General features: G+C 50.5%; 2 protein-coding genes and 1 long non-coding RNA gene across 4 annotated transcripts; all 3 read right to left on the reverse strand.

Annotated features, from left to right (window-relative positions):
• Positions 1–37,119: 37,119 nt before the first annotated feature.
• On the reverse strand, positions 37,120–44,678 carry ELFN2 (extracellular leucine rich repeat and fibronectin type III domain containing 2). Its single transcript, XM_009967706.3, has one exon. It carries the CDS (start codon positions 44,289–44,291, stop codon positions 41,865–41,867), a length of 2,427 nt encoding a protein of 808 aa, XP_009966008.1. The 5' UTR covers positions 44,292–44,678; the 3' UTR covers positions 37,120–41,864.
• Positions 44,679–44,746: 68 nt separating this feature from the next.
• Positions 44,747–95,395, reverse strand: LOC116962608. Its single transcript, XR_004407671.2, has 3 exons — positions 94,899–95,395; positions 78,135–78,315; positions 44,747–44,973 (listed from the first exon to the last, which is right to left on the reverse strand). It is a non-coding gene; the product is annotated as an uncharacterized LOC116962608 (long non-coding RNA).
• Positions 95,396–114,891: 19,496 nt separating this feature from the next.
• On the reverse strand, positions 114,892–128,387 carry MFNG (MFNG O-fucosylpeptide 3-beta-N-acetylglucosaminyltransferase). Of its 2 annotated transcripts, none has more exons than XM_032996827.2 (8): positions 127,472–128,387; positions 122,183–122,231; positions 121,552–121,654; positions 121,304–121,457; positions 120,747–120,832; positions 119,224–119,389; positions 118,586–118,671; positions 114,892–117,713 (listed from the first exon to the last, which is right to left on the reverse strand). In XM_032996827.2, the coding sequence occupies exons 1-8, from the start codon at positions 127,808–127,810 to the stop codon at positions 117,647–117,649; spliced, it is 1,050 nt and encodes a 349-aa protein (XP_032852718.1). In that variant the 5' UTR covers positions 127,811–128,387; the 3' UTR covers positions 114,892–117,646. The 2 variants fall into 2 exon arrangements, with proteins under 2 accessions (XP_032852718.1, XP_032852717.1); XM_032996826.2 differs by having other exon boundaries at positions 114,892–117,716.
• Between the last annotated feature and the right edge of the window lie 2,784 nt (positions 128,388–131,171).

A 131,171-nucleotide genomic window follows, 5' to 3' on the forward strand; every position in this document is an offset into this window, starting at 1 on the left:
AATATGCAAAACCAAAGAAAATAAATCAACAAGTGTTAAGGTACAGAGGCATGTGCAGAAATCTGAAAGGACCATAGACATAGAATAAGAAGAATTGATGGGAAGCTTGAACAAAGGAAATAAACATTCATCAAAGCACCTAGATAGACAAAGTCTTTAAAAGGTGTTACTATGTAAAAATAATTCCATAGTAAAGCACAGGTGTGAAAAGTCATTATCTCACTCGGAGATCTCTTGGCAGACTAGACAGTGCTTTGGCAGCTCTATCCCAGCCCCAGTACAATAGCAACTACACTATCTCTTGTAATGAACTCTAGCCCTACTTTCTGGCTCAGGATGGGACTAAGACCCCATCTTTGGCCCACACCACAAACTTCCTCTTAGATTTCTTAGCACCATACTTTTTGTTTTGGCTTCCCTGTTTTAGACCTACTCCAACCATACCTCTAGCTATTATCTTTATGCCTTCTCTAATGACTTTTATCCTCTTTCTAAGAGGTAGTGGATTCTCACAAACAAGACTCTTAGCCGTGGTTTTTGCAGTATTCAGTTCATCTTGAATCCTCAGATAGTTTTCTTAAAACACCTCAAACTGCAATTTGATGTCTCTATTTTACCCTGTCTACTGTTTTTCAAGGGAGAATCCCGCTATTTATTTTAGGAGAATGAGAGAGTGTTTGCAGCATCTCCTATCAACATAATGTTCAGGCACCAAGCAGAAAAATCCCTGGTATTGCAAAAGGTCTGGAACTGCTTTCTCTGGATACGGATATACTTAAGTCCCTTAGGACAGGCCAGAACTTTTACACCCCTTAGCCACAGCCTGCTCAAGAGCAACACATAAGCTCAGACCTGAAGGACAGGGAGCAGAGTGAGGACTGGTGCTGTCTGGTCTCTTTGTCACCCTGTTTTATCCTCAGTACTGAGACTGTTGTAAGACCATCTCATTGTCTCTGATTGCTCTCTTCCAGCACTCCACCACTTAAAATGGTGCTCTTCTGACAGCTTTTGATGGTGAGGTTGGAACGAAGGATGGCTGGGTCTGGCTTGCCTGAGGTTACTTGAGATTGGCAGGACTTCATGCCCTATTGCCTACAAGCCAAGACCGGTGTGGAGGTACAAGGTGAGGCTGATGAGGGAGAGAAGTCTGAGTACAGCAATGTGAAGAGCATGAGCAGATGACACAAGGATGGAGGAGGCAGAAAGGGTTGTGGAGTCCTGTCAGATCCCTGTGATGATACTGGGACAGGGGGTCACAATGGAGCCAAGAGAAAATGGGCAAGAAGGGATCTAGGCTTTTATCTGAGAAAACCAAAGAACAGCAAAAGCACCAGCCTGCAAGGCTGTTTCAGTGGGCATGCCAGGTGGATCACGGGACAAGGGAGAGCTCCAGAACCAGGCATGCTGATAAGTGCCTAATTCCTATTTAGGCACCTAAATTCCCATTGATTGGAAGGGACTGTAAGTGTGAATACTAGAGTCATTTGTCATTCCCTCACTCTGGTTTATAAGGGCCGGATTAGCACAGAGACAGGCAGACAGAATGAATGAATTAAGCAGCTCTGAATAAATCTCCAGTTTAGGAACGTGTTCCTTTTGTCCTTGGGAAGGATTAGATAGACAGCACCTTGGTGCTGACCTCTAAGATCTACCTGCTGCTACCCCAGGCAGCCCAAGGTTGATTTGCTTTGGATTTGAAGCAACTGCTGTCAATGTTATAAGCCTCAAGAGGTGAATAACAGGCCTCCTCGTGAGATCTTATTTTTTTTCCCAGCCACCCTGTCTACTCCTGCAGCTTTAAACCCAATGAAAAAATGAGTAATTTTTTTCTAATGATTGAAAGAAGGCAGATAAGAGGTAGGTCTCCAAATTAAGAATCCAATACTTGATTGCAGCTCTTATCATATTTTTCCATTTTTCCCCCTTCTTCCCAACAGCAAATAAATTGCTTCAATAAATTACATCTTTAATCTGCATAGGGGACCAGCAGGCTGGGCTCTCCTTTTAATATGTTCTGTTGCAAGATAATCAACCCCTTCCTCTCACTGCATGGAGAAAACTAATAGATTTTAAACAATTCCATTATTTGATGATTTCTCCCATTATTAATACAAATTGCCTCCACTCGCTTTCAATTAGAGCATTTTTATTTTCTAATAAATCCCAATCAGGTTCTCTCAAACATGACCTAAACATGAGAAGATTACCGCACTTTCCATTTAAACAAAGAACCCATCACACTCACATGCCTTGCCTCTTTCTGTTTCTCATGACTTTCCTTATCCAAATTCTTCTTCCATTTTTCCCTCCTCTCTCTGTCATCAGAACCCACTTATTTTCTTCCCTCTGCTGCTTTCTCCTAAATCTAATTCTATGTCCCTATCTCCAGTGGTGAAGTCAGTAAGGCCACCCATTAACGCTATCGATTTTTTGCCCTATTAACCTGCCTGTGCTCCCAAGAGTGACACAGCTCACAACTTGTACAGATCCCCTCTCCACGGGACCTCCTTCCTCTGTCCTGGCACATAAAAATGAGAAACTCTGCCAACCTTCAACTGAGGGTTCCCTCGGACCCAATGGTAGCTCTGCTTGCAACACTAACAGCAGTTCCATGCCCAGGTGTTTGGGATGCTGCTGTGCAAAGGTACCTCCACTCTGAAAGTGTTGCAATTACCTTAATAAAATAGCTTGAATCCTAGAATATTATTTTGATTTTAGTTTAAAATATGACTTTGATTTAAAAAGAAGTTATAGTAGCTATGAGAACATATGATATGTTAAGATCTTAGGAGCAACTAGCATTGTGTTTGCCTCGATTACTATGGAAATCGTTATGAACTCTGAATCAAAACAATGGGTACTGGTTATGGATCTTGATTTGAAACAACAGGTGCCAGAAGAAGCTGGTTTTGGTTGGGAAGATCGGCCAGAGATGAAATGAGCATGCGCAGGGATGGAGTTCAATCAGCGGACACAGTGAAGACTATTGACGACCACCAGAGGACCCCCGTCCAACATAACCACGCATGCGTTAGAGACATTTGCATATGATAATGATTTCAAGGAAATAACATGAATATGATAATCATTACCTTCCCCCCATTCTATTCAAATCAATCAGTAAAGATGACCAATGATTTCTGTAGAATAGGAATAGAGGTAAGGTGAAGTAACTGAAAGCCAATCATTATTAAGGTCAAACTAAACTTTGTGAATTTTGCTGATCTTATGTAACCATGACTCTGCTGAAAAAGTGTATAAATATGTTGTGCTTTGTACCTGTCGGCGAACACGTTTTTTGGTGGAGCTCTCCCCCGTGTTCCCCAGCGCTGGAATAAAGAAGTGCCTGCTTATCTGCTGTGTGTAGGTAAGTTCTATTCGCGATTGTGACCGCTAACAAAAGCAGGACTTCCGTGGTCATTTGAAGTGGAGGGAGTATCTAATCTGGGGCCAGCTGTAGCAAGGGCTGCAGGAGATTCTGTTGCTGTTGTTACCATGACTATGATGATTGTGCCCAACTGCCTGCTGGGACTCTTGGCCAGACACCTTGACTCTGGAGGTGTTCACTTGCCTTTTTGGGTCACTAACCACTGGAGTTAGCCCAGTCTTGAGCACTGGTGTACCATCACTGGACACTACACTTCTTTGTTTTCTGTCTCCAGCAGCACCAAGAGACCACCTTCAAAGGAGGCAGGGAGGAGGTGAGTGCATACAAAAATATTCCACTTACACATCTGGGACCCTGAGGACAGAGGATGGAGAAGCAGCATTGCCACCATTATCTTAAAGCTGAGGTTTGCCTCACAGGTATATGACAGAACAATGATCTCCCAAATCCCACAAGGCTGTGATGCTTCTTAATCTGAAGGTATTGGGTTGCTTTATTTTTTATTTTTTTTTTTTTTGCTGAGGGTGGGAGGCTGTGGTGTTTGGTTTTGGTTTTTTTTTTTGGTGGGGAGCACACTGTGTAAAGACCCTGAGTCATACAAATAAAGGCCATTGAATCGTTTGTGTGAAAAAGGTTTGAGTAGGCACACCGGGAGATAATGACACAATAAAAATATAAGAATGGCTATCTCAGGGTGAATCTAGAATCTTGTCATAAGGAAGGAATGCTTAAAAACATATAAATATAAAATATTATCCCCAAAACGGAGTGCCATCTTTTCAGAGGACACCAACTGTTGTACAAAGCAGCACCAACTCTCTTACTGCTATCGAGTGCATTCCCTAAATGATGCTGCTTAGTGCAGACAGGGGTGGCGTTCAGATCACCTTTTAATGCAGCTGCTTCTGGGCCGGGACCTGATGCCCTACTTGCTTCTGCAGCGCAGCAGCTTGTCTGCGTGACAGAGAGAGAGAGGAATGAAGATGCCTGAAGATGTACAATCCAGTGTGGAGGATGTCTGCACTGCCAGCCGGGAGCGTTCTGGAGACCCCTTCTTTGTTTAACGGTGTCATAGCACAGTTTAGCTCTCAGAAGGGGGCACCACTGAATCCAACCCCGCAGCTGGACAAGACTGGACGTGGGCGAGGAGCATCGTACACGTCCAGTTCACTAGCAGCTCTCCTTCAGTACAACACCTGGATGTTTTGAGGTGACTACCTCCAGCCTCAGGTTACCAAAGGAGTCCCAGCTGCTGCTCCCAGGAGACAAGGACACGAACAGGACATAGGTTTCTTCCTACAACCCATCTTTTCCACTGCTGCTGCCTGTCCTCCTAACAGGTAGGACAGTTGTCAGCTGCTATGGCAACCCTGCCTTGTCTGTCAGGAGAGAGGAAGGATGAGAGTGAGGGCAGGGATGGAAAAGGGTGTGGGGATAGAAGACCTCCACAGCCTGGTGCAGGGTAATCAATACGCAGAGGTCGTTAGCCTTCACCGCCCTTCATCACTGCGGCAAAACTGGGGCTGCAGGGGCTGCTGTGGGGCGGACGGGCGTAAGGACGGGAAAGCCGGGCTCCTGTACGTTGATGGGCTGGCCGTTAACTCCCCACGCACGGGCTGCATCTCCTTCCCCACCCTGGCCGCGTCGGTCGCTCGCAGCGTGTGTGCCACGCAGCGCTCCCCTCCCGCTGGCTCGCCCCTCCGGCTCGCCCCTCTCAGCCTGCTGGGTGACACGCTGCCGTTGCCCACCTCCGTACATTCCCTGCGAGTGTCGCTTCGCTGCTGCTCCTTGACGTGCGCAAAGGCACACCTTTCCCCCCCCCCCCCCCTCCTGCAGGCAGGTTTGCAACGCACCGACCAGCCCTGCAGCGCTGTGGCACTGTGGTTCCTCACCCTGATGTAAGCCCCACTCTGCGCCTGTTATCCTAGACCCCCGGGCACACGCGCACACACCTTGCATGCACACAGAAAGCACAGCCCACCCACCCACGCACGCACACCCTCCCAGGCTTGGCCTCTGCCACTTATGTTTGCATACACTGCCGCAGCCAACTTTCCTCCTCCCCTCCCAAACAAAATTTGCTCGAAGCATCTGAGTTCCCCAGCATACACACATCCTCCCCTCCGCCCCAATACTCCCTCCTGCCACGCCAGCCAGCGCCAGCCGCCCACGCAAAAACACACACATGCAGATCGAGAGCGACGGCGGAGCCCTCAGTGAGCTGCTGGAGCAGAACAGATGGCTTAGCAACCAAAAAAACAGTCATTCGCTCCACAAGTTTCTTCCTCAACGTTCTGTTTGTTTTCAGAACACGTTCGTCACCAGAATAAAATCCAGGCAAGATGGGCTGATACAAACACCCCAGCCTTGATCCTACGAGGTGTGAAGTCCCACCTGCTTTTTGCATCCTTTTTCTTACAGATCCCAACTAACTCTTCTTGAGGCATTCCCCCCCTTTCCCACTTGCAAATCCCTCCCCCAGCTCCCTTATTGACATACAGATTAACTTCAGCTGCCTTGGGAGACAATATGCCCACATTTTGTCTTGTTCTTGTCCTCGGCTGTCAGGCACCCTCTATACTTTCCAATGCTCATTTGTCCATTTCAGGTGTTCACCTGACCCAAAAGAGCACTTTGTCTCTTGTCTCATGCTGGAGTCATCTCCCTGAAAAGCGTTTACGAAAGGTTTGAGGAATCTGTATGGTAAATGGAGAAACTGCCAGATCCACAACAGTGGACATAGTACCTATGGGGTAGCACATGTTGCTAAAAGGAAGGCTTGAGGGGGTATGTTGCAGATTCTCCCCTCTGACTGGGATTTAGGATAGCAGATAAAGGCAGATTCATATGAGTGAGGGGAAACTGTCTCTCGCAGTCAGGAGGGAAGCTGCCATGACATTTTGATTCCCTGCATCACAGCCAAGTGGGAGCTGTATCTATTCCCAAACACACAGGTCAATTATCAGGTCTGTCTTTATCTGGGACCTGTGGCCAGGGAAGGAGGAGTCTTAAACCCTGCCCCACCACTGCTCTCTGCCCTCTGGGGGTGTGAGGGGTTCCCTATACCTGCCATACATCAGCAACTGAGCAGCCCTGTCCATCACCAGAGGCTTTCGGGTCAAGCTGAGCTGCAGCAGAAGGCAGGTCTTTGACTCCCTCTAGTGATATATCTGGAATAGGGCCTCACAGACCCACTCCCCCCACAACTTCATCAAAATCCAGGGCTGGGCACTCAACATGCAGGGTCCAAAGTCCCCTACTAGCTGAAACCAGGCTATTTATACAAGTAAGCCAATTAACTTCTCTCATGTTCATTCCCACATTGTCGTTTAATGATGATGCCTCCTGGGAGAGCTCAGCATGGGGTGGGAGGGGGAAACCCCCAGGAAGGCAAACAGCTGGCTCCAGTGCAGTAGGAGGAGAGGAGATCTGGGGTTGGTTGGAGTCACTCTATACCTTCTGGACAAATTGTCTCAAACCTTGCTTCCCCCCGCCTTCAATGGGAATCCCTGCCCTTGCAATGTTCTCCGCTCTGAGGGAACTGCACATCTCTGTTTCATCACTGAAGACAGGTCCCAAAGTCCCCGAGTGCAATCAATTAAGTGCCATGCCATGCACAAGCTGCCTTTGTATTTCTAGCAGTGGTTGGAGTAGTGCCCTCCCTGTGTGCCATCTCTCCTTACTCCCCTCCCCGGGAAGAAAAGAAAACATAAATAGCTTCTGAGAGATAAAAAAGAATTTTTTAAAAGAAAGGCTAGATGAAGAGGTAATTGAAAAACATAGTCCGAGTGAGGAGAGGCTGAGAGGGCTGGGGAGTCCATTGGTGTGGAAAGCCAAAGCTTTGTGTCAATAATTCATGAGGATGAAGTGCTCCTGTGCTCTGGAGGCTGGTGTCTTCAGCCAGTGGTGAATGGCTATCAGGCCAGGGCAGCAGGGAGGGGACGGTGTCAGAGCATAGCTTGCTTCATGTCAAAAACATCATCCACGCAGGCAGGGTGTGACGAGATGGGGATCTGGGAAAAGGAGGGGATGGAAATGTTGAAAAGAGAAACTGGCCCTTTCAGACAGATGAATGGGGCCTGAGGATTGCAAAGGACACAAGGCAGTGACCCTAAAGTAACCCTAAAGAAAAGTTGTGCTCCCACATAGTTACGCCAGGTTGTGCTTAGCTCTGACTAAGCCATCTTTGTTGTACTTTGGGGATCATACTTACAGTCCCACTTGCACTAAATGACATCATCTGTGCTGTGTCAAGCTTATAGGACAGAAAGTTTTAGTGTGAAGGCAGGGGCAGGGCCCCTCCTGCCTTCAAACATGCTTGGATGTGTTTGTGCAATACCAGCTTCTGCTGAAGGCTCGAGGTTGTCTCCTCTGTGAGACTCGGTTGTGCTCCTGCAAATGCTACGTCTAGAATGGGCTGCAAAGACAGCCTGCAGCATACCTTGGTACTCTTGCCCTGCGTGGATGAAGCCAGGGGGACTGTATCGTGCCGTGGCTCCCTGCCTACCTGCATACCTGCCCTGCCACATCAGGCAGGCACAGATGATGTGGTCTCACCGCACACGGGCTCAGCACAGGACAGAGGTACATTGCAGGGCAGTGACCATAGCTGAGAAGCGTTCTGGAGTGCTAAAGCTCAAATGTAGCCTAAAGGAGATTTTCTTTTGTTCCCAAGGGCCCTTCCAGGGGAGGAGGGCATGAGCACCAGCCCTATCACCACCGTGAAATTGTGAGCAGTTGTGCTGTGCAGCACAGCAACAACTGTGAAATCCCGAGGGGAATCACAGATTCGTTATACTGTAACGTATCTGGGTCAAAACAGGGCAGGCAAGGGGAAGTGACAAGACAAGGAGAGCTGAAATCCTTCCTCCCAGGCTGCCTCCACCGTGAGCAAGAACAAGCACCCACAATGTCAAGCAGGCTGTTGTCCTGACTTGCTGCTGGAGCCGGCTGTGGCTTTTGCCAAAGATGGGGAGAGACGTGCCCCCTGCCTCATCGCTTGCTGAGTAGACAGGGTCCCCCTGGGCTGCACCAGGCGCTGTGGGAGCTCTGCCTTTGGTCGCAGCAGCCTTTGGAGTCCTGCAGCTGAGGCCAGGGCAGGGAGGGAGGGCCACAGCCCAGGGAGCCTGGCAGGGCAGGGCAGCCAGAGACCATGGAATTGCACAGCAACAGGTAGGCTTGGCCCAGGTGCCAAGAACCTGAGAAGAAGGGAAGAGAGAGACAGCCTCATTTCACGTGCAGAGCATTACTTCCCTCCCTCTGCCTCCCACGCTTTTAGCTGACATGCTTTGAGACCTCCTTCACTCCTTCCCCTCCAGTTCCAGCATCACTTCTCATATTTCCAGGAGGTGATTGTCTCCTCTGTCTTTCTCAGCTGCTGCTTTCTCCCAAAGCACTGACAAGGGGCTGTTTCTCCATATTTCATAACCCTTTCCCCCAAAAAATGGCACTGGCCATGCGTTATTTCATCCATGGTCACCAGACACTAACTACAATGTCACTCTGTTGCTCAGTAACCTTTCCAGCTGCCAGGCTGAAAGAGCAGGTAGAAGTAGGAGCTCCCTCGGAGAGTCAGTGGGTGCCCGAGATGCCAGGAAAGGCCCCTGATCCTTTCACATCTGGTCCCATGCACAACCTGCCGTATGTCCCTCTCCTCTAGTGACAGCCAGAATTTTGGCTGCCTCCTTTTCACACTGGGAGTTGTCCCCCGGCCCCTCAGCCCTGCTCCCTCCCTCCGGTGGGGTGCGGTCATCTCCCTCCTCCATCACCGTGGAAGATGCCAGCAGGCTGTGAGAGCAGGTCGGGGGGAAGAAGGCTGCATTTCCCAGCTGAGTCACTCAAGGTTTGGCACCGCAGATCAACCCTTGGGCTGTCCCCGTGTTTCACCCACCCTTACTCTCTTGCTCTTTCTCCTAACAGGCTTCCCCACAGACATCACCCAATGTGGTATACAGCTGGTATGTCTACCGCCACAGGGCCATCTTCTTTTTTATTGCTTTTTCCTCCTCAGTGCCCCCACAAACAAAAAATTTATTATCGCAGAGGGCCATTATGGATAAATGATCTCCTGACAGCTCTATTTACCAGGGGATGGGGAGGATGTGGGAGCCTGCGTGTGTGGCAGTGGGGGAGGATGGAGCTATGCTCCAGCTGACAGCGGCATTTATCCGCAGAACTGTGCAGGATCTAATTAACGTGCAGCGATGCTGCCTGTGGCAGGTAGTGCCATGGCAGGACATCAGCAGGGAGGCAAACAGACCTGGAAGGAAAAGAGGAGAGGATAGAGAGACAAGTGGAAGAAGAGGGAGGGCAGGGGAGGAGGGGACGGGGGAAGGGAGGCAGGGCGATAAGGGCAGCCCACTGCTTCTCCATCACCCTACGGGTGCTGCCTCCCCTGGCTTCCCTAACAAATTCCTAATTGCAGTGACTTTTTGTTTTTCACCTGGCTGCTGTGAAGTGACAGCCCTTTTTGTAATGTTAATAATGTCTTCAAAGCCCAGAGCAGCATTCAGACCCCATGAGGGGTGGTGAGGGATGCAGGGGCGTGGGGCGGGGAGAGGAGTGAAGCACACAAGGGTTTTTTACTCTTTCATATGAGTTCAGGAATCAGGGTTTTGGTTAACACAGAGTAAACAACCCCACTCCGGGTCTGGGGAGCCAGGCCTTGACAACCCTGGGCACACACCTGGCTGAAGGCGAGAGGACAGGAACGAGGAGTGTGGAAGGGGAAGGGAGCCATGTGCATGGGCATACAGAGGTGGCAGGAGGTTTTGGTATGAGAAGGCCAAATCAGCCCATTTCGTGTAGTTGAGTGAGTGGGTGATTAAAACCATGATGCGGCAGTGGGGAGACGCAATGTCATACAACAGAAACCAAGCTGCATTTACGGTCACCAGATGAGGGGGGTGGGAAAGACACGTTGTGATGCACCTATGCATGTTTATTCACTGTGTGCACGCTGCTTTGTGCTCACGTGCCACGTGCCCCTACCCATACAGACCTCTCGTTGCCGACACGCTCAGGCTCTGTGTGTGTGCATGCACGTGTGTGTGTACGTCCACCTACCCCGTGTGCCCAGTTGCTCAGTGTGAGCCTGTGAAGGTCTAAGTGGCAGCTTGGATTTGTGCCTACAAGGTGCTAGCCCAGGCTGCTGTTGCACATTTGTACGGCAAAGAGTGTGTGTGTGTGTGTGTGTGTGTGTGCGTGCATGCGTGCACACAAATATATGCTGCTTCCCTTCTGTACCAGCTGAGTGCCCAAGGAGCTGCAGGGCATACCACGTCCGAATAGCAGCTCTGTGCTCCTGGATGCTGTGAATGATACAGGCTGGCTGTGGCAGTTCTCAGCAGCTCAGGAGAAGGCTTTTAACTCGCACAGACAGCCAGTGCTGGGGGCAGCGGGCAAGGGGCTGGAAGCCAATCCGTTGTGACAGCTGCTCTGCCAGCGGTGGTTGGGGGCTTCTCTCTTCTTGTTTTCACCACAGACTGGTTACCTAGCGTGAGGCTAACAGGGTGCTGCTAAAGCTGACAGGAATGGGATCTAAGGGGACAAGCACAGACTGCATTAAGTAGAAGAGCATCAGGAAAGCAAAGCACTCGAGAGCTGCATGCTTCCTGGTCGTGCGCTACTGATACACACTCCTCTCATGCTTACTGATTTCCTCAGGGCCCCCCTTCCTTTCTATCTTCCACTGCTCCTCCTCTTTGTCCACACCTCTACCACATCCTTCTTGCCTTTTTCCACTTACCTTTCCTCCATGGCCCCACTGAGCAGCCTGTCAGGATACTGTGAAAGCTGGAGTTTTCAGTGTGACTAGGACTGGCCCATTGGATGTCTTATGGCAAATACATCTGAGAGAGGACTACAGTCATCTCCTACTGTTGCAACTCTTTGTTCAACATCCCTGGCCTTAGCTACTCTGGAAGACCTGGAGCCAGGCAGGTTGCCAGCTATCACAGAAAACTGCTGGGTTTCTCCTTCCCAAGAGGCTCCTGACAGCAGTGGTGAGCCTCATGCCATGAAAAAGGGAGAAAACGGTAACAAACTGAGCCTACAGAGGAGATCCAAAGGGGCTGTGGTGCCTCGGCATAAAGTTCATCCATGTGGATAGGTATAGGTACCAGAGAAGAGGGCTTGAGAACAAGCACAGAAAACCTAGTGCCCCAGATTACTCTTGAAAACCATCCTGAGTCTACTCTGAGTCTTTCTGGCCCCCTCATGCCCCGTGCTGATCCCTTCTGTGCAGCCTCCCTCTTTTCCTTCAGTCCACTGCAAGAACACTGGTCCCTTCTCCAGTCTCACAAAGCTGCTGGAGGAGCCAGTGAGGACCTGATTTTCTAGCTCCACAAAGATTGGAAAGGAAATTAAAAAAGCACAATGCGTGACTTGGCAGAGGAAGCAGATTTGTCGCACGTCACCTCATAAATCTCATGCCTGACAGAGTTTCTAATGCCGGAGTGACTTAAAACCACGGCGTCGTATTGGGTTAAATTGATGAATGGCACAGAGAGAGGGGACAGCCTAAAGTGAGGAACAGGGACTCTGCCGATGGCAGGCTCCCACTCTCGATCACATTCTGCTCCCTCTCTCCACTAATGGAGCCTCATCCCTTTAATCAGAAAGTAAGTACTCTCCAGGTTACTGCCTGAAACGTTCAGAGACACTCTTTAGGGAGACCTGGAAGCAGCAGTTCTCAGCTTGGAAACTCTTCAATCAGGAGAGGACAAAAGAAGGGAAAGGACAAGGAGGTTCAGAGCGTTCATACATGAAGAGTTGTGTCTCCTTAGTTGTCAGTGGTGCCAACAACAGCCTATCAAGTTGTTGGAGAAGCTTGAAGACAAGCTGGACTTCGCCAGAAGAGTAATGAGTATAGGAGTTCTCAAAAAATCCACTTCTAACACGAATGAAGAGAAGTCCAGGGAAATAACCTTCTCTCCTCCAGGAGAGAGGAAGGGATTCCTGGGACAGCACAGTGGAGACTGTGGGAGACCATTCCAAGGGGGCCAGAAAGACTCAGAGTAGACTCAGGATGGTTTTCAAGAGTAATCTGGGGCACTAGGTTTTCTGTGCTTGTTCTCAAGCCCTCTTCTCTGGTACCTATACCTATCCACATGGATGAACTTTATGCCGAGGCACCACAGCCCCTTTGGATTTCCTCTGTAGGCTCAGTTTGTTACCGTTTTCTCCCTTTTTCATGGCATGAGGCTCACCACTGCTTTGACCTAGCTGCAGCCAGTGCTGGAGGTTGCATTGCTGGGATCAGGCTAACCCTTTCTCAGAGACTTTCTTTGACTCCCTGGTTTCATCCATTCTCAGACTAATTTGTTGATGTAAAGGAGAAAGGGTTTCTAAAGGTATCTGCCTTGCTTGGTGTTATTTCTTATCCTGTGGTGATCTAAGTGCAAAACAATGGCAGAACATCCCACAGTCCTGTGAAAATTCATTTTTTATTTCCATTCGGGAATCAGACCCTTTGGCATTCAGACTCTACCCTGTTACCTGTGTCTTCACAACATCAAGCATGAAATCTGTGAGCTGCCTCACCCCCACTGTTACTTTTACCCTCTCTTTTCCAGCCCTTCCCCCTGCCCCATGTTCTTTTCCTTGCAGTCCCAGAACACTGTCCCCTGCTCTGACACTGTTCCTCAATGTCTACCTGCCCCCTTTACCTCCCATTCCCAAGATTCTCAGATTCCTCTGCAAGGCAAGGTATTTTTCTCAGTTTGTTCCCACTGCATTTCTTCCTCTTGATATTCCCCAGGGAAATCCTCTTCTGTTCTTCGTATCATTTTTCTTGCAGGTGCAGGACTCATTAAAGACCAAGTTTACTCGTTTTAAGTGTCAGGTTTTCTTCCTCACCTCTTCTGGGCATGTGTTGGTTGGGGACACAAGTTCTTTGGGGGTACTTCAGTCATGGGGTGAGTATAGCCACCCCCTGCAGATCTCAGCCCAGGAATCCAGGAAGAGCACAAGGATCACAGCCAGACCAAGCTTTAATTGAGGACTAAGCCAAAGCAAACCCACCCATGACTGCTGGAAAAGCTGAGTGCCTAGTTTAGATAGCTATGACTTGCATGGCTGAACACACCTTTGGCATTGCTGTACTTCTCCAGTGAGTGGGTGGAAATTCCTTGTATAAGAGTAGCCTTGGAATGTGGGAGCACAAAGAGTCTAGAGGTTTAGAAGCCCTGCTTGATACTTGCATGTCTTCTGAGTTAATGATGGTTCATCAGGTTTGGTGTGTGCAGGTGGGATCCCTCATCCCCCCTCAGTCTCCGACATCCCAGTATGTGTGACGCAGTCACCTACTCTCCAATTTGCATCATGATAACACTCTGCATCTTTGGCATTTTTCACATATACTCTTGTCTCAAGTATCAGGGAGTTGGGGTAAGGATGCAGGGTGACAGGTGAACTCTGCATGTAGAATAGCAGGAATTTCATGTTACTACCATGTAAAATGTTTGGAAACAAGGCGATCATGGAGAAGTCTGTAAGTCCAACTCCCTCTTCAGAGTTACAAAGGTGTTTTGGGTGAGGCTTTCAGAAGCAGCCCACTGTGATTTAGGTATCCAGGTCTCAACATGGCCACCAGTCCTCCCCCCATTAACTTCCAGCCTCTGAATCAGCCTTGTCCTGTGCAACAGAAGCTCTGGGTGGCCATTCCTGCTCCCTCTTTTGCTCTCTGGGGATAACACAAAGTCAGAGTTCAGCATCTTTACCAGGTAGCTCCCACAGCCGTGGCCCTCCACTGTCACTGGGATGCAAACACAAGGGTGACAGGGAGAATCCTAATGTGTTGAGGGGCGAAGCACTGCAGTATAATTTGCACTGCAGGTGCTTCAAGGGAGCTCTGCTGAAATAAAGGCAACAGGGGACATGTAAGACTCCTAGAGAGCTCACAGTAGGTAAGCTAAATAGAGCAAGGAGGTGTGCTAGATACCAAAAGGCAGAAGGAGGAGGGCTGGAGCGGGGAGGGAGGTGGAAGGGGTGCCTGGGGAGGGCACCTTCCCTGTTTGGCTGCTGGCAGGCACAGTGACGTCAGCCCTCCTACAAAGGGACCTGACAACAGGATAATTTCAGCTGTGCCATTCTCTAAACGCTGGCTGTGCTGATGAGCAAGGCTGCTTCAATGAGCTTATCCCCTGGAGAGAGTACACGCGGGGCCGGGTGGGGGAGAGGGAGAATCAAGGTTTGGGACAGGAGGAAGAGAAAGTGACTTTGAAATATTGCAGACTTCAATCTCCTCTGCTTGGGTGGCTGCTTTGAGGGAAGGGGGAACAGGTAGAAGCAGAGCCAGAAGGAGGAGACTGCCACGCACAGTACCTGCAGGTAGTGAGATCAGATCTCTTCTCAGCCAAATGTCTCCCTCTCAGAGCTGGGACTGCTCCCAGAGGCGAGGAAGTCTTTCCATCCAGGACTAAACCATCTGTGACAAGTGTTTGCCACTATGCCATGTTCCATCTTCTCTGAAAGATTCCAAGCACCCCATCTTTCATAAGGTATTGGTCACCAGCGTCCTCCCTCTTGCTCTGTTTTTGCTGGATATTCTCCTTCCTTTACATCAGCATGAGCTCCACCTGATCCTTAAGCAGAAAGGGACCCCTAGAATCTCCTGATGCATCATTTGTATTGCCCAGGGGCTCCTTAGGTGGCTTGTGCTTCCTGAGGTGCAGAGAGCAGGGTGGGAGCACTGTCTCAGTGTGTGCCTCAGGGGGCTGCTGTAAGGGAGGGGGCAGGAGCGCTGGCTCGCTCTGTGTAGGTAACTGCAGGGGTGGTGTGGGAGCACTACCGGATAGGGATGGATGGGGAGAGATGGCAAGTGGTGGGCCCCATGGAGCTGGCCCTGCTCCCCACAGCTGTCGGAGGTGCTGCCACGCTTGCCCCACACGTGCCACAGAGTGTGGGAACTCTGTCCTTCCAAGCCGGTGCCTCCCCATCCCCTTTGGCGGTGTACAATCAGCGCCACGCTCAGATGGCAAGGCCTGTTTCACTCCTCTTCATCTCAAGGCTCTGTCTGCCTGTACTGTTCACCCTAACCCTAATGAAGAGATAGGCAGGGCAGGAAAACCCCACCCCTCCCCAAAACCAAGATCATTTGCCCTGTCTACAGTGAGAACATTTGGCTTCCACCTCCCTTCCCCTCTCTCTCCTCCTCTCTTTTTCTGCGTGCTACATTTTATTTTCTAATGAGGGCAACACCTGCTTCCCAGCCTCATTAGAATCCCTTGCATCCTTCCCCAGTGAGTGCAACAGGAGCTCGGAGAAGGGATGGAAGGGCAGGTAGCCCTAACACTGGAGGACACCTCACCCGTCCAAATGTTGCGTGCAGAGGGTGAGCCACTGCAACAGCTCTCTTGGCTATGGGCAGGAGCAGGGCTGCTTGTACAGGAGACTTGCAAAACTCTGGCCTCCCAAATCTCTGGGTGTTTCAGATCTAATGCTCAGGTTGTCACACTAATCCTCCAGAGGTTACTTCATAGCCCATGCACTTCAGTAGCCCATGGGAGTATAGGCCTGCCCAGCCTATTTAATCTGGGGGACACAGACTTAGTTCACGTGCCACAGCTACACTTCTTAAGGCTTCCTGGGGCATCCTTTGCTCCTCCAGGTACCTAGCCAGCCAGTCCTAGCAAGGGATGTCCAGTGTGTCAGCTTCTATCTTCATAGGACAGGTTTTTTGGGGGGAGCTGTGAGCAGGGAGGTGGGGGGGTCCCTCTGCCTGTCAGTGATCCCTAGGAGCCTGGGCTATGACTTGTTCACTGCGAGGCAAGACCAAAGGCTGAGCATTTGTGAGACCGACCCCCAGGTGCCAGAGCGCCTGTACGCAGCTTTGCTCTGAAGCAGAAATCCCCATCTTTTCACTGTGCAGACTTCGATGCGCCAACTGCCCAGCTAAACCTGGGGACCGTGCTAATTGGGAGCCCAGGGAGAGGGGCTGAGATGTGTCAGGGAAAGATGGAGTGACTGAGAGAGCAGACGTCAGCAGCGGCATGGGGGGACAGTCAGAGGGAGAGGGGAGGATAGCATGGGGGGGTGAGGAATGGCAAAGAGGCTGGCGAGAAGGAGGGGCTGAGCAAAGCCGAGGGTTTGGGAGAGCAGGCTCGTACACATCAACACTGCAGGGACTCAGGGACGGTGTCACAGGCAAGGCTGAAATATAAATGGAAATTCTCATTGAGCCGGATCAATGCCATATTGGTGAATGAAAAAATGGAAGCTGAAGGAGTGAAGGAAAACAACGGTCAGGGCAGCACATCCAGCACCGTCCCAGGCACCCTCAGCAACGTTGTCCCACTCCACCCGTGGAGGCTGCTCAGCAGAGGGCTAGGTGGTCAGCGAACCCGAGTGGGAGAGGGGCACTAAATCATGAGGGCACTAATTCATTAGTTTGTCATTAATAAACCAATAGGGAGAATGAACAAAGACATGCAGCCTTTTTTTTTGTTTGTTTCTTTCTTGCCTTTTTCCCTATCTCAGCCCCCACAGCACTTCCTCCCTGATCCCTACCTGGACATCTCTGGTTCCCATGGCCATCAGCTAGCCTTTCTTTCCCCATCACCCCTACCCCTCATCCTCTGACTCCTACAAGATCTGTTTTGTGTACTGGCATTTCTCACTAGGGCTCCAGGAATCCATCAAACGTGAGGCTCTTGCAGCCCCAAGTGCTAACGCACAAATGTATTCCTTACCACCAGCTATTCCTTCCCTCTGTCTGGTCCTAGAGGGGTTGGAGAGGCTTGGCCCAATTAAGTGTGCTGCTCTTGGAAAAGTCAGGCAGCACCTGCCCAGCAGCTTTAGGCAGTCAGGTTAAGGTGAGAGGGAGGAAGGGGAGCAAAGGGCACAATCTCTTAAGTCAAGGGAACTGTGGTCTCCCTTGCAGGACGGGCTGGTTTCTAAATCCCCTAGCTTTTACCACTGTGGCTTCCTCATGGCCATGTTTCATTTTCTGCTTGGCCACAGCTCCACACACCTCCCAGCCCAAGTCCCACAGTCACCTCTATCTCCAGTCAGATCTACCTTCATCTACCTCCTTCAGCCATGCTGCCTTCTCCTCCCAAAGTCTTCTTTCTCTTTATCTAACACCTTTCTTCTTCTCTCTCCTCTCTCTACGCTGAATTTCATGGCACAGGAGAGGAGCCTTAGAAAAGTCAAGGTGGAACAGTGCAAATTAGCCCCAAGGTCTGCCCTTTCCTACCATCTGTCTTTACCCACTGCTCATTCCCCTGTGTCCCATGAAGAACACTTCCTCCAGAGCATAGGGAAATGTCTTCTCAGACAGAAATATAAGCACTGAGAGTATAAGTGTTGCCATGCCATTGGAGCCTGCAGGGTGGAGACTCCAAGGACTGAGCTGCCAAGAACAAAAAGACAAATGGGTGAATCAGTGGCCCCTGTCATTCTGGATCTGACATGTTCTCTTGATATCATAGTCCCGACCCTTCCTGTTCACCAACAACAAGACGGTGAACCTCTGGCTTTGAAAGCCCCAGAGCCTGAAAACAAAAGGGATGCCCCTGTGGAAGGAACAGGAGCACTTTATCGCAGCAGATTTATTCACATTGAGAAATACGTGGCTTTCTGGTGACTCCACATGGGCTACATGTATAGAGAAGCAAGCAGAAGTATTTCCATTTGATGTGAGCTGAGTCTCATTGTGGTGTACCACCAAATTTAGATCCTCTGTCTGACACTGATACCTGACAGAAGTTCTCCCTAGGGAGAGGAGAGCATCAGGGAGTCCCCGTGTCATCGCCATCACTCTGCTTTTGTGAGCACTGCTGTGCCATGAGACACAGAGGGTTCCCACTTTGTGTAAACAGCACTGACTTGGCTCCTGCAAGGTAGAGGGATCATACTGCAAACAGCCATTTCCTTAGAGAGAGCGGTCCTGAGCTCTGTGGGAGGGTAACCCTGACAAAGTCAGTCCAATGAACATGAACCAGACTTGCTTACCATCCACATTAGAACCACTCACACCGGTGCTAAGAGGTTGCTGGTGCTCTGTGGAAGGGACTTCACCTGCATGGTGACATCTCAGCAGGCCCGCAGTCACACAGCCTGGATGGAGCAAGGCCTGTCCAAATGCTTGCTTCAACATGGTGTACCAGTAACACCAAAGTGGAGATCTGCCTAAGAAAATTGTGGATACATTAATCCAAGCTAAAGCCAGAAATATGGACAAATATGGTTGGCTCCGCACCTTGCAATGTGGTCAAACCTCTACATGGGTCTACCAGTATAACATCTTTCCCCTTCAACTTTCAAAACCCAGTTTTACCCAAGAGGCCAAAGCTCGGGAAACACATTCCACTTTTCTCACTTGGATCAAAACTGCCTGTGGAAAAGATTTCCCATTTTTCCCAAATCTGTTCAGCATCTTTGTCACTCCCTGCCATCAGCCCTCCCATCCTGTGAAGTGAAAGAACATTTCCCTACCCTGCACAGCACCCTCCCACCCCTCACCCTGCCTGCCATCAGTCCTCATGAACATCACAGCCAGTTTCTCTGCTGTTGAAGCAGTTTGTTTCTCTCTTGATTTTTCACAAGTGATTATCGAAGTCAGAATTGTCACTCACAGAATGAAAAGAAAATGAACCTTCAATCACAGATGCAGATCTACCTGCTGAGAAAAAAGGGGGAGGGGGAGAAGAGAGAGATGGGCAAGGGAAGAGTAAAGCAAGGAGAAGAAGGGGATGTGAAACAGAGAGAAGAAACCATGAACAAAGTGAGCAAGAATGAAGACAGAAAACACAGAGAAGGGAGGGGGCGCAGAGAATGAAGTGGCTGACATGAAGAGACTGAGGTAGAGCAATTAACCCAAAAGGGTAAAAGATAACATGAAAAATGGAGGGGCAGGGTAGGAGAGACCACTATATCTGGAGATGGAGCAGCAAGATTTCCACGTTCTCCTTCCCATCCCGACTCTCACCTGATCCAAGCCCACTACTCTCCTCCCTTCTGACTCCCAGTGGGACTGGTCCCTTTTTTGGTGCTGTGAAGTGATTCTGCCTGCCCCTGAGCCTATGCAGGGGCAAGGTAACCGCCGTGGTCTGGGTCTTCCCAATGCCTTGTCCCCGTCACTGCCCTAAAGCCTGCCCCCGCACACACACTCGCACACAGTTATTCATGTCTCTCAGATCAGAAGGTGGTTATCATACATCCTCTTAGTCATCACTTAGCAAAGCTAAACACATTTAGCGCTTAATCTTTCCTAATCAGTCAGGCCTTCCTTTGCCCCCCTATCTGCTGCTCTGCCTTGGATTTTCTCCATTTTTTCTCCATTCCAGTTAATACGTTGCTCAGCCAAGCGGAGCCCTCCAGAGAGGGGCCAGCAGCTCCCTGTTCCCTGACTTGATGCTTCATTAAGAACAACCATTTCACTCTCTACCCCTGTCCCATCTCCTCCAAATAGCAGCTATGGATATTGTTTTGTAATCTTCTCTACCCTTCCCTTCTCTACCACCCTTGCTAAGCCTAGCAGCTTGCTTCTGGGTCTCTCAGTGTCTATTCTCCTTTATAGAACCAGTTACTGGTGTCAGATGAAGCGGGGACAATTTTGAGTTCTTGAGAATTATATGTTAAAGTATATGTGCTTCTCTAAAAGTTGTAGCAAAGTTTGACAATAAGAAGCCCATATACAAAGCTCAACGACCAAAACCACCAAGTATTCCAATTATAATTTAAAATTCATTATGATGACCATATCTCAGTTGCGTGAACCCAAACACCTGCCATTATACCACAGTATTTGTGGTGTCACATGCCTCACCAGATATTTATTCATCTATGTCTTCCAGTAGCTTCCAGAAATATTTTTTTAGAGCAGTGCTACCAAACCCCTCCAGCAGTCTGGGTAGCAGTCCCAAAGTACAAAAGCCCAGCAGTGCCTTCCCTATTGATTGATTGGCCATGTACCCACAACATAGTTAGGTTTGACCTTCTTGCAGTATGTATGTACCCAAAATGACCTGACAGATAGGTGCAGCAGGGTGAGGCAGCCCACCATACACCTTGCCTCAAAAGCTGTAATGGGACAAGGGTTTGTCAGGCATCCCAGAGAAATCATAGTGAGAGCCATGGAAAGAGTCTATGCATTCATTGTGCTGCATTAGCAATATAACAATTACTTCAGAGAGGTCCAGCAGAACAAGCATAGAGAGATGCTGGACTGTACAGTCACACACACATCCCCACTGGGAAAGCAGGGGGGAAATCAGGACAAGGATGTGTGTGTCTGACAAGGATGAATAAAAAAGGTGCTGCAGGTATAATGATTGCTAGGGAGACTGCATTTGCTTATGGATAAAGATGGAGGATCTGACTGGATTTTGAATAAGTTCTGCTACAAACTGATCAAATGTCCTTTAATCATGTGGATTTAGCTGCTGCCTTTCTTTAAGATGGTTCCAGGACACAATTAACCTCTTGTATGCAGCATTAGTGGTCATCACCTACACATAGGCATAGACCACTTCCCAAAACAAAGGTATGTGAGAGAAGAGCTGTATTTGAGAGGGGGCTAAAGAAAGCAGTGCAGTCTGATAGAAGGGTGAGATAAAAGACAGAAAGTAAAAAAAAACCACTAAGAACAGCCTGAGGAAAAGGTTTTGGGCAGCAAGGAAATTGCATCCTAGTGTTTGACTTATCAAAGCAGTGCTTTGTAATCCCTTGGGAAACAGAGGGTGTCCTCAGAGAACTTCCTAGTTCCATCGTTGATTTATCTCCTTAAAGGTAAACAATATACAGAGCTTGAACTTCAACCAACAACTTGAATCAAAAAGATGCAACACATTATCTGGGCATAAGTCTAGAACAAGGATCCTGTAATGTGTGTCTTCTCACCCTACAGTATGTCTCCCATGAGGTTTACCTCTTCTCAGCACTTAGCTAGCCCCAAGTGAGTGGCCTGGTGGGGGGTGAGGGGGAGCTCTACTCTTTCTCTCTCCCCCACAGCAGCATGTGTGTGCACAATAGGTCAGCAGTAGCCAGGGAGCAGGCGTAGAGCTGCCTACGTATCCATCCCTGCTTTTGGATGAGCAGAGGAAAGAGAGAAAAGGAGGTGACTAATCTGGAGAAGATGGGAAGGAACTCACCTGAACCCTGGCCGTTTCTCTGTACACTGACTTTCCCATCCTCTCCGTCCTGCTCTACTGCAGCCAGAGGGATGTTGTCCCTGTTGACTTCAGAGGCAGCGGGAGCCAGCCACTAATTAGGATCCAGTATGACAAAGCACAGAGTAGCCTGGCACTGCCAGACCACAGGCGCCTAGAGGCAAAGGAGACAGCTCCTGCCCGAGGATCAGTTTCATTAAGATGAAGAACATCATACTGCTTTCCCCAAACTGACATCCGTCTGTCAAAGGAGCCTGCAAAGAAAGGCAGAGCTGACAGGAGCCCTAAGGAGAATCTCATTAGAATGGTTTTAGAGGGGCCTCTTGATGAGAGAGCTGTGGGGACTATCTTCTCCCTCTCATCAGGAATGGCTCGTGCCTGTCAGTTTGTCGTCTCCGTTCTCAGAGGCTAATGGGGATGGACAGGTAATACTGACGGAGGTCACGGGCACAGGAATGTGACCAAGGAGGAGGCACTGGACTGAGGGAGAAGTGGTGGAGCAGGGCAGCACAGAGCAAGTGCACGGAGGGAACATTCAAGGCACACCTCACTTTTTGGCTCCGAGGAGAGGGAGACGCTGTGAAGGGCAAACTACTACAGCAAGCACCCCAGGCAGTGCTGGGCTGCCCATAAGGAGACTGGTGGGAGTGAGAATAGCATCTCAGCTTGTGCACACATGCACACTATGCAGAATTAAATACAGACAGCTATCCTGGGTTTTGTTCATAAGATTTGGGCATAACTTTCACTCCAGACACATCTGCACCTCCCTAGAGGCTCACCAAAATCTCAGCCCAGTTGAATTAACCCACAGCCCAGCCTGACAGGTAGTGATGCTTCCTCTCTCATGGGAGTAGTGATGAGGAAAGACTCCTTCACTCCACAGACAACAGCAACATGCACATTTGGATGGAAGAGGTATAACCCCAGGGACATATGGCTTTCTGGGTCTGAGCTACAGCCACATGGCTCTTACATAGACCAGTGATTTCTGGAAGGCTTAAAATCAGGCATTTATTTAGCACTGTAACTCTCTCCTGAGGCACTCCTGCTGGTAAGTGCATTCAGACACTTGCCCTGCAGTACAATGAGAAGGCATGTGCTCAAATTCCCCAGCCAGCTCTGATTCAGTAATCACAAGTGTTCATTAGTGCCTGCAGGGACATCCTACTTATTAGGAGTGGTCAGCTGGGCATTACACTGTGGACAAGTGGTTCACCAGCCTTTAGCCTCTAGAACTGACCTGGCAACTGACTGCTACACAAGTTGGTGACATCATTCAGTGTCTGTAGAGGCTCACATGGGTGATATCATTGCCTTTTGATAAAAGTTGCTACTCACAGTCTCTTGATGTAGAATGAAAGTGTGATGTTTTCATTTCCTTAGAAAGCTTATGCTGATGTTCTGTCTTCACGGTCATCCTTAGGGCTGCCACACATGACCTCATTGTTTTGTCTAAAACAAGGATGGAAGACCTAAAGCCCATGGACTGGATAAAGCCTGCAAGAGCTCATGGGTCTGGGACATATCACAGACACTTATGCTCAAGAGCTCTGCATCTGGGCAATAGAAGAGATGCCCCTGGCACAGGCCAGGGTCTCTGCATATGTCATCACCGTATCAGAACAAAGATATGGTTCACAAACCATATTCCCAGCCAACACTGAAAGCCACATGATGTTCTCACTTTGTGTTATTGCTGTGCAGTACTAAGGTATGTGTGAATTTGTGATCAGCTAAAAGGTATTGGAAAGACCTGCACTCTCCCCAGGAAATAATGGGTTCATCAGCCCTGCACCAGGACTTTGCAGTGATGACATCACCCAGGCTTTGAAGAGCTCTGCTGGATGATGTCACATGGTACCTCTGAAAATCTGCAGTGCTGATGCTCTCTCTTGTTTTAAGGGTTAGCTTAAATAATGTCAGTCAAGGAGTGAGTCAGAGGCCCAAACACTGGTGGTTCAGTGCAAGGTCACCCACCTATCTTCAGCTCCTCCTCCAGAATATCTCCCACAGGTCCTGCATGGTATTTGCCAGCACTGAGCAAATGTTTTGGATAACTCAGGGCACCAAAAATGGCTCTGGAAACCAGAATCTCACCCTTTAGATCCCTGAGGGCCCGCAGCAATGGTGCCATCCCCCCATCTCCAGACCCTTGCTGGGATACCTTTCTTCCAGCTTATCCTCTCTTCTGAGGACAGCCACTCAAATGTACAGGGCTGTTCCCAGCATCTGGGTCATGCCACTCTCTCCCCAGCTGGCAGAGCTAAGCTGCATTTCATAGTGCATGAGCACTGCAGAAACCCTTGTTTTGCCACCACACTTATGTTTCCCTCACCCTTGCAAGGCTTGGAAAGGGTCCCTGACCAAAATTCAGGGGTCTCTAAACAATGGGTGGCAGCCAATCCCCTCTGTAGAGCCAGGAGGAGCAGGATAGCGGATGTATTCAAGCCAAGCAGGTACTGGGAAGTGACACGATGTTCCCACCTCTCTGAGACCGGGAGTTTGTGGTGAGAGAGGACTGGGTCTGGCCAGTTGCAGGACCTGGCTATGCTTTGCTGGTATTTGGCTCTGCAGAGGAGCCTCCTGCAAGGAAGAAGGCGGCCATCTGCCTCCTGCTCCAGTTACAAACAGCAAGAACAGAGGCAGCAAGACTGGCTCTGTGAGCAGGACAGAAGCTGCTGGCTGCCAGGGCCTTTCGACTAGTCCTCTTTGGTTTCCCCGTGTACATGGAAGGCAGAAGTTTTATTTAGCCAGTCTCCCTTGCTTCCATCCAGCCAAGCGGTACTTAAGGCTTGGTGGGGATGGAGGACAAGCACCATAAAAGGGAAAACGTGTACAGACAGGAGGTTGTTGTGATTCCCCTGCTCCCCCTGGCATCATTGACTCAAGCCAGGAGGGTCGGTGCATGGCTCTTAGGACTCCCCATCCCCACCTGAAATGTGCCAACCCACCGTAACTCCAAGCCCCCGAAGTGGCCTTCCAGGCAGAGAGGGGGGTTGGAGAGGCTCTGCTTCAGCTCACCCCTCTCCTTCTGCCTGGCTCTCATGCTCCCGCTCGCACACACGCTGTAGCTGTCTCAGGCTCTCTCTCACAGTCTGTCTCTCACACACACAAGCTCTAACACAAACACAAAGGCTATAGTATACATGTCTCACACACTGTATAGGATCCCTCTCCCTCACACAGTGCCTGCTTCACACACAGTCTCTCTCCCTCACACTCATGCTTGCATACACCTCTTTTTCTTCTGTCTCTTCCTCTTTTCAGCATTGGTGGGAGTTTCAGGGAAAAAGGCTCTGTCTTATTCACTCTGATTGCAGTATCTTGCTCCCTGCTAGTCTGTACCATTTGTTTTGCTATATTACTACTATTTTATTTGCTCAGGGCTCAGTTCCCTCTCCTCAGGGAGGATCTCAAACCCTTATGGCTTGGCAAGAAACATGTCCCAGTTCCTAGGATTCACCAGACATGCCTTGGTTGACAGGTCCGTGAGGGTTTTGCTTTAGGCCCTGCTCTGTTTGGCTGTATTACCTATCAGAAAGTGAAGCTTCCAGCATGTGGCAGGTTCACATCAGTCAACTTGAACACTAGTTGAGGTTAATGTGAAAACAAGCTATACAGTATCAAAGGTCAGCAATGAAAGACTCACTGCTGAACTGCAGTTCAACTAGCTGGAAGAACAGCTGATCCTCTCCTTCCTTATTGTAAGTGTGGATTATCACAGTGGGCAACTGTATGCAAATGGCTCATCAAACAGTTCCTTAATCTTCTGCTTCCTTTTCTTCCCACCTCACCAATCAGTGTAGGGTATGTTGTTTTTACAGCTGGGTCTTCATAAAAATAAGAATGCATATTTCAACAGCATTGCTGTCCTAAGTGCTGTGTGAAGACTGTAAGAGAGACAAGGTATGTAGAGAAGGATCAGCTATGACACAAGCAGAGAGAAATGGACAGGGTGTCAGGCACACGAGCAGGTCTGGAGTCAGTAAAGAAGAGCTTGTACATTTTTATGTTTTAATTTGGCTTGTCCAAATTTTATCTCCCTCTGTAAACCTTGCCTCACCAACATCCTTCCAACTTGGCAGGAATCAGAAATGCACAGATTCCTCACAGCAGCACCACTCCTCTTAGAGGTGCGTGTCTCTAAGAAGATAGAGGAATTTCAGTTCCATCCTTCCCAGTTGGCATGAACCTTCCCACGTCTTCATACAGACTTAGACCTTCCCCCTGGTGACATTTACATTCCTCCAGTCCTCAGGCACTTCTCCCAATCGCCGTGAGTGTTCAAAGGTTATTTAGAGAGACATTGAAATGACATCAGCCAGCTTCCTTAGCACTGCTGAGTGCATCCCACCAGGGTCCATGGACTTACATATGTCCCATTTGCTTAAGTATTCTCTGATCCTCTTCAACCAAGGTTAAGTTGCTCCATATTTTCCCCTGGTCTTTGGGGCCTGGCATTTCTGAAAGCCAGTCTTGCTAGTAGTGACTGAGCTGAAGAAGGCATTCAATACCTCAGCCTTTTCTATGTCCTGTCTCACCAGGGCACCTGCCCCATTTAGCAGTGGGCCCACATTTTCCCAAGTCTTCCTTTTTCCATTTATATACTTTTGCATTTTTGTCAGTGTTAGGGTTCTGGACAGTCATGGGGAACTCACCTGGGGGCTTACTCAGAGACACTCAGTGCTGTGTCCCACAGGCAAGTAGTGCTGAGCGTACCTACCACCTGCTCAAGAGAGGATGTGAAGCTGACTGCAAACAAGGTCGTTAGCACATCTAGCATAGAGCTACATCTCCCCTGATCAATCCCACAGGGACTATCCTGTCTCAAGACCTATCTTGGTTCAGAAGGGGCTTTAGGTCATGAAGCCATATGTTTCACCTTCTTCCTTGTCTATTTTCACTGATAAAATCCTGATTTCTTCTCTCCTACCACTCCCCACACACACTCCTGTGTCAGCAATCTCTGACATCAGCATTCTTATCATGAGGCAAATTTCCATTGCCCTGATACCATGGTTCTTGCTTTCTCACGTCATCTGACGTGCTGGGCCTTGGTCACACCACCTGCCAAGGTGCTGACTAGGGTAATTGTGAAGACTGGTGACCAAGGCAAATATGTCTCCAGAGCTGTCCTGACTTACCTAGTTTTATTTGATGAGAAGCCCAACCTAAATGTAGTTCTTTCTCAGGTTCATTTGTCTGATTGCTGCTGTGTACATTTAAACTATTTTCTACCCGACCATCTCACTTGCACTTTCGATCCATGCCAAATAGTTACAAGGCCTGAATTTTACGCAAGTGCTTGCTGTGTGCTGGGAGAACTGTCAACAGCAGCTGCAGAAACTCTTTTTCTGAAACTGTGAGTCTCACTGCTGCAGTGTGGGGAAGCTTCAGGTGCAGATGCTTTCCCATCAGGTCTGTCAAATGATCTTAGCATCAGGCTAAGAGTTCTCTGGCATTTCAGACCACTGCAGCAGTCTTGCTGGGTAGACCTTGGCGGAAGGCTGACAGAGGTTGAATAAGATGTGCAAAAATGCAGAAGAATGGATGTACTGGATCAGCATGAAGGTCTGTCTGTCCCAGTGTTCTGTCTCTGATGTTGTCCAGGGCTGGCTGACTGGGCATGATCCTTCCCTCTTTTCTTTTCTGTGATACTGACCACCAGCAATTTTAAGACTTCCAGAGATTCGGTTTAAACATTTTGGCAAGGAGTTTCACAAGTTATTTCTGTACTATGGTATGATGTTTCCTTGGATTTTCTCTTAAACCTGGTGCTTGATCATTTCAAGGGTACTCAATATTCTCACATTGCAAGGAATAGTCAATATTTTTGTCCTTCTTGCCTTCTTCAGACTATTTGAGACTTTAGGATTATCAGTGGAGGAGCAGATGCAGACAGCTTTGATTCATGCTGATATGGCAATTTTTCTGCTGCTGTTCCACAAAATATTTCCTTAATTTGGAAGAAAGGTCATGTTCCCTGAGCAGATAAATTTGCCCCATCTGCCTGGTGGTCATCTTGTGGTAATCATACAGAGACTAGAAAATATGTGCCTTCTTCCACTGGGCCTTTTTCTTGTCTGAGACACAGTGGAGGAATAGCTACGAGGGCTGCCCCATACAGAGGATTAGAAACTCTGACATCATGACTTTCTGCAGGGAATGTTTCTGGCAAGAGCTTCATGGATGTATGCTGTCCAAGGAACTTTGGTGCAGATCCAAGGAATCTCTTCTGTCCAGATTGTTCCAGGTGGTGTCAGCAGAAGCTGGGAGAAGGAGCTGACCCATAAGGGGAATCCTTTCCTGCCCACCAACTCCCCTTCATTTATAACAGCAGGTGGGGAGCACATGCTCCCCATCACACACCAGAGGAACCCTGCCGCAGTTACAGAGCGTGATCGTAGCAGGATCTGGCTCCGGAACATCACAAGTTGGCAGCACAACCGTATCCTGGTAAAGGAGAGAGGTATGGTGCCCTGCAGAGCAAGACTACACACTCACAAGGTCTCCGCTAGAAGACTCACTCCATTGCTACCACTCTGCCATTGTCCCTTCCCCAATCTCCCGTCTGCATGTGGCCTCACTCTGCACCAAGGCCCAACACTGCCCCACCACCATCTCATGAAGTGCTGTCTCAGGAACCCACAAAGCAGATGCCTGCCTCTCCACCCTCTTGATGGATCCCCACAAAGGCAGGCAGTGAATTAGCCTAAGACCCAGCTGTTGATCAGCTGCTTCAGATAAATCCTAAAACATTTTTATTTTAATCAGACATCTTGTGTCTCTCACTGCTCCATTTGGAGACCTTGATTTTCACCTGAGATCTTCCTATGTACTAGGACTGTTTAGAGCCTGGCTTCAGGGCTCCTGCAAATGAAGCAAGAAAAAGTCCTGGTTACCCTATCCATGAACAAGCTGCTAAAAATACCAGAATCACGTGGGATTAAGCCTGTGCTTGCTGTACACAGAGAAATGGTTTGTATAATAGATCCCTGCAACACAAAGGTCTAAGGCATCCATTGAGATTTTCTTTCTCTGCCCACCAAAACTGCTCTCTGACTGAGCTATTATGTGTTGAGTCAAATTCTCCTTTTCCCTGCTTAGAACCTAAAGTGGTGCTGGGTCTGTCCCCTACTTGTAAGAACGGTATCTTACTTTCCCTGCTTCAGTCATTTCTGAGGTGATGCTCCTGCCCAAATCTATTGTGCTTCCTCTGTGCTATGGTCTTTGTTAAAAAATTCCAGCCTGTGGGTGATGCCCAGATGCTGCAGTAGGTCATCTCTGGGAGCAAGGTGTGGGAGAAGTTTGTTACAGGTGAGAGCATTCAATGATGAAGCAGGAGACTTGGGGATCTGGCAGGACTGTCTACAGGGGAAGTGCCCGATCCCTCATGGAAGTACTTTACAGGGATTCTTTGGGCGTTCACCAGATTCCTATTTCTGATGGTATGGCACCATGTTAGAATAGGCCTACCTTTGCCCTTCCTACCCCACAGTCAAAGCCATTTCTGGAAGAGTGACAATGGGGGTAATTTGGGCAGAGGCATCACCTCAGAAATGACTGAAGCGGAGAATATCCAGCTGTTTGTGGGCTGCGTTTCCCTTTTTCTTTCCTCATTTTGAAGGGCTGTCCCTTCACTTTATTCCAGCCCCTGTTTCACATAAGAGCAAGGTTCAGTGTCCAGTAAGCTCTGTATTTTTTTCCTAAAATTAAATTTCTTTCCTGACTCAACCTAGAAGGACAAAGCGGTAGGACTGGGGATGAGCTGTGTGTGCTTGAAAGACACATCCTAAGTTTGTTTCATACAGTGACTGTATCTCAGCTGCATCCCAGATTCCACCTTCTGTCAACCCCAGTGCAGGCTAGGTTGACCTCACTGCATTGCATGTCTGGCTGGGAATCTTAGCAGGACTTTCAGTGATATGTTGATGCTGAAACACTCAAACCCCGTGGTGAGTACTTCCTCAGACAAGTTTTGCCTTTCTTCATCCCTTTCTGAGCAATGAGCTGGCATTGGTTTTGCCTAGTTTGCTGGGTTTTTTCCACCCCATATGGTCAATATTTAATTTTTGGTGAACAAAGATATTTTTCACATTCTGTTGCCTTGCCCTGCAGGAAACCAATTCCTTTCAAGTCTGGATGATTCAAGTTGTGAGGGATTACATTAGATATTATATGAGAGAGGAAAATATGTGGACATGGGAAGGGGTTGAATGGATGGAAAGAAATGGAGATATGGAAAAGGACAACAGATGGAAGGTGGTGAGTGAAAGCATCGAGGAAGTGAAGGAGATGAGAGATGAAGGAAGTAATGATTCCCTAAGTATGAGAGAGGTAAGGGACAATGAAGGAAGGTGGAGAATGGAGAAAACAGGAAAAAAGGGAAGTGTGAAGGGAGTGGTGGGTGAGAATCGTGAGGAAAAAAACAGTATGCAGGAGAGAAGGGGAGACATGATGGCCTAGAAGATAAAGCAGAGGTTAGAGGAGAACCCACGTCTTGTTCTGGCAGTGCTTCAGATGACTGGCTGCTTCTCACAGGTAAGCAGCCAGGCAGAAGAAGCCCAGAAGTCTGGTTGCCATCATGTGTTGCCTCCCTCCATCTGCCACACTGATTATTCCTGAGACTTAGTGATGTGGAGAGAAACTGGGGGAGACAAATCTCTTCCATTCCCAGAGACACTTCATGAAGTCTATCTGGGGATGTGACTTTACAAGAGACCCAGAGAATTCCATTCCTTGCCCAGAGACAGAAGGGAGTTCTTCATTTTCTTCAGACCCAGGTGGTCTATAACAGTGTTAATTCACAGATGTAGTGACCTTGAAGTTTATACTCTTCTGTGGAAAGACCTCATAATATACCAGAATGATCACTCCAAGGCCTTCCATCAGCAAGACAAGTTTCTTATTCCTCTGAGAGGGTACGGGGGTGTAGAGAGGCTCTGCTGGCAAAGGCAACCTCTTCAGAGCATCCCTACATAGCAACAATTACAAGTAGAAAGGAGAGCTGTCATCTAAACCTCCCTCACAGGCTGGATAACCTGCCTCAGGCAGTTTCACCTTCAGGCACACCGACTTCGAAGCAGGGCCAGAGAAATTAGTGCTCCCTTCTCCATTAAGGGTCTGCGTGGGGTTGAGAGAGCAGTGTCTCCTCACTATCCCCACAGTCAAACTGACGCCCTGTATCAAAACAACCCGTCACTGGCAGTGGAGACAGCTGCAGACGGAGCAGCTCTGGGATGATGGGGACAGCAAAATCTGGAGAATCATCTCCCTCCCTCTTACACTCCACCACTGGACTGGCGTTCTCTCCCACTGCACACTCAGTCACAGGCAGATTGACCTTCTTAGAGCAGCAGGAAGGGCCTATCATGCCTTCTTACAGAAGCAGGCTATGCATGCTGGAGCAGAGTTGTCTGTCATCTGGCAGTTGTGGGTGGCCGAGTGCCTTTCAGAGGTCACTCAAGCCTTCAGTTTCTATGGATGTTGCCCTGGCAAGTTCTACCTTCCAGCTCAGCTCCCTGAAGCAGTGGAAGGAGGAATGAGGACCAGTGAGGGACCTGTCACCCAGTCAACCCTCCAACATCAGACCACAGCTCCATAGGAGTTTAAAAACCCTCCACCTCTACCACATCAGCCATTGAACCTCAGGACCATCTCAAGTTGTTCTGCCTTCTCAGGGCCTCTTTTTACCTTCTGGGTTTTAGAGAGCCGCAAAAGCCAAACTTCCCTCAGCTAGTGCTGAGAACTGGCTCTCTCCCCTCAGTTGCATTTTCTCCACCAGCATGTGCCCCCACTGCCCCAACTGCACTCTGTCCAATCTTGCTTCTCACTCTTCTGAGCTGTTTGCTTTACCCCAGGACCTCCAGTGCCACTAAGGAGAAAGAATACCCTTTTTCCTGGCCAACACATCAATGCCATTGACACCTCCTTACTCATCTCTTCTCCCCCAAAGGCACCTTTCCTTACAATGGCCCTGAAAGGAGGGCACCATCCTCATGGAGTATGGTAACATAGCCCTAGAAAGCCTCTAATTAACCCTAATTATCTAATTCACGGCTTCATCCTGGCAGCTCCTGCCACAGAGTGCTCAACAGACAGTGTCAAAAATACCAATTATCTCCCTGGCTGCCACTTGAGAAGCAGAGAGAAAGAGAAATGGTTGTCACAGTCAGGAAGCCTGGTGGATGATGGTGACACAAGACAGAGGCAGAAAATATATGACAGAGTAACAGAGGCAACAGCTCTCTCCCCACCTTACGAAGAAAGGATGAGAAGCTGGGATCTTGTGTGTTTTCTGGCTCAATGCCCAACCTGAACAAAGCACAGAATTAAATCTCTTTTCCTTCAGACAAGCAGATATCATGACACTAACCAACCACTTTACTTCAGCTAAAGGCACTCATACACAGCAGGTACAGATACTTCAGTCTTTATAGATTTAACCTGCTAGGCCTAGCACCTCCTTGCTCTGATGAATCCACCCTATGACACAATTTTGCTTGGCTTCACCATTTTTGTCAGCTGCATCACTGTTCTGAAGCTCAGGACCTTGGTCCAACAGTGCATGGGCCATTTTCGGCTGTTAGGATTCCCCAGTCATTCCCACCCTTTATCTCACCCCTGGATAAACTCCAGATGTTCAGTAAGGGGAAGAACAGAGTAGAAGGAAATCTCCAGGCCTGTGTGAGCAGGTGACAGCAGGAAGCTGGGGCAAGCTTGTGCCCATGTGCACATAAATCTGCAGGCAAGCCTGGCTCTTCCTCATGTTCCCTGCCTAGCTGTGCTTCTCCCTCATTCAATCACTTCACACCAGAGGTTCTCAGCTTCCCCCGCCCTTTCTTCAAGCACCATCTTGTTATTCAGGTCCCGTTTGTCCCTTGATACTCATGGCAGAGCCTCCACTGTCTTTGGAGCTGGAGCAAGACAAGCGGGACAAGGCACTGGGCCGGAAAATTGGGTGCAGAAGTTGCAATGAATTTGTAATGATGCCCTTTCTGGAGACATATACAGAGAGATGGAGCTGAATGCTTTTCTTTTTTAAAGTGTTTCTCATTTAAAAAGTGATGAGGCTTTTGATCCATTTTCCACAGCAGCATTGGCTGGGTCCCTACTTACTTCTGCCTTGGTTAGCGGGAGTCACCAATACAGCTCCTGAGACTCACTTTCAATGCTGTTCCCTCCTCCTTCAAGAATAAATATTAACTATCAGTACCTGAGTAATCTGACAATCTCACTGCAAGAGGTATCATATGACTGTGTTGTGAGAGACAGACCTTGTCTCAGCGAGCCCGATGAGTGAAGGGAAGTCACAGATTCCTGCTGGATACTTGGGAAACCAAGAAATGGAACAGTTTTTCACCCTGCCATAGTCCCACCAAGCCTGTGGCAGAACCTTGAGTTTGGCTGTATAGTGCAGCACCAGTGATACTAATCCATTCACCGTCTTAACTATGTATGTGTACATGTTCCTTGTGTATTTGAGTCCTCCTTCCATCTCTCTTATCCTTTGACTCCTAAATCTTCCACTCTCAGGCTGTTCGTGTTTGCCTTTTCTCGCTTTGTTTTTCTTCCAAGGATGAGAAGGGAGATACAGAGGTTATTCAGTGACATCCTCTGCTCCCGTGCTAAGGATGGGCATGGCCTGTGCACTTACAATTCCAAATCCCCCTGGGCTCTGTGTAGATCTCAGTCTGTCCTCCAGCGCTGCATGGCACACACCTTTGTGTTTTAATTGAGTGTGTCCAAGACCTGGGGAAAGATGTTGGCCTGACCATTCCCTGGCTTACACTGCTCTCCTCCCCTTGAGGGACAGCCCTTGGGACAAATGTCAGCAGAATGACCCTCACACCCTCATCCATCTGCTCACTGCCCTTCAGAGCTTTTGGTTAGTGGTTCCATTGGAATCAACATTATCTTGATTCTTCACTCTGCTCTCTTAACCTTGGCCTTACCCTGAGGAGTCATGATTGCTCAGGGTCCCCAGGCACTGGAGCTGCAGAATGTGGTGGTATCCCCTAATGTGAGCTGACTATTATAAAAGCCACCGGGATTTGGATAGGAAATCAAGGCTCAGAAAGGATGTTACCTTTGCAGTGGAAATAGGATTCATCTGCCAGGCTGCAATTCCACTAGAGATGCTCTTCCAGTCCTGACAGTCAGTCCAGAAGAGGGCAATGTTGCCCACTTGCCTGTCTGTTTCACAACACATATGTAAATGCACACACACACACCCCTCAACTGTCCCCTATGATTTCCAGCAAAAAGCTCTGTGGTTAAGTCAGTTCTTCCGGTGCTGCAGCAAATGGTGGCTTGGATAAGTTACTGAACTTCATGGGGGCTAAAAAGAACCGTGTCAGTGTGACCCAACCACAAGACGACACAAAATGGTCTTCCTGAGTCTGCAGCCAGCCTAAAACACGAGGCGATGCAAAGCTGCACTGTTCTTCTCCATGATGGTTTTACTTGGCAGGCCAGCTCATGCCAGCCCCCCGAGTGACTCTCTCCCTCACGCTGTCCACTGCAGCCACTCCACTGTTCACAGTGCAGCGCTGGGCCTTTCTCCCACTCCATGATGCAGCCGTCATGGTCCACCAAGCAGTTTCTGGAGGCAGAGGTCAGTGTGGTTTGCTGCAGGGACTGCGTCAGTTGGGCACAGTTATATTCAGAGGCACCTGTGGGAACAACGCGGACTCCTAGACGCAGCTCACACCTTATTCCTCCCCCGGACACTCACCAGTTCACACAGCCCTGTGTGGAGTAGAGGACTCCCAAGGTTTCCGACTGGAATCAGCCAAAGGCTGCTTAAATACAAACACTGTGTAACTCTTTCATCAGAGATTTTTTTGGCTCAGAGGGCTGACTACAGTGCCTCCATGTCCCCCCAGGCCAATAGTCCCCACCTGGCTTCAGGACATTTGTGATTATTTCAGCCCTGACAGTCTTCCCTTCCCTAAACTTCCTGCTCGTCCTAGACAGAATTTGTAAATACATGTTATCCTTTCTCATCCCTGTGGCAGAGCAACCAGATGAAATTCAGGGACTGTGGAGGCAAAATCGAATTTAGCAACAAAATAAGCAGCATGGGGTCACTCTACTGATTAGATTATGCCTCTTTATAATTTATGCATTAATTCCTCCCAAGGTTTGAGAGTCCCTTTCTCAGAAGGCCTATATCCCTGCACTGCAGAGATGCAGATGCCAGGAATACCACTTTGACCCAAAGATCCAGCTTTCCACAGAGCACATGAAGCTCTGATTAACCCCAGCAGAGCTGCTGTCTGTTATGTACCATTGTCCATCCCCCAGAGATGCACAGACCAGCACCATTCCTTCCCACATTTAATCATTCTTCCTAAGTCCAATGAAGAACGCGTCAGACTGTGAAGCATCTGCCTCTAGTAGCATCTTCCCCCAAGGCTGCTCTAAAATCAATTCAAGCATTAATAAGAGTCATCAGCTACTGCAGCATATATATATCCAGGAGCTGAAAGTCACTGTTATGTCCATATTCACAACCCCCTAGGACTGTTCATTCCTGCCCCTCCCTACACTAGGAGCAGAGGCTGTGAGCTCAGCACACCCAAGAAGGAAGCTCAGAAGACAAGGTTAGGTCTGTCTGATGAAAGCTGGATGTGCAAGGGCAAAAGAAGAGACCTTCTGAGCAAAGCAGCAATACCACTCTTGGGAGAAACAAGAAACAATGAGAGGCAGAGAAGAGACAAGACATGCAAGGCAATGGCTGCTATGTCACCATACACAAATTGGCCTAATTATGTGTATAAATGCACCAATAGCCACGGATTTGCTGGCTGTATTCTTGACTTTAAATATTGATGCTTAGGAAGAGCCGAGATCAGGATATTTGCTAGTGGAATAGGCTACAGATTTCTCAGTCATTACCCATGGCCAAATCACCTGGGTTGGACTGCCTTCCTCCAGAGAGCTGTGGAGCTTGGGCAGAAGATGCCTCTCACCGCCAGCTGAGAATTTGTAGTGTAGGTGATGAGCGAGGAAGCGCTGCCCTACACCCAGGCCGTGCTGTATGTATGCCCAGAATGTGGCATGAAGTGGGTGCTGATTGGTGCAGGAGGGGACCGGTATCACGGTGAAACTGAGGACTCAGTGAAAATGAGGATGCACCCAAACAAGGCAATATCCAAGGGCAGAGAAACAGTGAGTTTGGGGGGAGCATATGATCACTGGGTACCTGGGAGAATCCACAGTCCTTCTCCCATGCTCTGTCCCAGCTTTCTCAGTTTCTCCCCTACCCTGTTCCCTCCCATCCCACCTCCTCTACAATACAAGGCTGAGACAAATGGACTCAAAAGCAGCTTTTCATATGTTTTTGTTGTTGGTTTTTGGGTTTTTTTGTTTTTTTGTTTTTTTTTTTTTTTAAATAAGAAATTTATTGCAAATATAGAAATTGATTTTCTCCATACAGGAATCTTCGAGTTGAGGAAAAACGATTTCGTGCCATTCAGTTTTAAAACAGGAAAAAGAAAAGGAAGAAAAGAAAGAAATAAAAATCTAAAAGAAGAAAGGAAAAAAAAAAAAAAAAAAAAGAGGAAGAAAAGGAAAGAACATAACTCCAACTCAAATTTGTCCATACACATCCAGGGGGGGGTCACAGGGTTGTTACGGAAGGAGGAACACCAAAGAGGCCACAAGGAGCCAGTCCCAGCAGCTGCCTCCCAGGCCCTTCCCCACTTTCGGGGGCTGATACCCCCAGCTCCGTGCCCGGCAGCTGCCCGCCCCTTCCCACCCCCTCACCCCCGGTGCTGTGCTTGTGGATGGACCAGCCGGACCAGCCCTGGAGGGGTCTGGCCTGACCCAGCCGGCCTCCTCCTCTTCCCCCGCTTCCCCGGGGAAGGCGGAGAGCAGGCGGTGGGGACAGGCCGCCCAAGAGCAAGGCCTCACAGTGGCGGTGGTAGTTATGGGGGAGGCAAAGGCCAAGCCAAACGCGCGAGGGTGGGGCAGACAGAAGGGGGGACCGCAAAGGGGAGAAGGGGTGATTTACCTCCCGGAGGGGCAAGGAGGAAGAGGAGGCGCCCACCCAGCGGGAGAAGGAGAAGCCGGGCAGGGATCGCCCTCTCTCCGCTCGGGGACAGGGCGGTGGGTTGGGGCGGCCGTGCGGAGAGGAGGCATAGAGACGTCTCCCCACAGCGCACGGCAGGGGATGTCGAGGGGAGGCCGACCGAGAATGCCCCTCACAGTACAAGGCCAAAGCGGCTGGAGAGACGGGGTGCGGGGGTGCGTGCGTGTGTAAGCGGGGGGGGAGGCAACAGATGCTGCCCTCCGCCCCTTCGTCGGGGAAAGACCCAAAAACGCCTGCCTCGGCCAGGGTGGGCAGGGGGGAAGCTGAGGTGGTGCAGGCTCTGCCAGCCCTACGAGAGACCCCCCCCCCCGTAGCCCAGTGGAGGGTGGCACTCGGTGTCCGTCCCCCACCAAGCCACCCTGAAGATGCTCGGATGGTGGGACAGCGGCAGGCTGGCTCCAGCAAGAGGACGCGGCTCCGTGAGGCTCTTCTTATGTGCGGCTTGTGCTGAAGGAGGTGGTGGCGGTGGAAGGGACGTTCTCCAGGCTCCCGGAGGCTGTGTGTCCTTCCAGATGCAGCTGAGCTTTCCGGTCAGCAACAAGCATGGCAAATGTGCTTTCGGGGCCCTGGATCCGGCTCCTGCCCCTGTGGCAGCTGCCCACCCCGTAGCGCTGAGCTCTGTCCTACAGAGAGGGGCCACAGCTCATCACGAAGTCTGCCCAGCTTTTTTCTTCAGGCACTGCTAACTTATTCCCCACCTCCTCCACCTCTGCATTCAACCCTTGCAGGTCCCTTTCTCCTTTAACCATCCCATTCTTTCCAGTGGGTCCATCTCTTCTCCTGGTCTTTCCAGACAGACCCTCTTCTCCACCCTCTCAAGCTCCCTCTAACTGTCCCGTCTTTACCTCCCCATTCCTTGGACCCACCATACCTTCTTCCACACCTTCTTCATCCCTGCTGTGTCTGCCCCTCCTCTCTCTTCCTCAGCTCCTTTTCCCATTCCCTCCTGCGTCTCCACCTCCTTCCCCCAAGCCTGCCTGGCAGAGCCTCCTCCAGGAAGGCAGGCTGATTAGCATTGCAAACACACAGAGGCCTCCTCAGCCCGACATAAATCTTCATTTGTCAGTCATGAATATTTCACACCTGCCTCAGGAGGGATTTATTCAGCATGGAAGAGTGGGGAGAGGGAGAGGGGAACGTGGCACTGCAGCATAAACTGGGGCAACACTGGCAGGGAGGGGGAAGAGCTCTGCCCCAGGGGAATGGCACGTCTAGAGTCTCACCACTATTCTAGGTGCAGGAACACAGCCCAGGCTCCCCCCCGAGCCTGTTCCTGGGGGAAGAGGGCAGGTCAGTACCCAACCTCATTCCTCACCCTCCACACTTTCCAGTGAGGTGAACTAAACCCCTGTTTTCCCTGCCACGAGTCACCAACACAAAAATAAATTGTGAAAGGGGTTGGTCCTGGTTCTGCTCCATGGATACACTTTGCCCTGGGAAAAGGCAGGGGTGAAGGACAAGCCCAAGAGGGTTTAGAAACTTCAAGCATTCTCTCCACGCTTTTTCCTACCACAGAGACCTTAAAGGTTTCATCATGCCCTGCCCTCTGCCAGGGCTACCCATGGGAGAGGAGGGGTAGGATGGACCTAATCCAGAGCTCCCTGCAGTCAGTTAGAGGAAGGCTGTGGGAGGTCCAAGTGATTGCAGCCAGCTCCACATCAAGCTTTCACTGTATCAGAGGTTTCCTTGCAGCTGAAGCACTCCTTGTTCCCCTAAGAATAGCCCTGCTTGTAGATTTTGGGGAAAAGCAACCAGGGCAAGGGGATGGTAGTGAGCATTTCTCTAATGAGATCTATCTTGGGCCTCACTCCTGTTTCTAAATAATGAGGAGAAATGATGACCACTAGAAAGAGCAGGCCTTTGGTAAATAGCACATCCCCCTTCACGCACACGAACCTGAAAAGCAGCTGAGAGACCACATCTGGGGCAAAGGGAGGGGGCACTGGAAAGAATAAGGAATGTTTTTTATGGGGCTGATTGGGTTGGGTTCTCTTTGGGGTGTGTTCCTTCCCAAACTGGTAGGAGTCTCTCATAAAATCACATCAGGGATGAATGAAAGGAGCAGGGAAAACAGGGACAAGGACAGGAGAGACTTTGGGGGAGAAGGTTAAATTCCAACGAACTGGCACATACACAACAGGTGTTTGCTCAGAAAAATACAGTAAAATCGTCATGCAAATAGAACGTTAAATCTGCTTTCCTCTGACAGGGCTGGCGTTACTTTGCAAGCCCTTGTCCCTGAGGAGGGAGCAGGACAAGGAAGAAGGGAGGAGGAAGGAAGGTGAGACACTTTGTTCCCTTTCCTTGCCCTCTTCCTCCCACAGAACAGTCCATCTTGTGCAAACTTCACCCACTGGTTTGGAGTGGGGGGCTACAGTTGGGAGAGAAATGGCTTGTCCCTCCTACCCAGCCTTACCCCCACCACAGGCAAAAGAAGGGCCTGATGATAGCTGTATCCCTGACCTTTCTTTTCTGCCTCATGGGGGTGATGGGGGGAGGGAGCAGAAACCATTACAGATTAATGCTCCCCCCAAAAGTATAGACTGAATGGAACTGATTATAAGACCATACAGCAGAGAAGCACAGGGGGGGAAGAGGTGGGGAGAGGAACAGGACTCCTTCCCCCCATGCCTGTGTCCCCCCTTTCCTGTCCAGTTCTGTGCCCCAGCCATTAGTCTTTCTTGCTTGGATGGTTGCCACGCTGAAAGACCACTGGGCCTGCTCCACATGATAGCTGGAGAGGTCTCTGCTGTGCCTAAGCATCTCTCACAGCATTTACCTCTCTTGATTTGCTGCATTGTCCCAACATGGAGGGACAACTGACAGCAGTGATGTGACTTTCCTCCATCCTCCTGCACATACACACACACACACACGTGTGCATACACACCCCTTCCTATGGGTTGGTCTGGCTCTTACGGTGTGGAGTCAATCCCATGAATACCTCTGGACTCAAGGCAAAATGATGTTTTGACTGCGGGGAAGCAGGCTGACAGTGAAGGAGGCTGAGGCAATGGGATCAGGACCTGGCTTAGCATTGCTGCCATCAGCATCCCTACAAGGAAGGAACCCCATAGATCTTCATGGGTTTAGACCTTGGGGATCCCCTCTCTGGTTTTCACACACCAGGCTCTGCTTACTACTGCACCTCACAGAAGATGAAATCGTGTCACCTGTGGCACAGAAACCAGCTCTCAGCTGGCAGTGCTACTACCTGACAGATAACAGGCAGATTCTCTGCAGACAGCATGTAAATCCCTCCCAGAGAAGCTCCTACACCCTCATCTTTCTCCCAGGGCCCCCCAAAACACTGAGGCTTCTAAGGAGCCCCTCAAAAAGGAATAGCCACTTAAGAAAGGCCAACACAACACATGCCTTCACCCTCATCCCAACAGAGGTGAATGATTGTCAAGAATTGGGGTGTGCAGCTCATGGAGAAGAGGCCCACTGTGATGCATAAAAATGCACTCAGCAGGCAGCACCCCTGCCTGACAAGAAAACTTTGGGGTAGACGGTGCCAAGATTGTGCTTTGTTGGGCTGCTCAGAAACGGAACAAGGTGGAGAGGGCAGTAGGCTCATTCCCAGCTCTGTGGCAGATCTTCTATCCAAGGGATAGAGGTTGGGACCTAGCAAGTGAAACCAGGTTTTTGCAAGACATTAAAGGATCCCTAAGAATAGTTTGTCACAGTTAACTGTGAGGAGGTGGAGGATTTAGGAGGTGATATGTTGCTCTGACTCTCATGAGGGCCTCGAAGTATTCAAAGGAACACTGCCATCCAGAGGGTGGTTCTTCTACCCCAGCACACACAGTGTGGCTGCACGCACAAAAGGAGCTTCTTCTGGAGCCATCCCTCTTGGGCTACTCCCAGGCCCCATTCTCACATCCCATTTGTTTCCTGTGCTCCTGCCTTCACCCTAGGCTGTCTCCTATCCATGCCAGAATGTCCATGGCCTATTCAAGAGGAAGACACTTTGTGGCTTTTCTGTCAACCCAGTGAGGTCATCAGCTGAAATCCCATTCTTCACATTCACCTGCAAGTGAGGAGGTTGGGTGATGCTCTTCTCATGTACTCCCACCCACCCCACACCCCATGATGCAAGTCAGTTGGGAAGAGCTGCAGAAGCTTCGTGTAGAACTTGTTCTGATGAGCTCCTCTCCAGGTCCCTTCCTCATAGTAAGGGAGAGATGAACAGAGTATCAAATGTACTGCACAAGGGCAACCTGAGCATAGGTGTGTATGGTGGGGAGGACCTCTGACCTGTGACACTTGTGGAGAGATAGGAACCCTTTACACCTCTGAGAGACCTGAAATTCCTGCCTTTTCCTCCACCACTCCTTGAGGACCTGGCTTTCCATGCCAAAAAGTACATTCATACCCCACCACCAACTAGCAGAAAACTGGCTCTGAGCAGGCCTGGAGAATGCCTGTCACTCCAGAATTGCTGGTGTTCATCAGCAAGAACATGGTAGGAGAAGGGAAGGAGGAAGAGCAGCAAGGGCAAAGAGCCTGTTGTACAGCAGGTCCTGCCTCCCTTGGTTCTTCATACCTCCTCTCCTTCCTCTGAGGTGGATAGAAGTTCGTGAAGTATCCAGACAGAAAGTACAAGCCTAGAGAGCCTTAACAGAGAAGAGCAGGAAAGGGCAAAGGAAAAGAAGCAAGAGAATTTCTTCTAACAGGTCCCACTTATCTTGGGAGGGGACAGGAGAGGGAGAAAAGCCTCCACTGTCAAAGGAAATGAGGGAAAAATTGGTGATGGAAGATTTGGAATAGCAGGTGTGTCAGGTGGACAGAGAAGCTTTCTAAACCAAAGTCCTCCCCTCCCACCCAAAAGAAAAACCAGCCCCCAACAGGAACAGAAAGAGCCATAGTTCACAGCTGAGTTTCATGCCTGGTGAGTGTCCATCCCTGCCCTTCTTCTGCCACCTCTGCCACCCCCTCCCAGGCCATACCCACCCACCCACACTCCCGTGTTGTTACCACAGTGTCAGAGCTGGACACTCCTCCCAACCATCTGCAGGCAGAACAATGGTCCCCGTAACACAGTAGAGACAATTCGGTGTGTGTCTGTGTGTGTCTGTGTGTGTGAGAGTTTTCTGTTGTTGTTGTAAACTTTAAGAAACAATTTTGTCAGTTTTGTATTTGTTGGGAGTATTTTGTTGTTGGTTTATTTTTCACAGTCAACTGGCATTTTTTTTTTTTTTCTGGTTGTTGGGGGGGGTGTCTTGTTTTGTATTGTTTCCTTGGAAAGAGGGAAGAAGAGTCACAGCTTCTGCTGAGCAGAGACTCCTTTCCAATAATCCAGGATGTCATGCAGATCCTCGTCCTTGGCAAACTGAACTTTCTTCCGCAGGGCATGCCCAGCCGCCATGTAAACCTCCTCCCTGTGATGCTTCTTGTAAGGCCGGAATCGCTCCCAGATCTTGTGGGTGCTCTCTGATGAGTACTCAGGGCTGGAGGAGTAGCCTGAGAAGTAGTGTCTAGGGGAGAGCTGGGAGTACGTGGAGTCTCGCTTGGACCGGGAGAGTGGCTTGAGGAATGACACCCGCTGGCTCAAGGTGTCAGCACTTTCCTCATAGTACAGGGCCGGGAAGGAGTGACGGTGCTCACTGCAATGGTAAGAAGGCTTGACCTCCAAGTGGTGGATGGCGCCTGGGGACACCAAGGGAAGACGATCCAAAGGGCTGTTGAGTGGGCTGCCCTTCTCAATGTATTTGGAGTCAGACTTGCTGAGGGGTGGGTGGTCAGGCACATCCAAGCTGAAGACCTTGGCGCTCTTGATGGAGCCACTAGAAGAGACACTGCAGGTCTTTCTGGCCACGGCAGCATCAGCACTGAGCTGGCGCTGCAAAGGGTGGTGGGAGCTTTCCTTGTAGGGTGGTGAAAGAAAGCTGGGCCGCTCTAGCCCACCCGAGGAACTGGCTGGGATGGACTGGCACTCAAAGGCCATGTCTGAGTCAACGCCAGTCCCACCACCCAGGAAGGAGGCTGTGTCCAGCTTGAGGGCATCAATGCAGTTGTTGATGATCTGGTTGACCTTGTCTACTTCCTTTGCTATAGTAGAGATCTCAGCAGCTGAGCCTTGCCCGTTGTCAAGCTCTCTCAGATCCTCATCCCGCTGGGTTCGCTCCAGCCCATCCCCACCACCAGTTCGCACCTCAATGTAGTTACCTTTAGTGGTGACTTTGGGAGTCTCCATCCCAGCCTCCATTGACTTTGATGGGGGCAACTTCTCACCAATCATGGAAGGGATGGAAGACATCCGTGAGACAGGGATGACTGGTGGGTCACCCAGTTTCTGTGAAGGGTGGACCATGGTACTGGTATCAATATCTGATCCATAACGCATTTCCAGAATGGTCTTTTTGACATTGAGGGACTTCTGTTTCTCCTCCTGCATCCTCCGCTTCCGCAGGCAGTAGTACACCACCCCCAGGACAATGACCATCCCAAAGAGGCAACCCAGGGTGGTCATGATATAGTGTGTGGTGGTGGAAGTACTGGAAATGGGGTCCTCCCTGCCTTTGCTCCTAGTTGCAAAGGTCAGGCAAGTGTGGTTGTAGCGCCTGTTGTTGCGGATGGAGGCCACACAGAAAGTATAATCAGTGTGAGCCTTCAACTTGTTGACAGTAACATATTCCTTCTTGCTCTTCAGTGTTGCTATGTCAGAAACATAGCTGTTATTGTACTGGACCAGCACATACATCTTGCTGTAGGGCATGGGGATGGTTACCATCAGGATGGCTGAGGTGATGGTGACATCATGGAGCTTGATGCTGGGACTGAAGGAGGAGTCGGTGGTGGAGGAGGCTGGAGGCTTGACAGAGAGGAAGTCCCCAGGGCTGATGGCTGAGCCCTCATCCAGGTCTCGCTGGGAGTCAGGGGTATAAGGAGTGGGGTTAACCCTGGAGAGGGAGGGGATGGTGCCACCTCTGCACATGGACTGGAAGATGGTGATGGCATTGCGGTTGTGGTGAGGCCGAGGTACCAGGAGTGGGTACCCAGCAAACTCCCGTGGAGTCTCACACTGGAGCCGGTCATAGTTCTTGGTGACATTGTTGAAGAGCGCCAGCCAGTTAAGAAAACTGTAGAGGCTACAGTCGCAGTTGAAGGGGTTGCCAGCCAGCTCGCACACCATCAGATTGCTCAAGCTGGTGAAAGTGTTCCCCTCCAGGCGGCTGAGACGGTTAGATGACAGGTCAATGCTAATCAAGCTGGGGCACTCAGAGAAGGCAGTAGGGGTGACCAGCTCAATTAGGTTGTGCTGCACAAAGAGGAACTGGAGACGGGCCATGCCCCGCAACATGCCCTCTGTCAGGTTGGTGAGTTTGTTGTAGCCCAGCTGTAAGACCTGGAGGTTTGACTGGCCCATGAAAGCCCCATCCTCAATATAGGAGATCTCATTCTTGGTCAGGTTCAAATCAGTCAGGTTGCCGAAGCGGTTGAGGGAGGAGTACAGCACCACTTTGAGCTTATTCTCGTTCAGACGCAAGTCATGCACCGTGCTGTTGATATGCTGGGGGATGGTCTCGTACGGGGGCTGGTTCTGGCTGCAGATGGCCAGCCACACGTAACCTTTGTCCCCCTCAATCAGCCAGCAGTCACCTCGCACGGTGCCAGGGGAAAACAAGCAGAGCAGGGCAGCTGCCCACAACCCCAGGCACATCATGGTCTGAAGTGGTGCCCTCATTAGGACAGAAACAAAACAAACAAACAAACAAACAAACAAACAAACAACAAAACAACAATAAAAAACAACCCCAAATCTCAGGACCACAGCAAAAGGAAACTAGGGAGCATTGGGAGGAGAAAGGGGTAGTAACTGAGCTTTAGCAATGGAAGGGCATGAGCACCCCAGTCCTATTGGGTGTTGTCACCATTATTTCTTCTTGCCCTCTGGGTCAAGCCAGGAGCATGGAGCAGGGGGAACACGTGCAGTCTGCTTCCAGCACACCCAAAAGCTAAGACCATGGATGATTGGTCTAGAAGGGAACTACCTTGTGCTTCTTTTCTAAACAAAAATTCAGACCGAGGATAACAAATCTTCTTTGATGCTCACAAGCAACTCGCCCACCTTTTCCACTTTTCTCCCTCCCTCCCACCCACCCCCCACCCACACTGAACCCACCCCAAAACAAACCCAAGTCCTCCCCCTCTCTAGTCTTCCCTCGCCCCTCCACGGTGTGATTTGGAAGAACAAGGCAGGGCTGCCTCTTCTGTCGCTCACGCTCCCTCAGTTCTCCTCCTTCTCTTGCTTCTCTCCCTGGTTTCCTCTGAGAAGCTTCAGAGCTTCAGATCAAACATGTCGAAAACAAAAATACAGAGAGGGAAAGAGCAAGTGCGTACGAGAGAGATCCATCTGTCACTGGAATCTGGAAAAGAAAGCACACAGGAGACAAGAAGAGGCATCAGTTGGAGGGGTCTCTGAGATAAGAGTGTAGACAGTAAAGTTTCACGAGAAGAGGGAGATGGGGAAGAGACAGCATTATGAGGAGTGCAAGCAAGAGAGGAGTGGTACTGCCTGCCATGCTGATAAGCCTTTGAGAAGGGAACCCTTATGATGCATATTCTCCTATCAGGGGTATTCAGAAGGGTACCCAGGCTCCCTTAAGCAACATGGTTACAACCAGGGACCTGGGGGAACGCAGCAGTTTTGGGGAAAAAAGGAAGGGGAGAGAGGGCAGGAAAAATAAGGCTGTTATTGTGAGTGGCTCAAAACTCTTAGTGTAAGCAAAGGCAAGCCCCAAGCACAGCCAAAGCCACAGATTTTCAGCTGATGTACACAGAATGCATAAAGCAGGTAAAATGCAGACAAGCCTCCCGTCCTGAAAAAAAACCCAACAGTTTGTTTGTTTCTTTCCTTCCTTGATGCAAGAGGGATAAATAATTCAAGCCACGTGTAGCCACTTGTGCTCTAAAAATTGTTCCTGCCTCTCGATGCAGGGACAAGGCTGTTGAGGTGAGCCAGCCTGACTTGAGCATGCTGGAGAGGGCAGGGTGTAGGCAGTGTGTCAAACACCAGCCTCCAGTCTCTCGCCCAGCAAAGTCCTGAGCTGGAGCACATCACCCACCTACCCTGCACCAAAGAGGGGTGCACAGATTCCACCTTCCTACTTTGCCACCTCTCCTCAGGGGCTATGAACATTTCCCCTTTGTGGGAAAGGACACTTTACAGCAATCAGCAGCAAAGTGACATTTGCTTCAATGTGTTTCTGGGCTCTGGGCAAGCTCCTGGTTCTGACCGATACCAGCAGCCTGAAGCACCCTTCCCTCTGGCTACAGCTTCAACCCTTCTCCCACTGTGGTGAGACAGGAGCTGGGCAGGGGTGTCCTCAGGCAGTGCAGAGGAAATAATTTCATATAGCAGATAAAACATGAGGACTGTGTGCTCTTTTTTTTTTTTTTTTTTTTTGAGGAGAAAGAAAACAATAAAAAACAGAGAAAAGGGTTCTTAGTTAATGAAAAATAAAGATCCTCTCTTGATGTTTTTATTTTGGGGGGAGGCTGCTCACTAAAGATATCACTGAAGCTTTTGCTGCAAAAGCTGAACCAATTGCTAGCACAGAGACACAAAGGGCAGAAATAAAATGAAGATAAATGAAGGAGGAGCGAACCCTTGAGGAACAAGGCTTACATCTGTGGAGAAATCTGAGCTGATTTGGGTCTGTGGAATTACCAGGCCAGCTGGATTAAAGGATCAGAGATAGTGTCACAGAGAAACACTTAAATATTCAATAATCCAAAGAGTAAAGCCAAGATGGAGAAGGGGAGGAGGAGAAGAGCTATACCAATGGAAAAGAGAGAGAAAGCTTCTGTTCCCCACAGCTCATCATCTGAGGCCACCAAATTCATGTCATTTATGGCTGCCATATGATGGCCTCCAGCTGCTGCCTCAGCTTTGCATCAGCCAGCAATGAAGCAGAAGGCAGAGGTTTTTACGGTCTGTTGTTTTGTTTCTCAGCCTTATAATCCAATGAGAAGTAATTTCCTGACACTGTCTCCCCAGATGCATCAGATAGGAGGCACATCTGGCTCTCCACAGGTTGGGACCCACAGGCCTCAGTGCCAGTCCCCTGCCTCGTCCCACCTTTTCCAGAGGTGACTCCAAGCAGATATATAGCCAATCCTCAGCATCATCTCTGTCCCTTTACCTTCCTCTCTGATTCTCCCTCACTTTGCTCGGTCTCTTCCACTGAACAAAAGAGTGACAGATACTATTGTGCTTTTTGCACATTGGTGCCCAAAGTATGGCCGCCCCCAGGAGAGTTTCGGGACAGCCCCTGAGCAATCAGTGAAAAGCTTAGCTGGGATTTTAGCCAGCATCCTTCTCCGAGCATTATGCTGTGGCCTGTCTGTCTCACCTCACCAAATACCCTGCACAATACCCAACACCGTACAAGAACATCCCAGCCCCCTTGCTTTGACCCCTTCTGGTAGGGAAGGATGCTCCAAATGCTGAGCTGAAGTCATCCTTGCCTGCTGTAGCTCATTCATGGTGCACAAGGAGAAACTCTGAGGCCAGGACCATGTTCCTCTGCAGCAGCCCCAGCAATCACTGAGAGCCACCCCATCCCATTCAGGGAGCTGCACTCAGGCAGCACAGAGAGGGCTTGGAAGGGGAGATGTCCTAGCAGCCTGGAAAGAGGTGACTGAGTTAGAGGGTGGATAGAAATGAAGGTGGTGTTTATCCTTGGTACCTGTCAAAAACAAGGGGACCGTGCAGAGAAGACCTGCTTCCTGTCCCCCTCCCACCTTGGCTGCGCAACCTTGCCTCAGCCACTGGCCAAAGGAAAGGCCAAGCCATTCCTCAAGCCAAACTCATTGGTCCCCTTGGGTCCCCACGGTGACTATGTACAAGAAGTAAGTAGACCCTGCCACTCTTCCCCCAACAGCTTCTGCCTCGCTGCTGTCACACTGATTTTAAGGGCCCCGTGGTTGACCCAGTCTGTGGCTTCTTCTACCCCTGCTCATGGCCCAGGACCCCATTTCAGCTCAGCCCAGTGCCGTCAGCCCCTGCCACAGCAATGCCGTAGGAGTGCTGGTCTCCAGCTCCACCACAGCCGTGACCTGCCCTTCAGAGAGCAGCTGCTCACCGACACTGGCAATTCACAGACCAGGGGAGGCCAGGGATGGGGAGGTCAGGACCATACCCTCCCTCAACAGTCTAGAGCCAAATGAACAAAAATCGGAGTGTGTTGGAGTCCAACAACACGAGGAAGAAACACTGTCCTTCCTGCTGGCCTGAAAGGTGCTGGCAGTGGAGCTGGCTGTTTCCCTCCCCTCCTTCTCAGGCAACAAAGGAAGAAGACACAGGGATGGAGGGTGGTCAGGAGAGCAAAGGCAAGCAACTCCAGCCCAGAGGAGAGCCAAGGAAGGGGGATCTACTTGCTGTAGAAAGCCTTGTCTGGAGGAATGCTGTTGTTATGGGCAAGGGGAAAAGTTGGGACACGGCATCTGTTTTACAGGGCAGGTGCAATGTCACCACCCCCATGTGCTGAGCCTGCCCAGCTTCAGGGCTCTAGTACTCTTCAGTGTAACCCAAGATGGCTCTCACAACGTGCCCTTGGCTCCTGGCCAACCTCACGTATGCGAGAGCATCTAGGAACAGTAGTGGCATTGTGCCCATGAATGGGCACTGTACCCTCTTTGGCTGGCACAAAGTCAAGCCACCAGCTCTGAGCTCCCAATGATTTCCCTCTGGTTTATTCCCTACTATTGGATGCCTCGATGTTATTTGCATTTCTTTGCACCACAGTGTTTGCAGAAGAGCAGAAGGCCACAGGGATGGTTCCCCTGTTTAGAGGAGGGAGCAGGGAGGATGAAATGGAAGGGGGAGAGCCCCAAATCTGAGTCAGAGACTCTATGTCCTGATATCCACGGACAAGCCATTTGGCTCAGGGATCAAGGTGACACAGAGGGTGGCACAGGACTACAGTCACTACTTAGATGGCCAGGTATAAGGACAGGTTAAAATACAACCATTGAAAGTGTGGACAGGCATAATATGAGGGACAGAGACATGCTTGGGGGCTGAGGGGTGGAAGGACCACGACTGAGAGAGGGTACAAGGTCTAGGGGCCACGGTGTAAAAAGTCAACCAGAAAAGCCACATACAGCAGCAATTTGGGCCTGAAATTCTGACCCTGTCAACCTTGTCCTCCTGGGGCCCAGTGCACTGGAAAAGCCAGCACTTAATTCTACCATTGCTTAAATGGTGCTAAGAGCCTCCCATTAGAAATGCATGTATTAAAAACCTGCCAGACACTCTTGGCTCCTCTGGGGACACCCCAAAACCAGGCCAAAGCTCCTGCTGCTTTCTTACACTTTGTGCTGCAGCTGGGCATCAGCCCTCTTCACAGCTCAGTGCGCTGCCTGCTCCTGGCAGGTCTCGGGGCACAGACGTGATCTCCAAGGGGCTCTGCCTCCCCCCTCCTGGCTTCAAGATACTTCCAGGATTTCTCTAATGACTTTCCAAAAAGGGGTCTTTCCCAGGGGCACTTGGTATTGGGAGTTGGTGCCTTACTTGAAGGGACTCTCCACACCTGCTGGGTAATTTCTGTAATACACACTGGTCTAAGCATCACCGTAGCTGCTTCAAATCACCACCCAGAGGTGGTCTTTGCTTCTGTCCCTGGCTATAGTGAAAGGACAGTGCCGTGGGAGCAGCTCACAGCGTCGGTGTGGCACTTCTCACACAACAGCAGCCCCTTCCCTTGCAGCCCGGCTGCTTCCAGGGATGTTTCCACTTACCGCAGGAGTTACCATCAAGTCATGCAGCAGAGAACCTGTGGCTGTGCCCAGAGGTGCTCCAGAAGCCCTGAGAAGTTTGAGACTAAGAGAAGAGGGAGCAGGAAGCCTGATGACCTATGCATTTTTTGACATGGAATACATTTATGTGCCTGTGTGCGTGTATGAGAGAGAGAATGTCTTCTACTGCAGCTTCTCTGTTGTCCACCACGGGCTGAGCTCACACAGCACTATTCCCTTTAATGGGTCTCTGTGAAGGTTTCTCTCTTTAATTTATCCCCCTATTTTCATGAAACACGTAAGATCTCAGCATCTCTGAGATCCATTCCAATGCTACATTTGTTTGAAATTGTCTCTGTTGCTTCAAAAATCTAGAGGACAGAGGATCTGGCTTAGGAAGAAGCATAAAAAGGAAAGAAAGAGTTCTAGAGCCACCCTAGAAAGTCACGCAACAAAAGGTGTTTTCATGTCGCTAACCAGACAAAGCCTTTATCCCTTACAGGGATTGAACTGGTATCAATGGATCCTGCTGAAGGATGGCCACTCGACATTAGAGGCTCTGTGAGTTTTGGCAGAGTGCTGCTGCAAGAGGAATCTCATGATTCCACTCTAGGCAGGTTCATTTCACCATATACAAATCCACAGTGCCTGCTGGGAGAAAAATCATCCCTCTGAAAGCTGGGCTGTCCCTGCCATGAGTGGGGAGGAAGCTCACGGCTCCCAGACTCCAGCCATCCCTGACACAAAGAAGCCCAAAGCCCTAGGATCCCAGCGGGACACCGCGGTGAGGAAGCCCACAAAACCACACAGGATCTCAGCTGCTTCTCACAGGCCACTGCTCCGAGGATGCTCGGAGCCAGCAACGATGGGGCCCTGCACAGAGGAAGGGCAGAGGGCTGAAATACAGGCTGTAGGACCGCCCCAAGGACATGTTGCTCTGGGGTCCTGCCCTTTGGCCAGGTCAGGGCACGGGAAGGGTTCAGGTGTTAACCTGAAGTTGCCATCTGCCGTACACCTGCACCCAGGCGCAAGTAAATGCACAGCCTTTAGCTCCAAATCTTTGCTGGGCCAAACAGCTTAAAGTCTAGCCATGAAAAAAACCAACACGATGCTGTATATAAAACCCTTGCTCTCCCATCGCGCCTCCCCAACAGTGATTAGATGCCTTATTTGTTAGGCAGCAAGAAAGAGAGAATGGGAAAGCTCATGGGAGAAAAATGAAGCAGCTCAGAATCATGAAAGAAAAGAGGGAGCTTTAGAAGCGTAAATCTTATTTTAGAGTGATAAATACCGGCAGAAGGGTCTTTCATATGCCAGTGGCTCGCTGGCAGGCCACAGAGCCACCTTTGTTTTCCAAAGTGAAATGGTTACCTTTTATATTAACATGATTATTGAAGATTAAGGGGGATTTGCATCAAGCCAGCTCCGCCCAGACAGCCTGCAGCAGTAGCCCACAGGACTGCGTGCGTGGGGACAGGCTTGGGGAACAGCCTTCCCCCAGTAGAATTGGATGTCAAAAGATTACAGGTTCCATAAAAAATATTAGCAGCAATAAAGCTGCCTTCACCGCTCTCCCTCCAGGGGAGAGGGGGGGCCTGGGAAACATCACTCCCCCCCTTGGTGTCATCCCATGAACCCAGACATGAGGCAGCGGAAAGGCTTAGAAATAATTCCTGTGGGCAACGGGGAGGGAGCGTGGGCTCTGTGTGACTGTCTGTGGGGACCGGCCATGGGGAGTGCAACAGCAAGCCTGGCTCTGCCGGGGCGCGTGCATGGGCGTGCGTGTGTGTGAGTCACGGCAGAGAAAAGGGGTGGCAGTGCCGGCTCCAGGGGTGCGAGGTGGAGGGGGAGCGTATGCGGAGGAGTTGCTCCGGGTGACGGGGTGGATGTGCGGGCTGGGTGTGTATGTGGGTTAATCGCTCTGTGAAGCAGAGAATGAGCGCTGACTCCAGTTGGGGGGGGGGGGGGGGGGGGGCGGGGGGGAAGGAATTGCCGTGGGGAAGCAGGCGAAAGCGCTGGTTGTGAGCGTGTGGTTGCGTGTGCACGTGTGTTTGCATGAAGCAGCCACCGCGGAGAAAGGGGTGGGAGTGCTGGGTGCAGCGCGTGAGGGGCCGTAGGGAACGGCATGGGAGCGCGGGCTGCGTGTGGGCGCGCGTGGATCGCGGGAGACGACCGTGGCTGTGCGGGTGGGTGCGAGGGAGAAAGGCTGGAGGAAAAAGGGCGGGAGCGCTCCCTCTGTATGTGTCCCCCGGCGGGAATCACTGTAGGGAGCAGGGTGTGAGGGCTGGCTCCGTGCGTTTCCGCGCGGGAGGGAGTTGCTGTAGGGGACAGGGAATGACCTCTGCTCTCTGCAAGCTCCTGAGGGGAAAGGGACGGGAGTAGGCAGCTCTGCGTGAGTGTGCGTGTGAGCTGCTGCAGGTAACAGGACAGGAGTGGGGGCTCTGGGTGCACGGGAGGGAGCTGCTGTGGGGAGCAGGGTGGGGGCACCGGGTCTGTTTGGGGGGGGGGCATTGCTGCAGGGGAGGGCACCATGTCCGGCATGAGGCCAGGAGATCGTTGGGCTGTATGTGATGTCGCTGCAAAGACCGCCATCCCCTCAGGGTCACCAGGACACCTCTGCTGTCCTGTGCTGGCCTCGCTGCCCTGTTTCCTACAAGAGCAGCTCCTGGTTTTCGCCAGGCTGGCTGTGAACGACAGGTCCACAACCTATTTGAGAGATACCCTCACTCGGACCACGCATACCTCCATACATTCCCAGCAACCCAGCGGTGCCAGTTTGGAGTACCCCCAAACATGCTGCCCTACAGGTAGGGCAGGGCCATGGAGGGGGTTAGTCCTTGCATTACAGCTCACTCCTGTCTCTTGCTGGAGGGACTCAGAGCCTAAGGAATCACATAGGTCCTGGGCTGGCTGAGGGTAGCAATCACTTCACAAGGTGCACTGGATACCTCCAGGCCTGCAACCCCCTGTAGAGCATAAGCACTGGCATTCCAGCATCCTTCAACGTGCTCTCGCCCTCCAGCCAACCTTCCCCTGGGCGGCCATCTGAGAGAGGTTCCCTCTCTGGCAGTGAGTCCTCCCTCCAAGTCAGACAAGCAGCCACCCTGGTGCAACACCAGCATGAAAATTCCAGAGGTCAAGCCACCGTTCCGGGGTGAGGAAGGGTCTGCCTTTGCATGGACTTCCCAGCCAGGGTGTCTCTGATAGTCATATGTCATTACCCCAAGTCATTAGTCTGCAAGATGTCAAAAGGCAAGGCAGCCCCTGTGCTCATCTTTCCCTCAAATGGAGAGTCAACCAGAAGCAGAAGCTGTTACAGATGCTGGTTCAAATACGGCAGATGCAGTCCTCATCTGATGTGGGGCAGAAGCAGAGGAAAGGTGTGGGGGGACACGGAGAAGTTCTTTCACATGACCCAAGAGTGAAATGCTGCGGCAGCACAGGCTAATGGGGATACTTCAGCCTCTCAAAGCTCTTCCTCTAGTCAATGCATGCCTGCATTCAGAAAGAGGAGGAGCCCCACGCTGGACAGGACATTATGTTTCCACATGGCTGCTTCCACCTTCCCTCCATCCTCCACCCGCAGGCAGTGGCACAGCTCAGCCCCGCTGGGAAGGGACCCTCCTCCCGGCTGGCTCGCCCACCTGTATTTCTCTAACATCTGACATGCATTTTGACACAGCCGTGCCTCCCTTCTCTTTTCCCCACTACCTTGCCTTGTTTAGAGCCTGTTTTTTTTCTTCCATTGCCAAAACACAATGACTGTTATAATTAACAGATTATCTCAGTGCGACAGCTGCAGTCCTTTGAAAATTAGGTTGAATAACAGGATCCTGCCGTATGGTAATTTCTTTTCATCTCTCAAATATTTTCTCTCTCCCTTGTTTCTACCTCATTTCTTTTTCTCTTTCTTTCTTTTCTCTCTCCCTCCTCCTAACTTTCACCAGCTCCCTGACTCCATGACCAATATCTTTGGGGTGAGACATGCTGATGGGCTCCCTCTACCTTCATCAGCTTTTTTCATTCCCCTTCTTTTACTACCACACCTCGCAGAGAGATGGTGTTTGCAAGTAGGATCATAAACACATCAGGAAAAAATATGCCCACCAGAGAGCATGGTCAGGGGTCCTCTCTGAAGCCCCACCGGCTCAGAAAGGCAGCCCAGGGAATTGCATGGAAAACAGAGGAATTAGGATGCAGTAGCCCAAACCACTGCCTGCAACTTTCCCACGGGGAGCTGAGTGCAACGGTGTGGCTGAGTGGTTTGTACTGAGCTAGCCAGGGTGCTCTGCCCACCCACCTACCCGTCCACCTTCTTGCTGACTCAGTATCTGCCCCTGACTCACCACTTGCTCACTGAATGGGGACTGGCAGTACCTATACGGCATCCTTCCCTCTCGCTAAGGCAATAGCTCTGCCACTTACCACCCCCTCTCCCCATTATCCACCTACATCTGTCTCTCTACCGGCTCAATCAACCCAAGCCAGACAAAAAAGCAGCTTGCTGGAAATTCGGCGTTTCAAAACCAAAATAAGAACTGGTGCTGCTCCCAGCTGGACCCAAGCTAAAGGCTCTGGAAATCCCCTCCTCCAGAACCGGAGACCCCCTGGCCCCTGTTGCAAACTGAACTGATCCACTCACTGAAGTGGCTGGACTCCTCCATCTCTGCTTGGGCAGACGTGCTAGCTCACAGCGCTTCAGGCTGTGACGATGACCAGCCAGACATGTGGGACGGGTCTGTTGGGATGGTGCCCTGGATTTGGCAACTGAAAAGTTTCAAGTTCAGCGTGTTCTGGACTCAAAAAATCTGCAACTTTGTCATTGCCTGCACCAGGAGCATTAGTTAATTATTCTCAATGCCTGGCTTGAATTCATGCAAAATGCCTTGATCCTGCACTGCTCATTTCAACCATGTCCATAACTATACAACATCATCTATTACAATTAAACACTGATTTTTCCTCTTGAAAAACAGGGCAGTATTCCTCCACACCACTCATCCATCGCAGACTAAGCCACCTCTGCAGTGGCTAGCTCCAGCTGAGTCCTGGGCCTCCTCCTGCCTCAGCACAGCCATTTCCTCTCCTCCCCTGGAGTTCCACCTCATTTATTTCCTTAATCCTGACTCAGTAGAACAGAAACACTTTGTCACCATTATTCTGCCAAAAGCCAAGTAGACTCTTTTAACAAACATTCATCCATTCCATTGTATTTCATCAGTCTCCAGTAATGCTCCTCCTCGTTGTCCATGATCTCTCTCTTTTCATCCTTCGCCACCCTCACCCTGAATTCTCCCTCTGCTTTCACTCCAGGTCCTGTGTTGGCTTGTGGCACTTTCAGCACATCTCCTCATTCATTGACTGTCATTTATCCAAATGATACCTTCGTTTATTAATTCTCCTTTTTTCTAGTAGCATCCCTGCTTTGAGTGCTTTGTACAGTCCTACTTACGTATCCAATAATAGTATTTTCCCAATGAGTGAGTCATATACCCCTTTGCTGACATTTAGAATTCTCCTTGTTCTTTGAAACACGTTTATTCATTCCCCCTCTCTACAATTATATATGTCTACTCATGGTGTTGCATTTCCTACAGCAGCCGTGTGGCAAACAGATGATCCCTGCAAATAACCCAGCAAAATAATTGTCTCTGTTGGTAACTTGTCATCCTCCCATTTTAATTATGTAGGCCAAAGCTAATTCAAGATATGAAGCAATCAAAAATAAGGGACAACTTAATTCAAAAAACACCCCACCCTCTCCTTTGTTCTTGCTCAGTCCAGATTTCAATCTTTTTTTTTCCCACCTATTTGCTGCTCTGCCTCTTTTGATGCTATTTGTTGCAGAGTACATGGAGGCTGCAACTGATACTGGGCCTCTGGTTTCCTAGGTGCTGTAAATATCTTCAGTAAGAAACAAACTTTGCTCCAGACTGTTTCCAAGCTGATAGGACAGAAAAAAAAAGAAATATTACTCAGGTAATAGGGGCACATAAATGTCTCACCCGCTAATCCAGGTAATATACTCTCCAAGTCCAGAGAGTGATGCCACATGCCTCTAAGTCTCTCTCCAGAGGCGTCATCAGGTAGTCCTAGCAAGTAATTCATCTGGAAGTCCCTCCTCATTCCTCACAGTAGCCCTTAGTCCTATCCCCACACTGTTCTTTGTTTCTCTTTCAGTCCTTAGTCACCCTTGCATATGCCATATTTTATTTATTCCTTACTACTCCTCTTAATCTGCATAGGCCAAACCCTAAGATCTGTAGTCACCCTGACTCATTTCCTACCCAGGAAAAGCAACGATTTAAATCAGTGGGAAAGCCTATGATGTCAATCTGGACAGAGACTGATACTGCACGGGGACTCCCGCATGATTATTTCTTATTCTCTTCTCACTCATTCAGGTCTCCATTTAGCAACATACTTAAGCATGCACCCAACTGTAAACCTATGCAAGTCCCATTCAGCTTCTCAATAGCTTTCTTCTGCAACATCTGTGTTGATGGTTCCCACATCTTCCAAACACAACAGATTCTCCTTCTGTGCTTCCTCTTCCTAGCCTCTTTGTTACCCACCCACCATCATCCTTCATCTTGCTTTGAGAAATTTAGACTTTTATTTTTTTCCCTTTGCTTGTTTGGATTTCCTTATTTTCACTGGTGCCCAGGGACTCCAGCTTGTAATTTCACCTCCCTCTTCCTGAGATTGCTATGCTGAATAAAACACTGACTTCCCCCTCTGCTCTCCAGTATTCCGAAATGCCGAATTGGGCCATTGAGGAGAAAAGCTATTGGCCAGGACTGCTGTCTCTGATGCTGAAACAGAGCTGGCAGTAATGTTTACAGGTTACTTTGAAAGCTCCAGGGATGGCTTGTGGCCAAAATTTATGATATCCACCCCCTTTTTTTTCAATGATGTCTTCCTATGACTCAGTCTGATCCATAAGTCAAAATGAGTTGGTTTTTTTTTTTTAACCATCCTCCCTTTAAGCAATGAGAACAAGAGCCTAAGAACAGAACACCGTAGCATCACGGACAGGACAAGTTACGTCACGAGTAACGCAACTTGGGGTGTCCTTGGTGGCTTTAAAGAAGCAGAACAAAAGGCACTTGTCCCCTTCCCAGAGAAATGAGATTCGGTAGAGCTAAACTGGCAACTGCCCGAGTTTTCTAAACTTAGTTTTATCTGTAAGCAAAGCAAGAAACACACGGGAAGCAGAGACACGGTGACCTCAGGGGCTCATGACTTCCTGGGCTCACCAAGGAGCTACGGTGCCCCTTATTATCCACCATTATACAGATGCAGAGTCTTGAATAAAAGGGACGGTGTAGGGAGAACTGTGACAGCTGTTTCAAAGTGGGACTGTGGCGTACCAACACAGCCTGCCCACACACTCTTTTACCTCTGCCTCCAGCTATAGAGTCTGCAGCAACAAACAGCCATTCAAATGGTTGATAAACGAGCAGTTCAGCCGTAGACCACTTAATTTGCTCCTTGCCTTCTTTGTCTGCCGGTGGCAGGGAAAAATGCATGTTTGGAAATTGGCAGTGTTGTGTATAGCATTACCAGGCTGGAGTTATACTGACTGCTACAGAAAAAAAAAAAAAAAAAAAAAAATGAAAAAAAGAAGAGGGGAGAAGGCTGAGAGCTGGGGAGAAGGAGGGTGGGGTGGGACCTGGGGAGAGACAGGCAAGGAAGAAGGGAGAAATGAGACGGTACTGTATCCAAGACTAGATCCTATGATGATGGGGACATTAAGAATATGATAGATAGGCAGGAAAGGAAGGCAAACAGACAGAGGCAGGCACAGAGAAAGAGACAGAGATGAAGGAGGAAGGGAGGGAGAAGGAAGAGGGAGAGCCAGAATTAATTTAGAAGGAATATACTGAAAACATAATCTTCTCAACGGAGAAAAAAAAAAAAAAAAAAAAAAAGAGAGAGAATTAAACAAACAGCGACAGGAAACTGGGAAAGAATAACTTTTTTTTTTTATGAGCTTGTTAACATTTGTGAAGTTAAGTAACCTTAAATTTATGCCATTAATTTGCATGTATTACATTTTTTTTCTCTGCTGCCAGTTTATAGTCTCTGTGAAACCTTTAAAAAGTGGCTTTTTTTCCTCCTTTTCCCTTCGCTTGTGTTAATTAAGGCTTGTGATATATGTATATTTTTACACTGCCGCTCTGCTCTAGCATTTAATCATCAAATGGCCCTTTTTGCCTTTTCTTTGGGCGGCTCCTGCCTCTTCCCCTCCCCTCCACAGAAACACAGGAGGGCTATGGGTCCACTCATCCACACTGATCTGTAAGTGTGCCTGGAGCCAGGCTGGGCTCCCACCCACCATCTCCCTGTGAAACAAGGCAGCTCTCACAACAGGGAGATGTGGGGAGGATCTTCAGCTGCTGAAGAGTTAACAGCTCCAATCCACTGGGCAACCACATTGTCATGCTGAAGCACAATGTATTTACACATTAGCAATCACTGGGGAGCCTTAAAATCGGATTCCCGGGGGAAATCCAGCCAAAGGAAACAGTGAGATTCCTAATGAAGGTACCCGTGGCCAGAGCTGGGGGAGGCACAAGTGATGGATACACTATAATCGCCTGCTGGAAGAAAAGGGGATGCAGGTCGTCCTCCAGTCGCACCTAGAAATCTCCAGACCAGGACATACATAGAAAATACTGTAGAAAATGCAAGTCCAGCTTCTGCCCTCCTTCCAGGGGACTGCCCCACACCTCTTTCAGGGACAGCCGTCCCTCCTCTCCTCTCAAGGACTCTTCTTTCTGGGCAGACAGATCTCTCCCTTAAGCACATCACCGACTGACTTTGGAAGTGCCCAAGGCCAACGCTAAGCGTAGCTGGTGGAGCCCTTTTGGCAGCTGTCCCAGCGAGCATATTTCTGAGCTCAGCTGGACAGGAGTCTTGGTCCTAAATGTGCTTTGATTGCTTTGCTCCACTCTAAAGGCTCTGTATCTCCCAGCTGTAAGCAGAGTTTGCTGAAGCAAGAAGCAGGTTGCTAAGCCTGGTTTGGATGCTGTTTGGTCTCTAGTGGAGCTGATGGGACTCATCTTGTTAAAAGCCATCTGAGCTGAGACTGTGAACACTGAACATTGATTCAGACCTAAACACCCACCATGGGAGACACAGCTACTGGAGCAGGGACTGTGGTTGCTGGTCACAGCAAAGATGGTGTTCCCTCGTCCTCAGTGGAGGAGGCTTGAGATCTCCCTGGGGCTCTAACAGGCATATGACAGGTCTCCAGAGGGTCTCTGCTGAACTGGAGTTGGGAAGGAGAGGTAAGGGAGACAGACCAGGCTCTCGACACTGTCACTATTATTTTGCTGTATGGGGGTGTTGAGCACCAGAGAGGATATTCTGATTTACTCCCTGGCTTACCGTTGCTGTGGCAACGGGAGAAATACAGGCCAAACCAGGCTGCATCTGCAATGTGGTGGTAATAAGGAGTTTGGGTTCCCATGTGTGTGTTTATTTGTTTGCTCGGCTGTTTGCAGGAGCCACATGGTAAAAAAGCACTGTCGCGATGAAAAGGGAATGAGGCCCAAATTGTACCCAGACAAATATGCCTTTCTCATGCAACAGCAGAACAGTCATGCATGCCGTCATACTCACAGCACACAGCCTGAGGAACACCAGCACATACACACGTCCTCTCTTCCCACCACACATACACCTCTGGAGCTTAGGGTCCCCTAGCTACTCTCCCACTGCCCCAAGAAGCTGGTCTCCTTGTTTCATATGTACAAAGCCTCTGTGCACCAGACACTTTCTAGTAGGGTTCTGAAGTGCAACTAAGAGTCTGGGGGCCCCCCAGCTTTTGCCAGCAAGAGAATTTCCTCTGCCATCGGGTCCACACAATCCCCATTAGCCACGATGCTAAGGGATCACAAACCACTTATTGGCTGCTGAGCAAATACTCCTCCCTGAAAATATTCCTCCAGCATATCATAGTGACTTGTTCTCTTACCCGCCCTGAGGTGATCAACAAAACAAACTCAGCCCTGTCTCAACAATCATATCCCCAGTTGGGAGAGATGGCCTCCATTCCCAACATCAGAGTGAGCCCTCAGGTCACATAAATTGGCCTGTTGCAGATGCCAACTTCCAACTGTGACACAACCGTCTTATGAGTCAGCCAGCACAATTCCCACCCCAGAAAGCAAGCTGTAGAACACAGTTAAGTACAGCCTCCTTCCCTCCCTCTCCTCCAGCCTGCTGGGACCCAAGTATTCTCGACCTAAACTGTGGCCTTTGGAGAAAGGCTCAAGGTACATGCATCCAAAACACTGGCCCCAGATATCTCCTTTGAGACAAGTGAAAGGAAGGAGATGATTTTTCAACTGCCTCTCACAGCCTTAAAGCTGCTCCCTGAAGAGCTGGAAGCACAGAATAGCCTTATAGCAAGGGAAAGTTGCTATTCAGACACATGATTTGTCCTTCCTGATCCACAGCCCATAACAGGCTGAGGCTAGCAAGGGTGCAGGGGAAAAATGGCCTGATGTCAGGGCAGTAGCAGGGTTTGCTCAGGCATAGAGGTCTTGGTGTTCCTGGAAATCAGACTCCACATCTGCTTCGGGAGTCCTGTGTTGCAGCTTTTACAACGGAGAGTCAAAGTCCATGGCAGAGATAGACTGAATTTCCTTGGTCTGGCAGGGCAAAGCCCTGTGAGGTGGGATGTCTCTATGGGGACAGTGCACGTGGGGTCTGAGACACCAGCAAGACAAAGGGTGGCACTGAAAGAGTGATGATGCCTGTAACCTGTTGGCTGCCTCTAGCAGTGAGCTGAAGGCCATTGAGGGAAACAACGAGGTTAAGGTTGAACTGGAAAAGATGAGGTGATGGAGATGAGAGACTCTTCAGGCATGAAAAGCTTCTACCCAGCATTGCGCAGAGAGAAGTCCAGCTCAATCCCAACAAGGAACAAGAGGACTGAGGGACATGTGTGGTGGCTGCATGTGTGCTACAGGAATGCTGTGAGTTTGCAGAGTGCCTGGCCAGCCAGGGCCCTGTGCGTGCTGGAGAGGTGAGGTGGGGGTACAGATTCCCCTCCTTTGACTCCTGGCTGCCTTTGCTCCCATCATTCCTGAGTCTCCATCTGGCTCCACTATTTTTACATGCATACACAAAAAAAAAAAAAAAAAAGAAGATAAAATAAACACTTAATTTCTAACCTAATCAGCCCTTCTCTCACTAATTAGCACCCTCTGAGCACATCCACAGGCTGTGAGAGATACTCTGGGGCTGATAATGACCCCCAACCTGCAGTTGCATATGCTGGAGGGTCAGCAGAGCCAAGAGCAAGCCAGGGGAAGCAGGGAGCAGAGCGACCTTTGCCATTTGTTTTTTTCCTTAAAATCTGGGATGCTGGAAAGGGGATGTCTCTTCTTTTGGCAGGATCCCTTGTGTGTATGTGGTTTTTTGGTGGGAGAGAGTGAATGTGTGTGCGCACGCATGTGTACCGAGGAGTTGGGAAGCTGGAGAGGTTTGGAGGGAGGGGACTGGAACAAAATTCTGGCGCTGAGCCCAAACCTGAAACACATGCCAATTTATGCCTCTTGCTGGTGGTAATGAAGGGCTCCGTTCAGGACACGTGGGACACTAATTAAGGGGCTTCAAAGGCAGCTTTCTGCAGAGTGCTCTCTAAAGGGGGGCTGAGGGGAGGAAGGAGCACAAGAGGGGGGTGTTCTCCACTCAATGGAAGACTTCTGGCTCCTAGTGCTGCTGGGGAAGGCACTTTTTCTTTCTCCCTGTCTCCCATAGCAACTCCTACCCATGAGAGCTAAGAAGGTGCAAGCATCTGGCAGCTCTGGGCAAGCCCTCAACAGCTATCAGGCAAGGCAGGCTCTGGTATAGAGCGTGTGCTGCCATGGGGAGGGGAAAGCTCCCAGTGGAAGTGGATGGACACCGTGCTGAAAAGAAGCAAACGTGGACAAGCGGCATGGCAGAAAGACAGGAAAGCAGAGAAAGAGCTGAAAGGGGAGAGGCAGGAACTCGGTGTGATTGGTTTGCAAAGGTAGCACCTATAGGAACAGAGAATAAAGCTCTGGATCACCAAAGATCAAAACTCCTTGCCTGAGTCTTGTCAGCCGCATCCCATGGGGTTATTTCTCATGAAGGTCTGGATGGGGCAAACTTTGTGAATCGGACAATGGGCAGGGCTGAGAATGTGGCTCCAATGTGTCAGTCTGGGCACAAGGCTCTGGGCCTAACTGGACACAAAATACAAACCAGCACTGCATGGACACCCGAAGAGTTCTAGCCCAATTGCAGGAGTTTCACAGACCTTGGCCCTACAACCTCTAAGCACTGGAGGTCCACTCATATCTGTATCATTCTCGTGTCGAAGGGAAGGAGCCAAGGCACAGAATGGGTGACATGACTCAGCCATAGCCACCAAGGAGAGTCTCTGCTCAGCTTTCCTGCTTCCTACCTGATACCTTAACCAAACAGCTGCCCACCCTCTCTCCATGGGAGTAAGCATGAAACAGCAGCTCTGGTGGAAAACAGGCCTCTGCTGAGATTGATTAAACGGGGACAGAGTGTGGGAGGAAAGAGAAGAATAAATTGGCAGAGAGAGCAACAGAGCGTTAGTGAGAGACAGGAAGAAAAGATGAGTGAGAAAGATGGTGAGAGAGAGAAAAGAGAGACTAGAGGGTTATCTGTGGATTATATTCACTGGGCCATGCACCAAGCACAGAGAGAAAGCAAGGGAAAGAAAAGAGAGGTGATATGAGCACATGAGAAGGAGAAGAAGTGAGAAGAGACTCACAAAGAGCAAGAGAAGCAGACAGCTTGAGAAATAAGCAGTGCTTCACTGATCTTGCACAACAGCATGCTCCCTGCCATCACTCACCACCCCACAAGCTGCCAGAGTGCCCCACAGCTCCCTTCAGCTTCAGAGGGAGCTGCCGCCTCTATGCCAGGCTGTCTCAGCACCACACATGGGTCACCTGGACACAGCCATTTGGGAGTCAGGACCAGTCCCACCACAATGAGCCATGGGTACACAATATTTAACCAAGGTGAAGCAGAAGGCTAGCTGAACTCACCTTTCAGTAGTCCTCTAATGCTCCTCACAACTGTCCAGATCTTTAGTTTTTCTGTCCTTTTTGCCCTCTCCTGTTCACTATCCTCCTATGCACCAGCCTGCGCTTAACCACTTACTCCAGATGACCTGCTCCATGTCCCTTGTGTTCAGTGTCACCCAGCCAAAAGCACGGCCACCTGCAGCCCAAAGCAGTTCAGCAGGGCTGTGCCTACCCCTGGAGACAAAGAGGGAGGAGGTTCACCCTGGGAGAAGCACCTGCGCCAAGACTGGCTGAGGTGTGACTCAAGCCAGCAATTGCCCAGGGCAAGGAGAGAAGTGCAAAGCAGTTCTTAACATCAGCTCCTGGGCAGAAGTTTTCACATATATATCCAGTAATTCCCTGTCTACCTTCTTACTACTGCCCAACTATGAATCTCACTGCCCAGCCCAAGTGGTTTCTGAGAAAAGGTGGTCAGATTCCTAGGCAGAGTGAAAAGGGTATGGATGCAGAAACACGTGATGGTGCTCGAATCAGCCCCACAGCAGGTCTTGCAGCTGTCTGGGCTGAGAAACATCTGGGGTCTGCTAGAATCTGCAGAGAAAAGAGACCAGCCTCAAGGACATGGAGACACGGGCTCAGATGCAATTGCGAGACACAGCCTTGGAAGGGCTTAGCTCCGTCACTGGCTCTTGTCCCATGCAAGTGCAACCACCACGGCACAGTCCAGACAAGCCCAGGGCACTCATGAGCCTTCCATCCCACAGACCACCAAACACTTCCCATCAGCTGGTAACGACTGCTGAACCTTTACTAAGAAAGCCACAAAAGACCTAAATCAAATGGGAGAACAAAGCTGATCACCAACCTCTTCTGACCACGGGGGAAGTAACAGACAAGATCTTCAGGTTCACAGAAAGATACCAGTCTGAATTTCCATGGAGAGAGGAAACAGGGACACTCCCCAGCCTCCCCTTTCCTCTCCCAGTTCTTCCTTCTCCCCCCCATTCCTTCTGCCCTGTGCAATCCAAATTGGATGCTGTGCCACAGATAAACAGGCAACTCATGAATCACTCTTATTAAGTTTGAACTGATTATTAAAAAAAAAAAAAAAAAAAAAAAGAGAGAGAGAAAAATATGAAAGGGAGGGAGAGAAAATCAAAGCTGGGATTACAGGCTTAGCAAGCATGAGTGCATATTCAGCCTACACTGTTCTCTTTGTGGCTCTGTCACACCAGTAGACTGCTAAGAGAGTTATACCATTACTAACATGACAGCATTGTCCTACCCAGCTTGGATTAGAAATCCCAGTGGCTGTGTGGAGGGGAAAAGTCCCTTGGCAGTGGCAGGCACTTGGCCTCACGATGCCTTTCCACTCGCAGCATGCCGACCAGGCAGCGAGAAGTATTCAATTACCAGACAAGCTCTGCCTTTTCCTAGGCCAGCTTTCTCTTACTGTCTGACTGCTTTCTTCCTGGCCAGTGATGCTTGAGGAGTCTGTCACGCAAGAGAAACTCAAGATGGTCTGGGCAATTCCTGAATCAGGCAGACTTCTCACAGCTGAACCCCTCCTCCTCCTCACGAATACACGGTCTTCTCTGAGTACGGGTAGGCTGCTCAGTCCGCAGGCGGTGAATATCTCCTTCACCAGCACAGGACTTCCAACAACTGCCTGGAAAACTGGATCGCCCCCTTCCCTGCTGGGCTGGGAGCATCAGCCAGTTGTGATTCCTTAGCGCTTCTCTGGCCTAAAATCGTCCTACAGTCACAGAGCTGAAACTGATTGCCCTCATTACTTTCACTTCTTAAGCAGGACCCCACTGGTTTTTAAACACATTAAAGATGTGTGTGTTGCTCTGATGCATTTCTCAAGCATTTCCTGTTTCAAGTAATCCCCCTAATAAACACCACCCAAAACATCATAGCAATCGCATCATCAGCCACACTATCATCCACTGCTCGTACCCCTTCTGATCTCCCTGGGGACTGTTTCCTCATTGGGACAGTGCTGTTACAGTGTGTCCGTGAGCTGGCACAGATTCACACACAAAAAAAAAAAAAAAAAAAAAAAAGGCAGTTTACAACAATAAATGCATCACCCTGGCCAGGATGCAGAAAGAATAAATGTCATTGAGTAACATGGTCTCTCATTGGCCTGGCAGCAGCCAGAATTTCTGCTGATGTCACCAATGCTGGGGGACCAGCTTTGATACCACTGAGGGAAAGTTAGATGGATGCTGTGTGAATTGGCTGTGTCAGTCCCTGGATCTTCAAGAGAGGGAAAGAGGAGCTGGACGTGGAATGAGAAAGGCAGTGAGCTGAGAGGAGGAGAAAATTGGGTATGCAGTGCCTGGAGGGTGAGGGTCAGGACCAAGAGCAGCAGAAGGAGCTGCCTAGGACAGCTGCTCACCCAGATGGTCTCCAGTCTGCAGCCTTCAGCTCTTGCCTTAGCTCCAGCCCCGTGGCTGGTGCTTGTGGCCTCATCTCCCCACATCCCTGTTCTGCAGCCAGCAAAGCCCCTGGTGAGGCAGGCTCTGTACCACCGCAGCAACTGGGGCAGGGACCACTCCTCATTCACAGTACCCCAGTACCCCTTCATCTGTCCCAACCCAAAAAGACAAGGGAATAAACACATTTTGTCTTCTCAGAGCTGCCCCAGGGCTAGGCTACAATATTTTATGGCCCAGTTCTTAACCTATTTGCATTTTGTATTTTTACTTCAACTGCTGTTTATTTCCAGACATTTGGGATGCCTAATGATTTTCAAAGCACTGTTTATTTTAATCCCTCTAATTTATTAATACATTGGTTGGCCTCGAAGTGCTTGGGAAAGAAGAGTAAGGAAGTTGTAACCAGTGCTTTGAAAGCATCAAACTGTCATATGATCACATCAAAGCAACAGCAAGCAGCTCACTTTGTCGGCTACATCATGATACAGCCTCATGGGTCCTCCAGCTTACTGTCAGGTTTCCTCATACATGTCACCCTGCAACACTACCAGGCTCACCAGCTCCAAAGACGAAGTAAAAAATAGCAATGCCCAGAGGCAGCTCCCCATGAAAAGTCTGCCCCTTCTCACCCTCCCACGTGTTGTGAGAATGTAACATGCCACCACGGTGCAGATAATATAAACCATGCTGACATCCACGTGGATTTGCAGGCAATGTTGTAGTCTTCCAATAAATCAAAGGTACATTTGGCCTCCTCCCTCCACTATACTCTCTTCAGCCCAGTGCTCTGTGGTGAGGATACAGTTTCATGCACAGAGCGATCCCTGAAAAAACAGTGAGCATAAATACTGCTAATCATGCAAATGAGAGGATTTTGTATCTCTGCTAGTCAGTCCCAGTAGGAAAATGTCATATTTCCTCAGTGCCAGAAAGCAACTGACAGGTCCTGAAAATTCCAGGGGCTGCCCTCAAATAACTTTTCCCATCTCCAAGAAAGTGGTGAGCACGCCCCATCATGTGTTCATGAATCTGCCTTCATCTAAGCCAAGGCCTCGAAGACCACCGTCCTTTGCAGCTGACAGCTTCGTAGCATCCTTACAGCTGCAAAGCCCGTGTGGTCTCAGCGGCCCCCCTGAGCTGAAAAACCCCCTTTCTCCCATCTCACACCTGCTAAGAAAGGTCACAGCAGCACAAGTTGCCTTACCCAACGTTAACTGCTACAGCTTTGAGAGCTGCCCTGTCAGCAATGGACATGTTAGCCATGGACCAGCATTTGCCAGGGCCACACCACTTGCAGAAAGCAGAAGCGTCTCTCTTCCGTAGCAGCAGGGCTTCCTGCAAGTGTACATCTTGTGCGAAAGGGCTGAGGTGATTCCACAAACAGCTCTGTGAAAGCAGCCTGAAGTTGCTGCTGGTTGTCATGATGAGTTAGTTGTGCTAGATGTCCTCCAGAAGCACAGTTCTGCCTGGGAATAGACACTGACTACTGTTCACAGGGGTGAACACATCCTGCCTGAATGAGCTTATTACAACAGCCAGCACAGCTGTCTGGAAAGAGGGGGGCACCTGCACCAATGTTCTATTTGGGCTTGTGGCTAGACTGACAGAAACAGAGGTGCCTCAGGAAAGATGATGGTGGGATAGAAGTTCTTTAACCCAGGATGCAGGAAGGACAGAAAAGTCTTCGCAGTGCCAGTTGTAAAGCCATTTCTGGAGTGGGTCCCTTTGCTGAGATACACAGGTTCTGTCAGTGCCGATGCAAGCTACACAGAAGTGTGCCCCAATCTCGCTGTGTACCCACTCAAAAGCAGGTGCCTGCGTGCCCAGCAGCAAAGAAGCAAAACATTTGCAGGACAAGTATATCCTCAGCAGTGCCAGGTCAGACACCTTCCTGGGATAAGCAGTCACAACATTCCCCACCACAGATTAGGCCTGCACCCCCAGGGGTAGCTCCAGTCCCTGCCCGGGCATCGCTGCTGATCTCTCACTAAGCGTTGCTATGTCCCCAGTCACCATATTAATATTTTTGCTTCTAAATCCTGTGCTTTAGTTTAAAAAACCCCTCTTCCATCCTAGCTGCATCTCCCAGCTGACAAATGGGAGCCCAGGGACAAGGGCTATCTGCCACAGTGCCCGCTCACTCCCTGACACTTTACAGGGTGCCTCTCCACCTTCCCGCCCTGACCCCCTCCACTCAGAACACCTCCTGCCAGCCCAAGAGGAGCCCCCTGGGGAGGCACTGAGACAGCTCACCCTCCTTCCTCTCTCCCATCTCCTCCTTCCCCTGTGCGGACCCCCTGATGGCATCTACCCACTCACTGGGAGGGACATCAGAGACATCGTGCCTGCCCCTGCTCCTGGTACTCAATACCAGTTACCTTGTTTTGAGGGCACTGTCAACCCTCCCACCCAGCCCCCCAGAGCCAACAGGAAGAAAAAGGATGGCATGAATCCCAGCTCTCTGCTGTATGTTGTGGACGGGGCATTATCTTTACCCTACAAAGCAAGGGTAACTCTTGGTGTGCTGAGAGAGGTGATGCTTGTGAGCACTTAGGTAATAAAGTCAGGTTATTACCTCCCTGCCCTGGCAAGGCACCTTGCTCTGCCTCCTGTCCACCTCCCCTGGGGCAGGGAGCTCCCTGCTTTAGCAAAGCCTGATCTCCCAGGCAGCTCTCCTAAGCTGCAGAGGAGATAAAGGACTTTGAAGCAGGATTTGAATTGAGTCCTCAGCTTGATGATGTCCCACTTCAGGAGAAAGCCAGGGCGAATTAACCCTGATCACTGCTCTCAACAAGATGCACCCACAAGTGATGAGGACTTTGGAGAGAAGTAACAAGAGGGACAGCAGACAAATTGGCTCTCAGAGCCTTCCTGAGAGCTCATGTACTTAAGGCCAAAACCCCTCTCACTCTCCCTGTAGGTTTCTTGGTGTTTTTTCTTCCATTACCTCTAAGATCGCTCAGCAAAGAGCACAACCTTGGCAGTCCAGCCCCAGCCAGGAAGTCCAAGAAAATTCAAACCCTCCAGGATCATGACTTTCTTAGATAAGAGCACAGGCAAGGGCCATCTGGCCCCAGGATGATTTCTCCAGCAGTGACAAGCACTGAGGCCTTGAAAAAAGGACCAGAACCTGGCCCACATATAGCGATGGCTCCCAAGGTTACTCACCCAGACAAGTTGAAGCCAGTGGATTTCATGAGTTGGACATGGTCCCTATGAATTTACTAAACTTCATAAAATTCCTCGATAAGGATCTTGCCCAGTCTCCCCTTTGACTGCACTTTAATAGTTACACTTCACAGCTGCGTGCCAGGTGAATCTGTGATAGGAAGAAAGGGGACAGTAAAAGGCCCATCGTGAAGGAAGAGACTGTTTTTCAGTCCTTCCAGTGCTGTGTGTCCCTGCAGGCAGGGCAGAGGACAGGTCTTCCTCCTCCACTCTCCTCTGGAGGAGTGAATGGTAATGAACACACCGGGAAAGGCCAGGAGCACTTGGGTGAGGCATATGGGTCTTCGAGTACGACCATGCCAGCTGAAACAGAGAGACCATCATTGCATTCGCTCGCATTTGATGTGTCCTTAAGACTGGCTAGTGGAAATGTCCCGCTGTGAGAGTTCATGTGTGACGTGACTCACCGCGGGCCCTGGGACGTGTCCCCAGGCCGTGAGCGTGGGAGCCGACCCCGCAGGGTGAGAGCGGGTGCGCTGCCTGGCTCACCGGGCACCTGCCCACGGGGGAACTTTCCATCTCAACCAGCTGACAGCTGCTTTCCTGAGTTTCCTGGGCACCAGAAATGTTTTCCCTTTTCTAATCTCCCTGATGTAAATCCATTCATGACAAGTGCCTAGAGACTTTTAATTCCATTGGCATTAAACTCACTAAAACCTCTATTACCAAAAGCTTTTAGGATTTTCCCCAGAACCTACAAGTCAGGTTCAAAACATGATAGAACTCCACCTCTCTAGGGTGTCTGAGAAATTAATTTGTGCTTCCTAAATGCCAGGATCGCTGACCAGACGTTCAAAGTATCCCCCCCTTCCTGTCTGTAAGCTCCAGCTGCTGATGCAGCATGGCCATTCCCAGGTGCTGAGCTGTTTTCTGAAACGTTCATAACAGTGTGAGAAGAGTCCCCACCCTGTAATAGGCAAGAACAGATCATCTGCCACATCAGAGCAGTACCAGAGGTTTACAGATGCTGTATTATGAGTTGAAATGGCCTATTGCAGTGGTCCCTTGCTGTGCTCGTAGAGCAAAGGGCTAGCAAACGCACCACAACACCGATGTTCCCCAGTACCACAAGAAGCGAAAAGTTAGCGTGGTCTCATCTCAGTGCTGCACACAGCCAGATGATGTAAAAGCACTGGGATTATCCAAGCTGAACCTCAGTAGAGAAGGTGGCCGGATGCCGAGACAAGTTGAAGTTGGTGGTGGTGGAGAGGGGAAGACAGCTGTGAGTCACTGAGCGAGGTTTCTAAATGCTATAATACTCCAGAGATGGTGCATTTATCCTTTGGTCCCAGAGGTTCATTGGTTGCTGTAATAGAGCAGAGAGATGCAATCATCTTCCAATCCCAAAGGTCTTTTTAGGTGCTCTAATCGAGTAGTGGTGATCGAGCTGTCTCCAAAGCCTTGGGGTTGCTGGCACGCAGCACGAGTGACGTCAGTGTCTCTCAGCCCCCGCAGTCCCCAGTTCCTGGATTCCAGGAGAGGTGCTGGAGATGTCATTTCCACCCCAGAGGTCTGCAGGGGCTGTGATAATATCAGCTTTGAAACACTGCCAAAGTTCCCTCTGGCCGTACAGGAACTTTTAACCCCATGGAAATGCGTGATATTGACCCCAGGTCTCTCGGCACTGGGATGTGAGCGCGGCTGCTCCCACTCTATCCACATCAGCTGCAGCGGGTGTAGCTCTGAGATACCCACCAAAACAAACTACAGCTCTAGGAATACAAGAGAGCTCGGAGATCCAGCAAAGAGCGGGATGTGAAGATGATCCTCAGTGTTTGTTTTCTTGGCTTAAAAACATTTCCCTGTGCAAGGAGTCACTCCACTCACACCTCGTGGGCTGCCCAGGAAGGAGACATACGAGGAGTCTGAGATTTGTGTGTGCTACACACAAATAGCTAGAAATCAAAATCTGTGAACAGGCTCAGTTAGCCAAGCTGTTAATTACTTCAGCACCCTATATCATGTATTCAGTAAAAAAACCCCAAGAACTGGGACTGCTCCTGGGTAGGGAATGCTGTAGGACAGGGAGGAGGTGTTTATAGACTCATAGCTCCTTACACGAAAGAGAGGAGGAAATAATCAGACAGGTTTCAGAGTTTCTATCTCTTTTCCCTTCAGCCCCAACAGATTTTTAATTCTGGGCTCTAGCTTGGCCTGGCAAATAGAAAGGCTACAATACCATGTTATCCTGGCACTGATTCCCACATCCATTGCTCAGGCAGGAGGTGGAAGCATGGGCAATCTCTCAGGAATGTCTGGGAATTTCCAGGTTAGGTTTCAGATCTCAGGTAATTTCAAGAGTTAAGGTAGTTTTGCATGTGTGTGTGTGTGTGTGTTGTTTGGTTTTCACTGGAACTGAGTTCAAACTCAGAGGCTGAAAACCTTGCTTCTTATTACTGACTTTGACATGATTATGACAGTTTATGTTAGGAGAGAACCTGACCCCATTCTTCCCTGAACTTGAGGATGCTCCTGAACACATGTGATGTTAGGAGGAGTTGGGACATGAACAGAATATCACTGCTCGTGTCCCAGCAGGTGTTATTAAGGTAATGTGCACACTGGAGAACAAATATTCCAGATCAGAGAGATGTCCACACTGACTCTCATGAAAGACATCACCAGATTTTTGGGGGGAAAACGTGGAAAAACCTCAAAGCAGACAGATGAGGGGCAGTGTGCTCCTATCTTCATTTTCTTATTTGCCACTATGAGTTGAAGGTTAATACAGGTTCTGAAGACTGAACCTGAAGGTTCAGGCTTCAAAATTGGGCTTATCCTTAGTTAAAGTTCATTCGTGTATTCTTGTTCTCCACAAAAATACACAAGTCCGCTATGAACCTTTCTAAATTCTTGTTCCTAACAAAATCTTGTGACTTAGAGCTCCCTGGTCTAGCCTTGTGAACCCGAACTCCATGCATTTTATTTTCACTGTGCATTCTCTCACTCCTGTATGATGAGGAAAGGAAGGACAGATGTACTTATAAGTCTCAAAATTTTATTTCCTTCCAACATCCATACACTCCCTGTCCACTGTCTGACACCGGTAACCCCTGTTTCCTCCACCTCTTCACCTGAGGGGGTTCACAGGCCTTCTGTCTCACCTCAGAGCCCCTTCAATTCTTCAGCATCCCTTCAGAAACAGGATGACCCTGGTTCAGCATGCAATTCCAAATGAGATGGCACCACATGTGTACCGAGAGCCCCACAGCTCTTCCAGGGTACTCTATACCCACTGCCTCTGCAGCCAAACAGCTGCTTTGCCTGCTCAAGAGCAGCACAACACAGGGCAAAGCTCTGCAAAGAGCCCCCTGACATCTGCCCACAATTTCATTTGGCTGATACCCTTCATTCAGGACCTTTGTGGCTATCTAAAGAGTTGTGAGTCTGCCCTGCAATACACATTACTTTGAACATACCAACGCTGAGTTTTGTTCGCCAGAGCACAGCACATTGATTTAACTTAGCTTTCTTTCCCCGACATTTCTCACAGTCCTTTCCGTCCACAGCCAACTTAAGAACTTTGTCTCATATGCAAATTTTTCATACAGCATATCTCTCCTCCCACCTTTCCAAGTCATTAAACAATACCGTAAATCACATAGGATTTAGAAGAGAACCTGGAGGCCACATTAACTTTTTGCCTTGGTGAAACTTGACTGTTTAATCCGTTCATTCTTTCAGCCTCCTACTCAGTTTTTGATCTATGTCAATATTTTGTCTCTCACTGACTACTTAGCTTCTTCAGTAGCCCTTGTGCAGGATCTTTCAGAAGCCTTTTGGAAGTCTAAATACATTATATCAATTGGTTCTCCTTTATCCACTGCTTTATTGACACATTCAGAGTTGTAGGAGATTAACAAGATACAGTTTTCTTCTGTCAAACCTGTGCTGGTTAGGCCTTATCAGACCCAAATCTTCCAGATGTCTTCAAGCATTGCTTTTTAATCATCGTTCCCACCAGTTTACCAGATACAGATGCAAAGCTTACTGATCTTTAATTCCCCGGATCATCACTGGAGCCTTTTTTTTTAAATATAGGTACAACATTTGGTCTTCTCCAATTCTCTGAATCAGTAGCTTTTTTTTCACAAGAGATTGTATATTTTTGTTAGCAGCTCAATCACTTAAGCTCCTTCCAAACTCTCGGATTTAACCATCTGGAGTTGATAACTTATTGTTCAGAGAAAGCGGGGGGAGGGTTTGTGATTTTTTTCAGTGGGTTTTGGGTTTTTTTTTTTATGATTGGCTTTGTCCCAGCACCCATTACTCTACCAGCATGGTTTCCAGCAGTTTCTCATCTAAGCAGATATGGGAAAAAAATCTCACAAACACCGTTGGTAGGGATGGCTGATACAAGAAAAATCATAAGATAATTCAGCTCCCCAGCAACATCCTAAAAATGGAGATACTGAGTCACTTTAAACACAGGAGGTGACTGGAATTGATCAGTGTGAGTTTTCTTGGATAACTTCCACCCTGTTCTGACCGACCAGGCTAGTTTTGCTCATTTGTTTGGGTCTCTTCCTGAACAGTGATTTCCATCTTGACCCCAGAAGATTCAGGGCAGGAATGGAGCTAGCTTGATTACATACAGCCGAAGGTGCAATAAAAAGAAAGCGACCTCAGTGCTGGGGGATGCATGAACCTGGGAGGAGATGAAACCCAGCGAGGATGAAAAGAAGTAAATCAGAAGGTGAGCAGAACAATGCTAGGCTGTTAGCTCCATTGATTGCTTTTCAGCTGAATCAGCCCCAAGACATGAAATGCAATGGGAAATGCAGGGCAACTCAAATAAGTAGCCCCATTATATGAGTGTTTCTCTCTTTGTGCCAGGCTGGTTCTCGATAGCTCTCACCGTGCTGGCTGGCTTTAAAAAGCATGAGAGTTCGGATCGAGGCACAGCCTGATGGCCCTGATAGGCCACTGACTTCAAGCCACATGGCCTGTTGGTCCTACAACAGGGGAACAAGGAGGGAGCTCAGCATGGGCAAGAAGCACCCACAGGTTTGTGTCACAGTGAACACACGACCGGCTGTGGGTACATGTTCACCTGCAAACCCGTCTGCCAGCCAACACTGGCATTCCAGCTTCTGGAAACTACCACACTGGCACCAAAAATGACATTTAGAACATCTGCATGAAATCTACCTATGCTATGACAGACCTGGCATACCTACCTTATCTGACGGATACACACTCAAGTATATTTCATAAAAGAAGAAGAGAAACTAACTTCCATAAATCCCTCTTATCTAATTGCTGCTATTGTGTTCTCATGGGACATGTTGATAGGGCATTTGTAGATAAAATTCTGCCTCGTAGCGTGGTGAACTAATTCCCTGCAGACATTGCCTATGTGAGGTAATTTGGCCATAAGTATTTCTAGGGAGCAATTTAAAGGCAAGTCTGTGACTCCCCCCTAAGACCTCACCAACATCCCTCCACTACGGAGCAAGGCAACTCCCAGGAGTGCTAGGCAGCACACTCACCTCCTCTGGCTCCACAAGGCCAGGGACAGAAGGACAGGGGACAAGGGGAAGGGTTTCTCAGCCATGCTCTCTCCTCCGTATTGGGAGCAGAGGAACGTGCACAGGAGAAGACAGCTCAGAGGAGGAGAAGGGAATCTCAGGCTAGGTATTCCCTGGGTTAAGGAGGTGGATGGGAGATGAGCAGTCCCCTGTGCAGAGCTGTTCCTCCTGCCACAGCTTTTCAGACCAAATCTGTGCCCAGTACAAACATGGTCAGGTTGAGCTGTGGCCTGTAATATCTACATAAGAGACTTCCACACCACATTGTCACTGCAGGGACATGCCGCTCTCTTCCTGCCTTGTTCTTCCTTTGCTGCTTCTGTCATTTTTCTCTCAGGTTTTCCCTCTTTCTTAGTGTCTTCATCACCTCCATACCCCCACGCACCTCGCAATCCCCTTTCCCTACACGACACCTCCCTCCACTGCCTGCAGGTCTCCACCTTCAAGAAACGAGGCAGGGCTCACACCTGAAGAAGCACAGCAAGGATGAGACAAGGGAGGAGCTCAGAGGAGGAAGAGGTCTTCTTCATCCCCCAGGCTAGCCCAGCAGGACTGCCCAGCCTGAGACCTGGCCCCACACCCCAGGCACAACGCTGATGGAGGTGCCTGCTTGGGTTGGGATGAAGCTGCACGGACACCCGCACAGATGCTGTGCTACCACGTGCGGGATAAGCCGGGCAGGGAGGTAGCATGAATCCCATCCAGCTGCTCTTCTAGCAAGGCTTTTAGTCCTCCCCCTCTCCTCACGTGTACAGGTCTGTCATGCATGTGCCTCTCAGGGCTGTCCTTGGCCAGTGGCTGTGCAGAGGGTGCAAGGGGGAGGTGAAGTGGCAGGGGCCGGGGATGGCCAGCTGCCAGTCATGGCCTGTACCAGGGTCCCCTTTGCTCCCCTGACACACACAGAGACACGCGGCGTGGCTGCTCGGGGAGGCCCAGCCGAGGAGCCTGCCCTCCGCCTCTGAATCCCCACTCTGTTTCCCAAGTGACAAACCACAAACTCCCTTTCTCTTCCCAAACAAACAGAGGCTTGAGTGAATCACTGTCTCGGCCCTGGCACACAGCACCCCGGTCATTATAGATTCTCCTCCATCACCCAGCCCCCTGCAAAGGTCAGCATGCAGCCGTGCCAGCGGAGTCCACAGGCTGCACCTCCCTTTCCCCAGAGCATCCCCCTATGCAGCCTGAAGCACAGTACTAAAGGTAAGCATGCCTTCACCTCCCTCTTCCCCATCCACCTCCTCTCCCCCAGTGTTTGTGGCTACCGCCTGTCCCATGTAAAGGTAGGGGAAACTGAGGCACGGCATGGTGACCAGTGAGAGACCTCGCTGGGATTATGATTCAGGAGACCTTAGCAACAAGGTTTTAGAGTCAGGGCCATCTCTTGGCTTCAGCCCCCCAAAGTTCATCTTGCTGGGCTTTAAAGTAAAGCTAGCTTCAGTTTTTGCAAAACCTGGTCAGAAAATGCTCCTCCTTGTCACCAGAGACTTGCACGCATCCACACACCAGCATGAGGCGAACCACCCCTCACCACCTTCCCGCCCTTTCCCCTCCACCACAAACAGAACTACCTCCCTCAGCAACACAAGCACCCGAGTGACAGATTTGGAAAAAGTCCCTGCCGCATAACAGTAAGGGCTTGTAGTCGTACTCTGTCCCAGGTGAGCACCTGCCTCTGATGGGCCTGCCTCGGCTCCCGCCCATGGTGCAACCCCATTATCTGCCGACATGATCCTATGAGGAACAATAACACCCCTCCCAGGCCCTGTGCACTGACCGTGGGGCTGTGGGGCGGTCAGGGCTGGAAGGCAACATCCTCATGCTGAGACACCCCTTCCCTCCCCTTCCTCTTCAGCACAACGCCCACCCTCCTCCCAGCCGGCGTCACCGCCTCGTCCCCGCACAAACTCTCTCCAGGGCAGCAGGCAAGACACTGTGCAAAAGCCCCTGGGGAGAGACAGGCAGAGATGTGGCCACCAGCCAGAGGACATACTTGACTCTCTAGGATCTTCTTGGACCCGGGGTGGTGCTAGGAGCGATGGAGCTACAGGCAGCTGGGTTTCTGCCTCACCGTGCATCACTTCTCAAGGCACCTGGGAGACCAGGACTGTTGTAAATCCTGAAAGGGGAGGGCAGCTGCCTGGTGTGGGACATGGCTCACTCCCCGCTAAGACTGTAATTCAACCCTCTTTCAAACCGTCTTGCCTGACAGGAGGGACTGAACCAGGCTGGCTGCGGCATGCAGTTGCATCTGTTGAATTAGCCAGAGCACACACGATCCGGAGTGTGTGCCAGATGTGGAAGGACAAACATCACTCGAGCCAGCGTCAAGCCAGAGTTGTGCAGACAGATAATACCCAACGCAACATAAACCTTGCCAGTACAGAGTTAAGCCAACATTGTTTTCTAAACAAATCTGAAGCAGCAGAGTGAGTCCATACAGGATCAGCATTTTCTGACATGTAGCCACAGCAGTTTTGACCCAGTACCAAGCTCCCTAGAGTTGGATTTATTGCCTTGTCCACCCTGAGCCAGTGCCAAAGCCATGTCCTGAGAGGGCTGAGGAATTTCACCAATGCCAAATGGCTTCAGAGCCTCCATCCGGAAAGAGCTTACCTTCTGCAAACTCCCCAGGAACAAAACCAAATGCGACTGCATGGTCACACTCCCTGCCAGGCCCCAGCCCAGAGGAAGAATGACACGTCAACAACGCTACAGTCACTCTGTCACCCACAACACACACACACACGCGTGCGCGTGCTGAGTGGTGTGAACCACGGGGGAAAAGATCACTTCACAGTATTGTCAGCTGGCAGCAGCATCCAGAAACGACCCTGCCAGGAGACATCAGCCCTTCCCGAGGCTTCCCAAAGCTGCTCCTGCTCAGCATGGCGTGCACCAAGGGGTCACGAGGGATGGGAAGTGCTGGAGAGGGAGTGAGGAAGGGGTGTTGTTGAAAGAGGGAAAAGCAGGCCTCGGGTGTACCCCAAAAGGGGAAAAAAAAAAAAAAAAAAAACAGCTGGTGCTACCAGACAGAAGATGAAGGCAGCAGTTTGGGTGGAAGGGTAGGTGGTGGGGAGGGGGCTTTGAGGAACTGCAGCCAGGGAGGGCTGATGCCGAGGTCCCGCAGTGGCAGCAGGGACATGTACGGGAAGATGCCCCCTCCTCGCTGGCATCACCAGGTGGGACCTGGGCAGGAGGGGAGCAACCCATCACCTCCTCCGGGGGACACCCCAACAGCACCGCTGCCAGGGCTGCGCAGCAACACAGCCCCCGCCAGCCCCTTCCCCTCGATGAAACACAGCAGCCCCAAAATCCGATTCAGAAAACCCTGGCGCCTGACAGAGACTGTGCAGAGCCTGAAGCCACAGCCTGGCAGGTGCGAATCCCCCAAACCTCCCTTCCAAAACGCGCTCCTCCGAGGTCGCCCTCTGCTCGCTGCCTTGCCTGCAGCTCGTTGCTTTAGGGTCTTGTTCTGGGGAAAAGCGCTTCCCGGCACGTCCGTGCTCCTCGAGGGCCGGCAGCGCGTCCGGGCCTGCTCAGGCGATGGGAGAAACAGCTGCTCCCCGCTCCCCTCCCATCCCCGCGCCGCAGCAGCAGCTCCAGCAGCACAGAGACATGGCATAGGAAATAGTGCGGCTGATCTTCCTGCCTTCCCTGCGGAGGAGCTGGGAAAAGGGGCACCGAGGGCAGCCCCAGGCAGCGGGAGGCCCTTTCAGGTCCTCCCAAGAGCTTTGCGCCCCAAAATGGGTCAGGCTCAGCACAGGGCCCCCTTCACCGCTTGTGCGGGGCACATGGTGTTCCCAGCTTACGAAACACACTGTCTCCGGCAGGAAAACCTCCCTTCCAGCCGGGCAGGAGCACCAGGGGACAGCAGAGAAGCAGCGACTGGGCTGGATATTCAGAGGAGGTACCTGGCTAGGAAATGGAGGCCAGCACCTTCCGTGGCGAATCGGGATACCCAAAATATCTGTGAGACGAGGAGGGAGGGGGACCTCCCCCCCCCCCCGGCATGCCCCACTCTGGGTAGCACGATGCCCACTCCTGCTCTGGTTCAAGCTGCACCCCCGGGAGGAGCCAGGCCAGGGCCACCGAGCCCAGCCGTGCTGCTGGCCAAACCAGCCTGCGGATCCGTGGCTGCAGCGTCAGCCCGGCTGCCTCCCCTCCCAAGAAACGGGGAAAGGGGGGAGGAAAACGCCGCGGGGAGAAGAGCAGACAGGTGTGTGCCCAGGGAGGGATGGGAAAGGAGGGAGACGCACTCGGGACTGCGCGCAGGGGACCTGCAGCGCTTCCCCTGCTGCTCTGCAAACATCCCCTCCCTGCACACGCATGCAGAGCTGCAAGGGAAGGGGGTCAGAGAGGAGGGAGCAGCTCTCCATTACGTGCGGGGGGGGGGGGCTGATGAAAGCCCAGATTTTGTTCACAGCGTAGCAGAAACCCCTGCCTTTCCCCTCGCTCGCGTCTCTGGGGAACAAGGAACAAGAGGGAGGGAGGGATGGAGAGAGGCACACAGACATAGGTGCCGAGGTTGGCTTACCTCGCGGTGCCCGTGCTGGGGGTGCCTGGGTGTGCGGGAGGTAAATCCAGGGCTCCGTTCTCCTCGGTGAGTGCTGGGAAAGGCCTCTCTTCAGTCACATCAAGGAGTGGCCTGTGAGTAGGTGCTCCAGCTCACCGCTCGATCGAAGATGCCATGGATTCATTGCGAACGACTTCGCTTTCTGTGAGGAGAGGAGGAAAGGGGAGGGAAAAAAAAAAAAAAAAAAAAAAGAGGAAAAAAAAAAAAAACACACCAGCTTAAGACTTGGAGGGTAGATTCACTTCTTTCTTAGGTTTCCAATAGCAACTGAATATACCACAGATGAAGATCCAGGGGGTGGGGGTGTGTGTGTGTGTGTGAATGTGTGTGTGTGGGAGGGACGGAGAGATGCACAGCTGCGGAGTCCGCAGGCAGTGCGGGGTGTGAGCTAGTCAGGGCACATCGGTGATTATGTGAACAGACAGCTGGACACGGGCAGCAGAGCAGACAGACAGACGGATGGAAAGAGATGTAAAGGATGTAAAGAGGATGGCCTGTATCCTAAGAGCCCAGCTGTCCCACTGCACACAAAAAGGAGGCAGCACCTGGCCCAGTGTGGGGTAAGGTGCCCACGGAACCGCGCCAGGAGAAGGGGAAGTGTGCCTACACGTGCGGCCGCACGCATGCAGACACGCCGCCCCCCAGCCCTGCTCACATCACCTGGGCACACCCCCCTGCAAAAATCCTGTTCACACTCACACGGCTACACAGGCACACACACGAGCACACACACTCGCCGGCCTTTTCATAACCCCCACCTTCCATACAACCCCTAAAAATTCAAGAGTCCCTCCAAAGGGTGAGGTGCTTCTCTTCTTCACATACATCCTGCACCTACAAGGCTGCACAGCTGTATTAGCACACCTATGCGATATTTCAGCTATCCATAACACACACACATCAACTCCACCCAGCCTGTTCCACCACTCATAGGACTACACAGCAAAAACATTTATATACTGCACAGCGAACACTGACCACTGCACAAATGCATGCTGACTATCTGAACATACCTACTGCACAGAAACTCCTGACCACTGCACAAACGCACATCATTTAATAAGCCCACATTCACAGCAAAGACCAGAAAAAGTGACATGTACACACACGCACACAAACACCTGTATCAGTGCAAGCAGCACACCATCATATCACAATGCACACCTCTGTAAGTAAACAAAAGCACATAAAACATCCTCACATGCTTAGAAACATAAGCCAAGCAAGCACCACTGGCTGCATATCCCCCCACAAATATATGGTGCTTAGAAACTGCCTGCAGCATACAAACTGGTCGCATCAGATACTGTTACCTACCTAACTCAGCCCACACAGTGGCATACCATCCTTCTGGATCCTAAACGCTAGCCCCAGCATCATCAAACACCAGCCATATTCTGTCACATGGAAAACACAAATACTCATCAACATCCAACACAGGCAGACAAACACAAACTACACATGAAGCACAGACAGCCAGCATCACTCACTGAAAAAAAAAAAAAAAAATTACATCCCTGAAAGTTATGAAGCTGGAACTCACTTTGGAGGCAGCAGTATTATTCTAAGCACCTGCACACACACTTGCTACTGCCACACACACTCTGCTTAAACTGCCTCCATCTCTGAGATCTGCCCTGTTTTTGCACTTTCTCTAGTTCTGCCCATTCTACCATCTCCCAGCAAAGTCTGTGTATCTGTCCACTGACACGTGTTGCAGCTTCTGGAGTCAAAGTCTCTGGAGTAGAAAGTCTGTAAAGGCATCTACACTCATCCCTTCTCCTTTCCTCCTTTCTTCTGGTGTTAGATGTGCATAATTTGCACGCAAAGAAGAGTGCAAGGTCCCACCAGCCCCCAGTGCTCTGAAATCAGCTGATGGTGGCATCAGGGGGCACAACTGCAAAACCTAAGCGTGGTGAAGAAGTACATAAACCCTTAAGGGAAGCAGAGATTTGGCCAGGAAGGCGCCAGCTTCCCCCCAGGCCCCAGGAGAGACCATGAGATGCGCGAGGTGGGTAAAGAAGGGGTGAGGGAAGGAGTGGAGATCGGCCTGGCACCAGGGATGGCACAGCGAGCACTCTGCCAGGTTTGTTTAACAAGATCAGTGGTGTCACAGCGTGATACTGCTAGCGGTGACAGAGACCGATCAGGGCTCGGCATCAGGGCAAGCGTGTGTACCTCTGTGCCCCCGAGAAAGGGAGGGAGGCGTGGGAAAACATGGGATTTCTGGAGGGGGGGGGGAGGTTAGAGCAGCTGGGTGTGGGTGCAACAGCAGGCATGTGGTGCAGGGGTCTGTGGCTGCACTGGGATCAGTGGGTACTGGCACAGGTACAAAAGGAGGAGCCCACAGACATAAAAGGGGCTGGCATGGGGGTGCCTTGGACACAGGCAATGCAGGGGCTGTAGTCAGGTCTAGTCCCAGCCACACGAAGGGAAAGTGGAGCGCTCACAGACACATCCCAGTGTAAGTCAGTGAAGCGTACGTTGCAGTGGCCTCCCCCAAGAACTCCCTGCCCTTCCACGCACCGCGTGCCCCAGCACCCTGCTTCCACAGCTCCTCACCGAACACCCCCCAGCCCCCTTCCCGGCGCATGCAAGCACACCTTCCTCACCGTTACTCAGGCATGCAAACTCTCCGCTCCCCAAAGACACCTGCTTCACACCTTCCCCCAGAGCCCTCCCACCCTCCCATGCACGCACCGCACGTGGGTTCGTGCGGCAGCACAAGAGGAGCCGGAAGAAACCTGTGGGGAAGCCCCCGCCACCACCTCAACCCCTCCAAACCACCCCCTCTTCCCCTCTACCTCCACCACTGCCACCACCGCTCACTTTTCAGAAGAGCTTTGAAGGAGTAAAAACTTCCTTTCTCTCAGCGAAGCTTGGCCTGTGCACCCAGGCAATTTCAGCTTGCTGGGAACGTCTGTTCCTCAGCACTGTGCTCAGTTGTACCTGCATGCCTCTTCCCACAAACATCCATTGTGCATTACAGAGGATGAATAATGCAGGATGAAAGGGGACAAGTGGGAGAGTCTTTTGGGCCTCAGAAAGGCACATGGACGGAGCAGAGTAGAGATGGAGCTGCCTCGTTTTGTCAAAGCTAACAGATGCTGCCAAACCTGGAAAAGTTACCATGGCCTGAAGTGCTACTTGGGTTAAAGTACAGTCATGAGGGCAATCTAAAGAGGCTTTTGGACTCGGGATTTCTAATAGGTGTTGAGAGGTAACACAGAGGTATCTTGTGTGGATACACAAGATCTTCATCTCTGAGATAGTTAGTATTGAGCTAAGCAGCTGAAGAGAGCCACTAGTGGAAAAGGGAACCATCATCCTAAACTGACCTCTAAACCATATGCCCTGTGCTTCAGGGGCACAGAAGAACCACCATGAGTGGCTAAACAAAGGAAAAGGGAGAGCGAAAGCAAGGCAAACACGAGGCAAGGGAGATGCGTATGTGTGCTTGCACATGTTCATCAGTGTGGTGTTCATCTTGTTCATCTCAAAGGCCTGCATTTTGCCTCACCTTCACACGCCAGTTTTGTGCTGGCAAGCAAGGAGACCTGGAAGATGCAAAAACACGTGTGTCTGTCAGCATTTCCATGAGTGAGTCCACCTGCGTGGGATAATGCTGAAAGGGGGTGACGTGGACAACGTGGTGTCATGTGTGCCCATGGGTGTGCAAGAATCTGTGGCCTCTGGTGAGCATCTGTGTGTTGGTGTTGTGCACGTGCCTGCCGTGGGCAGCGGACTCCAGGTATTGATGTATGGAATGTGTACATGTACGTGTGTGCATCCAAGCGCTGTATTAGAAGATGCCTACGTGTGCGAATCTGTTCTCTGGTGAAAACACCGGTGCATTTGTGAGGTGTCATAGGGAGCCATGTGTCCTTTGTGGATTGTTTTGTGCGTGTGTGTGGTGGCTTTTACACCCCCGTGCAACACCAGGGTGCTACCACCCCCCTGCAGAGTGAGCATCCTTGTGAAAGCAGTGCTATGAGTACAGCACCAAACTACGGTAAGTGTGCACGTGCTGCGTGCAGCCCCGGCTGTGTGCAGGTTCGCAGGGATGGGATCCCTCTCTGGGTGGAGCAGTCCATCTGGGTCCTGCACTGCCTCTCCTCCTGGCCTCTGCTTTTCCTTCCTCGCCTTCCCTCAGATCCCCTCGTTCACTGGCAGCAGCGTACTCTGCCCCGGGAACCAACTCCCACACACCAACACACAGCAAGGGAACTCCTTTTCTTGCAGTTCCCTGGTATCTTCCTATATCAAGAGCCAGAAAGTGAAGCAAAACCTCAACGGGCAACCTGAACTGGACTCCATGTCCTTGTCACCCATTTCCAGCCGCCCCAGGAACTGCATCACAAACCCACAAACTTTCACCCAAACCCCAAAACCTCCACCTCCAAACCCAGAGCACTACAAACCAGACTCATGGCTCACATCCAACCCATGGGCCTTCTAAAGCTCACACAGCTCAGGTAAGGCAGCTCAAGGTAACAGAGTTAGGAGACAGCAGTGTCTATAGCCAGGAATATAGAGAGGCTCCTGCAGCTGCAGTGGTACCTCTCTGACGTTCAGTTCCCCAGCCAGAATCGCCCACAGCTGGGTTTGGTGTAAGAAACCTTTCGCACAAATTGCAGACAGCACAGCTCAAACTCAAGCCTCTGGAGACAAAGCAACACGTCTTAGCTGCTCCATCATTGCTCTCACATCAGAGGGCTAAACCTTCGGCTGGATCCCACATGTACTGAGTAACCTCCAGGCTAGGACCCAAAGCATGGAGCCTGCCCACTTGGAGCACCTCCTGGGGCAGTGGGACTTGAGCAAGAAGTAAACCCCCAAATCCATTTCTTTAATCCTTTAACCAGTTCTGTAGATCACTACCTGCCTCCCAAACACCCTACCCTGAGCTATACGTGTTTGTTCTGGGACTGCTCTAAATTACTCAACTGCCCAAATTGAAATGCAAACAGCTGGCCTCCATTTCAGGCTTTGATTTTGCCCTATATCCCACTCTGCACCTATTCCCTCTGGAGGACAAAACTAGCACACAGGAGCCAGATGTGAAAATATGCACACCTTCCCTGGGAGGCTTCACAGGCTCCCAGCAAGACCCAGTTTAATCCAGGCCCAGGATCATGCAGTTTTGCCTTGAAAATGCAGCCTAACACTTCAGCTTCGTCTGTTTTGCCTCTACTGCAGTCCCAAATCTGTGATATCGCCAAATTTCACCCAACCCTATACACTGAAAGCCTAGCCTCTAAGCTCAAATTTGCCACCTTTAATTTGTCTCCAGGTTTCTTCTGAACAGAGACCCAGCCTTTCACCTGGTTGCTCAACAACAAGGCAGTGCACTTTTTACACATAAGAGTGCTCAGTGCCAGATCCCTTCCCTGACGTTTTCCCCACACCGTACAAGACAACAGGCTGGGAAATCGTCGCTCTCTGATCTGCCAGGTAGCAGCAGCTGTGACCCACGATGCAGGTCTCCGGGAGCCAGGTTAGGATCTTCTCAGATTTTTCTCCCTAGAGAGGAGCCCTGCTCATGGCTAATGCAGCTACCTTTTCACTGCTGGCAATCCTGACCGAGAAAAATAGCCCTTTGTGTTAATATTTAAACGCCCACCACAAAAAGCACGGGTCCAGCCTCAGTGGCTGGGGCTCTCCCCTCTGCAGCACCACCAGCATCACCACTTCACTCGCCTCAATCCCTCCCTCACCTCGAGGTCTTTCCCTCCAGCCCTGCACCCTCCCCTTCCCTCCTCGTCGTCACAAGCAGCTCCTGCCAATGCCTTTCCTGCGTCCTGCCCTGCAGCCTCGCCAGCTTTCCCAGCTCCGCTGGGCATGCGGGGAGAGAGCCTCTGATTACCATTCAAGCTGGATTCTCATTAGGCAGAAATGCCCCTCCAGGAGATCCATTAACAGTCCATAAGGTTAACTTAATCCAGCCAGTCTTGTGTGGTCTCTGCCCAAATTCCCTATTACATTAACAATCTTGAGCCTTAATTAGCATGTGAGGCAGAGGTGGTATTATTAATGGAGATAATACAGAGCATTAAGAATAAACAGACCAGGCTGTCTCTCCCCCACCATGCATGCAAATCCTCTTCTGTGCAGAAACGGCATGAGCTTCCCCTGTGGGCAGCACATGCTGAGGGGCTGGGGTGCCCCAGACAAAAGATGAGCACTGCGATGCAAGGCTAGACCGGTGCAGGAGGACGGTGGAGAGGAAGCAGGATCCCAGAGAGACCCTTCATCTGCTTGGGAGAAGAAGGGCTGCTAATGGGAAGATGACAGTGTGGCAAGTCCTGTGAGGGAAATCCTTGCACTGGAGAGGAGCAGCCAAGTCCCTGGATAATCCAACCATCCCACCTTTCTGGGAAGCTTGGGAAAGCAGGGCCAAGGTTGCGTCAATCTCTTTTCCCTCGAACGCTTGATTCGCGCTGCCGTATGTGTGCACATAGGATAACAATATGTCCTTGAACACCCTCTGCGAGGAGGGGGTGTCTCCCTGATGGGGAACGGGCTGTAGTAGCTGGCTGCAGCCAGGGAAGATGCTCCTCATGAGCCTCCTTTCTGACCACTGAGCCCCAGCGCGCTGAGAACACAGTACAGGACAGAGGGGGTTCGGGTGGTGGAGGGCTGTAGTCACCTGCGGGATCGGAGAGCAAGTGGATGGGGGCTCCTGCTCGGCACAGATTCACGGTGCGTTGGGGGAGGGATGGGTCTCTCTTGGGACAGCCTGGTGACTGGGCGCACAGGTCAAACCAGCTTGGACATCACAAGTGAAGGGGCAGCCTGGTGCAGGCCCTCTCCCACCCCAGGCAGGGCCAACGGCTCCCCCCGGGGAGGAGACCCCCCTGGGCGAGAGGAGGGGAGAAGTGGTGCTGCCAGCAGCAGCAAGGCACTGGGGGAGGCAAGGGCCACAAACCGGTCAGGGCTGCCAGCCAGGCTGTGCTGGGAGAGCTCGCGTATGGCCTGCTGCCCTTCTGTCACCCCACAAGCCTGACACTGTCTTCTAAAACATGCACTTGAAAAAGCGTAAGATAAAAACAGGGGAGGGTGGAAGCAGAAGAAGCCAAGCCGAGGAGGCACAGTCTAATCGCAGCACCTCTGGACTACTAATTCACGTCTCCAGCAGCACCCAGCAGGCTGGGAAGGGAGTGGGAAGCTTGCCACGGGGACCTGCGACAGCGAGGAATGGCATCCTGGCTCGCTCCTGAGGCCTGACCCGCGCGGTTCAAGCTGTACCCGGCTCCGTTGTGATCAGCGTATCCCTCTAGGCGCTGCAGAGAGGCTTGTGCTGGGGGAAATGATCCCTGAAGCACAGAGCAATCCCCCGTGCCTTGGCCCTGAAGCACCCAGCCGGCGCTAAGTAGCCTTGCTTAGCACAGAGCGGGACTGCAGGCTGGCTGCTTTTTCCCCGGGCAGCGTCAGGACCGTGCTCAGCATCAGCCCAGCTGCCTTCACGTGCCCGGAGGCGCAGTGGGCAGCAGGCAATGATGGAGGCCCTGAGCAGAACCCAGCTCTCCCAGTTTCCAGCACAGCAAGCTCCCACTCCCCCAGGCCCACCAGCCAGCCCCTGCCAAATCCATTTGTCCAATCTTGCGCTTTCTGCTAATCCTGTCGAGCCATCCTTTAAGTTGCTCTGAGGCAGAGATAGAAAATACAATCGATGCCTTAAGAAGCTTCCCCTGACCTTGCTCAATTCAAGATAAAGGGCTTTGATTTAAAAAATTACAGTGGGGGTCTGTCACTGATACATCGCATGGATTAAAGGAAAACAGAGACACAGGATGCAGCTGGTGTTAGGTGAGCAGACAGGGAAGGGAAGAAAGGCTACAACCAGCATGGGGGAGGAGACAGAAGAAAGGAAAGGACAGAAAGTAAGAGGGGAGGCAGAAAAATACCTTCTCCCTCTCTATCTCCACACTTGACTACTGGCAGAAAAGCTTTATACACACGTGGTGTGATACCACATGTCCCATCACTCGCCTTGGCTTGTAAGGAAGAGCGAGGCAGCTGCACTGTCCCATGGTGGGAACAGGCTGGGAACAGGCTGCTGGGACTGGAGAAGAGCTCCTTGACCCACGAGGGGCACCCAGTGGGGAGCAAAGACTGAAATCTTGAGGCATAAACAGCTGCTGCAGAGATCTCACCACCGCTTTCTATCCTTCTGATGCTGTTCAGGCCTTTCTGCCTTCACCTCTTGTCCCTTCCTTCACCCCAAACCTCTCCCTTCAACTCCTCTCCTTGCTGACAGTACTGTCCCTCACTCTCCCCGCTGCCTATGCTGGCCCAGGTCACATCTGACAACATCCAAGCAGACTTTCCACCACTCAGCTCAGTCCCCTACAGCCCTTAATTCAAAGGTTACTTGAAACAGTTTTCCTCTGAAGGAAAAGCCATAAAGGCTACGGAGGGCACCTTCTTCTTTCCTAGTACCCTCCAATACCACAAGGTTGTTGCACCCCACCAGCACCTTTTTCGTCCTGGCATGAGCCTGTTTCCTCCCTCTGAACCTATTCTGTTTGAAGACAACTCAAAAGATGGCTGATGTTTCATTTTCATTCATCTTTTCTCCATCACCTGGCTGAGGGTCTCAGCTAGCCAGGAAATAGGAGAAAACCTTAATTTCAGCAAGGGTTTTGTTGCTAAATCTCTCAGAAAATCTTAATTTCAGCAAGGTTTTTGTTGCTAAATCTCTCAATCTGCCATAGAAGAGCCTAGTCCTGGCCTGGGACCTGACTCTTGGGTATCTCTTTCAAGTGTCCCTGTGCTGTGCTGAGTCCTGAAAGCCTCCTCATAGGCAGTCCATGTCCTCTTACCATCTCTCCCCACTCTCCTCCACTACCCATCACACGGGTTGAATATCCAAGCCATATTTTCCCAAGACCGTTGTGTCTAGACTGTCCCACCATCAGTCTGGTTATCTGAACACCTTTCAAAATTTCCCTTCCTATTTTCAAGCCTCCTAGGAACCTGCCTAGTCCTGTCGTGATGGCCAAGGACATCCTCAACTGGTTTCAGAGTTTTTGCTCAGCTTCTTCACCTCCCCCTACACCATGCCACTGCATCTGACAGAAGCCTTCACCTGTGCAAGGCCTGGCACAGGTCATCTCTGCGATATCAATGCCCCCCATGTCCTTCTGTCACTACAAAGCTGCACTTCTGTAGCTAAGAAAGAGGCAGCTGATAGATGTAGAAAGATGAAAGGTGAAGGGCTACTGGAAAAGAGACAAGAGAGACCATAAAATGAGACAGGTCTATAAAAACACGGATGACACAAAAAGGGTAGAGGTTAACTGTCTTCCCACCCAAGAATTAAGGGTCAGAAAATTAAACGAGAAAGTAACAAGTTCAAGACAAACGACAGGAGGTCTTGCACTGCACACTGCATGTTTAGGCTGCAGAACTTTCTACCGTGAGATTTTGTGGATGATAAAACTTTACCTGACTTCAAAAATTTGCTGGACAAATTCAGGGAAGAAATGAATCCACAGAGACCTATGAAGTGTACAATAGGTCTTCTAGCACAAGGTCCCTCAGTCACACATCACTGGAGGCTAAAAAGAATGTTCAGAGGAAGTGCTCTCACACAGTTGTTCTGTCTTTATGCTCTTCCCTCTTTCAGCCACTGTTGGAGATAGTGGGCTGGAAGGATTCTCAGACCTGGGTCGGTAGGGTCCTTCCTATATTCCTATGGCTTTCCATAGGCAGGCTGACCCAGAAGTCACAGTCAAATAGTAGCTATGAGTAACAGTACCATTTTGGTGCATTAGATTATATTGGAGATGAATGGACAAGGGAGCAAACAACAGAGCCTATTCCAAGAACGATTTTTTTTCCCTCTGCCCTAAAGCTGGAAGGAGGTCTGAGATCATTTAAACTAGTCATCCCAGTACAGATCCTTGCTGGAAATAACATCTGTGCTTGAGTGCTAACCCCCTCAATGCCTTGTTCCAGACCTTTTAAGACCAAATCCTCTTTCTCTGTTGATAAACACAGAGCCCTTTCAGCAGTCCATATGTAAAAGGGCCAGCCCCCTTGAATTTCCTTCCATTTCCCTGACCTGTCTATCACACTATTCACGGCAGCCTCTCCACACTAATCCTTTTATTATGAACTGACTTGATTTTCCTGGCCTGTGACTGCAATGGGGAAAAAAGGGAAGGGTGCTAATCCTTCTGACCTTGTTGTCCCAGTTCTGGACCATCTGTGACTAGGAACTCAGAAGAGGGAAGTCTGATCCTCCTGAGCCCACTATCCCCAGGCCAAGCCATCTTTGTCTGGAAAGAGGGAAATGCTCCCTTTAGTAGGTTCAGCCTGTACCATCCTAGAAAGTTGTTTTCACAAACAGGCACTTTTCACATACAGGCACTTCCTACAGGATTACTTTCTCGACTACCTCTCCATCCAGAGATGATGGAGAGATGGAGGGAATAATGTCCTCCACCTCCATCAGACTCCATTTACTCATTTCTCCTGTACCACCTCTCCGCTCCCTCAACAACAGTGTCTACAGGTTCTCCCCAGACATGAGAGAGGGAATCAATAAGAGGTGAAAGGCAATCAAACACCTCTCAAAATTTTCCAGGCAATGCTGCATATGAAGAAGAGGCCTTGCAGATCACTCCACCTCCACCACTGGCCAAGTCTAGCTTGGTCCCTTCACCCTTTTTCACCACCACGTGTTTCCTTGCTGCAAGCTGTTGCGTGTCCATAAACCTGCCAGACTATTTCATAGTCGGTCTGAGCACTCACGCCAGGAAGCTTGCACGTATCATCAGAACCAGCCAAATATTCTCCCTTTTGCTCAGCCTTATCCCATACCTCTGACTTTGCCCATCTTTTGCCACCTTAAATATTCCCTTCCTTTCCTTGGTGTTTACAGTCCTCAAATACTTGTAAACTGCTATCATATCATCATTTAGCCAAGCTCTACATATTTAGTTCTTTTAATCTCTCCTCATAAATAAGTCCTTCCAGCCCTTTCATCATTTTTGTTGCTCTTCTCTGAATTCCCTCCTATTTATCACTGTCCTTCAGCTAGCGTAGCACCCAGGTTTGAACGCCGGGTTTTCCAGACTGGTCTCATTAAAGCCTTGGAAATAACATGAATCGGGCCTCCCTTGTGCTTCAAGGTTTGATGTTTCGGGATGTACTTGAGTACACAGATGTCAGGAAAGCTAACTCACTTCATACATGGGACACCAGGTAATACAACTCAAGACTGTCTCTTAAAGCACAGGACCTCTCCCCACGGAGAGGAAGAAGCATCTTCATGAGAGGTGGGGAGAAGAAAATACATGAACAGGTAGGAGGGATGTCCGCCAGCTGAACATGGCACACAGCTACGAACACACATACTCACACACCTCGAGAAGAGATGGAAGAGGTGCATATGCACACACATACACATGTGCTCGCTCCACAAATAAACCCACGTACAATTGCCTGCATCACACACAAGCACATACACAAATGCACACAGGAACACATGTCCATGGGTAATACGGACAAAGCTGAGGAGGGAATGGCACACACACGCACACAGACTTTGTGCACGCACAGATGTGACGTGCATACCAGACAATAGGACAGACAAAGCCTAGCAGAAGACGGTTCTCTCCCTGTTCACAAACATACATGTTCTCATGCATGAACCAATGTTCCCAGAGGAAGGATAGCTCACAGAGTCCTCATAGCAACCTAAAAATACACAGGCAGCTCTGACCCATCTGCTCTACAGATTGAGCGCATGAGCCATTGAAAGAATGAATACAAACATATGACACCTTGCCTTAAGGCAACTGGTAGCCTGTACACCATCCTGAGCCACAGTCTGCACAGCTATAGCACCTTCCATGGTGATTAGCTTATCACCCAAGCCATTCAGAAGTGAGGTGAGTGCTGAGGAATATAGAGGGGAAGGAAGGGACTTCCCCACAGGCCAGCTGTGGCAGGGCTAGGGATCCCTCCTGCTCCTTTGTGACCCCCCTCCCCAAGTCACGCTGCTGACAATCCTTCCTCACAACAGTATTTGCTCCATCTCTCTGCTATCGGACTAACTGACACCCACAGGAGTCAAAAGCACCCCCAGTTTCTTGCAAACAACCCTCCCCCTGCGGCTTACCAAAACCAGACTGGTGTTAACCTTGTGCGTGCCTGTCTCTGTGTAGGGAAGAACAAGTGTTCTTGGCCCCCAGACACATCTCACCTCTGTGAAATTCATGTTGCACCGTCAGCTCCCTGGAACAAAATTCTGTGCTAAGGGTCTGAAAAGCTGGAGATGCAGTTCCCGGGGTGAGTGCAGATGGGAAGGAACGGCCCCAGCATACCAGTTGTGTCAGCAAAGGGGGATGGATGGGCCTCACCTCCAACAGCAGGGCAGATTCTCCTATAGGGTTTTGATCCCATGCCTATCTCTGCGGCATCTGGTGCTATATCTTAAGGCACCTTGTAGCCACTGTGTCTACCCAAAGCAGGGCTGCCTGGGAACTTTAAAGACTCCCTGCAAGAGGCAGCATCTAGGGACCAAACCCATCATATCATTCACCTCAACCTGGCTCCTAATGGCTTGTTTCCCACCCCTTATCATGCTGTGAAAAGAGTGACAACTGCCCTTCCCTCCTTCTGTACCTCAGCAGTCAGCTGGAACTGGGTGTCCTTTTGGCTTGTAAGTGTTGAGCAAATGAGGTCATTTCTCCTCAGTGACAGAAAATTATTTGGTCAGTCCTGTCCATGAGGAAAGCAGTTCATCTCAGGCAATAGCTAGGTACCCCTGAGCTCCCAGGAGACCCAAAGGACTGCTATAACTCCTTAAAGAGAAAGTCAGGGAACAGCAAAGCAAGCCACAAAACTAACACTGGCTGGGGAGCACATGAAAGCCAGGGCACGAACGCAGCTTTGCTAAAGTAAAGCTGTAACTGCTGCCAGACCACCTCGCCACTGAAGCAAGCACAACAGCAGTCCCACAGTCATTGTCACCTCCAAAAGTGCCAAGCTTGACTCATCTGGGGCTTTAAATACAGCCTTCATCTGGTTTGCAGCTGCAGAAAACCCATCCTGACCCAGCTGAGAGAAAGGTGGGTCACAGCCCTTTGGTCTGCTCCCTGAGCTTTGCAGTCTCCCCTTCCAGACCAAAAAGAGGATTTCTCCCGTGGATTCAGCCTGACTCCCTTCAGTGGCTCAACCCCATGTCCTTCTTCACCCCTCTTCGCAAACAGAAAAGCATCAGGGGACACTGAGTTCTGCCCCTGCAGAACCCCAAAGAGAGCCCAAGCACCTGCTGTAGCTCAGCATCGGGACCAGCCTGGACAATCCCCACCAGCAGAACTCTGAGTGTTACCGGGGAAGCTGCAGCTTTCCCCACACCTACCAGCAGCCTGGCATCCCTTGCTGTTCGGGACAGCTCTGATCTTCCATGGAGGAGAAAAGCAAAAGCTCCTCTGTTTCCAGAAAAGGGGATATTTTCCTGGAGCACATTTGCTGTGCCGTTAAGCTGCTCCTGTCCTACTCTGGTGCCCGGGCACGGATGAGGGCTGCAAGTGTGTTTGGGGAACATCACATCCCTTTCCCAGATCAGGGTACGTCTCATCAGCTCACAAGAGTGCGAGGACAGAGGTGTTCCCTGCATGTCCTCTGCCCTCCCTCACACCAATAAAAGAAACAACTTAGCCCAGGCCCACACTTACAGGGGACAGAGGGAGAAAACACAATATCTGGGATGAGGGAGAGAGCAGCCAGGTCTCTCTCTCTCTCTGCAAATGCGCTGATATTTTTTGACACAGCTGCTGACAGCACCGGGAGGTTTCAACAGGCCCTGATGTGACCACTAGCTTTTTTCCCAGTTGAGCAGTGCTCTCCACCGCTCTTCAACAGGGTCAGATGAGGCAGCTGCACTCTGCCTGGAGCTGCATCTGGCTTCTGACATGACCCAGGTAGGAACAAACATCACGGACATCATCACAGCTATGCTTCCCTCCCTCCTGCCTTCCCCCTCTCCCTGTGACTTTCGCCTTTCTGATTTTAGCTGCAAGCTGCCCCCCAGCAAAAACTACACCTCTGTATGCCCCCTTTCCCCAAATGCCCTCTCTACCCTCCAAGCGGCTTCTGCTCCACAGCTCAGCTTTGCACCGGCGCAGCGGATCAGACAGCATATTCCCAAATACCCACTTTGCCTGGAGCTGGGTGAAGAAAGGGAAAGGCCACACACCCACAGTTCTTCCCTTGGTGTCGTAGTTTTTGATGGGGGAAAAGCAATGAAAGTAGCTTGCTTCATACCAACAAATCTGCATGCTTGTGGGTTGGAAGCCCTGAAAGCCAACCACATCCCAAAGGAGAATAATAGGGTGAGGAGGGTGGCAGGTGGGGAAGGGGCTGGGAGGTGAGGGAAAAAAAGGTTTTTAGGCTCTGGAAATCAGTGAAATTAAACTGGCTGTTTCTCACCCCCAGCACCGCATCGGCACCCCTCCACTCCCTGCAGCTTCCTCACTGCTGCTGGTATAGTCTGCACAGAGCAGAGAGGCAAGAGGGGGGCTGTATTTAAATATATTAATAATGCATGCACCATGCAAATGAAGCTTCCTTTGAATATTACATTAGTGATGCTGTCAGGCTGCGCTTCCCAGGACCCAGGAGTGACAGCATGTGTGGGGACAGGGGCAGGGTGGGGTGGGGATGCAGGTCACCAGAAATTCCTCTCCTACCCCAGCATAGCCTCCTTTCTCCCCCTCCACCCCAGCTCCCCCACATCGCACACACTCCCGCTCCCTCCCGCCTCCCGGTGCATGACAAATTCCTTGGCTCACAGCATGCAATGCAGCCAGGCTCCCCAGTCCCCTAACCCCCTTCCAGGAACCACCACCCCTCCCCTCCCCACTCCCACCATAATCTTTACCCCCCCACCTCCAATCTCAGCAATCCTCTCCCTGCTTCTCAGCTCGGTTGGTCGCTCCCTACCTCCAGGGTGGGGGTAAGGGTCGCTCTCCCCAGCCTTTAGGGGAAAAGGAGGGGGAGCAGGTCCCAAGTCTGGCCTGCACATGTGCACCCACTTTGCGTGCACGCACCGGCCCTCGGCAGCAGACGCCTGCGTGAGCCCCGAGCGGGTGCCAACGGACCGCGGGCCGTGCGCGGCTGCAAGATGCAGCACCCGAGCGATGCTCTCCTCCCCATCTCCGGCACCTCCTTCCCTGGATGCTTGCAAGGATGTTTGCAAGCGTATTGTTTGTGCACAGCACCCCCCACCCCCTCCACCCCCCCCCCCCGCACACACACCCACATGCAATACGCACACACGTGTGCTCACATGCAGGGGGGAGCCACACCAGCAGACACACACAGGAGAGGGCATTACGCACAGCAGCTCCCGAATATGCTGCCTGCTGCAGCATTAGCAGGTTTATGCTGCCTTTCCCCAGCCAGATCCAAGCCCTGGAATGGGAACGGCAGCAGCTGTGCACTCCTGCCTGTCCTGGGATGAGAATAGGATGCGTCTGTTTGTCTCTCTCCCCCACCCCCACGCCTCCTCCTTCCCCCTCCTCTTGCTCCCATTCATTCATTCAGCTTCTCCTCCCCCCATCCCATGCCCCAAAGCAGGAGGATCCTTATGCATAAAAATGTGGGCATGCTTTCCCTGGTAGAATAAATGGGCATGCAGACACACTGCAAGCAATGCATATACACGTACGTATGCATTCGAGTAGCTGTCCTGGGCCCCTACATAAATATCCAGCTCCCACCACCGCCACACGCACACTCACACACCCGACAGACACCACGCAATGACTTTTCTGCAGCCAGTCAGCCTCCCAGCAGAGCAGTGTAAAAGCAGAGCAGAGATTTACTCACTCCCCTGCATCCAAACCAGGCGAGTGTTCACACACCACACACGCACACAGACACACAGACACACAAACACACGGGGGGGACACACACACCCCCCACTGTCTGCAAAGGCTCCCCGACAAAGTTTGCAAAGGGGCAGGGAGCAGGGGGCTGTGGGCTGAAGCTGTTTCCTTCTCCTTCCCATAACTGCAGGCAATATACATATATGTCTGTGCATCTATATCTGTATCTGCACATGCGTGTCTGGGGGGGGGTATGTACATATACCTATAGCTATACCTGTACATATATATGTATATGCACACACAGACATATACATATGTATACATACCTAGACATGTATCCCCTTTTCTTGCAAGGTCTGAATAGAAGCAGACCAGTCAAACCCAGCTGCGTGCAGCAAGCCCTGGACCTTTTCAGCATCCTGATCCTAAGCGAGTGCATGCACACACACGCACACGCGTGCGGGCACACACACACACACACACACACACACACACACACACACACTCTGAAAGGGAGACCTGTCTCCAAGCCTCTCTCCCCATCCCATCACCCCATGTGGGCATTATCCTTCCCCCACCCCACCCCCCCACCTCCCTCTGGCCACTTCCCCATCTCCCTCGCACTCACCCCTTGCCTTCATCCTCAGATCAGAGACACCCACCCCCCCCCGGGAGTGCATGCACTGGGTGGAGGAGAAGGGCAATGCATCCATCCTGCCCTTCTCCCCACCTCGGTCCTCCCCCTCCAATCTCAGCGGCTTCTCCGAGAGGCGACACGGACGACAACAGGGAGCCGAGGACACGCGAGGTGGCTGCTGCACAAGGGCTGCACACAAAAACGTGTCGTACACACGCCACACACACGCACACATACCTGCTTCTGGAGGGGCGACTGCTCCCAGCTTCCACGCGGGGCATGACAGAGGCGAAGTGGAGGCACAAAAGACCCCTGTCTTCAAGCAACTTGCAGCCCTGCGGGTGGGTGCGGGGGAGGTATCCCCCCACCTTGTGTCACCCCTTGGAGCTGTGCCGTCCCCTGCCCCACAGCTGTCTCATTCCCGGCTGCACTTAGGCAGCACTCCCAGCCACGCACACACACGAGCACGACAGGCGGGGACGGAGCAGCAGTCCAGGGAGGGCACGCACAGCCGGAGGATTTGCCGCCTTCGCCGCATCCGCATCACTGGGGGAAGAAGGCAGAAAGGGCTGTATTGGCATTTAAAAGGCAAGTGATTAATTCGCCACAGGCTTGGCTGATAGGGCTCTGGGACGAGAGCCGGCACTGCTTCTCCCAGCTGGGAAGGCTGTGACAGGCGAAGGTCCCTCTCCCATGGAGCCAGCTCCGAGCTCTCCTCGCCTGCACAGCCACCGCTCCGGTGCAGGCGGAAAGGGGTGGGCCTCCACCGGAGACATGAGCACGCATGCAACAGCTGCTGGGGAACTGCACGCACACACACACACACACACACACACAATTTCCTTACAACAGCTGCCGAAGAGCTACACACGACATACAACAGCTTCCCACGAACACACGCAAGCAACAGCTGCTGGGGAATCACACACACACACACACACACACACACACACAGAGTCTACAGCTTCTCAGAACCAAGCCACCCACATAAAAAAAATACAACAGCTTCTAGGAATGATACAGGTACAAGCAACAGCTCCTGAGGAGCTACAAGCACACACATATGCATGCAACAGCTATACACCTACTGACACGGATATGTGCAACAGCCATGGGAAACTACAGCTTGATACATGCCCCTGCGATCTTTGCTAAGAAAATTGACACCTAAAAACACAACAGGAGGTGGGAGAAACCTTTCATCCACACACAAACACACGCAGGCGACTGTTCTGGGGAGACTGTCTTTCATGCAGCTCCTCAAATCACCACACACAGAAACATGCAACAGCTCCTCAGAAAACACCCGTAACCACATTCCCTCGGGTACATGCAAGTTTCCTGGATGACTTTCCACCTCCCTGTGCCCAAACCCACACATGCCATCACTGGTGGGGATCTTGCCCACAGTCAGAAACAAACATCCATGTTCTTGAGGAGCCAGCCGCAGCTCAGCCCCCAAATATCACACACAGGCAACACCTGCTAGGAAACCACCTTACCAAACACAAAATGGCTCTTAAGAAGTTCCTCCCTAGCTCCTTCACAGAAAGCACAAACACGTATGGCAGCTAGACATAAAAAATCCCTGCGCAGACGTGCGGACACGCAGACCACGACTGGAGGGACATGACGTGTCCCTCACACTCACCACCGCAGCGGAGGGACTGCCTGTCACACTCGGACACGCGCAGATGTGCAACAGCTGCAAAGAAACTTAGGAACATAGGCCATTGGATGGGAGCTGGCTCCCTGGGATGTACAATCTAGTCTCCTGCTATTCCAGGCAACCTCATCATGCGCTCTTGCTCAGAAATGTCTCAAGGTCCACCCTGGCACTGTGAGACTGTTTGCTCCCTGCTCAGAGGCTGTTCTGGCCCCTGGCCACTCTGGTGTTAGAAACCTGCCCCAGCACCTACATTTACCCATGACCAGCTCATGCCCATATGTTCTTGTGCCAGCTGACTGCGTCCTTCACACGGGCACGCACAGAGGTTGCAATAACAAATGGAAATGCTCAGAAACTTCCACTTGCAGCCAAACAGACACCGCCCGCACCCCTGCCTCACACAAATGTACACACACTCAGCAGCCGGGTGAAGGCATTGCCCTCAGCATAAATATCACACGTGTTATACTGTGATGTCCAGTTGCATCTCAAGAAGCTCACTTGTGGCCCACATCCCCATCCTGCTAGTTATTGTATAAGTACATAACAACATAATTACCCCAACTATCTCACACCTGCAGATCTATAGGGGGGTGGTGAGCTCTTTTGACACCCCCCCACACATATTTTTCTCTCTGTTGGGAGAGAAATAACGTCATGCAAATCCAAACCCAGAAAGCATGGGACTGCCCCTATCCTTCTCAAATGCGTACAACAGCCCCAGGGAAAGGCCACCAAGCACTGTACATGGAGCAGGGGGGCAAAAAATCAGAACCCCTTCGGGAATGAGTTGCCTCCCTCGAAACACAGGCAACAAGCGCAAAGCACCCAACTACAAAACTAGCCCCAGGTACCACACACACCAGCTAGATGGCACAAAGAAATGGGTTGGTCCACCGGGTACAAATGCACAAGGTCAGCAGCCCTGTTGAAAATGACACATAGGAAGCTTGTTGTGTCCTCTTTCACTCCAAACCTGCAAACCCCAGGAGGCGAAAAAAACATGCAGACATACACACACAGGCACACACACCCTCCTCAGGGAGACAGGAGGTGTGCAGCTCTGAGGACATTTCTGGATGTTCCCTGGATCATCTGTAGATGTCTGTTCCCAGTGGATTAAATGCTAAAGCTACTCACTCCACCTGGGATGAGAGGAGGAGGAAGCTTGCCTTGGCAACTTCAGACTCTAGTTTCCTTGCTTTTATCACTTTGGGGGTTATGACTGTTAGGTTTTTCCTCCAAGCCCTTTTCAAGCTAAAACCTAAAGGAACAGAGACTTGCTCCCATCTTTTTCTACCTGCTCCAGGGACAGACACTATCTCGTCTTGGAAGGTGTTGAAGTAGGAGAAAAGGTTTCCAAATCCAAATTAATGCAGGATTTTCTCCTGCTTGAGTTCCTCTAGAATCATCTTGCAGTCTGTTTGGGATGAGTCTCCCAGAGGCTGTCCTGCTGGCACAGATCCGTTCTGGACTCAGAACTGCTGGGGCAGGATCCTTGTGCTACCAGGGCCCGTGGGGGTCAAATGGTACTTGCTCATACTCCCACTGACTTGGGAACAGTATTTAAATCCAGCAGAACAGAACGGCCCCCAGAGACAAGCAGAAGCAAGCACCACATCCCCAGTGGTGTGGGACATTTGGGTCCTCGATCTGATTCGACGCCAGGCCCCCGATGCTTAGTTGTCCCGTTGCAGATGATCACCCAGAGGGTATAGAAGTTCACCCCCATGTTTATTTTGCAGAGGATCTGACCTTGTCAAAAGCCCTGGAAAGACTCTGCTGTTTGTTACTTCACAAGTAAAAAAAAAAAAAAAAAATCTTCACCAAGAAAAAACCTCTTAAGGACGTCACAGGTACTTTAAGTTGGCTGCAGAGGTGCCTCATTCTCTATGTCCAGCACTACCGAAGAAGAATCATCTTTTAATACTCTTGTGTTGATGCCTCTGAGACCACCACCCTCCTGCCAGGCCTGACCTCTCTGCCCCCTTAACAGTGATGGAAGCAGCCCTGAGAACTACCTTGGCTTACACCTTTCTGCTCAGCTGCTGATCTGTTGGGCTCCTACATCCTCCGAGACTGGAGATGCTGTTAGGGGTGAACAAGGGAGCTGACCTTATTAGAGCAACTCCCTAGTGTCATTCCAACATATGCCAGGGAGCTGTTAAATCCCATAATAGCCCGAAATCTGGGAGTCACAAAGGTGATGATAAAACTGATTTTTTTAACCCTCTGTGCCCAGGCTGGGGAATACTGGAGGTAATGCACAACAGTTCTATGGAGTAGGGGATGGGAGTACAGACAGCCCTTCTCCCCCCTCTCCTCCATCACCCGGCCCTTGTGGCATTTGCCCACACGAGGAGGGAAGAGTCGGGCAGGGAAGGCAGCCACGCAGCAGTGTGCTGCCAGGGAAAGGAGCCTTGCTGGGAGCGTTTCCAACTCACGGAGCCGGCAGACCAGCCCTTCTTCCTCTCTGTCTCTTCCCCTGCCTGTGTCCCCCAGGGGTACAACCGGGTCCCACGGCTGGGGAAAATGGGCCCCAGGAGGAGGCTGGGCTCTGCCCTCGCTGCAGTCAGAATCTCTCCCCTGATCTATACTGCGGTGAGCAGTGACAGATTGATTTTACAGCTCTGCTTGGAGCCGGCCGCTGGCCCTGGGCTGTGGATGAATCAGCTTTCTCTGGGCCTTGGCTTTTATTTCATTATTTTCCTGCAACTTCCCTCACAGGCAGCTAAAGAGAGAGCAAGAGGGAGAAAGTTGGCAGATTTCCTTCCCTGCTCGTGTGCTCCCAGCCTTCCAGCTTGGCTTTGGGACTCTGGGAGGAGGGAGGGAAGGGATTGTTTTCCAGGGACTGACAGCTGTCACGAATAAAGACATGAGGGTCCTTCCACATGAGTACCTGCACATTGCCATGGCTGTGGGAGATGGCAAGTACTGCGTAAGCACTACGTAGCGTGAACGGTTCCTGCACTGTTACACCGATGCCTCATTCTTTGCCAAATGGAGAGGAGCCCATTTTTCATTACAAGGGGCAGCATGTTTGGAAACAACATCCCATTAGTGCATTGGACATTAACCTGCTTACAGCCTCCAGGGTGGAAGTGCTTCCAGGTTCTTCCCTAATAGCTGTGGACTTAGAGGAGGGGGCAAGGGCTGTACGCTGCTGTCTCCATCAGGCTGAGAGGTCTCTGAGCGTGCCACAGCCAGGAGGTTCTCCTGGGATAAGGTAGCAACTCCAGGCATGGAACTGACCTTCTTCCCTCTCCCGGCTCTGGATACTGCAGACATTGCCCAGGGGGAGACAGGCTCAGTCCTAAGTCTGTTGGTTATTGTGCCATCAAGAAGAGCAACAGTGAACTCAAGCAAGGAGGGAGCAAGTGAAAATAAAGGGCAGAAAGGTGTTGGGTTTTCCAGCCCTGGTCTGGAACTACAGCGCAACAGTTCAATCCCTCAAAGGCCCCATTAGCAGAAGGCAGTCTGGAGCAATTGGTGTCCCAAGGAAGAGCAGAGAACAGAGAGACCAACTCAAAGTGCAAAAAACATGTTCCTCTCCACACCCCCAACACCTCAGGAGCGAACAGGAACAGATCTCTTGCTGATGAAAAATTCCTCTGTCAGAGCCGAAGATCTATTCAGGGAATCCCTTACCTGTGCTGGCACCTGCCCTGCAAGAGGAGGAATAGCCAAGGGAACCCACTGCCAGTTTGGTCTGCTCCAGCCTTCTTCCCATGCACTCACCTCCCAAGAGGGGCTTTGCATCACCATGGGTGGTACATTCATTGAAATGGGTTCAGAATGCCTTGGAGCCTTTTCCTGCAATATAGACTGCCTGGGAAAGGAGGACTCCTCACAGAAGAAATGCTAGATTTACTGAGAACTGACAGCTAGGACATCATGTCAGTGACTCTCCCAGGCTCTCATATATCCTTTCTCTCTCCACTTGCCCTTGAGCAAACATCAGAGAGTGGCCTTGAAGATGGCCAGAATGGCTCAAACCATCAGAAGTCGAGGGCCTTTTGATCTGTAAAGATCAAGGGGTGGGAGGGGAAAAGGAAGGGAAAGGAAGGGAATGAAGATGGGAAAAGCAGAAGAGAGAGCTTTCCCAGAGGTCTGTCCCAGCAAGAGGGAGGGAGGCAGCAAAGTCCATCTCATCCACTTTGAGTAATCTTTTAATCTCTTGGTTTTTAATCTTTCACATTCAGGAATGAGAGACATCATTAAGAGTAGAAGAAATCCCAGTTGGGAGACAAGGATGGTAAAGGAGGCAAAATTGTCTTTTCTTTCTAGGCCTTCTGCTTATTCCCTTTCTCCAAGTTTCTCCCTCCCCCGCTTCCTTTTTCCTCTCTGCTTACAAGCAATAATAGAGATAGTGTCCTGACAGACACAGAAACACCCTGGGTGCCTTGGCACCTGAAGAAAGGTCAGTGCCACGGCCTCTGTGCGATGCAGGTCAAACCCTCCCACAGTGACAGTCTACAGTGGCACAAGGCTCAGTGTCCTAAGTCATCTTGAAAGGCTCTTTTAAGAGCCAGAGATGAACAGCAAACATTGCCAGCAAGTTCTCTTGTTAGAGTCAGGGTGACCTGAAGAAGCCAGCCCATCCCTTACTGGGAGAGGAGAGACAAGTTTTGGAGGGCAAGGGAGGACCTGGTGGCATCTGACAGCCTCGACCCACAGCCTTGGGCTGGGCTCTCCACATCTCAGCTTCCAATCCTGTGGATAATAATCCTCACTTCGGAGGGTGATTGTGAGAGGTTAATGAATTAACATTTGTAAAAGCTTTAGATAAAGGGCTAAGGATTATTACTGTTGTTATGCATGGAAACAGCTCTTAACGAGCATTTCCCACCTCCTCCCTCCTGAGAGCCTGGGGGATCATCTGACACAGATCCTGCTGCACAGGAACTCCCCCAGAGATGGAATTACAGTGAGAGTAACGGAGAGGGCTGCAGGCTGCCAGAGACACTAACCAGGGGAAGACAAATTGGGGGCATTTCATCAACCAGCAAGCCACTCCAGGCTGCGGGGCCAAGAACCTGTCCACTCAGTCTCTAACCACCGGTGACAGGTTCATCCCACTCCCGTCAAAGTTCAGCAGAAAACGGCTGCTGATTTCTGACTATGGCAAGCCAGCCCCTCCTCTTACCCTTTCAAGGCTGTCGACTGACCTGAGATAGTTGTGCAAGATACATTTGCTTTAAGGAAAGCTTAATCCCAAAAGGAAACTTCTGTAATGTTGGCTTGGGGCAAGATTCAGGAACAACCCAGACAGACACTCCCTTTACAGGCATAGGAAGGGGCTAGCTGGGATCAGATTTTGGTGTCTTAAATCTTGTGCAAAATGTTTTCCAGGCCAGGGATGGGAAATAATTCAAAGCAGGAGTCTTAACATTATACATCTCTCCCTTACACACAAGCATAACCTCAAGAGAGAAAAGCCCTCCCCAACTCACCTACTATAAATACACCAAGCCACTTAAAATGACTATGTTAAAGGAGAGCTGATAATTTGATAGTGGTCTCCACTTAATTAGATTAGGCTCCTCTTGAACTCAAGGGTTGCAAGCAGCTGATCCTCCTTTCTTTTTCAGTATTATCTTGCCAACTGCCATGCTGACGTGACAGCCAAGCCTCCCTCCATGCTTGGTCCTCGAGGGATGCTGGGAGGGAAACCCTGGGGGACCAGAAGCTGCTGTCAGGCAGAGTATTTAAACACATGCCCCTAACTCTGCACTGAAGTGCCCGCTCAGTGGAGCAAGGGCAAAGAATTCCCTCAGTCAGGGAGAAGCTTCAGGGCCTGCCCTACAGACAGCATCCAGGGGATGAAACTGGGACAAGATTTCTGCTGAGACAACAGATCTTTTTCACTGGTCAGGCAAAGCTCTTCCTGTCTTTCCTTGTCATGTTCACATGCCTTTTGCCTTCACTTCCTGAAACTTGTATATCCATGTCAAGAAAAATTGTGAACTGGAGTGTAGCAATGAGTATGAAGGTCACGAGGAGACAGAGACCAACCAATTTCTGGCCAGAGTGACTTGCTGAGGACCTTCACAGAACCGCACATTTCCATGACATCCCATATTAATGATGAGGGAATGGATGGGTTAAGGGCAAATCATGTCATCACTGATCATTGGAGATGAAATCATGATGCTGACACATGCTCTGGGCAGCTGGATCACCAACCCTGCCATGGACCACATCTGTGCCACACAGTGCAGAGCTCCACATCCCAGAGCAGAGGGGCTGCACCCCATACAGTGCCTCTGTTTGGGCTGCTTAGCACTGCTGAAAATCAACAGTGCTACGCACAGCTTGGTGACAAAGTTTTTCAGTCACAGCTGGGGTGAAAATCAGCCTCTCTGCACTGCAATGTATGGGAATTTGCACTTGAGCTAGGCAAATAGCAAACAGCACAGTTAGTCTCCCCTGCTATGAGAGACCAGAGGACAGCACCACCTTGGTCTTCTCCCTCAGGAGACCATAGCAGATGTTAATAAACCATACACATAGCCAGAAACTTTTTAACAATATATTGTTTTTCTGATTTCCCCCTTGGAGGGAAGCAAGTTACCTGTTTGTAGGTTACTGGGGCTAGCTGGCAGAGTCTGTAGCCGGAACATCATTGATAATAAGACAGAAAGTCATCTGGAAAGGAGAAGTGAAGTTGTTCTTGTCTTAGGGCAGGGTGTGGACTTGGTCAACTCTTGAGGGCCTTGTCAAGCCTTCTTACCAATGTAGGGAGCCAGTCATTGCCTTTTGCATGAGTCCAGATGCTGGTCCCCCTGGAGTCTGATCCAGCTCTCACTCAAATACAGGCTAATTGTGGCATGGCTCTTAAACTGCTGGATTGGACTGACACGCTTCCTACCCAGGTGCTTCCTACCCAGGTCCTTCAACCCCTGTGCAGTGAACTTTATTCTGTCTCTAGAAGGGCTGTATTCTCCACAAGTTGCCCGCTCCACAAATCACCCCCAGATTTTGAGAATTAAAATTCACAGACCTTTTGCTCTCCATCAACAATGGAGGAAGTTGGCTTTAACAACAGACAATTTGCTATTCAATATATTCTTAATTAATATTAAAATCTTTATTAGGTTGTTTTGTTGTGTTTTCTTTTTTTAATCCTCTATTTCTTTGTTATTTATTCGTTTCGATTTTTTATTTTACCTTGTTAATGTAGTAGTGATTTAGATGCAGTTTCCTCTCTCTGCTGCACTTAATGAGTCGTCAGCTTTATTCACTCTCACCCGCATCCTCATGGGAGCATGCTTTGATTTTCTAGTGGGTGCATGAAAACACAGATTAAAGCAATTAGACAGAAATAATCTTAGGGAAAGGGGAGAGAGATCCAGAGCGCCTAATTATACCATTTTAATCAAGACACAATTATGCAGAGACTTTTATAGATTATAAATTAACCAAACTCCAAAGGCAGAAAAAATATCATTTTAAATATGGTTCATTATGCTTGTTGTTTCTGCCTTGTGATCCCTCCCAAACTGGACTTTAGGGTTCATTTAGAAAAAGCTCCAGGCAGGGCTTTGCAAAAATGGATAAGGTCTCAGAAGACCCTACTTGCTAGGACCAGGGTCTGGAAATGGCCTCTGGGAGAAGGTAGGGAACCACAGCCACATTTCTCACTCACTGATCCCACCAGTCTTTTCTGAGTGAACCGAGTAAGCGAACCTGTTGCTAGGTCAGACTTGACTGAAGACCTCCAGCTGCCTGCATGGGTCAGGTAAGGAAAGACCCAGTTTAGAGGTCTGGGTTTTGCTTTGCCCTAACAGGCTATGCCGAGCTGCCAGCGAAGGACTGTGGGTACTGTAGTCTAAGAAGCAATTTCCCAAGCTACAAACATTCCAATTAGAAACACAGTGAGTGGGCAAACAAAACACATCACGCTGGATGTGTTTTCTTCTGAACCCTGGAGGAACTTAAGCCAGCTGCTCCAGATTTATAGCTGCTCCAGATTTATTGCAGCAAAACTGCAAGGCACTCAGGCTCTCAGAGCACGTAGGAAGGTGCATGTCTGCAGAGGAGCCAGGGAGACACCTCCCTTCCCAAGACCTCCAGGGAATCCCAATTTCCCATGTAGCTGTCATGCTACTTCATGATGGCAAAGGTGTCCAGAGCTCGGGCGCAAATAGGCGGGCACCTCTGATTTTGTGGCTGCAGCCCAGCAATGTCTGTGAGGCATCGTGCCACTCACTTTTGCTGTGAGTGCAGCACTAGCGATCCCTCCTGCACCGACGTGCAGCATTCCTGTTTGCAAACAGCTTCCAGGTGCTAGGGAGACAGGAGAGGGCTCACCACAGAGATCCTTGGCTTTCTGCAAGGTTTGCCAGCAAGTCTCCTGAAAGGTTTTGCTGCACTGTGGCCTGAGCAAAACTCTTCTCCGGAAGAGTCTGCTGCCAGGCGTCTCTCACAAGGATGTCTCAACCCATCAGGGCTTCACCAGGTCCCCCTCCATTGCCATGGCCACCTCATGCCACGAGCAGCGCTGAAATGGCTGCAGTTCTCTCTGTTAAGGGCAATCCTCTCGTCTGCCAAGGGACTGGGCTTGACCATCTTCCACCCGCAAGTCAGTCCTGGTGATACTCATGCAGACTGCCTGCAAGGTGGGGATGGCTGCAGCATGCCCAGAGCTGGTGTGTCCAAGCAATGGGGACACCACCAGGACAGGCAGCTGGGGAAGGGCACTGATGGGTCTTGCTATTAAGCCTGAGGCTCAGCAGTCCTTCCAAGGAGTGAGGGGCAGTGCCTTCCCTCAGCTGCCCTGTGCCAGAGCCACGCTCCACTCATTGCCTCAGAGGGGAAAACCCTGGGCTGCACCCACCCATGTCAGAGCGGTGACTGCTGTGGGCTGATGGAGGCAGAGGTGGGTAGCAGGGAGATTCCTGGGACACCTCTCCCTTGGAGCCTCCTCACCCGTTTTCTTTTTCCCCTTCCCGCAGTGAAAATAAAAAGAGGGCTGCAGGCTGCTGCCCTTGATCCCCATTGCCTCCTACGCCCAGGGCAAAGCCAAGAAGGGCTGTAGGGCTTTGGGGGTGGCCGCACTCCCCAGCTGAGGGCTCAGTCCGGTGGGTGAGCAGTGGTACCGGAGTGCCCTCTGCTGGCCCCATTTCTGGACTATTTGGACTGTCCAAGCTTTGCACACCCCCAAACCCCACAAAAGTTGGGTGTCAGCTTAGCCCCACCAGGCCCTGACGCCCCTGCCATGGTGGCCACCACTCCAGCAGCAATACAAGCCAGCCCACAGGCAGCGTGGAGCCCTGTCAGTGCTGGGTCGCAGCCCCAGAGGAGCCGGTGTGATGGGGAAGCTGGGACAGAAACGACTGTAAATCGGTGTTCAGCTCTGCCTATGTGGGTGGGTGGGTATATGAGAGAGCAAGCATCGCTCTCACGCTTACCGAGTGTTCCTGTGGAGATGTGGTAGGGACTCCCAGGGGCTTTTTGGATATGTTCCCATTTCCGTGGGAGGAAAAGTCCATTCACTGCTTCTTCGCTCCAAGAGGCAAGGAATTTAAAGGTATGGTGAAAGGGGCCGAGGGAGGAACACACTCTCTCCCTTTAGGCTTGGTGCTGTTCAGATGGTTGACCTGTGATGGGAGAAGATGGTCTGTCCACTTTGAATGAGTCTCCACAGAGCTGGGGCAAAACATCCGGGCCATTCACCTGCTCCGGGTGGCTGGGAACCTCCATCACACTGGAATGTGTGTGCCTTCATTTTTCACCCTAAATTCTCCTCCAGACCTACCTTAGATATCTCCCTGTGTTTGACTATCGTAATCTGCCATGGCAAAACTGTCAGGGAAGTCTGGGATAATTCTGCCTGGACCCAGGACACCCAGGCTCAGACCTATGCAAGTTGTGCTAAGAAATCTCCCAAGACTGTGCACACTGAGTGGGAGTCTGAAGTCCCTGTGGATCTATGCTGATTGGCACCAGCAGAAAACCTGGCACACTATCTCTGGGCTCCAGAACTACAGAGATGACCTTCTACAACTATCAGCAGAGAAGAAAAGGAGAGAGCAAGATTACAATCCGAGGAGTTTGGGTCCCTCTGTGGATCTGGTCACTTTGTGCTTTGGTATCTAAGTCATTCAAGCAGGGATAACACTGACCTGATAGATAAGATGTGCACTAATTAGCAGTGCTCTCTTTTCTCTCGTCCAAGTTCAAGTGCTGCAGAAATGCTGAACACCAGGTCTGGTTATTGTTCAGGGCAATTGTTAGTTGGAAAGAGGTAATAGAAAATGGATTATCCAGGGAGATGGCTTGAGTTTGGGACTGGGGTACCGTGTTGGGGTATTTAGGGGCATATGAGGTAGAGCTGCAGTGAGGTGCTGGACATGCCAGTACCAGGGGGCCTGACAGAGCAGAGAGAAGTCCCACATGAGCCCTAAAGGAGGATCCCTGGGGAGAAACTTCCTCCCACATGTCATGGGTAGGCAGCTGAACCCTGTGAGCACTTCCATCAGGAAGTGCCTTTTGTAAATATCACGGAACGGTAACAAAAAAAAAAAAAAAAAATCAAAAAAAAATACAGACATATGGAGGGGAAGGAGGGATTTTTTATTTTTTTTTTTTTAAGAAGCAAACAGAGGTATCCTGAAGCCTCAGCAAGTAGAACAGTGCTGTGTCCTGCACTGGAAGAAGACATTAAAATTGCTTAGACATGCAGTCCATCAAAAGACTTCAGCATGGAACTAAAACATAATGTAGCCACTCTCACTGGAGTGCTTGGGTCTTGAAATGTGGTGCATGGTAGCTCTCTGCCAGGGACAGAGCTACGAGTGGGTATCATTCTTTCCTGGCCTTTGTTAGAGTAACGTAAAAAGTAAGCTGGTAGCATCCAAGGTGAAGTAAAAACTTTCTCTTCCTCAGTTTTTCAATAAGCACTGCTGAAACCACTGCCCTCTTTCCCCCTCTCATAGTCATCTAAATGTCGAGCCACAGACAATGTGGAGCCAGCCTCTGCTCCTATTAACCCAAAGAGATGGAAGAATCACAGACCAGAAAAAACTTCAGTAAAAATGTGTCACTTTACAGAGGACTACTACAGCTTGACAGAAAATCCATTACCTCTTCCAAACAGTTTGTGAGCTCTTCTGGACACCATGCTGTGGCTTGTTGAACAAGCAAGGTGGAACACAACAGCTATTTTTCCAGACCCATCTACTCAATCTCCAACTGCTGTAGTCCATTTACCTGTGGATGGGCCTATCACTGCCAAAAAGGCTCCCATTTTAAAAGGTATCAAAAGTAGTGAAAGGCAGACAAGGTCTCCTTCCTTTCTCCTCACTACTCAAATACAGATGTCTAAGGTGTTGGTATGGATCCCACTCCCCACAGTCTCGTGGCTAAATCCCACCCAAAGTAATGTCAGGCTGGGAGTTCCCCGGACTCCTGTAAATGAAAATTATTTTCTGGAACAGAAATTGAGATCCCATTATCCCAAACTGGATCACTTTAAAGTAGCACTGAAGCCTTCAGCTTGTTTTCTTGCCTGCTAGGTACCAGCTCCTACCAAATAAGTCAATGCACATTACCGGTGTCCTGTAGGAGTGTTGCAGACCTGCTTCAGGGACATCTCAGGATTTTCCCAGCTCCCAGGGGGCAGCCAGGGATGATTCCTGTGCCAGACAGTCTGTACGCTGAGGAGGAGGGTGGAGAGATAGAAATCCACACTCAGTTCCTGGAACGAGCCCTGGCTACAACTCTCTGCAAGCTGATTCTTTCCCTCCAGGTATTTATGGCCTTCTGCCCCATTCCTAGGCTGGTTGTTCTGTGGGCACAGATCATGAGGGAAACAAATATCAGAGTTCTTCTGAGATATGGGAAATGTTTTTTATCAGAGCCAATGACTCTGTCTCTCAGACTGCCTCTAGCTCTGTGATTGCTTTCTGCCTCCACCACCCTGGAAGTCCCTCCTCAGATCAGCTGGAAGTCAAGGGGCAGCGTGTGAAACATTTAAGTGCCCTGCAGAGGATGCCAAGCTCCATCAGCTGTAGCAATGTCCCCCAAAACAAGCACATACTAGGTATTTTGCACCTGATTTCAACATGTAGAACTCCAGGGTAGAGACGGCTCTCTGATAAACTCACAGCACTGTGGAAATGACCACAGAGAAACAACCAGGAGAGGGAGTGAGAAAAAGAGATACAAAAAGGAAAGCAGTAAAATATACACATTTGAGAGCAGTGGAGACACAAAGAGTAATGTGGAGATGCAGAGCAGCAGACAGTGAACAGATTAAATGTTATTCACAAAGACCTGGTTATAGGGAAAGAAAATGGGAGGGAGGCATATAGAGGGAAGAGCACAGATGCAAGGAAAGAAAACATAGGGCAGGGAAGAGAAGGGGTAAGTCAGACGGGGAGAAAGGGAGGGATCTGGAGGGATTGCCTGATGTCAAATCTGATAGAAAAGAGGATTTATCTGCAAAAAATAACCCAGATCTAAGCCACAGCTTTAGAGCAGCTGCGTACAGAGACAGAGCACTGTGTATTTATTCTTAAGCAAGAGCAAAAATGGGCTGGTGCAGATCGCAAGCCAAAGCAGGGTCATGCCTTATCAGGAGGCTGCCCACCAGCCTGGACCAAGATGAAAGGAAGGGAAGGAAAGACAAGGCAAGGCAGATGAAAGCAAGATGAGGCAAGGGAGGGGAAAGAAAGGAAAGGGAATGGAAGGGAAGAAAAGGCAGGGGAAGTCAAGGCAAGGCAGGGGAAGGGAGGGAAAGGCAGGGTAGAGCAAGCAAAGACAGGGGAGGCAACAAAAGGCAGGGGAAGGCAAAGAAAGGCAGAGGGAGGCAATGAAAGGCAGGGGGAGGCAATGAAAGGCAGGGGGAGGCAATGAAAGGCAGGGGGAGGCAATGAAAGGCAGGGCGAGGCAAAGAAAGGCGGGGGGGGGAGGCAAAGAAAGGCAGAAGAAGGCAAAGGAAGGCAAGCCCAGGCAGGGGCCGGCGGGCCCGTCCCTGTCCAGGGTGCTGACCAGAGCCTGCCACCTCCCAGCCCCGGCCCCCCTCCTCCTCCTGCCCCCTTCCCCGCACAGAGGGCAGGGACCTTTCCGGGGACTTCAAACAGCTACAAGAGCAGTGTGCTTCCTGGAGTGAGCTGAGCAGAGAAAAAAAAAAAAAAAAAAAAAAAAAAAAAACTTGCAGCAGCATGTCTGGACACTCTAAGGGCAGGACTGGATGAATGGTAGTGAAGTGAGTGCCCATGGCTGGGGAGAATATAAGACATCTCTGGAGATGCATGCCTGACCTGTCTGGATAGGTCATTGTAAGGATCAGCTATCCTCTTAGCCTCTCTGTGCAGGACGGACCTCATTCCTCATTGCTGCTGGATCCCAGGCTCTCAGCATCCACACTGGAAGAGCAGAGATTGAGATGGGAAGATGGACTCAGCTGTTCCAACTGCACCTGATCTGTCCAGATTGTATGACCAGGAATTGGCAGTCACACAAGTGCCATGTGTGTTGGGCCACATTCACCACCGGCGAGCTTTTGGTGAGTAGTTTCCTCTCCATGGCCTTGAGGCTTACAAAAGAATTAGACTGAAAAATGGTCTTAAAACCATAGTCCGCTCACAGGGTGGACAGGTGCTTGTCTCCACAGCAGCTCAATCCCCTACTGTGGATTGCCAGGTGATTTTGCAAGATAAAAGGGCTGCAAAGGATCTGGCCTCCTCTGTCCTCAACTCTAGTAGGTGTCTCTGTCTCTTTCCAAACATCCTGGCCTCACCAGGCCATCTTTGTTCCAGAATTGCAAATCATCTGCCCCACAGAGAAAGCAGTGCCCAAGAGCCTGACAGAGTTGCTCCATGGGCAGCTACAATTTGATGTCAGCACAGAGTTGCAGAATGAGCCTGTCTTTCAGAGATCAACCCGGTACCAGCACTTTGTTACCAGCAACCTGGCTTTCCAATCTGATGCCAATAGTCTGGACCAGAACAACATGTTTTAAGAGTAATTTGGAAAAACAACTGGCAGCAGGGGTATAAGGTGGCTGGCCCTGCTGCAGGACTAGATAATCTCCTGATAGTTCAATAACACCACCTCTTTAACTCTCTGTGATTCTAATAGGTGACCAAGTCAGCATGCAAACTCTCCAGTCACACAGACCCTCATGTTAACCAGACTAATAACAACACAAACATTTCTTTCCAACACTGAAATCTTCCTCACATTCACCATGTAGCAGGAACCCATAGTGATTCCTGCCATGGCTATATGACAGCAAGCACAACTTCATAATCACCATTCACCAGGTCACCATGAAAGGCAAAAATGCCCTTGAGGGATATAGATGCAGAGCATTAGCTGGGTCTCAGCTCTCTTGTCAACAGAGAAAATTAGGGGCCCTTTAATCAACTGGGCCCATATTTCATGGAGATGTGCTGCCTGCCAGCACACCAGCCCCATCTTTTGTGCTGATTGAAGCAAGGAAGATTGAAGCACCAGGAAGAGTCAGAAGAGAACAGCACAGTCCCAGGCTCGTCAGGATGAAGTACCTGCCTTGTGGCATCTCCCCCAGTTCTGCTCTCCTTGGTTGTGCTGTACCCAGCAGCTGGCTGGTTGAGTAGCCATCCCTCTCCTGTGGGCCAGCGCCACGTGTCTAAGTTGGAACATTATTCTCCAGTTCTAGGAAATTGGATTACGGGTCAGAGAATACTGACTGTTATTTACCTTTGATTAAAACCAGCCCTCCTCCCTCCTGGGCTGGAGAGGCCAGTGTTGTTGTTATTTACTCTGCTGCCAAACCTGGAGTTCAATCCCTGCCTTGCGGCACTCAATAAAAGCCAACGCGGAGGGAGGGTGTACGGCAGGCAAGCAAGCAGGGCTGTGTGGGTGGAAGGGGAGTGATTATTCAGGCTACTAAGTCCAGTTTGTTTCTTTTGCATTCAGGCTCTGGGTCAGCGAGGACAGGGGTGCTGGAGGTGCCTGCCCCTGTGGCTCACAGCACTGATGGGGATCCAACCACGGCGATCCCAAGCAAGCCCTGTTTGCCCCCATGACTGTCTCTGGTCCTCTCCCTTCACTCCATCTCTGTTTTCACACTGCTCTCTCTTTTCTATACCTCCTTCTCTATCTCTCTCCCCTCAGCCTCCACCTTCACCCTCTTCTCCCCCTCATGACCTCCCTGCTTCCCCTTTCTGCCTTTTCCTCTCTTCCACTCCCCCTCCTTCCCACCCTCTCCCCCCACCTCTGTTTCTCATTCCCTTCATTCTCCTCCTTCCCTCTCCCCCCACCCTCCAAGCCGCTATTCCAGGACAATAGAGCAGATGGCAGGCTGTTTGTTTTATATGTCCCTTTGGAAAATCAGCTCAGCTGTTGAATCTGCGACTTTTGCTAAAAACAGACACTGTCCAACACTAGCTGAATGCTGGGGGAAAGGGAGGGAGGGGGTATGGAGGGGCCCTGCTCTCCGTACCAGCTGCAGGGATTCTTTCTCTGCACCCCACACCATACCTTTGGGAAACAGGCCTGTCCAAGAGCCTGGAGAGGAGTGTTCTCCCACACACACTATAAGAAACACCATCACAAGTGGAGAGAGCTTGGGCAGCTTCTGCAGTCAGCCTCGCTCCACCCAAAGCTGATGGTAACCTGTGAAAGGTGGGGCAGTGAGGAATGGGCAGTCTTTTCAGCACATCCATCCTGCTCATTGCCCCAGCCTGCTGCTTCTCTGAGTGTTCATGAAAGCCGAGTGGCATGCGCACTCCCCAGGAAGAAGACACACAGCACAGAATAGAGGTTGATCCTATTTCCAAGCCCCACATCTTCTCCTGTGCTACTGGGGTAGCCATGAGTGAGAAGCCAAAGGCCAGCATTGAGTGTGTGGATAAGGGAAGACAGTCCTTGTCTTTTCTTTTCCAGTTTTCCCCTCTTCTTGTTGAACCCCTAAGCCCCAAGGTACCAGTCCTGAGGCCACCATTTATCAGTTGCCAACACAGACATGAAGAGGATGTAGATTTTTTTCTGGTTCTTTCTCTTATCATCTTTATTCATCCCTCACCGCTCCCTTCCCCTGTGCGTATATCTGCCATCCTTCAGATCTGTTGCTTCATGGTATTTCTGGGTGGAGAGGGATCTTTGCTCCTGATTACTGCCCCTTCCTGCCCCAAAGACCATCTTGTTCCCCCTGATTAGATGTGACAATGCTGCCTCATCGATCCTGTAAGCCCTCCTCTCCTTTCCCACCCTGCCTCTGCTTCTTAGTTCTTCAGCGTAAGCACCATTTTTCTCTCTGTCCAGCACCAAGCACAAGCTGGCCTTGGCTCACAGCTGAGGCTTCTGGATTCTCTGCCAGTTCAGATGCTGGATACTTCATGGCATATCCTCCACCTGATAGACCGTGGCCAGCAGATTCTCTCTGTGCCCCGTTTGTGGGGGTGAGATGGGGAAAGCAGGGATTCAGAATAGCAGCATCTCTCCCCGTCCAATCGCCCTGCTTCGCTGCACTCCCTTTTCCTATGTTGCTAAAATCAACACTGTTTTCTTCTCAAGCAGCAGCAGAAGGGTCAGGGCCAGCAAATCCATGTACAAATCACTCAGTTTAATTTGTCCTCAGAGTTCACTATGAATCAGATGCAGCTCCCAGCAAAACTAAGGGAGGCTTGACCGAGGCACAGTCAGATGTAACATCTGAAGAGGTTCCTTAGTCTTACAAAATCCTGGAAGGCAATTTAAACACGAGAGATAGGCAAGGAGCCCATTCTTGGGGTCTATAATTAATCACATACAGTTCAAACAGGGAGAGAGATGAGTTCCTAGCTTTCTTGGAGTCCAAGCTGGATCAAATAGGGAGCGATAAAAATCTCGGGCTGTCAAGGAACAGCCTTAAAGAGGCAAAGCCAGCTCAGCCCTGCAGTCTTTTAACCTCCCAGGTAATTGGGTAGAAAGTCCAGAGTAAAAATTCCTGCATCAGCTGGTGAAAACACACATAGTTATTTGTACATTTGTGATGCTGCTCTTCTTCCTGGTCTCGCATCCTCTTCAGTGTTGCCATAAAGCAAGCAGTATTTGGGACAGAAGAAAGTCCCAGTCAGTATGAGATCCCATCTCTGGCACCGACTGCTAGTAGGTGCCTCAAGGAAGAACTTAAGGATGGTCCATGCCTCTCTGTGCCCAATGCAGTTACTGAATGGAACAGTAACCTACCCTCCTTCACCTTTGCAACCACCCCAGAATTGCGCTCACGCGCATAGAGCCCTGGTGGCCTGTGGTACAAAAGGGCGAGCCAGCTGTCTTGTATGGTTTTTCAGGGATTGAAGACAAAAGAAATTAAATAAATGAATGAAAAGAGCTGCCGATCCCAACCCTGGACTGTCTGAAGAGCCTGCATTGTAAGCAAGGACAGAGGAAGTATCAAAATCGAGGCCAAATCTGCTGAAAGAAATTGAGTATAACTGTCAGATGAAAAGACATCAACTTAATCTGGAGTATTATTTGAAAAAAAAAAAAAAAAAAGTTTGGGGCCAACCAATCTGATATCACCTCTTCCAGGGTAAACTCTGACTCACAGGCTGGCATTCTGTCTGGCACTGATGGGCCACAATTGTCCTGATCACAAAAACATCCAGAGCTGGGTGTCCAGGCAACACCCCGTTTGCTGCTATTGCTGGGCAGCTCCCAAACAGCACTTCAATGCACAATGGAAATTCCCATGCTCTCCCCCAAGGCCCTGCTTGATGGTCTCTTTCCTTCCAATCTCCTTTCTTCCCGTTCCTATTTCTCACCTTTTGGCTTGTCTAGTAAACTGCTCATCTTTTGAAGGCTGCATCTTTAGGAAGAGGCCTGGGGAGAGAGGTGAAGGCTGCAATCTAGGTATGAGTTGGGTAAATCCCACAGTGGCTTAGAAATCTGTTTTAAGAGGAATTGGCACCAGGACAGAAGCACTGTCTAGCATTGCTATTCTCTTTCCCCTTCCAAGTCTCTAGCAACAACTGCAGTTTCCCACCTATTTCAAGTAACTTCTCTTTTCCCTCTAAAGAAAGAATAGTCATTAGCATTTTTTTGCACTGTCAAATGGGGGTTTCCTTATAAAAATTCTTCACAGCTAAGAGGAAAGTGAAGAAAGGATATTGTTAACATGAAAGCCTCACTTAATACTTTACCTTTCAAATACTGTAACTGCTTTTTTCCCCTCCTTCTCCTTTTTCTGAATCTTCAGTATACAGCTTAAACATCATTAATAGTGTTGGTTGCTATGGTGTTGGGCAGACAGAGATCTCTGTACTTGAGACCTTGAACTACACTTTAAGTTGTACAACAGCAGGGTCATGCCAAAACCTTTGACTTTGACCCCATTTTTCCCAGTAAAATATAAAGACCATGTCTCCATCCCTTTTCTTTCTTGGGAGAGGTTTTTTTTCCCTGCAATGAGAAAAGGGAGCATGAGATAGAGAAAGGGAGAGAGAGAGAGAAAAAAAGAAAAAGAGAAAGAAAAAAATTTAATAGACCCAGTGGAACCTTTCCAAAATCTTTAACTGTCACATCAAAAAATCATGAAGGAGAATGAAAAAAGAGAGTCCCCTGAAAAAGTTTCACGTGAGATTGTTTCTCATTTTACCAAGCAGCTAAACATTTTAATAAACTAGGAAAATGAGACTGTAAAACCACAACATCTGACAGCAAGCCCCAGAGGCAGGAATCATTCCTGAAACTAATTTTAACTCAGGTTTTAATGTTGATCAGATTTCATGTGGTGAATGTTCCCTTAAGCTGTCTCTCTGTTCTTAGAGAAAACCTGAGTTCTTTTGTCAACTCCGAGAAGCTATTTTCTTTCCAGCGCATTGTCGTCACAGGCATAACAGCACTTTTCTGTCATTTGTTTCTCTACAGCCCAAGAGATGCCCTGCCTGAGACATCTTCTCATCTGTTCTTGGTTCCCTTATGAGACAAGACATTTTCCACAGAAGTGGCACTTAGCTGCTCTAGCAACAAAGATGTCTTAAACCAGTCCCCATGCAGCCACTCAAGTACTCTACTCATTTAACATCTGTTCTTCAGCCATGCAAAAGTCACCAGGTCAATTCAGATCAGCTGAGGCCATGAACCACAGCAGGCTTCCAATTTCTCTGTTTTGCTTTTCCCTAGGGAAGTGAAGCTGCTGTACCAGTTTCTTCTCTTCCTCCGGGCACATGTATTGCATTTTGCTTTGACTGTCATGAGGACATCTACAGATAGTTCTGGAATTTTAACTCAAAGTCTCAATGAACAACACCTGAAAGCTTGAATGGGGAAAAAGAAGAAGATATCCAGGTAGCGTAGACATCTCTTGAAGACTCTCATTTTCTCTCACGGAAGCATTTTTCATCTTACGGTTGAGTTCAAACCAAACTGTTTGCCCTGTGGAGCAGGACTTTACGCTGCTCCTGTCTTCCAATAGTTGAGTGTCTCTGTTTTGAGCCACATGTTTCCTAGGTTCATGTAGCTGTGTGAGCCAAGTGCTTTGTATGACTGAAGTAATGGTCATTGGCATCAGCTAGCCCCAGTCTCTGCTCAGGATGAATTTCCAGTTCAAAGGTATGTTGTGCAAGAGAAGAAAGCAGGGCTCTCTGCTGCTTCACAAGCTGGTTAAATGCTGGTAAGAATGACCAGGCTGGAAAACAGCTCTACAGTCTCCTGCTTTATGCTTCTCCAGAAATTAAAGTGCTCATTCATTTCTAGATCCCCCTTTGCAGAGGTGGAAAGGTCTTTCTGACAACTTTCCTTTAAACCTCGTGCGCTGTGTAGGAGGTGCTGGTGCTGGAGGGGGTGGGGGGTGGGAGGAGGTGACAGGGTGGCCAGTTTTCAAAACGGTAGGGGCACAGTGATAGTCGCCTTGGCTCTTCCAGCCCACCAGCAGCAGGCTTAGTCACATCAGCAGCATCAAAGCTGAGCAGCTCTTCGGAGAAAGGGCATCCGTCCTTTCATCTGGAGATTATAGGCATCTTTCACAGATCCCAGCAGTGTGTTTTGAAATGCTCTTTAAAGAGAAATACCTGTTTGTAGCACCACCTGCCATTTAAAACAGCCTCTTTGCCTTCCAGCTTTCCCTGCAACACTCTCCCCCAGCCATTTAACCATGTGTACAAGGACAAAATGGTGCCAAAGTTCATTCCTCAGCAAGAAGAATTGCCCAGCTTTCATGCCAGGCTCTGCACTGAGAAAAGGACTCTCCACAAACATCCCAGAAAGCTTGTAACCTATTTGGGCCTGCTCCTTCCCCCTCTTGCGCTCAGCAGGGACAGCAGGAAGGCAGAAAGCTGCTCTTAGCATCCGAACTAAAGAAGCACAGAGATAAAAAGCATTTTGCCTTGCTGTTTCCATTCCTTCATGACTTAATTTTTTTTGGTTGGGGCACAGAGAAGATTATAAAGCTGTAACCTTTAATTCGCTCCTGAGTGCTCCTTCTCCATCTCTTCCTTTCTCCTTTCTTTCAGCCAATTCTAATCCTTTATGTCTTGTCTCTCACAGGTAGGAGCTGGAGTCTAATCTCAGACGACAGGTTGGTAATTAGAGCAAGAGATTATCCTGACCCCATATCAAGAAGGTAAAAAGACAGCAAAAATGCAGTGCCATACAAGATCAAGTCTTCAATGCTCAGTGCAGGAACCATCCTCATCTCGGTCTGTCTCCTCCCAGCTCCCTCACCCCACACCCTCTCCTTTGTCGTGGCAGAGGGGGGAATTCCTGATTCTTTGTACTTCCTGCCCATCTCCCCTCTGCTGAGCAAGAACTACGCTTTTCCAGCACCCATTCAGCACAGAAATGGTCATATTTTCCATTTCTGTAGACCTTGACTAAGCAGAGATTCAGCCAAGGGTCTGTGGCTGGGAAGAGTGGGTGGTGGGGAAAGCACAAGCAGATATGGAAGAAGGGAGCTTGCTCAGAGAGGCTGGAGCCACAACACACTATCGGCCATTCTCAGTTGAGCACTGGTTACCCATTCCCAGGGTCCTTCTAGTCCAGCAAGATGAATTCAGAGCGAGGAGCAGCTGCAGGTCCCCATCTCTACCCAGATGCCCAGCAGTCACTACCCAGTCCTTGATCTGCTCAGGAAGGCATATTTCTCCCATCCTTTGCACGTATCCCAGCACAGATGGGAAATCCGTTCACGTGTCCAGCCTGTGTTATCCATCTTTGGTGCAGATCTTGGTTTTTTGTCCTGTGTCACCAGTATTCAGCGAGGATGAAAAAAGCCATCACACAGCGCAGGACCACCATAGAAAAGGGGAAATCGGGAACACTGAGCTTCTTCAGCGTCCCCCCCCTACATGCACAGGGTGAATGGGTGTCACCAGGACCCACTGTAGCTGAGGCTCAGGCATCACCAGCCAAGAGCCTGCAGGCACCAGGAGGTGTCGGGATAGAGATGGCAGTGGAGTGATCGAAACCTGCTGGGGAAGAGAGCAAAATAAGGTCCGGTGACACTTTTTACACCAGCACACAGCTGGAGAATGCAAGACCTCTCCCTCATGTCCCATCCCACATCAGGTGCCCACCCTGCACTAGAGAGCTCCAGGACTGGTTGTTCACCTCAAGATGTCTTTTCTCAGCAAAGCTAAGCAGCCAAGCCTCCCTCCAACACCTGAATCCAGGTCTGGCCCATGTAGCCCAAGCCCATGGCTCACCCCGATCACAGACAGGGAGATGGGCTCTGCACCAGCCCCCGCTACATGGTTCTGTTGATGTTCTTTTCATCGCTTAGCTGCTTCCCACCCCTGCCATCTCCAGCCAGGCGCTTCCTACCCATGCTCTGCAAATAACAACTTTAGGTTTGTTCACTCAAAGCAGACAAGGTAAATCAAAGAACACTTTTGTTTGCAGTCAGCCTGAAGTGAACCTTTTTCTTTTCCCCCTTCAGTCTTCTCAGCAAAACAAAAAATGAAAAAGCAAGCAGAAATTCCTTTCCTGAGTTTAAAAGAACATTTCTGTTCCTGTCCCAGAGGTAAAAGGTTACCTTGTTCAGTCTCAAAATGTGAAATAAACGGCAATACTTTTGGCTCAGGAATTGTCCAAATAAAATGTTTTGATACCCCTTTTCCTCCCACTCATCTGAAAAGGTTTGCAAAGTTTGTAAGCGTTCACATAGACATTAATGCTGCTGTGTCCCTCACCCAAGAAGCCATGTGACTGCAAGGCTTCTGTCCCTCACTCTAGACCTCCTGCACCCCATTTGGCTGCCCCTCCCTCTCAGCCCGAGGTGTCCCCCTCCCAGTCTGAGGGCTCACACAACAGCAACACCCAGACCGTTCATGCCCTGTACCTTGAGGGATCCTCTTGGGGTGAGAAGGGGCCACTGAGTTCAATAACATTGAGCTTGTTCTCAAAGACACCGTAGCTGAGGGTGACCTGCAAAGAGCAGTGATGAAAAAGGAACAGGGAGGATAAGGTGGGTTCAGGAGCAAGGAACTTGCTTTGGGCAGCAGAAGATCCCATTTTGGTTCTTTCTCTGCTGGCTTGGCCTCTGCCTTCCCTATCTCTCCTGTCTTGCTTCCCATGATGATCCACTGTGCTAGTCCTTTGCCTCTCCAAGCACTCTACAGTCCTTGTTATCTCCCCACTCAAGGCAGACATGGTGCCATGTCAAAGCCCCTTCCCCAGTCAATCATCATTTCTGCTTGTCCTTGTGCCATATTCCCCCAGGAATGCCCTCAATCTTCCCCTCACTCCTCATACCTGTGCTCCCCACCACTGAGCCCAGGGGCACTGTGACTGGCATCTGTGCTGCAGGCAACATCTGCTCCTTATTTCAATGAAGCATTTGTCAGGAAAACCTCCCCAAAAGAGCAGGCGATTGATTCAACCCACGTCAGTCCCACCAACGGAGCAATGTGCCTGTAAGCTCCCCTCCATTTCTCCTTCCTCACACCCTGCCCCTCTTGCTCCATTTCCCCTCCTCACCTGCTGCGTGAGCCGAGACGGGGGGATGAGCTGCAGGTTTTCCAGGTGGGAGTGGAAGAGCGCATTGGGCAGCAGCTGCCCGCCAACTTTACACTCAATGATGTAACCCATGGTGCAGTCGTCTGGGAGGCGGATGAGCTCGGAAGTGCTCAGGAAGCTCCTGCCACTGGAAGAGAGTAGGGCTGCATGGGTTATGAAAAGGAGAGGGGGGTATATAGACATCCACTTAGGTGGAAGGTAAATGAAGGACTTAACTGAAATCACAGTAAATCTTGGAACTAGGCAAGAAATCCCCGAGTTCCACCTACAAAGATTTGGGAATGCGTTTGCTCTTTGATCACCCTCAGCCGTGCTGTCCCACCAGTTGTCAGGTGCTGTCCCCGATCTAGCTCCTCGGTGAGCTGATGCAGAGCTGGCAGACTTTGCTGAGCTACTTTTGCACCTGTTTGCTGAGCTGCACTGGGTCCCTGAGGGGTCAGACAAGCCAGCACAAGAGAAACAGTGGGAACACATGGCCAGAACCAGGAGGAAGAAGAGACAGGACAGTCTTGTGCAGCTTGAGTAAGCTATCCATGGCTCCACTGTAATGTAACATCACACGCTTGGTCATCCTTTGACGACAGGCTAAACCCAGTTTTAAGGTTCCTATAGCTGGAAGCATCCACACAGCATGAAGCACTGTCTACTATAACACCCCTCAGCTAGTTCAAATGTGGTTTAAGCATTTTAGCACAGACTTTATGCCAGGTTAGGCATTATATATCCATGCCACTTTCATTTTACCCTGTATCACAGATCATCCTGCCTGGATCTACCACAAAATATGTATCATGGGCTTCAGCTAAACCAGCCACCTGGTGTGGATCAGATCTGCCTTTCTGGATAGGCACTGGTCTGGTTAAGGCTGGCACTGCCATTGCCTATCAGTGGATGTGCATACAGCCTGTGATAGAACCTAGGTCATCATGGAAAACATCAACTTCTTGTAGGCTGGGCTAACACAGGACCCCGGGATCTTCTTCTGTTCTCCATGCACCAAGCTGAGGAAATGACAGTGGCCACTGTAAGAAGCTGAAGAGGGTTTGGGCTGGGGGAATGGGAAATTAGCTCAGGAGGGAGGTATAGGAGGTTGGAAAGAGGCAGATTAAGGGGAAAGTAGATAGGCAGAAAGGGAAAGCACTTAGGAAAAGAGTCAGAGGAAGCTCAAAGGGATGGGAAGGAGTGTGGGGGAATAACCAAGAGCTGAAATGAGTTGGGGAGAGGGGAGTATGTCATCCTATGATCATGTTTGCGGACACGTTTGCCTGCTCTTGCCTCTTTTTAATCCGAGGGCAGACCCACCCGCTAAATCCTCCCTCCAGTCCCACGTGCTTGCAGGTGTGTAGCACGTGGCACTCTGCACCCTTGCAAACATCCCTTCAAACACCACATACACAAATCCAGATCTGACACTGCCAGGAATTAATATGCGGCCGTGTTCCTCGTCCCCAAAAGCTCCCATACTCACCAGCTGCACAGCTCACCTGGCCCACGGCACCATCTTGCTTGCCAGGTTGCGGCTGATGCAGAACCCAGCCCCTCCTGTGGCAAACCAGAAGCGCACAGACTTCTGGAAAGAAACAGCAGAGAAAAATCAATGGCAGAGACTCAGACGATACCATACTCCCTGAGATGGGAGCGCTGGAAACCCAGCTTTGATGCCAGGATAAACACAACCCTATTGTCACCCCAAACCCCTGACTGCTGCCCAGAAGAAGGACCTGCCAGCAGCACAGCATGGATTTTGACCTTCTCATATTTGGAGTGGCCAAGTTCCTGCTGGCAGCAGCAGCTGGGCTGCCCGAGACAGGCTTATCGCCTGGCAAACAGGTACCCAAAGGCGCAGCAGCAATGTGGGACTCTTTCCCGAGGGAGATCAGATTGAGTCAACGCCTAAAATCATGTTCAGACAAGACTGGCGAGTTTTCAGCTGTTGCCTGTTGCTCTTAGGACCTGCTTCTCCTTGGCGTACATCTGCAGCCAGAGAGCCAGAGCACTAAAACCAGCCCATTGGTCACCTCACCACCTCCACAGTCTGTACCGTCTGGTTGTTTGGCAGCATTTCGGAGGCCCGAATGGGTCTGTTGAGGCTGGGTTTCCCCAAGTAAACATCCCACGTCACAGAGTAGGAGGACAAGAGCTTCAGGAGGGCCTGAGGGTTCAGGTAGTTGTCATCATCCAAATGGCAAAACCAGCTGAGGGGAGATGGGAAGAAAAAAAACAAGAGGTCTGCGGTAAGGAGGGTGTCTCTTGCTCTCAGGGGTCCCCCCCGTGACGGCTCTGCCTCACCTCCGGTCGCTGGCCATGAAGGTGTCAAACTCAGCAGCCATCTTGCAGGAGAGGGCCAGATGGCTGTGCTCAGCAGAGCAGTTAGTGAAGATTGCGTGGTCACCTGCCAGGAGAGAGAAAGCTGTGGCTCAGGGTCGCCCCACTTCACACGATCACTGGGAGGACCTCTGGGTGGCGGGGAAGGAGTTCGTCCACAGCCAGCCTCCTTGCAAACACCCAAACAGGCGTCTGAGCCCAAGGTGACATGGGCTTCATCCTTCCCCCTACCTGGAGATGAAACCTGGAGAAAGCCAAGTATCTTGGCCAAGACTAGGACAACTGCCAACTGCACTTCCACCCTGCCCACTCACAGCCAGTGTGTGGGGACTCTCTCATGGGCTGATTCCACCCATGGATGCTTTAAGGCAGATAGCACCCTGTCTCCGGTTGGCTGCATGCCCTGAAATAAGCCAACTAAACCGAATCATCACCGCTGCAGCTTGGGGTCCTCCCACGGGACATGGCAAGGGGTGTGCTTCAAGAAGCAGCGCTGACGTAGGAGATCCAGCCTTCATGCTGGACCCTCTCCCAAGGCCATGGCAGTTCAGAGGCTGAAGGTGGGAGGAGATGGTGTTATAGGACAGGTCATTACCCATTCTCCTTTTCAGGGCATCGTCTTCTTCATCGGTGAAGACGTAGGTCTGGGAAAATAAGGTAAGGAGGTTACTCTCAGTGCTGGAGCTGGTGCTGCTCCTGGCCACCCATCCCTTTCTCCCTGCAGCTGGACATGCTCACCACGGTCACCTCTCTCCATCTTTGCTGTCGTGCCCCCCTCCTAGGCAGCAGCTGAGCAGAGGGATGGTCACACTTCCCCTTCCTGCATGGCACAATTGTCAGCACTTGTGTGGCTTCATTTCACCACCACCCCCACCTGCCCCCCACAACCTTGGGAACAGGGAGAAGCGGACCCGTGACACCGAGCGAAGGGGTGAGGGACCTCTGGCTCAGGTGTCAGTGGTAGAAAAACAAAAGCACTGTGGTTGAATGATGCTCAGGTTAAAAGGAGAACATCTGTTTGTGTGTTAAGTGTCCACAGCCCCCTGCTGCTTCCTGCCTCCTCCTCCTCCTCTTCCTCCACCCCCAGGCCTCTCTAATCCCCCTTTCTGCCATTATGTGGCATACCTCTCCCTCTTCAGGGATAGGCAGGGATAAGGGCTGGTGGAGAAAAGCTTTCCTCAGGCAGAAAATGAGCTTTCATGAAATCAGAAAGGAGTCACAAGCTGTAAACAGTCTCGCCACCAGCTGCCCACAGGCTGGTTAAACGCAGCACCTGGGCAGGGACAAAGGGGAGCAGGTGGGTAGACAACAGCTCCAGGAGCCATCACTGCTCCCAAAGGCTCTGGCGAGGAGATGAGAGTCTCTAGTCTCCCCACACTCACCCAGCATTTGGGGGACAGAACCCCATCATGAGGACGTGGCAGGAGAAATGTTCTGCACATGAAAAAAAGGCAATGAAGGACCCTCAGAGACCACCTGGCTCGAGCGGAGAGAGAAGGATGGGTTCATGATCTCAAATGTACATGCTACAGCAACTTGGTGGATTACCCTCCAGCAGCTGAGCTGCAGCAAAGGGCCATGCACACATTCCTTAGTTAAAACCACTTTCAAGGTGATCATGGGACAAGAAGCAATTAGCTAAGTCTCAGGTAAAACAGTCGTTCTGGGTCAGGGGACCATATCACAACCTTCAGGCAAGGCAGAGCTTGCCAGTGGCATGGGATTTCCCTCACCAGTGTGTCAGAGCCAGAAATTTCCACTATGAGAAATACTTCATCTGAAGAAAAAAAATCTGAAACTATTGAAACTTTCTGACCTTTTTCAAAAAAACAGAAACATTGTTGCTGGAAATTGCTTGCTTACAGATATAAAATTAACTAGAAATCATGTGCCTAATAAACATCGTATCTGATTGACTTAAAATAGGAATCTGCATATTTTGCCAGATTTTCTACTTGTGAAAATATTCCAAGGTTCCCACTTCCCTCTTGATGCAACGTGGCAAATGTGTTTTTGCAGACACCTAACATGTTTCTGTGGGAACCCAAAGATGAAGGAACATTGTTATCATGGGGAACACCATACTGTCCAAAATAACTGGAAAAAGGAGGCTACGAGTGTGGGGCTAGGCAAATCTGATTTCTCTGGCTCTCCCACACTCTGATCTCCATGGCATACTTGGCTACAGTACTCCAGAGGTGCTGGAGTGTGTGTCCTGGCTCTGTCCTGAAGGAGTTCACAGGCAGCTGTCTGCATCTTTGTCTTCTCCATCCCTCACACCCCTGATAGTGGGCAACCTGGAACAGCAACTGCTGCCGGCATCCAAGTGACCACCTCTATGTGTTCCTCAGCAAAGCCATACACGATGGCCAGGGTGGGAGAGAGAGAGAGAAGGGCCCTGGCTAAAAACCTGCTTGGAGACCATTTGGCCCTGTTACACCTCTTTCTCAAGGAGACACCACCCACTGTTGTCCATACTAATGGAGTCTCAAGAGGTTCAGAAGGTCTCTCTGGCCATGCCAGACCTACTCTCCCTGCTGGGGACATGCAAGCAGAAGAACACTTGGTGTCACTTACGTCCCTGCAGGCAAATGGGGTAGACAGAAGCAGCCTCCCCATCACATCCACCCTCCTGTTCTCCACCAGACCATCTATGGGGCCGCACAGGATCTCCCATTGCGGTGCCTCAGTGCACTGAGACTGGGCCGAGATGGCTGTCAATGCTGCTGCAGGGCCTGAGGAAGGATGCAGCGTGGAAAGCATCCCTCCATGCTGGAGTGGAAAAGACAACTGGGTGGGAAAGGATGTTTGCTGTACAGAAATGCAAGAAGTGATATGGAGCCACTGGTGTCAAACAGCTTTGCCTGGCTTCTCTCCGTGAACATAAGAGCCCGTGCTAGCCTATAAATACTACACTTTGAGACCTCCTCACTCCAAATTGGGAAAGCGGCCTAGCAAGGAAGAACAAGAGAAAGGGAATAAAGATGTGGTATCTGACAATCCAGGGCCACGTTCATCTCCCAGGGTGTCACTTTTCCAGGAAGAAACCCCCTCCAAAATGCTAACAGCTCAACAGGGTTATTGTTGTGTCCTGCCTGGAGAACAGATTCAAAATCTATCGTGTGTTCGCAACACTGAAGATGTGAAAGCCAGTTCAGGATGGGACATTCAAAGGCTTCATTTCAATTGGCTGGATGTCTGGGTTTCTGAAAGGAGGAGAAGTGCTAGAACCAGTTTATATTACCAACCAAAATGCCATTTCAGACCAGAAACCTAGACTCATCTCCGTCAAAACTGCTGGGGCCAAGAACATAAGCCGCTCCAAGAAGCTGTCCAACCTAAACAATCATCAAAACTGACACTTCTGTTTCGATGAAACCTTTTCTGAGGAAAAGGCCTTTTGCTGAAATGATTTCCACATCAAGCTCCAGTGGAAAGTTTGTCATGGGTCAGTTCTCAAGAGGCAGAGCGAAGAGTGCCCACCTCGCACTTCCCCTTCCCTGTCTCCCACCAGCTGCGTATCTTCTCTTCTGTTTAAAAAGTGCAATTTCAGGGAAAATGTCTCTCTCTCTTATTGTCTACCCCAACAGAGTCCAACATAGAGGACTTTCAATTTGGCTCCCGTACAGTCTGTCATAGCCATAAAAACCACAGCTGTTCCTGCCTCCTGTTACAGTCACCTAAGCCTGACCTGGGAGGACTGGGTTGCTTCCTCCGGGAGGACACCATGCAGGTATTCAGCTCTGAAACCAGGCTTGACATCAGCAGCACAGCCAGCTGCTAAAATTTCCCCTCTGGCCACTTGCAGAGAAAAACCCACTGAACCAGCCTCCAGACGTGAGTAAGCGTGAGTGAGACAGCAAGACTGTGGGTCAGGCCTAGGAGGAGGTAGACTCTACATCAGGGCTTCATAGACCAGGATATCTCCAAGACTGGCTCTTAAAGCCTATGCCTCTCCATAAAGATGCAATAATAGGAGGTCTGGTGCCCTATCCCCGGCCCCACAACAATTAAATGTTCTTCGCAAATTGAGAGCTCTCATTTTTCTGCTAAGCAATGTTCCTATACTGTCCATTTTTCAAAACTAACTCTTTCCCCTACCTCCAGAAAACCCCTCCAGCAACAGTATATTTAAGAAAAAAAAAAGGCTTCTGACTTTCATGTTCTTCTCTTTACTTCCATCCCCACCCCCATTCCCCTGCCCTCAAGGCCATTCAGTAAAAAAAAACAGAAGAAAAACATGGAAAGTTGAGAGGGAGGAGGAAAACACTGAATTTGCAATAAAAATTGATAACAATGACAAAACACTGTTTAAAAATTACTGATGCTTCCACTCTACCCTTCCTTCCTATTCTCCTGCTCAGTCTGTGAACATTTCCTAGAGGCTGGCAGCAGCATGGAAAGTCCAACACCTCTTCCCAGGTTTGGACATTGTTTGCCTGCCAAACAGAGAGGGTCAGATGAATCTGGGGAGCTAGTATCTAATTCCTGTCATCAGTGGAATGGCCAGGCACCTCTTTGTCAAACACACGAGGAGGGAAAGGTGAGCTGCTCCTTAAAAAAACCACTCCAAAAGCCCCAGTCACAATATCTTAATGCCACTGCAGCCGAGGGGTTGGGTTTGGTTTCTCCAAAGAGCTGCTGGGCTGAGGCCAGGCAGAGAGGAGAAGTGCATCTGGAGGAGGAAGCAGGACATCTCAGATGCTGAGAAGGACGCGCAGACAGGAGAGGAAGTTGCTCAAAATAGGACACGGCTTCCTGTGACGACCGCAGCAGACTAGACAGTTGCAGCACCATGATGTGGAAAACCACCCTTACCCAGAAAACCCTGCATTGCTTCAAGCACCCTCCTACCCAGTACCCCATCCCCCTTCCTTGCTGAGGCCTGAATTTGTCTTCTGGGTGCTTGTCACACACAGGCAGAGGCAAAAAAAAAAAAAAAAAAAAAAACCACACTTTGGGGGCAGCCACAGGATTTCTTCTTTCTTGAGGAGCAGCTCTGCGAGGGAGGGAAAGAAGTACCTGGGCTCTGGGGAGTACTTCTGCCCACCAGTAAGCCAGTCTGCACAGAACCACCAATGTGGTGGCCCACACCAGTTCCTCTAACAGGAAGGAAACTCTCCAAACTCTGCTTTAGCAAAAGGTGGAAACGTCAGACTCCCAGTTATAAAAAATACTTTAAAAATCAAATATTCACTCACACCACTTCAAGATCATGCACGTGAGCGGATTTGCACAAGGAAGCAAGGCGTGGACTGTGCTGATGTGCCGGGGAGTGAACAGGGCCACAACCACCCCTCCTCCTGCACTCCAGGAGGTCCTCCAGGTCCTCCTGCCTTGCTTTCCTGCCCGTTGCACTACACCATCCCAGGGCGAAGGGTACCCAGGTGCGATGTGGACATCCTGATGGAGGGCCAGGGGGAACCACTCAGCTTGAAAGCTAGGAAATTCATGGCACAGGCTGGTTGAAAACCCACCATTTCATACAGACACAGGATGGTCTGGGCTCTCAGTCTGGTGTGGCCCAGGCAGTCTGCAACCCCCAGTGTTGCTGGTTAAAAAAAGGAAATTAAATCCCTTCCACCTCAAGCTGAAAGAGTCATGCTTAGGTTAGAGGCAGGTGATGCCTGCTAAGAGCGCTCATCCTCCCAGCCTTCATGGGAAGAACCCACACAAGCTCTTCATCCCCTCTGCCAGCCTTTCCCATGAAGCAGCCACATTTTGCTGGGTAGCATCCCCCTTTCAGTGTGAAAAGAAGTGAGAATTAGGGAAAACAAGGCAAAGTACTGGGTGGGACTGCAGTGCTCAGCCTCCCCTTCCCCCCCCAACTGGCACCCCATCCCTGCCCCATTACCAAACATCCTCTCTCCAGCCACACGCTCACCTGCTCTCTGGCCCGGGATATCCACGTGTCCAGGAGCAGCTCCATCCTGCTCTGGTGAAACCTCTTGGTTGTCTTCACAGCTATGAAAACATCCTCAAGCGTCAGGCTTCCCTCGGTCCTGTACCCCTCCGGAGGATGGACTTGCAGGTCCTTCTGCCCCCTGCCACCGACTCCATCTGGGCTCACTTTGCTCCGTTGCTCTGCCTTCTCCGACGTCCCCTCCCGGAGCCCCGGGTACTGAGCTGTTTCCTGAGCCCCGTGGTGCCGCATGGAGAGGAGAGCCACGCTGACAAGGAAGACTGCGGCTCCAGAGAGACCACGGGTGAGCCGACGGCCCATGGCTCCCAAGTTGTTCCTGCTGCAGCTGGTGTTCTACTGAACAAAGACAACCTCTGCCTGTAGCTCCACGTGAAGCTGCCCACCCTTCTCGAAGCTTCCAAAGGGGCAGGACAAGCCAAGAGTGAGGTCTGAATAGGATGTGGCCGAGGAATAGGGTGGGTGAAGACCAGAAAGGCAAAGAGACAGCAGCCCCGGAGGATACCGGTGAAACAGGGGGAGTTTTCACCGACTAAGAGGGCTCGCTGACCCGGCGAGGCAGGGACACATGATGGGAAAGTGCTCCGAGGTGGCTGGCAGGGCCTGCCAGGAGGAAGGCGAGCATCCCCACTCCCAGCGGAGAGGCTGAGGGTCCCGGGCTGTGGGTTGAGGCGGCGGCAGAGGAGATCAGAGCCATCGGTGGGGAGTCTGGACCGAAGGCTGCAGCTCCCCAGAAGCCACCAGCCCGCCCGTCCGAGCCGGGGGCTGCGGGGCGATGGCGAGCGGCGGGCGCAGGGCTGCAGGGAAGGGACCGGGCACCATGAGTGCGGCGGGACGGTCTCTCCACCTGCTCCCGCCGTTGCAACTCGTTCTTGCTCCCTGCCAGCCCCGGCCCCGGTCCCGGTCCCGCCTCCGGGCACGGGGCGGGGCGCCAGCCCCGGGGGGAGGAAGAGGATGGAGAGGGGGGAGGATGGAGGGGGGGGGGGGGGGGGGGGTGTGAGCCCTGGGTCTGACAGTGGGTTTGCCTCGCCAGGGAATCGCCAGGCTGGGACACCTGCGAGGGGACAACCGGCTGATCCGGGAGGACAAACCTGTTGCTGGATTGTTTTCCCCACTCCTTTGTGGCAGTCCTGCGATCTCTGCAGCCCCTGTGCTCTCTCGCGGAAGGAGGGGAAGGTGGCACGGATGTGGGCGCCGGTGGGGTTAAGCTGCGTGGTCCTATGTTGTTCTTGGGAATAACGATGTTTTCCCAGGAATTGCCCCAGACTTTTCCTGCGGGCACTGCTCTGCATTGCTGTCCCTGTCCTTTAACTCCACTCTGCCACCCCAAAGCAGGACTGTGTGTCCCCTGCTGCCCCCCTCCCCATAGGCCTCAGAGTCTCAAACCAGGGTACGAGCCCCACTTCTGACACCCATCTCCCCAAACCATGACCCAGACCCTCTCTACTCTTGAAGGTCCTTTTCCTTTGCCTTCAGCCATGCACCCCCCCCACCACCCCGTTTCACAACCCCACCGGGGATGCCCGAGGTCAATCTGCTGCCCAGGTGGCTGCAGAGCCAGTGACACTCACAGGAACAGGTACACCAGCACCAGGGGGTGCAAGGGAGGGCCTACAGCCTCCCTTTCAATGTCCACAGCTCAGCGTCACCACTGAGTTTACACCCCACCCATGTCCTTGGCCCCTGCGGCAGGGCTCAGCTCAGCAACTTGTCCCTTGTGGCTTTTGTGCTGTCCAAGATGATGCTTCCTTTTTCACTTTGCTGGGTAAGGAAAGGGGGTGTCCCTCTCCCTCCCAGATAGTCCTGCAGGCAAAATGGCACCTCCAGCTCCCTCCCCTCCACCGCCACCCCCCTGCCACCATCGGGCACGGCTATCACCTCCCCTGTGCCACCTTCACCCCAGCTCTCTGGTGGCCAACAAGTCTTGACAGTCTGGGGCCATGACACAGAACATGCTGAGTGTAGCTGAGCAAGTCCGGCATGGAGAAGACTTTCCTCAGGGATGGGAATGTCAGAGACCCTCCCAAGACAAAGGCCACCACAGAAGCAAAATTTTGGGTACAGCACCACAGATTGCTGCATGATGCTGCTGGTTCAGTTGAATATGGGGTGGATGGTGGCGAAGGTCCCCTTCATGCTACCTCTAGGCCACTTTACAGAGCAGCTGGTGGGTAAAGAGAGGCAACCAGCCCAGGAGGGGGATGATACCTGCACCCCCACCCCAGCCTCCCTGTGCAGAGAGTGTGGGGACAGCAGGCTGGTAGTGCTCTACATAAGCTGCCGAAATCAGAGCACCTCCTCAGGGAGCTTCAAGCTGTGGGCATTCAATCTCAGCATACCAAAAAAATAAAAATAAAAAAGTAATAAGATGGGGACCCAGGGGAAATGGGAGGTGGAGGGGGACACATGGCTCCATGAAGCAAAGAGCCCATGTAGCAAAGGGGGGGAACCTTAGAAAAGGGGGTCAGGGAAGGGATCAGTGTCCCTCTGTTCCACACTCTCACCATGTGTCCAGACACAGATACTTTCCAGGCACACAGGAAAGACCTCCCTGCAGGACAAAAACCATGTACTCAGTTTCCCCAAGCCTTGAACCCATACTTTCACCCCAGCCCTGTCCCTGGCTACAACTTTTTTCTTTTATAAGGAAGAAACCACTGAATTCACTTCTCCTCCCACCCCTTATGCATTTTTCCAAGTCTCCAGGACTCCTAGCTTTCCCCTAAAGCAAGAACATCTCCAGAGCATCTCCCATATCCCTTTGGAGGGTTCCCACAAGTTTTACTTATACATCCCTTTGAACAGTGATGCTTTCTTACACTGATTTGTGGCTGGGGGCGGGGGGTGGGGGTGAAGTCATTAACATTCAGGCCTTACATTAGTGCAAGAATGTGAAGCTTGTGTGACTGATCTGCTGCCTCTGCTAAATGCTGGGATTGCTCCCATGGCTAGCCACTGCACCTGAACCAGAAATTAACCTCTCCGACTGCTTCAATCACACACCAGCAGTCCCAGGCAGCTGTAAAGGCAGCTTCCGTGGCTCTCAGGCATCCTGCAGCACCTCCCAGCCCTGGCCTAGGAGATCATCTGGGAGGGAAGGGGGGGAACACAGGCAGAGGATCTTTAGTGATGTCCCCAGAAGATGTACAAATACGATTCAAAGCCACCTTGTACAGAGCACAGTGCCAGGAAGCAGAACAGGTCAGACCCAACCACGTACAAACCAGAACATGCCTGATGCTAGAGGTGAGCACAGCCTGCTTCTTGTGCTGCAAGAAACCTCTTTCTTCTGGGATGCCAGGGATGGGGGCGGCCATTGGGTGCCCAATCCTGCTCCAGGGTGGGATCTTTGGGAGGGTGCATGGGACAGAGACCCCGTACTGCTGCAGCTCTGCTGGGGCAGGGGGGCAGCGTGGAAAAGGCTGGTGACTTCCCAGGGCTGCACAGACGCTGCCTTGCTGATCCCTCCCCGGAGGGAGCAATCTTGCTCTCAGTGACTCATTACAGGGGCTTGCACAAGGCTGTTACAGCTGGTAATTGGTGCCCAGGGCTGCTAATTGCATTCTGCTGGGTTACCTAACCCGTGACTCATTCCTCTGAGCAGGCAGCCAACCCCCCAGAGGTACAAAGAAGGTGGGCTGGGGTGTGCAGGGCAGGGGGAGGT

The sequence above is a fragment of the Tyto alba genome, unplaced genomic scaffold, assembly GCF_018691265.1.
Source record: "Tyto alba isolate M040663 unplaced genomic scaffold, T.alba_DEE_v4.0 Super-Scaffold_2, whole genome shotgun sequence".
In the NCBI taxonomy this organism is placed as follows: Eukaryota; Metazoa; Chordata; class Aves; order Strigiformes; family Tytonidae; genus Tyto; species Tyto alba.

Coding starts and splice junctions, on each gene's coding strand:
- ELFN2 (XM_009967706.3), bottom strand. CDS start 44,291: ATGAGGGCACCACTTCAGACCATGATGTGCCTGGGGTTGTGGGCAGCT.
- MFNG (XM_032996826.2), bottom strand. CDS start 127,810: ATGGGCCGTCGGCTCACCCGTGGTCTCTCTGGAGCCGCAGTCTTCCTT. Junction 122,232..127,471: donor TATCCCGGGCCAGAGAGCAG/GTGAGCGTGTGG, acceptor TTATTTTCCCAG/ACCTACGTCTTCACCGATGA. Junction 117,717..118,585: donor CCCCAAGAGGATCCCTCAAG/GTACAGGGCATG, acceptor TCTCTTCCCCAG/CAGGTTTCGATCACTCCACT.